Here is a 144179-nt window from a genome sequence, read left to right as displayed (position 1 = left end):
CAGAGAAATTGAAATTGTTTTGAAATTTAAGTTATCTGAGTCCCTAATTTTTCTGACTTTACATAGTGAAACCAACAAACTTTAACGATGTAAACTAAAGTGGATAATTGTACTTTAAATCCTAGCCTGGAACAGTTAGTCTTTGAAAGAGGACGAATTGCTCCAACGTTCCAGACAATATGATCTTTCATGTACAAAGCCATATTTGTTAAAACAAGAAATAAAAAAATATTTTGGTTCACATTTGGTAGAGAAGAATATTTTGGACAAAAGTGCTTTGACTCTGGCTCAAACCTGCAAGTTATGGAATTGAAATTAAGATTCAAGAACAAAATAAAGTTAAGAGAGCTTGAAAAAGAGGAAAGAGAGAAACAATTGAAAATTCAAAAAGAAGAGAAAGAAATGGAGAAGAAATTACAAATGCAAAAGGAAGAAAAAGAAATAACAATGCAAATGCCGGAAAAAGAAAGGGAGATGGAAATGCAGAAAAAAGAGAGAGACAGATATAAAAACAAGAGTTACAAATGAAACTACAATTACAGAAAGAAGAGAAGTACCTAAACCTGTATTGATACTCCCAATACAATGGACAACAATCTCACATTTCTCCTGCGGCCGATAAGGATTTGAAACCAATATTTTGAGCCACATATTCAGTGTCATAGTTTAACACCAAAATTAAGATCAGAGATTCGACATTTTGACTTCAAATTTAACTTGAAACCCACCAGTGGTAATGGAAAACTTGAAACAATGTCACATCAAGTCATACCTGTATGAAATCAATAGGAAGGTGATTCATTTTCTCAGAAATGGAGAGTATTATAAGCATTATGTCTTAATCCGTGACAGACTAGACAAAGCTACAGCACAGATGGAACCTGACCCGGTACTCACTATTTGTATTTGCATTACTCGTCATATGATTACACAAATCTCACAATACATCAGAAATCCAATAGTAGTCGCATGATATCAACAAGCTTCTGTCTAATGTAAAAAAAAAAATTAAAATACATTAAATGAAAGTCAAAAAGCTTCTGTAAGAACCAGAGAGAATATGTTTATGTTGATAAAACAACCAGAAACCTGTCGCTGTCACTTCAATCTGGACAGTTCATCAAGCAAAAATGGTTGTCAAATGATACAACAAATCATAGATAGTTATTTTTTGAATAAATATATACAGAATTATGTGTTCTTTCATTGTGGTTTCTTTATTACTAACAGTTTACAACTTTACTTTTCATTTAATATTGTTTTTTGTTTCTACATCTGAAATGGGTTATTACTGACATCATGTGACAACTGGACCTATGAAGTCATGAATATGTTGGTTGTGATATTTGTGTACCCATGCATCTAGCAATGCAAATGGCGAGTACCAGGTCAAATTTCATCAACGCCATAGTTTCATCTTATTTTTAAGCAGATTAACGACATAATTATTCTAGTACTTGCATTTTCTGAGACAATAAATAATTTTCATATCTGTTTCATGTAGGCATGACTCGGGGTAACATCATTAAGTTTGCTAGGCCATCTGGTATGCGGCTACGCTTTGCCAACAAAATGTTGGTGTCTTGTGATGCTAGACTGGTTTTCAAACCTTTGATATCAGAAAAAATATCAATATCAATCTGACCGTGAAACAACCAGTCTTCTAATTTAGTGCAATGAGTGGTTAGATTGACTCAACAACCATAGTTATGTTAAGCACCCTAATGATCCATACTGCAGCCTCCGAATATTCTGGACATAACTCAATAAATTTAATTCACAATCAGTTACAACTGAATTACGTAATTGTTTCTGTCATCAAACAGTCGCAAACTTTCCTGAATTTCATCAATTTTTGCAAACTTCAAGGAATTTTCATGGTCAGAAAAGAAATTATCATTTCTTCCAACTTTTTCCTAATTTCATAGTAGCATGGGGGCCCTGTATACTTGTTCAATTGTATATGTATCGGTAATGAAGTCAATATCAACATTCTGGCATATTTAAGAGCTTGATGCAATGACAAGATCAAGTGTTACTGAAAAGTCTTATTATATATGATCCTGTGACAAAACGTGTTAACTTGTTTTGATGAAAGGCTGATGTAGATTCTACTTGCACTTGTGTCAATAGCTGATGAACTTTTATTCCTCGTTAAGTCAGCCTTTATTATTAAACAACAATTACCTTTTCTTAGACTAATGAATGCCTTTAGATGTGACATTACAAGTCTTTAATCAGGCTTGATTACCTTGGTTTTTCTGTAAGACGAAATTACATTTTATTATATGGCAATGTGTGCGAGAATAAAAACTTTATCTTGCATCTCACTCTCTCAGCTCCTCTCTCTGAATTGTATTTATTGTTACTTTAACATAATGTCATTATTGAAAATTTATTATAATTTATATCGGCTTTTGTGATGGAAGCTAAAATTCTTTCTTTGCCTTTAAATACTGTAAATGTAAATGATTTCTTATTTTACTAAATTTTTACAAACTTTATTGGAATGCAACGTACCACATAAACAGGTCATGTAAACTTGTGACATAGTGTTCGTTGCACAAATTGTATAGTGTACAACAGCATTGTTCTGTTATCAAAAAGTCACTAAGAAAATTACTAGTTCACCATCATAATACTGTCAGTCATATAGTTTTTTCCCCTATAATACCAAAACCAAATGCCAATACAGTATTTGCTTCAGGTGCAATTAAAAAATAATAATTAAGATCGATGAGCAAAACATTCATATGATATGGATCATAAACGTTCTAAATCTGCCCCTCTGAGCAGATACTGTAGCGGAGATAATGCAAGTTTTATACAAAATAGTAAGCTTTACATGTATGACACCAGACCTGCAAACAAGTAGATATATCATTTATGACTGACCAATCAACCAATTATATCTAGATTTGCTTACATCCATAATCCAAAAAGAGATGACATAGCTCAGTTAATCCTGCATTTGAATATCTCATTTACTGTCTTCAGGTAATTCAATTTTTACAGTAACACTTTGTTTTGTCATATAATTTCCTTGTATGGGTGTATAAAACAGTCATTAAAAAAGTATACCCACCTTTAAAATAGTGAGTGTGAACAGGAAGACATAATAAACAATGCAATACATTTACTCAGTTTACAATTCCATGTCAAATACATACCTGTCAAGTATTTGGTTTTAAAAAATGACAATACTGAGATGCCAATTATTCAAAATTTTAACTGCAATTACAATAATACATATATATATATATATATATATATATATATATATATATATATATATATATATATATATATATATATATATATATATATATATATATATAAACGTTATAAATTGCATTATGTGAGTTGATATTGTCTTTATTTGCCATGGGATTTAACAACTGTATTGACAAAGTACGAGGCAACTATATCTGGTCATCCATTAGTTATTCCAGCATGTAGCCATATTATCTTCTGCAAAAAACTGAAAATAAGATTGCTTAAAAATACATTGTATCAGGCAAGGTGGGGTAATTTATACTTGTATCATAAGAAGACATCCATTGTCAAGATAAACTGTATGTACATAACATAAATGAAATATAATAAAAAGCTGAAGAATAAATAGAACAAATTTGCATAAACTTTCGCAGCAGAATCTTCAGTTTTTTCATGAATGTTGCACTTTCACTTAAAATAGGAAACATCTGTTACTAAAATAATGTCTTATAAAATAATTACTTTTACATTTTAGTCCAATTGTAAATAAAATTTGTTTAAATGAAAAATGAAAATGTCTTCCCAATGGATGTTATTAGATTTTAGGTCCTTGTGTACGTGTATGTGTGGTGTATGCATGTGTATGTTCACTGTGCCATGTAACTTCTAAACAGCTCAAGATATAAACACAGTTCAATTTGCTAACTATGGGACATGATTTATGAGTGGTCTAAAATGTACCTTTCGTTTTAAAATTTTAAACCATCACAGAAGGTCTTAATGGTTCTACCTAGAACTTAATATAATTTTAAGTTTTAAATGTTTGCTATTTTGTTTATATGACCATGGGTTACCTGGGTCCCATCTTTAGAGACTTTTGAGACTGCCACATGATAATTAGTTATGTATTTTCTTTGCTACTTTTGTTTTGTTGCTTTAAGGTATAATAACGAGGGTTAGTTACTTAGTGCTGTGGCAACTGGAGTCAAGTGTCTTGCCAAGGACAGATTGGTCCTATGGTAACATACAAAACCCACCCCCTTGTGAACGTGAGCCTGGCACACTAACCACTGAATGCCTGTGGCTGTATGTATGTATGTATGTATGTATGTATGTATGTATGTATGTATGTATGTATGTATGTATGTATGTAATTACGTAGGTACGTACGTACGTATGTATGTATGTATATATGTATGTATGGTTGTATGTATGTATAGTTGTATGTATGTATGGTTGTATATATGGTTGTATGTATGTATGGATACATACCAATCAATAAATCCATATATGCCAATACCATAAGGTGTCAAATTATCATACCCATCTGAAAAAAAGGAAATACAACATCACATTAGAAAAATATTGAAATAAAGAAACATGTATATTTCAAGACTTAAAAGTGTGCAGCATAGCAACATTGTCCCTATCTTTTTCCCACTTTTGTCAAACAGCAAGATATATTCATACCCATGACCCTAGGCTGGACCCACAAAGAAGGGGAAAAAATGAAATTCTGATAGAGCTGAATACATCATACAAAGACCAATCATATCCCAAACTTTGACATTTCTGTTTTTCAACATTATGTACCTAGCTGTATGAAAATATAAAACTCTGTAAATGTAATACATAATTACATACAGTTAAAACCTTTTATAACGCGTTGCTCACGGGTCAAAAGAATAACATCACAATATAAGCTGGATCGAGTTGACACATTTTTTGGAAAACGTCCCTACATTAAATGTGCATTGAAAGTTCAATGTCATCAATTTTAACTAACCTCTTGATCATATAAATTCTCTAGAGATATGACTAATTGGTTTTTCCGATAGCATGTATTTAGCTGTTAAATCATGCTGCCATCGTGTTATAAGCAGAATCACGTTATAATGAAGCAAACAGTCAGATATATTCAGCAAAATATAATTTCCATGCCTGAAAGGTTACATAGTTATAATTTCTTGCTTAGTCTCACAACATGCGAATTTTTCTTGCTGTAAGTATAACATCTATAATCACATATCACATGGCATGGTGGGAAACCCTGTTTTATCATGCATGAAAATATAAAGGAATATTTTTACCAAGAATATATATGAAGGAAATAATTTTACCAATAATTTTCTTTAGAACTGTACAAATGCCACATCAGCTATGATGTGACAGGAAGAAATGTTACATAACATACAATGCTGTGCCATTCAATTCCAAGCCATCTCTCACAGAATGCATGTAATAACATTTTTTTTCACTCACCAATCTACCTTATATTTTTTGGACCCTGAAAGAGATAAGTACGCTGACCATAAAAAAAAAAAAAAAAAATTTCAAAATTAAAATGTACCAGACACATACAAAATACAGTCCTTGATAAAAATGTGAAAACACTTGAAACCTAGTTTTAAAGGTGGAAAGGTCTGAATAAGACTGAACCATTTTAAAAGCTTATACTAACATCACATTTTCTGATTAATTACGTATACGTTGGTTTGAGGTGTACTGAGAAGAAATGCCATAAATTAAACAAGCTACATAAATAGCACTGTCTGTTGAAAAATACCGATTGACAAACTATCATCAGTAGATAAAATGTCCATGTGCTACATTTCATGACTAAGTCACATACTCCCTGAAAATTCAATTTATAATCTTGACACACAAAAATGGGACAAATGCTAAATGAGACTAAGGCAAACCATGTATGAAAAGCCTCTTTTTTAAAAAACAAATAACCGACAATCACTCTGCTTTATTATGATAAATACACTTTTATTTACCTATATTATGGATAGATTTTCCAACCAAACTGATGTAACATCATAATTGGAGGACTTTTTCACATGTAATCTAATGTTAACAATAATCAAATATATCCTGTTATCAAGTGACCCAGCTGAAGAGATTTCATTGTTAAGAAATAATTTATTGCAATATTTCATGTTTGCATGGGGCGCAATTTATGTGAATACTGGTTAAAAAGATTTGCAGTACTGTCCATTGTAACTCTCTTTACCGATATATTGTTTTTCATGCAGCCTTCTTCTCTTTCTCCATTCTACACCATTATTATCTAGTTCTTGTGCAATTCCATCGGCAAATTCTCTGCAAATCAAATAGTAATGTGCAATTTATATTATCAATGTGGTCTGTATTCAATGTAAAATAAAGCGTAACAGAAAATAAAAGAAAGGCAAAAAAAAAATTATAACAATGAAAAACAATACAAAAGATAAAAAAAAACATAGGATGCCTCAATAAGTGCAATCATTCAGCATAAATTCTTACATGTTTAAAATTGTCCTAAAATAATGTACAGCAACTTGGTTAGGTCACCAAGGAACATTCTGCCAAATTTTTTTAGGACTTCAGAAATAATTTTCTAGGATGATAGTTGAGAATAAAACCTTAATGAATACTAAAGTTGTGAATTCTTCCTGATACAAAAAGATTGGAAACTAACAGTATATGGTATTTACATTGTAATTATGGCTGTATTTGGGCACAGAAGACCACCCACCCCACAAAATTGCTGCACCTTGCACAATATAAACCCAGTGTATTTCCTAGTGGTAATAATGAAAAATCTAATGGAAATTCTTTCCAAATATTTTGCATTCTGCAATGGATGCAGTAATGGCCTTATCAAACGTGGGGCCCAGTTTAAATCATTTTGGCAAGCCCCTGGGATTTAAATGAAGGGCCATCGACGTCCACAACATTTGGAAATAAATTTTTAAATAAGTTTTATATGATACTGAATTTAATATATTCTTCCATCACTTTAATATAGATTTCTCTATTTAGAAATATTTTTCAAAATTGCTAATGCCCGAGGACCCTGTGGGCACTGGGCTCAATCGATCCAGTGGGCCTGATGTCTGCCCTGAATGAATGTACACATTTTATTTTATCATGAAATAATGCACAACTTTCGGGTAAATAAAAAGTTATATCTTTAAGTCACCTGGCTAAATCCCTACACACAGGCCCATTTCATAACAGTGAAATAAACATTGCAACACAAAATAGCATAGCAATACTTTACAAAAACGTTTATTATTTCTGCAATGCATTTATACATGATCAAGACATTAAAAAATCTCCAACCTGACAAACTTAATGACTTTTCCTGACTGAAATTTGTATTATTGCCCTCCTCCCCCCATATCAAAGCATATGCAATGAGGGACAAATACAAACACAGACATGTGCCATTATGATAAAAATGCTGGGATTATTCGCCGTAATAATATCATTATCATCACCACTACTGATAATAGTTTTAATAATAATGATAATTATTTGTACTTGGTGTAAATTTCAATATCAACATGATGGTGGCTGTTTTGGTACAAATGGTACCAAAAAAAAAAATGTAATTACAATTCACCGATGTCAATATCTATAATTTACCATAATGTGATATCTGGTCTGTATCATGCATGTTTACATAAAACATACTGCAGACAGGAAGATATATTAACAGTTCAGACCAATGAAATGTCAAGGTATAAAATACATTATACAAGAAAGTTTATTTAATGATCATATCAAACTTCAAAGACAACATAAACATACTAACTCAGGGCCAGCTATTATACAGACATATAGTCATTTGAACCAATTTGAATACCACATTTACACTGTGACTGATTAATCTGATATTCCTTTTTTACTCACTCTTTCATTGAGGCACGACAATCATTTTTCAGAAAGTCATGATTATCAGTTGAACATAGACGAAGTAAACCAGATTTGCAAGTGCTGCCGTAAATATTAACGGGAAAATAACTGACCCATGTCCCCCATACTAAAGACAATTGTGGAAATATTTTGAAATGAAAGGACACAATAACCTTATTATTTGTGCGAGTACTTTACGACATAATAGAAATGTGCAGAATTATTTAAAGCTTACAGAATATTATAAACTACATCATTATTGTTGAGTAAAAACAAGCAAATAAGCACTAAGTGTTACAATAATATTAGGTGTTTAATGCAAAAGTTAAGCCATTCATGATATTTCTTAAACTGAATAAAGGGTTGGTGTTGTGTGCTTTTACTTACATACAAATAATACAGAGCCAGAGGCAAAGAAAAACAGTGCCCAAGGGGGTGATGATATACCTATTAGCACATTCTAGTGTGTATGTTTTGGAGTTTTAACGTAGCTTTAAGAATTGTTTTAGTTTATTGTGATGTCTATCACTGGGGCATCATGCCACAAATATATCCCACCCAGTCACATAATTCTGACACCAGGCCGACCAGTCCTAACACTAACCTCTTAATGCTGAGCGTCTAGCGAGGCAGCTGTTACTACCCTTCTTACAAGTCTTTGGTATGACTCGGCCGGGCTTCGAACCCACGACCTCCCGCATCCGAGGCGGACACTAACCCCTAGGTCACTGGAGCGGTCTTGCCCATCCTAGTTAACGACTAGTTAAATATAAAGAGGCAACAATCATCAACTATTACACCATTTGGTTAGAAAGCTGTTTACTCACCGCGTTCATATGAGGAATTTCAATTTAAATCCAACCTGCGCGATAAGCTCAACCCCACCCACCATGAGATACGTAATTTAGAGGTCTTTCCTGTATTATACTACAGTACAGATCACAGGGGCGGTTGGTGTAACCATGATATTTCTTTATAATATACCTGCCCAAAACGTTTATATTTATAATTAGTCGCTTATTGGAAAACATACCTTGCATCGAATGATATTGGATGACTCTGGCCTTCACTCGTCTAAAACATAAATCGATAATTCTCCCTCTTCTAGGATACAACACACTAATGCGGATAAGATGATGGTATTCCGAATATGACAGTGCGTGATTGAAATCTCATTTATGAGTTTAAATCTCGTTCTGTAATGCAGCCGGAGATCAAAATTATCAGCGGCGTTACTACTGAAGGAGCAAGGAGCCGGTCATTATAGTTAGTGGATCTCGTTTTTGAGTTGAAATCTCGTTCAAATCTCGTTCGGTAGTAAAGACAGAGATCAAAATTACAGCGGCGTTACTGTGGAAGGAGCCGGTGATTGTAGTTTGTAGACTGAGCTTCACGTGTTTCTGGAGCCGTAAATTGTGATTTTCATTAACGTAGCCGTAGATTAAAAGTGTTTTAGGAGCCACTAATATTAGTTCATATAAAAATATAGGGAAAGATTATAATCATCGTCATTTTAGGAGCCGCTAATTGTTGTGGGAACCGCTAATTGTTGCCCATATAATACTATAGGGAAAAAATTTGATCACCATATTATGGAAAGCCGCAGGTACCCGGCGGTGATCAAAATGTTTCCCTGTATTATTATATGGGCAACAATTAGCGTCTCCGACAACAATCAGAGGCTTCTAAAATGACGGTGATTACAGTCTTTCCCTATATTATTATATGAACTACAATTAGCGGCTCCTACAACAATTAGCGGCTCCTACTAAAATTATCGGCTCCTAAAACAATTTTTTAATCTACGGCTCCGTTAATAAAAATCACAACGGCTTGGATGACAACTATTCTGAATTGCATCAAACTATTTAGTAGACAATGTTTTTCGAAATTTTCATCCAGGGAAAGGGCTTGCGTTTGCACTGTGAGCACCACATGCTGTCAAAAATGGCATTTGGGTGTGAAAAATGCATGTATAAAATAGGGGTTGGGGTGCATAAACCTCTTCTGCTGTGAACTGCCATTGACTTCTCTGGTGAAGTGAATACTATTATTATGCTTTGTTTTAATATAGGTATCTAAAAATATGGACCTTTTTGACGTCACTTGTGTATTTGATTTTTTATGATTTTTTATACTAGGTCGCTGATTGCGGCATTAAATTTGTACATAAAAACTGGACCCTGTCCCCTTGGAGCTTATCGCGCAGGTTGGATTTAAATTGAAATTCCTCAAATGAACTGTCGAGTAAACAGCTTTCTAACCAGATGGTGTAATAGTTGATGACTGTTGCCTCTTTATATTTAACTAGTCGTTAACTAGATAAGGCAAGACTGCTCCAGTGGCCTAAGGGTTAGTGTCCGCCTCGGATGCCGGGGGTCGATGGTCCGAAGCCCGGCCGAGTCATACCAAAGACTTGTAAGAAGGGTAGTAACAGCTGCCTCGATAGACGCTCAGCATTAAGAGGTTAGTGTTAGGACTGGTCGGCCTGGTGTCAGGATTATGTGACTGGGTGGGATATATTTGTGGCATGATGCCCCAGTGCTAGACATCACTATAAACTGCCACTCTGCAGACATCGTAACGATAAGACTGAAAAATTGTTCAAGCTACATTAACACTCATAAACATACACACTACTTCGTGACTAGCATGGGCTAAAAGGTAAATCATCACCCCCGTGGGCACTGTTTTTCTTTGCCTCTGGCTCTGTGTTATTTGTATGTAAGTAAAATCACACAACACCAACCCTTTATTCAGTTTAAGAAATATCATGAATGACTTAACGTTTACATTAAACACCTAATATTATTGTAACACTTAGTGTTTATTTGCTTGTTTTTACTCAGCAGGAATGATGTAGTTTATAATATTCTGTAGGTTTTAAATAATTTTGTACATTTCCATTATGTCGTAATGTACTCGCACAAATAATAGGGTTATTGTGTCCTTTCATTTCAAAATATATCCACAATTGTCTTTAGTATGGGGGACATGGGTCATTTTTTCCCCCTTAATATTCAAGGAAGCACTTGCAAATCTGGTTTACTTCGTCTATGTTCAACTGATACTCATGACTTTCTGAAAAATGATTATCACGCCTCAGTGAAAGAGTGAGTAACCTTTATTATAGACATTCCTTTAAAAAGGAATATCAGATTAATCAGTCACAGTGTAAATGTGGTATTCAAATTTGTTCACATGACTGTATATGTTTGCATGATAGCTGACCCTGAGTTGGTACTTTTATGTTGTCTTTGCTATGATCATTAAATAAATTTCTTGTATCATGCATTTTGTACCTTGGCATTTCATTGGTCTGAACTGTTGATATAACTTCCTGTCTGCAGTATGTTTTATGTAAACATGCATGATACAAACCAGAAATCACGTTATGGTCAATTATAAATATTGACATGGGTTAATTATAATTACATTCTTTTTTTGTTTTGTACCATTTGTACCAAAACACACACCATCACGTTGATATTGAAATTTACAGCAAGTACAAATAATTATTATTATTATTATTATTATTATTATTATTATTATTATTATTATTTTTATTATTATTAATAATACTATGGTGCTTCTATTTTCTTTACAGTAGTGGTGATGATAATAATAATATTATTATTATCGCAAACAATCCCAGCATTTTGTATCATAATGGCCCATGTATGAGTTTGTATTTGCCCCTCATTGCATATGCTTTGATATGGGGGAGCGGGGAAATAATACAAATTTCAGTCAGTAAAAGTCATTAAGTTTGTCAGGTTGGAGATTTTTTAATGGCTTGATCACAAACATTATAAACGTATTGCAGAAATAATAAATGTTTTTGTAAAGTATTGTTATGGTATTTTGTGTTTTAATGTTTATTTCACTGTTATGAAATGGGCCTGTGTGTAGGGATTTAGCCAGGTGACTTAAAGATATAATTTTTATTGACCCGAAAGTTGTGCATTATTTCATGATAAAATAAAATGTGTACATTCATTCAGGGCAGACATCAGGCCCACTGGATCGATTGAGCCCAGTGCCCACAGGGTCCCCGTGCATTAGTAATTTTGAAAAATATTTCTAAATAGAGAAATCTATATTAAAGTGATGGAAGAATATATTAAATTCAGTATCATATAAAACTTATATAAAGATTTATTTCCAAATGTTGTGCACATCGATGGCCCTTCATTTAAATCCCAGGGGCTTGCCAAAAAGATTTAAATTGGGTCCCACGTTTGATAAGGCCATTACTGCATCCATTGCAGAATGCAAAATATTTGGAAACAAGTTCCATTGGATTTTTCATTATTACCACTAGGAAATACAGTGGGTTTATATTGTGCAAGGTGCAGTAATTTTGTGATGAAGGAGGGTGGTGGGTGGTCTTCTGTGCCCAACCTTTTTGTATCAGGAAGAATTCACAACTTTAGTATTCATTAAGGGTTTATTCCCAGCTATCACCCTAGAAAATTGTTTGTGAAGTCCTAAAAGAAGTTGGCAGGATGTTCCTTGGTGACCTAACCAAGTTGCTGTACATTATTTTAGGACAATTTTAAACATGTAAGAATTTATGCTGAATGATTGCACTATATGAGGCATCCTATGTTTTATTATCTTTTGTATTGTTTTTCATTGTTAGATTTTTTTTGCCATTCTTTTATTTTCTGTTACGCTTTATTTTACTTTGAATACAGACCACATTGATACTATAAATTGCACATTACTATTTGATTTGCAGAGAATTTGCCGATGGAATTGCACAAGAACTAGATAATAATGGTGTAGAATGGAGAAAGAGAAGAAGGCTGCATGAAAAACAATATAACGGTAAAGTGAGTTACAATGGACAGTACTGCAAATCTTTTTAACCAGTATTCACATAAATTGCACCCCATGCAAACATGAAATATTGCAATAAATTATTTCTTAACAATGAAATCTCTTCAGCTGGGTCACTTGATAACAGGATATATTTGATTATTGTTAGCATTAGATTACATGTGAAAAAGTCCTCCAATTATGATGTTACATCAGTTTGGTTGGAAAATCTATCCATAATATAGGTAAATAAAAGTGTATTTATCATAATAAAGCAGAGTGATTGTCGGTTATTTGTTGTTTTAAAAAAAGCTTTTATACATGGTTTGCATTAGTCTCATTTAACATTTGTCCCATTTTTGTGTGTCACGATTATAAATTGAATTTTCAGGGGGTATGTGACTTAGTCATGAAATGTAGCACATGGATATTGTACCTACTTATGATAGTTTGTCAATCGGTATTTTTCAACAGACAGTGCTATTTATGTAGCTTGTTTAATTTATGGCATTTCTTCTCAGTACACCCCAAACCAATGTATAGGTAATTAATCAGAAAATGTGATGTTAGTATAAGCTTTTAAAATGGTTCAGTCTTATTCAGACATTTCCACTTTTAAAGCATGTTTTCAAGTGTTTTCACATTTTTATCAAGGACTGTATTTTGTATGTGTCTGGTACATTTTATTTTGAAATGGTTTTGTATGGTCAGTGTACTTATCTCTTTCAGGGTCCAAATTATATAAGGCATATTGGTGAGTAAAAAAAATGTTATTACATGCATTCTGTGAGAGATGGCTTGCAATTGAATGCCACAGCATTGTATGATATGTAACCTTTCCTCCTTTGTACAGTTCTAAAGAAAATTATTGGTAAAATTATTTCCTTCCTATATATTTCTTTTTTATTTTCATGCATGATACAACAGGGTTTCCCACCAGGACATGTATGTGATTATAGATGTTATACTTACAGCAAGAAAAATAGCATTTTGTGAGACAAAGAAAGAAATTGTAACTATGTAACCTTTCAGGCATGGAAATTATCTTTTTGCTGAATACATCTGACTCTTTGCTTCATTATAACGTGATTCTGCTTATGACACGATGGCAGCATGGCTCCCATTTTTTAATACAAGGCGACCTCTCTTTTTAACAGCTAAATACATGCTATCGGAGAAACCAATTCTTCATATCCATAGCAGATTTGTATGATCAAGAGGTTAGTTAAATTGATGACATTGAACTTATAATGCACAATTTCTGTAAGGAAGTTTTTTCAAAAAATGTGTTAACTCGATCCAGCTTATATTTTGATGTTATTCTTTGGACCCGTGAGCAACGCGTTATAAAGGGTTTTATATGCATGTAATTATATCTTAAATTTACAGAGTTTTATATTGTCATACAGCTAAGTACATAATGTTGAAAACAGAAATGTCAAAGTTTGGGATACGATTGGGCTTTGTATGATGTATTCAACTCTATCAGAATTTTATTTTTTCCCGTTCTTTGTGGGTCCAGTCTGGGGCCATGGGTATGAATATATCATGGTGTTTGACAAAAGTGAGAAAAAGATAGGGACAATGTTGCTATGCTGCACACTTTTAAGTCTTGAAATATACATGTTTCTTTATTTAAATATTTTCCTAATGTGATGTTATATTTCCTTCTTCAGATGGGTATGATAATTTGACACCTTATGGTATTGGCATACATTGATGTATTGATAGTTATGTATATATGCATACATACATACATGCATACATACATAAAGCCACAGGCATTCAGTGATTAGTGTGCCAGATTCAGGTCGACAAAGGGGGGTGGTGGATTTTTTATCTTACCATAGGACCAGTCTGTCCTTGGAAAGACACTTGACTCCAGTTGCCACAGCACTAAATAACTGACCTTTGTTATTATACCTTAAGTCAACAAAACAAAAATAGCACGGAAAATACATAAGTGATTATGATGGGGCAGTCTCAAAAGTCTCTAAAGTTGGGACCCAGGTAACCCATGGTCATATAAACCAGATAGCAAATATTTAAAACTTAAAATTATATTAAGTTATAGGTAGAACCATTAAGACCTTCTGTGATGATTTAAAATTTTAAAACCAAAGGTACATTTTAGACCACTCATAAATCATGTCCCATAGTTAGCATATTGAACTGTTTATATCTTGAACTGTTTAGAAGTTACATGACACAGTGAACATACACATGCATACACCACACATACACGTACACAAGGACCTAAAATGTAATACCATAAAATTGGGAAGACATTTTCATTTTTCATTTAAATAAATTGTATTTACAATTGGACTAAAATGTAAAAGTAATTATTTTATAAGATACTATTTTAGTAACAGATGTTTCCTATGTTAAGTGAAAGTGCAACATTAATGGGAAAGCTGAAAATTCTGCTGCGAAGGTTTATGCAAATTTGTTCCATTCATTCTTCAGCTTTTTAGTATATTTCATTTATGTTATGTACATACAGTTTATCTTGACAATGGATGTCTTCTTATGATACAAGTATAAATTACCCCACCTTGTGTGATACAATGTATTTTTAAGCAATCTTATTTTCAGTTTTTTGCAGAAGATAATATGGCTACTAGCTGAAATAACTAATAGATGACCATATATATTTGCCTAGTACTTTGTCAATACAGTTGTTAAATCCCATGGTAAATCAAAACAATATCAACTCACATAATGCAAATTAAAAAGTAATTACAAGTTTATATATATATATATATATATATATATATATATATATATATATATATATATATATATATATATTATTGTAATTGCAGTTAAAATTTTGAATAATTGGCTTCTCACTATTGTCATTTTTTTTTTAAAATGAAATACTTGAGAGGTATGTATTTGACTTGGAACTGTAAACTGAGTAAATGTATTGCATTGTTTATTATGTCTTACTGTTCACACTCAAGCTTTTAAAGGTGGGTATACCTTTTTAATGACTGTTTTATACACCCATACAAGGAAATTATATGCCAAAACAAAGTGTTACTGTAAAAATTGAATTACTTGAAGACTTTAAATGAGATATTCAAATTCAGGATTAAGTGAGCTATGTCATCATCTCTTCTTGGATTATGGATGTAAGTAAAGCTAGATATAATTGGTTGATTGGTCAGTCATAAATGATACATCTATTTGTTTGCAGGCCTGGTGTCACACATGTAAAGCCTACTATTTTGTATAAAACTTGCATTATCTCCGCTACAGTATCTGCTCAGATGGGCAGATTTAGAAAGTTTATGACCCATATCATATAAATGTTTTGCTCATCGATCTTAATTATTATTTCTTAATTGCCCTTGAAGCAAATACGGTATTGGCATTTGGTTTTGATATTATAGGGAAAAAAGTATATTACTTACAGTATCCTCATGGTGAACTAGTAATTTTCTTAGTGACTTTTTGATAACAGAACAATGCTGTTGTACACTAAACAATTTGTGCAACTAACACTATGTCACAAGTTTACATGACGAGTTTATGTGGTAAATTGGATTCCAATAAAGTTTGTAAAAATTTAGTAAAATAACAGATCTTTTTCATTTCCTGTACATTAGTAAAATACAGACAGTATTTAAAGGCAAAAAAGAACTTCACAAAAGCCGATAAAAATTATAAAACATTTTATATATGATGCTAATAATATTATACTAACCTAATTTTCAGGATGTCCAGTAAAAGTGAGAGGTTATCTACGCACTGGAAATGGCATGGTTGCTGCAGTGCAGATGTCCTTCTTAGCATTGAAAATGCCTTCGTATATGGTGCATCACATGTAAACCAGGCAGGTTTTGAATTGGAAGAAGGTAATACAGGTCGGTTAGAAACCATTGCAAGTGCCCTTTTGTATTTATATATATCGTATATATTGTTTAACTCTTGTCCACGATTGTAAACTTCATATGTAAGCAAGATATTGCAAAGCTAACTTTTGTCCGTGATTTGTAGATTATCATCTGAGATGATATTTGTAAACATGTTTACTTGTCTTTGAGTTCAGAATTTTTTTTTGTCCATTAGACAAAAATGTTCTCATTTGCCAGGTAATTTGCTAAAAAGTAAAACTAAAAAGTAAACAGACCTTACCTTGTTTATGAATTTGATGGGAAAAGTACCCACATCCTATGCTTCTTACTGTCTTAGGTTTCTCTATAAAGTTTGTGATTAATTTTATATAAAGGTTGTGATCAACATAGTTAACACATTCCTAACATCTCTCACGTGAAATCTGTCTTTTAGTTGTGTTCAGTTGGAATTTGTAATTTGATTTATATACTTCAGTTATTGACTGGAATAACAAAGTGCTTACAGATACTTTTGGACTTGATCACTATTTTGGGATTAGAGCGAATTCCTTCAAGGACACTCTAGATTATATAATTGTGATAGATAAGATTATCACATCGGCACATTTAAGACTGTTGGAACTACAGCACATTCAAGATTGGAATCAATTTGGAACACCACTGTACTTCATTTGGAACACTTTTGTTTCCTTTTGGATCTGTGGTAGCTACTTCGGATTGATTTCATAATGTAAGATGCTTTTAAATTTTCACATTATTTGTGAAAATAAAGTATTTGTTGAATTTTACTTGTTGGTTTCACTTTTTTCTCTTTAAGATCTTTGAGGCATAATACCTCTAACCTCAGATCAGCATGCTCATCTGATTGAAAATAAAAGACTTTGCTCTGTAAGTGTTCTATATGTATGATGCTATGAATGCAAGTACAATTAATGTGAATCCTTGTTATACTTTAATACTTTGTATGAGTTTTAAAAAATGAAAAGATGGCAGAAATTGGATCAATTAGTATATCAATTGCTTGCCGCTTCATTTTTGTCTTGTCCTAATCATATCTTTGGAGACACCCATTCGGGTCATCATCACATACATCTGGGTCATTGCCATACCACATTTGGGTAATCATCACAAGTACATTTGGAACTCTGTCACAACACATTTGGGTCATCATCACATATACATTTGGGTCATCACATATACATTTGGGTCGCTATCACATATACATTTGGGTTACCATCACATATAAATATGGGCCACCATCACGTATATACATTTGCGTCACAATCACATATACATTTGGGTCAGCATTATTGTTTGAGGTCTGACGTTTTAAAAACCATTTATTTATATATATATATATATATATATATATATATATATATATATATAAAATGTCTTGTGAGCATTGTCAAACATACCATGTAATGAAAGAATACACTTTTCGGAATCCTTACAAGTTAAAACATCATCAATATAGATAAATAGGATGTAATACAAAAGTTATTATTCTATGCATGTGTGTTCTTTTTCCACTGAACAGGATGATATAAGTTGTTCAAGTTAATTCGGCAAATTTCCTAAAATTGCCAGATTAAAACACCTGCGATATTTGTTACATGTATGTACACATGCACGAAATGAAAATATGCCAAACCACATAAACACAAAATGGAGATGCCTTTTTCTTTGTTAAAGGAAACCCCTTTGTTTCTCCAAATTTACATTTTCTTAAAAACATTTCTTCTGTGATCACATTTGAGTCATCAGCTCTGATTATAGACATAAATATACATGTACTCTGTATCACTATTCCAAGCTGTGTCTGCGGTTTGTATATGTACTGCTCATTCAGAAACATCTAAGAGACGTGGTAGGACTGTGGAACAGTCATAGTATACATCAACAAAAAATGGAGGATGTAGTTAATGGCATTGCACCAAATTTGCAGCAAATATGCTGAACTCTTTTCCGAAGCATCTATTGTCATTTTGAAATATCAACAATTTGTGATATAAGGACACATTGATATCCATATTTCTTTTTAAAATATGAGCTTTTAGAAATAACATAACCTATTATTATGTTGACTGCCATTGGATAGCAAGTGTTAAATACTGATTTATGCTGCAAAAATAAAAGAGGCAACATCTTTTGAATTGTTTTCATTTTGCATAATAGGCTCGTACTGTTTTATGTAGCCTGCATACTTGGTCAGCAAGCTCCCAAGCAGTCGGAAGAATAAAATGATCCAGGTCATATTAACTTCTGTTTGTTTGAGAAACTACACTTTCTTCTGACAAAGATAACTGCTGGTGTTCTCTGTGAAATAAGAGACTCGATAACGTGTTTGAATGGACTTGTAGAATTTGTTCATATGCTCCTCCTGGTGTCCATATCATTTCATGTACTAAAATTAGTTTTTTTTCTAAAATGTTGAATTAAAAATGAAGGAAGTCTACTTACACAGTACATGGTAATTTACAGCGGCTTTTGTACATTTATTATTTTTATATTGTAACCAAACAATGCATTAGAACCTGTTGTAAGCTGTTATTTCAAAGACTTTAAAGAACATGGTCTCTTAAGACATGTTTATTTAAATAAGTCAGTTGAAAGAAGCATTAAAAAATGCTGCCACACGTCAGGGATGGAATAGACTCATGGTGAATGTGGCTGTTAATGCTGGTTTAACTTTACATCAATACAAAATATTTAATCTTAATACAATGTTTTTTCAGGAGCAGAGAACTGTTAAGCACCAGTGACAGAGGAAATTCAGGACTTGAACGAACTGTGTCAAAATAATTATACAGAACTTGTTCCAGATTTTGTTAGAATTATACATGAAGCAACAGAGACTTATCAGATACCAAATGCAGCCGAAGACTTTTATACTACTAAAAACTTTGTTGTTTTGTCAGAAGTGATTACAAAACTGTAGCATCAGATGTAACAGAACAAATTAAATTGAATTATAATTATTATCCATACAATTATTATCTTTACTACTATGACAAATAACATGTTTGCTTTTTACATCATGCGCTTAAAAATGAATATATTTATCCACTCACATCACTATCATATAACAAGAAATTAAAAGCAAATAGTGTACACTTAAAATAACTATGGTATTGTGAATAAAGAATTTTAGCTTCCATCACAAAAGCCGATATAAATTATAATAAATTTTCAATAATGACATTATGTTAAGGTAACAATAAATACAATTCGGAGAGAGGAGCTGAGAGAGTGAGATGCAAGAAAAAGCTTTTTATTCTTGCACACAGTCCTCCCTAAGCGATTGCCATATAATAAAATGTAATTTGTCATACAGAACAATCTAGATAATCAAGCATGATTACAGACATATAATGTCACATCTAAAGGCATTCATTAGTCTAAGCCAATGTAATTGTCGTTTAATAATAAATGCTAACTTAACGGGGGATAAAAGTTCATCAACTATTGACACAAGTGCAAGTAGAATCTACATCAGCCAATTTTTGTTTCATCAACACAAATTAACACTTTTTGTCACAGGATCATATATAACAAGACTTTCCAGTAACACTTGATCTTGTCATTGCATCAAGCTCTTAAATATACCAGAATGCTAATATTGACTTCATTACCGATACATATACATTTGAAGAAGTATACAGGGCTCCCACGCTCCTTGGAAATTAGGAAAAAGTTGGAAGAAATGATAATTTCTTTTCTGACCATGAAAATTCCTCGAAGATTGCAAATGTTGATGAAAGTCAACAAAGTTTGCAACTACTTGATGACATAAACAATTACGTAATTGAGTTGTAACTGATTGTGAATTAAATTTATTGAGTTCTGCCCAGAATATTCGGAGGTTGCAGTATGGATCATAAGGGTGCTTACCATAATTATAGTTGTTGAGTCAAACTAAACACTCACTGGACTAGATTGGAAGACTGGTTGTTTCACGGTCAGCTTGATATTGATATTTTTTCTGACACCAAAGGTTTGAAAACCAGTCATGTTGTCGGCAAAGCGTAGCCACATACCTGATGGCCTAGCAAACTTAATGCTGTTACCCCGAGTCATATCTACATGAAACCGATATAAAAAATATTTATTTTCTTAGCAAATGCAAGTAATATAATACTTGTCTTTAATCTGCTTAAAGATAAGATGAAACAATGGCGTTGATGAAATTTCACATGATACACACCATTTGCATTGCTAGTCGCATGGGTACACAAATATCACAACCAACATACTCATGACATCATAGGTCCAGTTGTCACATGATGTCAGTAATAACCCATTTCAGATGTAGAAACAAAAGAAAAATATTAAATGAAAACTAAAGTTGTAAACTGTTCGTAATAAAGAAACTATAATGAATGAACACTGAATTCTGTATATTTATTAAAAAAATGACCATGTTTTGTTGTATCATGTGACTACCTTGTTGACATGTGCACAGCGACAGGTTTCTGTTTGTTTTCTCAGCATAAACATATTCTTTCTGGTTCTTACAGAAGCTTTCTGACTTTCATTTAATCTATTTTTTTTATACATTAGATATAAGCTTGTTGATATCATGCGACTACTATTGGATTTCTGATGTATTGTGAGATTTGTGTAATCATATGACTAGTAATGCAAATACAAATAGTGAGTACCGGGTCAGGTTCCATCTGTGCTGTAGCTTTGTCTAGTCTGTCACGGATTAAGACATAATGCTTATAATACTCTCCATTTCTGAGAAAATTAATCACCTTCCTATTGATTTCATACAGGTATGACTTGATGTGACATTGTTTCAAGTTTTCCATTACCACTGGTGGGTTTCAAGTTAAATTTGAAGTCAAAATGTCGAATCTCTGATCTTAATTTTGGTGTTAAACTATGACACTGAACATGTGGCTCAAAAGATTGGTTTCAAATCCTTATCGGCCGCAGGAGAAATGTGAGATTGCTGTCCCTTGTATTGTGAGTATCAATGCAGGTTTAGGTACTGCTCTTCTTTCTTTAATTGCAGTTTCATTTGTTACTCTTATTTTTGTATCTGTCTCTCTCTTTTTCCTGCATTTCCATCTCCCTTTCTTTTTCCTGCATTTGTATTGTTATTTCTTTTTCTTCCTTTTGCAATTGTTATTTCTTCTCCATTTCTTTCTCTTCTTTTTGAATTTGCATTTGTTTCTCTCTTTCCTCTTTTTCAAGCTTTCTTAACTTTTTTTTGTTCTTGAATTTTAATTTCAATTCCATAACTTGCAAGTTTGAGCCAGAGTTAATGCACTTTTCTCCAAAATATTCTTCTCTACCAAATGTGAACCAAAATATTTTTTATTTCTTGTTTTAACAAACATGGCTTTGCACATGAAAGATCATATTGTCTGGAACGTTGGAGGTATTCGTCCTCTTTTGAAGACTGATTGTTACTGGCTAGGATTTAAAGTACAATTCTCCACTTTAGTTTACATCGTAAAAGCTTGTTGGTTTCACTATATAAAGTCAGAAATATTAGGGACTAAGATAACTTAAATTTCAAAACAATTTCAATTTCTCTGAAATTCTTATCCCCAGTTAGCCACCAAGTTTATATTGCGACTCAATGATTGCAAAATTAAGTAACAAAAAAAAAATGCAAAACCAACTATTTTTATAAAATGTAACAGTTTAATTATCAAGTCATAAATAAAAAATTCGAAATGAACATAAAGTCTTATGAAGTGAATCCAAGCTAGTCCTTGTATTGGTCTGTGGAAGTCCTAAATGAAAGAAATGTTCCTCATAAATTTCAATACCGGAAATGTACTGGTCCTCCGAGAACATTGTAGTTGTCAAGATGGCGTTGTCCTGAAATCCTTCAATAACAGATCCAGACTAATATTTAAGTCCAAATAATGAGAGCTTTCTATTTACACTGAACAGTCCAAACAAATGTTGTTCCTGTCTAAAAATATCTAAGTAAAACATAAGTACGTCTGTAGACTTAAAACAGGAATGCAATAATGTAAATAAACACAATAATGTGAATAACTCCAAAGAGTGCTTGCTTTTCTCCTTGCATATAACATTTGTTGTGACAGTATTTCACAATAGACCGCACGTGACAGCATACACTATTGATTTTGCGTCTAATTAAGCAAAGTGAATATTATTCACATAACCTCGCGCAACCAATGGGAAGCCACATAATTATCGAAACACCGGTCTCATCAGTCATTGTTAAACTACACTGTACGCCATTTTAAGTCTTATTAAGATTATTATTACTAATTGTCAACACTGAACTAAAGGAGCTTTTTGCTTAAGTGTGGCGTTCAAATATCCCAAAGAATAGACGCCATGTAATTTTCTCAAGAAAGAAACCAAATGAACTGGAAATTACCTAGCTTAAGTTGAAAGATGGAGTAATACATAAACTGCAATAATTTTGAAATTTATGAAGAACTAAATTTAATAACCGAAAACTCAACCTATACATTTTGTTACCAAATTTGCAAAAACAGTGTTAACTACGAAAATAAATGGGGTATCAGGGCTGATCAAATATTGTTTCCACATACTTGTCCAAGACAAATAGTTTCATAAAATTCACTTGCCTCACCTTACTTTTTACAAGTCCCAATAATGTAATCTCTTCCAAAGATTTGATAAAATGTATGCGCTTTATTCCATAGATATAAGAAAGGAAATAATATACAACTTTATTTCGTAAAAGGATTTACATTTTTCACAAATATTGGTTGACGATACATATTTCGCTGCTTAATGTGTATATGTTTTGCTACTGGAGATGGATGTGGCGACTGCCTGTATGCCCTCATTTTTGCTGTTAATTCCAGTTGATTGAGGAAAGTCTTTAGGTCTTTCCTAAAATATTTCATCAGATCTGCAGTCTCATGCACAAAGTGCATCTTCTAACTAAAAATACACTGGTTTAATTTCGAACGTATGCCAATTTGGGATATTCTTTACAATAACTGCAATCTAAGTAAATAAATTAAAGCCAACATTTTAACCATCCACTTTATATGAAATTTCTTTTTCCTGATCTTCCTTGTTTCTGGCCCTGTGAAAATATTTTAGCAAACTTATTTTATTCATGGAGTAAACATAAGTTTGCCTGACAACTAATTCTAAAGTGATCACACCATTTTATCATTTAAATACAGATGCAGCTCATTGATTAGCGTAATCGTTTCAAATGAAAAGTAAATATAAAGCGTGGAAGTTAATCCTGTATATTGAAATAAAAAATTAAGAATCATTACTGTCATTTAACCAGTTCATAAGGAAACCAATGCTCATTTCCCATTGCCAAAATAGAGAAGGGGTGGGTGCATGTTACTTGCACAGTGGATAAACATTATCGTCCGCATCCAGAGAGTTTAATGTGTAATTGTAATATTTGCCCACCCACCCCTCAACATCTGGGTTCAGAAATGTGTCCTTACATCACTACATAATGGCATGTACATAATTATCCAAAGCTTAGAGAACACTATAAACTACATCATTCCTGTTGTGTAAAATAGACTCGCCCAAGCATATATGGATTAAGTGTTAAAACTATATTAGGTGTTTGAGGGTAAAGGTCAGAAATTCGTGACATTTCTTAAAATGAACAAAGGGATGGTGTCGTACGCTTTTACTTACGTACATATGCTACAGAGGCAAGGAAAGTAGGGCCCATGGGGCTGATTATAATATACGTATTAACTTATGATAATTAACAACTAGTTAAATATAAACAGGCAAGAACGATCAAAGACTGCACCATGTAATTACAAAGCTGTTTAGTCGCCAGTTCATTAGAAGAATTTCAATTTCAATCCAAATTACGCGATAACCCCTACCCCACTCTTCCCTGAGATACTTAATTTTGAGGTCTTGTATTATACAGATACATGACTTCTTGATGGTTTAACCATGATATTTGTTTTCTTAACATACCTTCGCCAACAAATTAGTTATATTCTTTGTTAATTGGAAAAATATCTTGCACGAATAATATTGGATGACTGACCTTTGCTCTTCTAAGTTATATATAACTCGTTAAATGTTCACTCTGCCAAGTGAGAACACATTGATGCGGATAAATAAAGGTATTCCGTAATTAAAAACACATGACTAAAATCTCGTTTATGAGTTTAAATCGAGTTCGGTAGTACAGCCTACATTCAAAACTGTCACCGGTGTTACTGTTAAAGGAGCCGGTGATTATATTTAGTAGATCTCGTTTTTAGTTGAAATCTCGTTCGAATCTCGTTCGGTAGTAAAGACGGAGATGAAATTTATCAGCGGCATTACTGTTGAAGGAGCCGGTGATTATAGTTTCTAGACTGAGCTTCACGTGTTTCTCGAGCCGTAAATTGTGATTTTTATTAACGTTTATTAAATAGTGTTTTAGGAGCCGATAAGTATGGAAAGCCGCACGTACCCGGCGGTGATCAAAATGTTTCCCTATATTATTATATGGGCAGCAATTAGCGGCTCCGACAACAATTAGCGGCTCCTAAAATGACGGTGATTACATGTTTTCCCTATATTTTGATATGGACAACAATTAGTGGCTCCTACAACAATTAGCGGCTTCTACTACAATTAGCGGCTCCTAAAACACTTTTAATCTACGGCTCCGTTAATAAAAATCACAATTTACTGCTCCAGAAACACGTGAAGCTCAGTCTACCAACTACAATCACCGGCTCCTTCCACAGTAACGCCGCTGTAATTTTGATATCCGTCTTTACTACCGAACGAGATTCGAACAAGATTTCAACATAAACGAGATCTACTAAGCTATTATCTCCTGCTCCTTCGATAGTAACGCCGCTGATAATCTTCAGCTCTAATTTAATTAACGAACGGAACGAAATTTCAACTCATAAACGAGATTTTAATCACGTGCTGTCATATTCGGAATATTATCATCTTATCCGCATCAATGTCTTTTACCTTAGTTTGTTTCGTTTTCAACATTTGCTAAAAGGTATTTTCCAGCCGTTTGTGTTGAGTAACCACGTCAAGGTCAGAGTGTCAGCATCATTAGTTTTCAGCATTTGTTTCATGATCTTTTCCATTAGTGATTAATATTAACTTGCTTTTTTATAATGCAAATATTTTGCTTTGACTAAAAAATTTTCATATACCTGTACTGAGTCTAGTACAATACTGGACAGTCCTTTTTTATATAATTTTAAAAAAAATACAATGTCGTAGCCTCAACTTGATCAGTTATGGTTGAGGTTGCTAAAAGGATACTAATACTAGTACTAGACCGACCTCTGAATTAAGTATCTCATGAGGGGGTGGAACCTTATTGCGTGATTTGTAAACGCTTTTTTGCAGCGATGCTGGGGGGCATCTGTCACCCCCACTTCCCGAATTTGCATGTGCTGTAAATTTTCTGTCGCCTATATACAAAAATGAAAAAGCCCGTTAAGTTTGCCCCCCCCCCCCTTAGCCCCAATCAAATTTCCCCCCTCCCCCCTGAAAAAAGTTGAAATGCCGTTCCTGGTTTTTTGTAAGCTCTGCATATTTCTGTACATTTCTCTTAATTTACATCGTTCATACTTGTTGAAAAAACAATTAGTATGGGTTACCAGGTGCAGATAGGGTGAGCAGAAACTATAGTGTCTAAATGTGCATAGACCTTTGAAAATTATAGGTTGATTTCAACTTATGTTGCCATATTTTTGTTTGTAAAAAGTCTGTAAATTATTAACATGTTTTCACCACTTTCAGATGTTTTGCATTGAATGTGCAGAAAAGCTCTAAGATGGAGCCCAGTTTTGTCATCAGTGCAGTACTGCTGTGCCGGGTAAAGGTACGTTTCATCTTACATTTATATAAAAACCTTCCACTTTACATTTACAGGGGTCTCAATAGATGTATACAACTTGCATGAGTAAAGATGAAAATCTGAATCGTCAAAACTGAAATCTCAAGAGATCTTTTTCCTGGGATTGTGTATGGAGCAAACTTATGCTTAAGATATTTTTTGCACATGTTAAATGAAAGGAAACACTTCTATAGTATATTTTAACTGATATTTAAAATTTCGTACAACTTGAAAAGATTTATTGTCTTTATTCTCACAATTGTTTATAACTTTTTAATTTGTTTCGATTCTTTGGGTCATATTGATTATCACTGGCAGGTTGTTGCTGAGGCTGAGACAGGAAAGAAAATATACATTTTTTTTATAAAGTAATATCAGCCAGTTTATAGTTCAGTAAAGAAATAATATGTCTATTTATTGCAGTTATCTTCTAATTAGAAAATCTTATAAACCAATTTTCACTTAAAGAAGACCAAAGAATTTGCAACATTTTCTAATTAGAATTAAACAGACAGAAAATAAAAAGACAATTTTCAGCATTTAAATGTAACGGACACTGGTGCTCTCAAGGTGCAAACATAAGAGAAAGTACTTATTTTAGTATCACTAATACAAATGTATTTTCTCTGCATGATAACATTAACTACATATCAACTGATGTGATTTATTCGATAACTTGTAAAAAATGCAGCATGCAATATGTAGGACAAACATTTCAACAAGTTTTTAAGAGAATGAATATTCATCGCTTTCATATAAAAATTTCATGCCAATAGATATTGCGTTTGGCGTACTGGGTTCATAAGTTAGATACGTTGTATCTTACTGGCCTTAATGCCAATGAACTATAAAAAAAATGGTATAATTTTTTTTTTAATTGAGATATTGTATATCCTTTATAACAATATAATTATATGTATGACTGTTTGTCTCTATTATATTTTATTATTTTACTATAAATCTAAGTCTCTAATTCCAATAATATTGTTTATTGGAGTACTTTGTATTTCACATGAAGTATAACTTGAATTAAATAATTCCAGCCCAAGTGAATACCTGGAACTTACAGAAATAACACTTAATCTGCTCATATCTTACATAATTTTTCCACTAAACTAGATTATATAGTCTTCTACTACCTGACTTCAGGTGACTATTAGAATGTTCTCAAAACAAGCTATGACCTAATGCAAAATTTAATTCTGGAAGATTCCGAACGTTTACAAGATAAAATCTTAGTTAGAATGAGAGGGTCTGCTAATCAACTTCTAATAAAGACGATAGTAGACACAATGTCTTTGACTCAGGCCAAGATAATAATCTTAACCCATACTCATAAAGGAAATATCTGCAATGTATGATTTGTTTACAGAATTTAAAAAATGAAGGATTCAAGTCAGGTAAAGAAAAGAACTTCATTTAGGACAAGGTCGAGTCCAAAATACAATTATCCGTAGTTTATAATAAATAAATAAAGACTAATAAAAAAAACTAACAAACAATTCAAATTGAATATACGTAACAAGGCTACGGTGTTTGTTATATTCAGAATAGTGCAGTACGGTATATAATTTAGAAGTGGAACATGAAATGTTAAAAAAAATTGAGCCTATTTCAGGAGACTTATATTTATGTTACTTAATCATACACTGTTATTACTTTCATTTTAGCAACCCCAGTGTCAGTGGCTACCGAGAGCACATTGTCGAAAGGTTTGTAGCTGATCATTTTTTAAACTTATTCTTCACTGAATTCAGGTCATTGCCTACAACTCATTTTAAAATCACTGAGTGATTGTTATTCTTGTACAAAACAATTATAGTATTATGTATGATTATCAAATATATGTTGTGCATTGCTTCGTTTAATTCCTGGAAGGAAGTGTTATCGGTTTTGACAAACTGGGCCGTGGGCAGTGAGGTCTCATGAAGGCCATATATACCCTGATAGTACCTTGTTGTTACAAAAAGATGATTTTGAAATAATTTTTAAGTGGCTATCTAGGACATGCAAGTCTCAGTGTTTCTACTTAATATTTGAATGTTAGCTTTAATAAAAACATATACGTAAAGTAAGCATATGCGTTCGAATCCTTCCATTGGTCAGCTATGTTGGTGTGTCTTTAGTAAAAGGACTTCACTACAGTTGTCTTGGCACTACTTGTGATGCTCTGCCATAAAACAGGAAATGAACAGGACTTATCTCATTACCAGTCAGCATATTTATCCAAGTAAGAAACATATCATGTTTACATACGTGGAATAATAATCGACACAATTTAACTATATACTTAAATTTTCAGTGATCTGTATTCATTTTGTTCAGATAAAACTTTGCTCTTCAGTTCACAATGTATACCGCCACACTCATCATTGGGGGCCCCGAGTGGCCGAGTGGTCTAAAGCGCTCTCCGTCACAGTCACTGCCATCTCGCCTTTGTCAGCGTGAGTTCGAGTCTCTGGCTTGGAAAATGTGGATATGTGAGAAAGCTTGCCGGTAGCTTCTCGTGGGTCGCGTTCTTTCCCGGGTTCTTCCTCCACCATTAATACTGGCCGCCATGTATAGCCTATCTTGTGCTGAAAAATTGCGTTAAACCCTATAACAACAACAACAACACTCATCATTATCCACAAGCTTTACATGTTCACACAATTCTGGTTTCATATACTCACTGTACTCTTTTCAGTTATTTACTCTGTTAGATGTTATGCATCTCTTCAAAACTCGTTGCATCACAATGTTTACACCACTTCTGGATACTGCTATCTTGCTGAGACTTTGAATATTTGGCAAGGATAAGTGTCTGTAGAACTTTCATAGGTACCGCTCCGGTGGCCTAGTGGTTAGAGCGTCCACCGCAGATGCGGGAGGTCGTGGGTTCGATCCCGGGCCAAGTCATACCAAAGACTTACAAAGATGATACTAACAGCTGCCTCACTTAGCGTTCATCATTAAGAGGTTAGTGTTAGGACTGGTTGGCCTTGTCAGGATAATGTGACTGGGTGGGACATTATGTTACATGTCTGCGTCATAATGCCTCATTGCTAGACATCACTATAAACTGCCACACTGCAGACATCATAGCGATATGACTGAACAATTGTTACCGCTACATTAAAAATCCAAATCACACACACACAGACCTGTCATAATCCTTTTATGTCATAATGAGCATATTTCTTTCATAATATCTTTACTGTTTACACCTGTAACATAATTATGGAATGATTTAATCTTTGAAGAACATGTATGATGATTGTACTCTATGCAGTTACATTTGCTTGTTTAATTTGTGCAGTTTAAAAAAATGTTTCATTGTTAGGGCCAGCCATATTGTGTGAAGATAATTTATGTTCATGCAATACCTTAACATCGGTATTGGCATATATTGTTAACTTGTGCATTATTATATATGTCTTTTAGTATAACCACCATTCAAATTTTGTTCCATTTTGTCTGCTGTTTATTTCATGGAATGTTGTGGGGTATTGATGCTTGATGAATAAATTTTTGTTAATTATATTCAGAAGGAGAACAGAGCTTGCATTTACTGAAAGCACAGTTTGAACATTTTAAGGAGAAATAAATCAAGAAACGGAATATTGTTCACAAAGGGAGACTGGAGGAAATTGAGAGTTATGTATGTATAGTGTGCAGTTGTGTAATATGTAAATCACATTCCTAATTATTTACCTTTATCATATGTATATTTGTACAGACTTAAGTGAGAAATATATAGAAACATTTTTATGCATCACTTTGTAAAATTTAAAAACATGCTTTTAATTTACAATATCTTCTCATAGATTGTATTCACTTTTACTGGTCATACATTAGAGGAGCTTAAGAGATGCTGTGTTTTCCATCTCTCTCTCAGCACAGGTTTCTTAAAATTCCTATCCTGAACTACTTATAGGGTTGCCATGAATCTGTATGCACAATCATCCCATGGTCTACATTCTCCTCTATGAAAATAGTGCCACTAGGAAGTCCAGTAAAGTACTACAGTGGCCATTTTTACATTTGTTGATCACATATCGAATTGACTGAATTTGATAATTCGGTGTGTATCAATATATTAAAAAGAAATGGATGGCTTGGGAGATATGATCAATTTGGACTTTCGTTTAATAACACCGAACGTGAAGCAATTTTACACTACCACTGTATTCATTAGAACATGCGTTCGTCTATCTTCAAAGTCTTAAACAAATTTTAATATATGGAAGAAAGAGGTGTTGATTCACGCTGGTCCCCTGTCGCTAAGATTTCCCATGGCCTTCACTTCACTGTCCTACCAAAGGCATTTATCCTACATCCATGTCACACCAAAACCCAAACAAACGTCGAAAACTCTTTAGACCGTACAAACAAGACCTAAACAGAACAAGAAAAGTCGTACTGTCCGACAGGTTGATGCGTTTCGGTATTATAACAACATAATTGATATTGGTGCGAATGTTTCAAGATTTATCGCAATCCCTGTGACATGCCACTAACATCGATATAGACGCAAATAAATCGAATTGTAGAATTTCATCGCGTGTCTTCTTTGACCACCAAAGTATTATCTAGATGGAAATCAAAGAACAGACAAAAGTTCACATTGATCTCAGTAATAGTTTCTCGTACCTAAACATCTAAATGAGCAACACCAATACAAGTTCAGGTGAAAGAAAAGCTACTCTTGTCAACAATCCTATGCATTCAACGTTCGGTCAAAGTTCTCTTAATGAACAAGAATTGAGGCTGCGGTGAAAGAGGGAAATTCTTATCATTACTTACCCGCATTCGTTTTACATATCAGTGGATTTGTGCTTGAACAACGCTTTCGACACAAAAACATAGATAATTATCGTTACCCAATCGTCGCAAAATATTTCTTCACGAGCCTTTACAAATTTAAAGAGATGAGGCCAAAAAGATATATCACGATGCTACGTTGTTGTTGAAACATTACAGATTGGGTACTTTGCACGACAGTGACTTGACGGAAGTCGACAATCATCGCGATGTATAATTTTTACAACATTTGGTTGGAAGGAAAACATTTCGTAAATATAATACAAGTAAGTCTGCAACAAATAAAACTAGCACCTTATTCCATTTCATGTCAAATATCAACTCTTATACAACTAAAATCGTGGAAGTTTAAAGCGGAAATTGTACCTAACGCTAGAAAAGATATCAGTCAAATACTGACCAGAACAACGTCCTCCAAGAGAATTAGAATTCATAATATGTTCAGTTGCCTCTATACTCTAATGAAAGGTCGAAGAGCGTGTATTGCACGGACAACTTTATTAACCCTTGTTCATTAGTATTATCAAAAATGTTTTGGACAATGTGATACCAACTGTACCCATGGCAAAGAAAGTTTATGCAAGAGACTAGAGTGTGTCGGCATTTATTTCACTAAATACAAAGGATGCGACGTTGGACATTTAAACCCAGTGGCATAAGGCCAAATCAACGTTCAAATTCAGCTTACTCTACCTTAGAGAACACAGTGAACGTAATCTTATGTAATCATTTTGATAATACTCTGGAGTTCAACGATCTGAGAGACGCATATCTAAAGATAAAATAGTAATATATGAAGCAAATTATGTCTTCAGTTGCGAACAGAACTTATATTGATCACAGACACGACGTGTAGACTAATTGACAAACGAGATCATGGTGTCGTGATGGCCATACCAAGAGCATCAATTAGCATTCCATTTTGCGCAATGACTAGCTAAATGAATCATAGTTCTGACCATATAATATTGTTTTGCTAGTGAATTTAATGATTCTAATCCAATTTTAAACTACGCATTATTGATGATCAAACCTTTTTAGTTAGTACAAGTGAGTATAAATAGGACATTGAGCTATAGGGTAGTTTGTGATGACATGTATGTTTTTCACTCCCTTCCGCCAAAAAAGTTTCGACTTCAGTTTAGAGATTAGTGATGCATGGCGTGGATAACGTTGGTTTCTACATTCCTGTATGCCTTGAACATGTTCCAGACGCAGTGTATCGCAGTTGACAAAACTGTCGTTTACAACTAAAAGCAAGATGACTTTTTCGTAAGTCTCATCAGGAATTGATCTCAGTTGCCTTGCAGTGTGAACACTTTAAGCAACTAACAAATTTATAAAATGTTCATCACATCATTTTTTCTACTGATCTGCATTTGTATGTCTCTATTATGAAGGACATAATTTGCACAATCAATGGAGCTTTTACATAGGACAGTATGTATATCCTATATAATACACGAACTTTGTAAAATAACTTTCAAATTAAAACGTGATAAGTATATCAGACAGACGCTTTAGGTTTCCCATCGTTTACATATAACCAAGCTCCTCTTCAGGAGAAAACAAATAAAACTTATTCATAATAACCTGTAAACACAGAATATTAAACCAATGTTGTGTTTCTAAATGTTAAAAACACTTTGGAGAGGTTATAAAAATAAGCACACATTATACAGTTATATGATGATAATGTGCATGTTTACGTCACTTTATTCTATGAATGGTATTCCTCATTTCTTTCAGATATGGAAACTATAGCAAGGCGTTCGTTGATGGTTCTAGTTCTTGTGTCAAGTTTACCTTTGCATATGGTAAATGGACATGATACTAATTTTGATGGTAAGATATATATGGCATTAAGACATCGATCACTTAGCATTCTCGCTTCGTGGCTTAAATATGTACTGTATATGTTATGACAAAAAAGTGACATGGACATTTATTTCATACTTATGGCTAATCCTTGTTTCCGATGAGACGTCAAGTTATTACAAGGTTCACATCTACTCGTTCCAGGCTGTTCCATTTGTTGTAAAGAACAGAAAGCTAAATATTCAAGTTATGCTCTTATATATCCACTAGGTTTATGGCCAGGAAACGTTCAGGTAAACTGTATATAAAGTAAGAAAAACACGGTGCATAAATGTAATACCGTACGAAGAAAAGACTGTTTTCCGAAGAAATATCAAAACATGGATGAATCCTTCGCTCTCTGTAAAAAACATCGGTTAAGTAAAAGGTTAGTGCATACATATTTACATGATGAAACAGTGCAGGACAGTGACACGGTTTCAACACACCATACATTTGATTCCCAAAAGAACACTCACATTGCTCTCGAGATAATCAGACTGAACACATCTTGAAATAACCCTCCCCCAATAATAGCCAAATACTCTTAAATAAAAGGCAGCTAATGATTGTATTCAATGGTAGAACTATACGTTCAAATCATAATGCACTTTTATTTCCAGACATATAGTTACTACGTCAGCAACAAAAAACCAACATAAATCAAAGTTTGGAGAAAATCGATTCCTTAATACACCACCCAATGGTTGTTCTCGATCTAAGACATTTAATGAGTTCCAAGTTATAATATGGCCAGGGCAAATATTGTGGATGTGCCGTAATACTTCAGACGAGCTTGAGCTTGGTATACTATGTTCATTGATTCTCGCTTTCACTGTCCTTTCCTATTCCCCAATATAATCGTGATGATATTACATTTCACCCTGTCCTTCACACCGAATGTGATAGAGAAGTCCACAAATATCATTCTTATCAGTAACCTTAGGGTGAACTAACAGCTATTTTAGTGTCCAGTACGGTTTGAAACACATTAATTTTGTGTTGTTTGAGAACGCGCTACGCTGCATTTGGAAGGAACAATCTATCGAGAGAGGGTGGCAGTGAGTATAGCTTAAATCAGTCTGCTGATGAAGTCCATATCTTGAGGAAGACAGCTTCAGGTTAGCATTCTCTGTATTGTTTGTGTACGTTGTTAAACAATTATAAACGCTGTAAAATATGAACTCAAACCTTGTTTTAATGTTACAGAAACTCTTGAAAACTTAAAGACTGAATAACGTAAACATCTGCTTTCATTAATGATATCATTCTAATGAGGAGATAGATGATATGAAGTCTTATAAAAAAGACCGTGTGCACTTTAGGTGACGCAATGTGAATCGTGGAGTATATTGTTACGTAAATGTATCGGTGTGGTCAAGTTTAGATTGCTTTCTTCAATGTTGAAATTATTCGCTTCATATACGACTAATTGTGAGTTTTATTGCAGATGCAACAAATACATAGATTGTAAAAAGATGAAATTAAAAATATATTTTAACACACTTTATACATGGAGGATGAAAACATAATGTTTACGCCCATGACATAACCACAATGAGCATAGTGTAATATGTACGTAGTACATATTTTGAGCATTTGGGACTACTTAGTTAATTATTGAATTACTACGATGACCTGAAACCATTATAATGTTTCTTTCCCAAGTTCTATTCAACACATGTAAATTGTATTATTCGCCACATATTTGTATCATACTCCAAATCTAATTAGACTAGTCAAAATTGAGGCTGTTGTTTAAAATGCGACAAGAAATAATAGCAATCAAACAATGAATACAATTTGGGGAGCGAAACGCATAAAGTGGCAAAATGAATATGATCTAAAATGTTGTACATGAAACATTATCTTTCAGTTTAGCAAATAAATTGGTAAAAGCAAATCTATTAATACTAGAATTAATCCTGCCAATTTTAACGCGGGTGTTGTGATATTCATATTGCTTTATTTAAAAAAACACGAATGTGGCAGATTAAATATTAACACAAATAAACAGAAGACCTTACACACAGTTATTTTATCTAAAATTATAGCACAAACACTTTTAAGATTTGGAATTATTTGGTTAACGCCCTCGCGTATAAAATTATATGCTTCTGAAAACTGAATAGTGTCAATAATTGTAAAGTTAATATCCCTAATATTTCCTTATCAATGCCATTGCATAGTCTTTCATCATATATATATGATGGTGGTATATGATGGTGTATATATACTGATATTAGACCAAAATGATGACTAAGCCTGCGAACACCAAACTTATATACTGATTTTATAAAAACAACTAACATTTATATTACCACTTGCTCATTTAACGTACATTCTTGGGTAGAAAACTTAGCTCACAAGAGTTGATTCCTTTGATTACAATCTATGTTTCAAGTACACAGGTACGCGCATGCACCTAATAATTTATTTTTTATTTGAATGCTTTGTATAGCAAATATTTGAATGCAAGTTTAGGTCTTAAGTTATAAAGCTGTGGAAGGGCATTTTGTTTTAAAACCTTGGGTATTCTCGCCTGACATTCGGGCTGCGAGACAGGTTTTACTTGTTTTACTTCCAATTCGAACGCAAACAACCAGATTACAGGAAGTTGAAAGACTAATTATTAAAATCTCGCCTCCGCCTGACACTAGCGACTGGGTGCAAGTAGATTATCGAGTTCCAGTGTATTCTTTAGTTGATGAGGAAACAAAATATGTGTCAGGGTTAGCACCCAGAGAAAGACTGCTTTTGCCAATACTAATTTCACTCATATGGTATCAAGGAAAAAGTCATTTTAATGCTGACAACAAGCGCGTATAAACCTACTTCTCGTGAAATATGTCATAATCATGACTGCGCATACAAGGTGTCTTTATCGGCATATAGAAAAGTGAAATGTTAGAGAAATATACTTATATACCACGGCATGGAAAAATCACTCTTTCTGTGATTTATATTAAGCCAACAAATGCAAGTAAAAACATATATATTATTATCGCTGTCTCCAGGATAGACTGATGATATAAATGAATGAACGCTGATTATCTTTCGAATGGTTTGGTTTTTCATCTCAAGAGATAATAATCTCAATAATATTAATGGGAATGTATCAGATAGCAGGATCGCAAACATTGAGGCAGTATCAAGGGAGATAACTAATTGTAATGGAGAATTTGGAAAACACAAGGTGACAACACGTCTTCTACATGCTACAAACGTCGAGTCTATTGGCCAAGACGTTTTCACTTCAATGTGTAATGCTGACAGCACGCTAGACACTCTTCATCCATCTAGTTATGTTGTATCTGCATAAGAAATAAATCTTTTTCCCCAGTCCACATCTGCTTGTTCTTATTCATTTTGTTGACGCAGCTTGCAGTTTGTTTTGTCCTGTGTTGTGTCTTTGACCTTTATCGTTGCTAGTGTTTGCTACAGTCACATTTGAGAAAGGAATTAGATACAGTATTATTGCATATTATGAAATGGGAAACGTACCCTGTATGCACAGCGTTTTGTTTTGAATACAGTTACAGAAAACCAAATTAGCAGGAGCTATCGTGCTGAGGATGGAACGACGTTTGAATGCGTACGACCAGTAGAAGCGACAAACATTGAATCATAACAAAACGAAAGAAATCACTGAATGAAGCAGGATGATCTACCTGCATGCATTTTACTAAGATTTACTATCGCTAACCCGGAGCTCATTCTTTTTTCAAACTTAAACAATTACTTGTATAGTTTAAGTTTGCCCTAGCTGTCATACAATTGCTTTGATAATATATTTGGTACATAACACGTTTAAAGGAGATTATGTTCATTCCACGAAAATATTTGGCTCAATCACATCACCTCTTTAGTTTTAAAGTTACCTTGAGCTTGCGTCTTAACACTGTCTTCATGTATGAAACGAGTTCCGTCGTATGCAGATAATTTATATCGCACGATTGTGTTCATAAATTAAGAAGGCCGAGAACTGATATAAAGAATTCATCTGCATGATTTTTTTTCACAACATTGTCTTTTCTGATATGCTTCATCATCTTTCCAGAGACAGAACTAGTCAGAACCTTTAAAATACTTTGGTTCAGCTGCTTTTATAGTCGCATTAAAATGAAGAAAAGTTTTCAGCCATACGTTAATTAAGTGCATTTGCAATGCATTGAATTTCTACCATTCCAAATTTGAAATTAGGACACAGGTTGTACTTTAACATGCACACATCTTGAACGTTTTGCACCACATCTGCATTAGCAGCAAATCTGATTTCATTTACAGCTGGTAGTACTAGCTAATGTTGTGTACCAATCAATTTTTTTCTAGATTTTGCTAACATGGACTTAGTCCTTGTCGGACACATCGGTATTTAATTGGTATCAGAAGTTTTCGAAGGCGTCATACAGTGATATGGATAAGTCAGTTTGCACATCCACACAACGATCCACTCGATAGAAATTTTTTTTGCAATATAATTGAATATATGTGTTCTTCACCGGCTTTTTTAAATGGCGTGTTCATATAAGTAAAACGGGTAACAACCTTTCATGTGTATTATTTTGGAAGTAGGTTGGTTTCTTTTCAAACTTTTCATAGTAATTTACGATGTAAAATATTACTGGGGCATATTATTGGTGTCCTTAAATGCAAGCTTCGTTTGTCATTGCCATTTGGCAACATTAGATCAAACACGAGGCAAAAAGTAATATTTTCTCTGTAGCTTGCATTTGTTTTTAGCAGCCTGAAAAAAAACTCTATCGCTGACTTCTCTTAACATGTTGTATATGAAATGTTCATAATATTGTCTCCGTGTTGCATTGCAAGTTTACCGAGTTTATTATTAAGGCATATGGCTATGTAATTGAAGCCACATGGAACATACGCGTGATATTGTCTTGTGGAATATTTAGTTAGTCTCTGTCAGGATCAGCAATAGGAACAGACTGTGACTTGAAATCAGAATATGTGATACAGGACAAATAGGAATAGGATAAAAGTGTACACATTTCGATATGATATTATTTGTGCCTGGCATGATCGTTTTTACAAAGTTAGTATACACTCTATCACTTTCAGCCGGACATTCTTCGTTAAAAATGTTTTATAAATACGTTCAACGAGTATATTTCGTGCACTTATTCTTGCATCTTGATATCATCACTCGTAAGATAATGCTGATTCAAATAGATTAACTGTCTTAGATAACGCCATTCACATAGAACAATAACAATTTTGATATCACTTACAGCGCAATAAAGGTGAATATGATATTTACTTGCAGCTTTGCGAGCCGATAAAGAAATTACTGAAATATTATTTACTTTCTTAAATTTTGACAAGTCATTATGTTGCACAGGAAAAGGTTTCGGGAAAACATTAATGTACATTGCCATGAGACATATTTGACATACTCAGTTTGATGTATGTGCTACAGTACAAAGCACTGATAACACAGCCCCCATGTAACAACTACTCTCTTTATTCTGAACAATAATACAGCTGATGTTTTAAGTAATTTTTGCTGCTAACTCCAGATATGATCAGCCTTTTAATATCTGGAAACGTAAGGTAAGATCCAGCCATTACTGCCAACATCCTAACTTTGTAAAATCCACCATACAGCTCGGATTAAATTCGAGGTGACTTTTGGCAGAATCTCGATATTAGAGTTACGCTCATGGGTAGACGATTTTAAACCCAACATGGAGTTACAAGTAAATAAAGTATATAAACAACAATATACAAAAGTGAATGGAAAATCTGTTGAAACGCGTGGGAATGATTGCGATATATTGCACTAGAACCGATTTATTTCTTTTTACAGAGCTCTACTATCATTGCTATCTTTTTAAATACAGATCGTATGCTGATAATTAATTTGTTATGGTTCTGAGATTCAGCTCCAAAAAAGACTATAATGGACAAACGGAATGAGGTGGTCGTACAGCCATGGATCAACTATTTTTGCTTTGCTTCAGTTATATTTATGTTAAAACGCAAAAGAGAGAAATAGTATCTGCTCAGGTCGGACATATTATCATTTCAAATAAACTGTACGCACATAGAAATAAATAATGACGGCTTTAACAGATTTCCAATGCTCATTTAACCTATACAGCAATTAAGACTACTTTGCATTGGTAAATTAATATATTAGAGATGTAGTTTACACACTTTGTTAATTGTTTTAAGAAACCTTAAAGGAGAAAATAACTAATATTGTTCACAAACATCGATATTAAAAAAGAACACCATGAAGATTAATGCATTTTGCAGGGGACAGGTCTTCAAAAGAACAATACTGATTATAACAAATTATGTTTTATGCATAGCTTACTCTTTTGAAGAACTTTCCAGCTTCCATATCTGTACTATTATCAGTTTTATAACCAGTTTAAATCCGTTACATGGAAATTTAAGTATGATATAACAATAACACAATATGCTAAACAAATATTATATGCTGGATTTTCAGACACTACTTGGAAGAGAAGGCTTTGCATATATTGTTCCAAATCAACATTATGTTCCTTTGCAGTCAATGTTGCGTTAGGAAAACCAGCAAGGCAATCGTCGTCATAGATAGGTATGGCAATCTGGGGTGATACGGAAAATTTTAGTTACTCCGCATCTTTGGCTGTGGACGGCAAAAAGGAAACGAACTTTAAAAACAATAGCTGTAGCAACACAGATGCAGGTCACAGCAGTGCATGGTGGGAAGTAGATCTTGAAGGTATTTACTCTATCACTCGAATCAACATTTACCAGAGATCAGATGGTAGGTAAAATTAATTAGCGTGTGTTCATTTTCAGTAATTATGATATATTATTTCATTTAGTGAAGACATGATTGACGCCAGAATATATATGCGGTGATTTATGTGTCGTTTTATCGTATTGGCAGTATGCTGCAGGAAACGTTTCCAAATCAATATAGTAGTATTAAAACATATCGTGAACTGAAAACTGTATTTATTATTTTACTGTCGCTATGTTTGTCTTAGTTTTAATACATAATTCGCCCAATACTGTTTTGTATTCGGACTACTTGGAATAGTACACTTGATCGTAATGTCCTTTCTTTGTTATTGACATGTACAAGAATTGTACACTGTGACAGACTCGTATATATTTGATTAAATCTCAGGAAATGTAAACATCACTACACCTATTATTCGAACTTAATCGCTCAATTACAGAATATATAAACACGGTCATGTAAAATTGATTTTTATTAAATATGATACACACCAAAAAACACAGATTCTCATCAAAGTATAAGGTCTGGAAAATAATAGGTATAACGTGTAAAGTACATGATCTTGAACTGTGCTTTCAAGTAAGGTAATTCATCGCTACCACCTGCAATTCAAGTTAGGTAATTAATCTTTACCACCAGCGTAGTAGATCTGAGTGTAATATTGGACAACTGTTAGCAAATGTATGTCACGCGAGTGAGGCATACTCCAGATTGTTGCTGCTAGGGCTGTTCAGACTAAGTTAATATTAGTATAATCCTTCACTCTATAGCACACATATCATGCTTAGACTGATGACGACATACGCTTAGGACAATCGCTGTAGATAATTTAATAAAGCAACCGAATTATGTAAGTGTCTGACATTCATTGCCATACAAAAATTAAATGTTACTCTAAATTATCTTTGATATAAACTGATCACCATGTCTCTCACGACTTCGCAATTGGAGTACTATATCTAATGTAAAGGAATCGTTTCGTTTCGTCAACTGAAAATTGTATTTGTTATTTTAGTGTCGGTTTTTTGTCTTAGTTTTCATACATAATGCGCCAAATACTATTTTTTATTCGAAGTACTTGGAATATTACAATAGATCATTATGTCCTTTCATTGTTATTGACATTATAATAATTATTGTACACTGTGACAACTTCGTATATATTTGATTAAATCTCAAGAAATGTAAACATCACTACACCTATTATTCGAACTGAATCGCTAAATTACAGAAGATATAAACACGGTCATGTAAATTTGATTTTTACTAAATATGATACACACCAAAAAGCACAGATTCTCATCAGGGTATAAGGTCTGGCAAATAATAGGTATAATGTGTAAAGTAAATAAGCTTGAACTGTGCATTCAAGTAAAGTAATTAATATGTACCACCTGCATAGTGGATGTGAGTGTAATATTGGACAACTGTAAGCAAATGTATGTCACGCGAGTGAGGCGTAATCCAGATTGCAGCTGATATGACTGTTCAGACTAAGTAAATATTAATAGAATCCTTCAATCGGTACCACACAGATAATGCTTAGACTGATGACGACATACGCTTAGGCCAATCGCTATAGATTAATTAATAAAGCAACCTAATTATTTGTGTCTGACATTCATTGCCATACAACATTAAAATGTTACTCTAAATTATCTTTGGTATAAATTCCTCACCTTGTCTCTCATGTCCTCGCAGTTGGAGTACTGTTTCTGATGTAAACCAATCAAATTAAATGTTAGTGTTTTCATAATTACAGTGATATTAAGGTACCTTATTATTAACTCTCAGGCACACTAGAATTTAACTGTAGAATACATGACTTTGTACAAAGTACAGTAGAAGCAATCGTCAAACGTTTCTATATATAATTTAAGAATTTTGTTTCATCCTGGATGTGATGGAATTTACATTACACATGAATATTGTTTCACCTGCAAATCGTTTTATAAAGAACGCCCTGATATGCTCTCATCCATTAATATTCATTCTGATTCTAATCCTCATGAGGCAATACAAACTACATGCACACATGTATAACAAACTTAAGGAAATAAATATTTCAATGGAGTACGTACGACAATATTAGCAAATGTCCTCCTAGGTGTCTACACTCTTCTCCAACATGTTATTTGCCCGAAGTTTTACAATGCATATACTATAGGTGCATTTGTAAAAATAGTTGCTATAACCGTGTGTTTGACTAATGAATGACGAAAAACGATTGGACTTAACTGGTATCAATTAGTCTGCTTCATTTGTCTGCATTTACTATCACACGTCACTAAACGTGTCTCGTTTGTGAAGGAATATCCGAAGTTTTGACCTAATATAACTCTCCCACATAGTGTGGTAGTTCAACAAATAGATCATTTACGCACATAACATTTTGAACTTTTTTAAAGGCTGGATGTCCAATAGTTATTACCATTGCGGGAAGACACTCCCCAGGAACTGTTATTTAGACACATTGTTTCTGATTTCAGAGTTGATATTTCAAGGACATTTGCATACAGGTGCATCAATGATTGCTGAGTTTATTTTGGTCCAAGACAGTGCTATCAGTTTAGTCAATACCATCATCATTATATGTTCTCACACCGTAAATTCAAACTATGAGTGCAGGGATGTTTCGTGCAAATTGTCTCTCCTTATTCTGGATATAGAGTAATTTATATTTCTTCTTTGAGGATGTGAAATTTTAACTGGCTCGGATGGGGTAAGAAATTTTTAATCCGACACACAACTGTAAACTAGCAGCTTTCTTCCTAGCAAAGGCAAGACCTTCAGCACAGCCGACAAATTGTTAGCCAAGAATCGCAAGTAGCGGTAAATTGATTAACACAATTAGTAATAGCTTGTCGTGTTGATCACTGCTTTCGGGTTTTTGGGGCGACTTGGGGATAGGGTAGTGTATTTTTGTAGTACTGTAGTAGCCAATTATTTTAATGGGACAAAATACATGGATTAATGACTGGTAATTCTAGTGATATGGCTGTGTACAATAAATAAAATGTTATTGCTGATGTCTTTATGCAAAATATCACGCTCTAATCGTAATACAAAATGCGCCTCAGACGAGGGAGTTATGTTCGAGATTTGTCCATCCTGCATGATAAGCTCAGTTGGCCCTAGTTGAGATGAAGTTGATGTACGATGCTCATAAACACTCTGGTGTTCCATATACCTTTACTTTGTATTTATTTGCTCCATCCCAATTTGAACTGGTACAGGTACACCCTAATTTCCTGCATGCCCTCTTTTAGCCAGTGGCTTGTACTTCATGTCGGTGTCAGCTACTGTTGAGATCTGCGCCAATACTAAAGGATTGTCAGGTGGAACCAGCCCTCCATAGGTCTTGGTCATGCCTGCTCCATCGTGACTTGCCATTGATATTGATGCTTTGAAGCAAGCTACAAAAATTATACAATATGCTAAATAGCAAACCAGTGATGCACAGAGTGGCTGATAATTATGTCAGTTGCAATATGCATTGAATATTTTGCACTTAATTGTGACTCTGACAGCAAATATCGACACATAATAGTTTTGAGTGAATTTCAGGGAAACGTTATCCATGAAACAATACTGCCATTATGCGCTATTACGCACCACCTCCTTGGAACGAATTCAAAGTGATTCACACGTACTATTATCACCACTTTCGAGGACGTTAATGACGTAAACCTGACGACGAAATTTTACTTGCTTTTGCTAATTGTAAAACTAAAAGCGTTTTGAATGTTTTATATTGGATACCAGCGATAACAGCCATAGGAATGGATTGGAACTACCTAACCAACTGACGTGATTCTGTCTGTTGGTAAATATGGATTTGAAACCGTCGCTCCTACCTTAGCCAGTTAGTCAACCTTTGACAGCTTTGGTTATGCTCATTTGAACCACTGGGTCAAACCCATTCGATGTTGATAAAACTCTATTGCATAATTACCTGTGTCCAGACAAAGGTTTTTTTTACATTGCTTAATCATTAATCAATGTCACCATGTTGCCAAATATGGGTCTATGCTGCCATTCGCATTGCCCATTTATCTAGCTACACTGTCGAACCAGCAGCCAATAATAAAACAAACTTCCGACATAAAATTGAATAAACATGAATAATAAATATGTATATACAGACAATGAACCATACTAATTATATACCTTTAACACGTATTTATTACAAACGTATCATTTAAATACATATTAACCTTAACTTCTACTTCAATACAAATACATTAACAGTAAACTAGAACAATGGTTAGCAGTACCAGAAACCCTGGACCAAACAGCTCGTATGCGACATCGACGATAGTTATCATGAATGCGAATTAATCATTGTGTGTGTGTGTGTGCCTTTGTGTGTGTGTGGGTGTGTATGTGTGTCTCAAACGTACACTTATAGAGCAAGAAAGGGAACATAATATAGATGTTAGCAATGAACTCGAGTTAGAGTCCTGAACTGACATAATTATTGACTGAAGAAGCTGGTTATCTTATTCTGTGTTGAAAGTTTCATACGATAATCAATATAATACTAATTGTAGACGGATAACCCTAGCAAATATCTAAAATATTATAATATGATATGGGGTACGATGACATCTCAACCGCACATAAATTATATACTACAATGATACAAATGATTATATAATTCCATTCTTCTAAATAAGCACTTAAAAGGTTTTAGATTATTTTGAGTCTCTGCTCTAAAAATAAGTAACAGAGAAGAGTGAAAGACAATAAGCTTTGCAAAATTTGAAAAATGCATTTATTTTCCCAGAATACAAAGTGAAAATGAGAAAAAACAACCTACGGTATTGCGAATAAAATCCACAAGTAATCCAAGAATAACAGACTTAAGTCTAGTAATTTAAGGTCCTGAAGAAGAATCAGTAAAAGTTCAGAAATAATCTCCAAAATTAAGTGGATCACGTATATGTGGTAACTTATGGAGTGCTGATGTGTCAGCAGTCTTTTGTTGAATCACAGTAATATAATTCCAGGTTTGAATTCGCTATAAATTCCAATGAATGAATGTATCCATGAATTTCTTCAGATCACTTTTGTATTCCGAGAGAAAATAATCACTTGAATTCAAGAATGTGAAGAAAAAAAAATCCAGCCCAAAACTCCTAGTCACAACGTATAATACAATTTAAAAGTTCTAGATGTTAAATCACGAATGATCAGGTCCTCACCATTAAAATGATATATAGTTCTCTACTTGACATCAGGTCACAATTAGCATTTTTTTTTTAAATTGCCTAATGGGAAATGACCTTCAGAATGATCCTGATGTTTCCAAACATCAAAACCATATCCTGTGAAATTCACTTAGGAATATTCAAATCCCTGACCCCCAAAATATATTTACTTCTTCTGTTAATAATAATTTTGATATTAAGCTCGTTAACATACAGAATAATTTAGCTATATATTAATTGTTGACATAAAATGAGAATTTAAAAAGTCAGCCAGGTCAAGCAGAAATAAACTCAGTTTTGGAAATGGTCAAGTCCAGCATATAATGTTACATTAGATTAACATGTAATGGAATAAAACAAATTAAAGCTTACAAACAAGCACTTAAATTAAATATCCATAACAAGATATATCTGCTCGTGATTGGTGTCGTTTTGTCGGTGTGGGTTGATAATAAATGTTAAGAGCTTTTATAGTGATGTATTTCAATATCCATTTGTCAAATATAGTTTCTTGTGTCCCACGTCAGAATAATCAACGCTCTACAACATTTACATTGAATCGTATGAGATATGCAGGAAATATTCATATATGTTTTTATAGCGTTTTGTTACGCCATACTATTCATTTGTCAATGCAAGAGATGTGGATGGTGTTGGAAATGTCACCAGTCAGCATATTACTATCGAAACTTACGCGATCCACATGGGTTGTGCCACTTGTGTCACAACCGAACCACCCACACATCGTTTATATCTAGATTTTCCCTTAACAGGTAAGAGTTATGGGTGATATGGATACACCTATAAGTAAGATTTTGATTTTGAGGAGTCAGTTTGCTTTCAAACTATGTTTATAGACACACTATGCTAATGGAACTTTGCTAAGAGCAAAGAATGGATCATATAGGACACATGGTAGAGTGAGCGCATGCGCAAAACCTGTTAATTTATTAATAGGGATCGGAATGTGATATTTATGCAAATTACCTTATTTGCTGCCTTGTTATTTTTCATTGTCCTGATATCAGCTATTATTTTGCACACATTATTTCACACATTATTGAGATTTTCAATATTAAACTGATAACATTATATTGATATAGTACTGTTGTAATAAATGAATACAGACGATATTCATGCCTGGAATACCGACCCAAGCAAGGGAGAAACATATTTAAATCCTGCGTTAATACGGTTGTGCATTATTTCCCATTAATCAATTTGTAATAGTGTGTTTGTGTTCATTATCTGCTTTTTTCATTTCACATTTCAAACAAACTATTTGATATATTCCAAGTATTACAGGGAAGATGTAATTAAAAGACTAAATACATACAATAAATCCTCAAAGTCTTTCCATGTAACTAAGACGTAATGTGGCTGATCATTGTGTTGTTTCGTCAAATGTTTTCTCTTAAAATAATTTCGCAATAATTTATATTCAATTCTTCCAACCAATGAACAGTATTTACATACAAATCTCTTGTAACACGGTAGATATTTATTCCATAATATTAAGAAGATATCCCAATGAAAATAAAACAGATGCGCTATTTGAGAATCTAACTTTCACACCATTTTATATATATGAGTTTCACAGGTATCTGTTATCTTTTACCATAATAGACTAACACTTGCTTGATAGATATTTGGGGACAAATATCTTTAACAAGTATCCTGCCTATCGATATGTACCAAGACATACTGAAGCTATTGTTAAGCTTGTCTATCAATGTTCTGCTTCAATATTCTGTGAGATATTTCAAACTTTCTTTCCTAAGAGTTCCAATGAACCATTAAGCCACAATAAAATTTTGTTCGAGTTTCGTGGAATAATACATTTTCATCTTCGGATTGTTTTTATCTGGGTTATTATTATACAGTATTTATTGTTTATCACTGTTTACATTTTTCACACACATGACTTACAATATATATAAAATTATAATTTCTAGATCGGAGTATATAGAAACAATAGTGCATCCTAAATAATTAAAAAAGGCTTCAGAACTTCCAAGAAATGGTATATTTTGTTGCCTGCAGCCCACGTAAACGTTTTAAGAACTTTTAGCAGTTTTAAAGTTTCAGCATATGCCATACAGTATGCTATACTTATAAGTAAATCTGTAATTTTAGCAAAATATGTAGGTCCGTAATAAAGGCCAAACAAAACAAATGTGCATATTACACCAGGAATGTACAATTAACGGAAATAGCCAAACGCATAGTGCCCGATGCTTGATATCAATGTCTGAACCAAAGTAGAGTCAATTCAATACTATGTTATGAGAAACAGAGCAGTTACTTTTAGTATTATTCATGCCATATAGCCAAATAAGGTACATATATGTGTGGATCGGTGCACGATTATTTTTATATTTATAAAAGTTGATTAAGACGTAAAATTTCGATAATACATTTTAAAATACTAAATATTCTAAGACTTTACCACGTACGTTGTTGTTATGTTGTATAACGATTATAAGTCTATACTGAAAAGACTGTTTGAATAGGTTATAACTGTATCATCTACTTTCACTCTGGTACATTAACTGTCATAGACCTTAATAGACCACTACGAAAAGGAAAGTTGATGTATTCTTAGAAGTTAGACCAATTTAAAATTTTATTTAGGGATATTCCATATTTCATTAACATCCAGATAGCTGAATGTGAAATAATTATACTTTATGTCCACTAATTTATATACAATTACACATTATAAACCAAAAAAGTGAGTGAATGCAGGCAAAGTTGTTAATCAAATTTCGATCATAAAACCTTTCTTGTAGTTGGTTGAATTCGCTGACAACAAATAAAAGATTTTGGCTCATTAATGTACATTTTGTGTGATGTACGTTGTTGGAATATAACAAGATTTGTGAACAGCTGGCAGACATGCAACTTTCTTATGTGCTCTTTATTAATGTATGTATGTATGTATGTATGTATGTATGCATCTATGCATCTATCTTTCTATATATCTATCTATGAATCTAACATTTTTGGTCAAATATATATATATATATATATATATATATATATATATATATATATATATATATATATATCGGTTTTTTTTTGTCAATTCCAAGTTTTGCCTGTCCCACTATTATTTCATAAAAGTAGACTACAGCAATATTAGATCAAGTTTAGTGAAAACCAATAATTACAATAAGCATCTTTGACTATGTGCCAAACTGACATATCCGTCAACAAAACGAATTATTGGTTATTCTATCGCATTTATGTGATGGTCAATGAGAGATAGGTAAAAGAGCAAATCGGACTATATTTGTTATACTTAGCTGTTTTTATATACAGCTATCGATTCTGAAAACCGTATTTTATATTACAGGTTTCACAGACCATAATGTAGGATCAACGGTATCAGGGAAGCTAGAAAATGATTCTTACGAAGTCCTCGCTACTCTGGATAGTAGAGAACTGTTTACATTCACACCTAACTCCAATAAAATATTCAAGGGAATACGAGTTGATCATTCAGGAACGAAAGATGTTTTCATATGTTTATGTGAAGTTGAAGTGTTTGTAGGTAAGATATGAATTTTAAAATATAAAATCTCTGATAACTTAACCCGCAAACACGCATATATAGGCAAATGTCTTTTTCGATCTAATTTTGTTGTTAGTTTCGTGCTGTTGTGTTGTCACTCCAAAAAGTACTTTGTCTTATTGTCATACCTTAATTTTCAATGAGACGCAGGCATCGGCTTCACAATAATATAACAATTTTAGGTATAAATGTATTTCTGTAATAAATTAATCAAAACGTTTACCTTATAAGTTACATTCATATGTATAACCTGCCGTGTATCCTAGACGTCTTACAGCTATTATGCTTTGTTGTACATCATTGCATATATATTCAGTGTTATGCATATTTGATTTGCTTTGATTGCTAGTTGGTTTTAATTTTTTTTTTATGTTTCATTACAGGCCAGTGTAATGAATCATTGTATTTGGACTTGACCTTGTTCAATATATATTGTTATAATTGGTTTTATCTATATAAGGGAGTAATGTAGCATTACTCCAAGCACTGGCCTAAGGAGAATTACTCTAAAGACTATATACTTATAAATATATATATTTTATTACGAGGATGTATATTAAGATCCCTATGGTTGACGAATGTAAGGACATTAATTACCACTAATAGTACTAGGACTATTCCAACCTTACCGCTAAACAAGCATATCAATAATTCGCTCCATATTGGGTTTCTGCTTGGTATCGAACCTAGGACCTCTGAATGCGAGATAAGACAACTATCGCCTGCCTGCACGTTCCAGCACGCATACTACCACGGCCACCTCCACATCACCAAAAAATGATGTTTCGGTTGCCGTTCATATACGGTACTAGAACGTGCAGACACTCTCGAAACTTTAGATATATATATATCGTATGTCCTAAGATACCTTGGCACTGGCAAAGTTAGGTTATATCTATATAAGGGAGTAATGTAGCATTACTCCAAGCACTGGCCTAAGGAGAATTACTCTAAAGACTATATACTTATAAATATATATATTTTATTACGAGGATGTATATTAAGATCCCTATGGTTGACGAATGTAAGGACATTAATTACCACTAATAGTACTAGGACTATTCCAACCTTACCGCTAAACAAGCATATCAATAATTCGCTCCATATTGGGTTTTTGCTTGGTATCGAACCTAGGACCTCTGAATGCGAGATAAGACAAGTATCGCCTGCCTGCACGTTCCAGCACGCATACTACCACGGCCACCTCCACATCACCAAAAAATGATGTTTCGGTTGCCGTTCATATACGGTACTAGAACGTGCAGACACTCTCGAAACTTTAGATATATATATATCGTATGTCCTAAGATACCTTGGCACTGGCAAAGTTAGGTTATATCTATATAAGGGAGTAATGTAGCATTACTCCAAGCACTGGCCTAAGGAGAATTACTCTAAAGACTATATACTTATAAATATATATATTTTATTACGAGGATGTATATTAAGATCCCTATGGTTGACGAATGTAAGGACATTAATTACCACTAATAGTACTAGGACTATTCCAACCTTACCGCTAAACAAGCATATCAATAATTCGCTCCATATTGGGTTTCTGCTTGGTATCGAACCTAGGACCTCTGAATGCGAGATAAGACAACTATCGCCTGCCTGCACGTTCCAGCACGCATACTACCACGGCCAGATAATCGCGCACACATAAAAGGATAAGAATATCGCTAAGATATTTCTGAAAACGTTGCCTTCGAAATTTTGATGCATTTTCTTTTGGAATGTTCTAGGTTCCATGTATTGCTTCACACTTTAGAACTCTTTAGTGAAATCAACAACCTGTTTAGAATGTTATCTAAAGTGGCGATCTTTAAGTTAAATCCTATCACAAAACGTTCCTTGGCATTCGTTCGTCTACTGGAGACGATAGTGTAGCTTCAGAAAAAGTTGTTGTTTCGCCTTCGTAATGGCTCCCTTTTCAGCATGCTATGTGTTCCTGTCTTCCTCGGCTTTGTGAACGCTCTGTCTGTCAGCTAGGCGCCAGGTGGAACTGTCGTTACACAGCTCTCCCAGTCATTGATATTGATGTCGGCCATCTTTATGTCCTTCTTGAATACATCTTTGTAACTCAGACGTGGACGACCAGTCGGTCGTGCGAATTAAGCTAGCTTCACGTATATCGGGTCCTTGGGAATGCGGCCTGTGTCCATTTTCTTGACGTGGCCCAGACAGCGAAGGAGCCGCTCCCGGAGAATTGAAAACATGATGTTCATGTTGGCACTTTCCAGAAACTTTGCCCAGTCACTGGATGTGCAGAATGCGCCGCAGGAATCTCAGGTGGAAGCTGTTGAGTATTTTATCGTTGATCGCATATGTGGTTCATCTATCGATGCTATAGAGGACTGTGCTAAGCACGCAGGCATGGTGGACGTGTAGTTTGGTCCTCACAGTGGTGTTGAAGTTGTTCCAAACCATCTGGTTCAGTCTTGCCATCACTGCTGCTGCCTTTTCAATTCTTCCGCTCAGAATCAATGGAGAGTGAACTGGAGATGGTGGAGCCGAGGTATGTGAAGTTCTTAACAACTACCAAGTTGTACTCATCGATGCTGACAGAGGGACTGGAGTCTGCGTCCAGGGTCATGACGTTTTATTCAAATCGATGTTCAGTCCAAACTCGTTACAGGCGTGGGATAGTTGTCATACCATATGCTGTAGTCTATCTTCCGTATCTGATGTCAAGTCTGCATCGTCAGCAGTTAGATGCCTTGGAAAAAAATAAATTGCTTCAGCTTTCCAGAAAATACGAATCACTAATATCCATTAAACATGCTGATCTACAAATAATCGTCGGCTCTTCCATGTAATAATATTCTTATATATCCTAATAAACAAATTGTCTTGAATGTTTTAGTATTGCACAACGATACAATCTAGAATGTCAATGAATGAGTTCTCAGTAAGTACAAGGTAAAGCTTTAATCCAGACTCAATGAACATTTTGTATTTCCAATGAATAACTCATGTCTGAACACAACTTGGAGCTTTCATCACGGAATCTCAAAGATTGATATTAAACATGAATACATAATTTCTTTAACTTACCCTTTTTTTACAAACCCACTTGGCAAAATACATATTTTACATTTCTGGAAAATTCATCGAAAGTTCTATGACGCCTAAGCAAGGTTATACCTTGAAATCCAATTCAAACATCCTTTTTAGCACTCGCAGTCATAATAACAATCAGGTCGATAATAACTCACAAATCACAATCAAAGATAAAACGCAAGCACACAAGAAAAAGAAAAGTAATATTCACAACAAAATATATGGATACAAAGATTTATTAATAACCAATTACTAAACAGGTTCCCGAAGATTCAAGGGGAATATGTTCATCGAGTGCTGAAATACATTCGCAACATAAGTACTGAACAAAAACAAAAGATAAATCCTGGATAACATGGTATCTACAAGCAAGTGTTAACACATAGAAGTAAGAAAATACTATGTCGATATCGATCTTGAAAGGGAAAACTGTAGTTTTAATTTCCGCCGCACTATGTGCAGTGATCTCTTCATTTTAGGAGATAGTATATTTACTTACGTGTGTATTCAATATTGGTTCACCAAGGGTTGTATTCATTTGATAGTATCTTTAGCTACACGCCCGATTGCTGAAGTGAGTTGTAGTGGCAGGAGAATTTCTTGTTGAATTGGATTGTTTCGGCGAAGTTGGGTTTTGTTGTTACTCATTCGTTTTTCCGAGATCTTGCTAGTCAGGAAATTGATTACGTTATTCGTTTGACATTATTGAGTATGATTTACAGTAAAACATATTTCTGAAAGATTTTGTATCTGAAATTTGACTCAGAATTTGCCCCGGCTATTTGTTGCATCATAAGAAGCGCTACAAATTGTTGCAATTAAATGCATATCTTTTTCAAAGGTTGCAGAAAGATTAAATGCAACCACAAATGAAACGGAAAGGATATGATACATATTGAACAGTTTAGAAGCAGCTCAGATCATAATGCCATTAAAAGAATTGAGAAAGAAACATTAACGTGTGAAGCCAACATCTAGTGACATGTAATATTTTGGTAGTTTTGAACATAGTACGTTTATATAATATATATATATATATATATATATATATATATATATATATATATATATATATATATATATATATACATATCTATATATATATATCAATATATATATCTATATCTATATATCTATATCTATATATCTATATAAATATATCTATATATATCTATATCTCTATCTCTATCCATATCTCTATCTCTATCTATATCTCTATCTCTATCTCTATCTCTATCTCTGTCTATCTCTATCTCTATCTATCTCTATCTCTATCTATCTCTATCACTATCTATATCTATCTCTATCTATCTCCATCTCTATTTATCTCTATCTATCTCTATCTCTATCTATATCTATATGTATATATATATATATATATATATATATATATATATATATATATATAAAACTATATATGTGTGTGTGTGTAAATACATATATGTCTATATTTTATCACGATATCGCAATTTATAATTTTTATCTAGTTATATATTCAAATAATATATTCTATCAACATTTATATACCAGTTTATTAACACATATGATCAATTGTTATAACTATAAACAAATAGGATCAACTCAGCACTACAAATACCTTGAAGGTGTCCAAGACCACACGCAGAGAATTTGGGATAAATGTGTCCGTCACAGAGAGACAAAAGAAATAGACGTTTCCTAATTCCCAATATTGGAAACTATTAGATAGCTATTTAATTTGAGCACAACAGACTGCCAACTTTGCCAAAAGTAGAGGACAAAGAGAAGGAGTCTGATGATATCGTAAATAAAATAATGGATGGAGTGTTGGTTTGATACAAAGCAGAACGGAGAAAAGAAAGGGAGAAACTGATCAACTTTTTTATAATTTAGCAGACAGAAATTATATAAGGAAAATGATGCCTTCTTTCGTTAAATTCATTTAGTTTTAACAGATAGGTAACAGGAAATTTCGAACGAAGAAAGATTAATTATCATAAAAGTCGTCAATCAGGAAATGGTACTTAATTATTCACACATTGATATACTGACTAATTTACATAAACATTTCTTAAATTGTCCCATATCGTATGCAGAAACTGCAAAGGTTTAAACACAGTATCTAATTAAAGCCTCCGGGATCGGATGTTTCGCGCTTGAATTTGTAACGTACGTTGATCGAAATTGGACATATTCTTGTAACTACCGTTAATGTAAGTTCTGAACGTTGTGCGTTATCTTCCACTTAGAAAAGTGTTATTATCCTTATTCCAATAGGTGATAACCAATGGCAAAATATCCTAAAATTGCATCCAATTTCGCTGTTTAATGTAAGCGTGTATTGCTAGTACGATTAAAATGTGCTGCACACAATTATACATAAGAGTAGTAAAGATTTCCTAAAATGACGATTCCTCTAAGGATAAGACTAGAAACTGATACGATTTTATGTTTAACACGAAATGAACCAATATAGTTAGACTGCTTCTTTTCAGTTGCATGCCTTGTTGATTCCCATTCTTTTCTAGTACTAATTTAAAGACCATTGAGCTGTGGTAGAATTTTGGGTCCCGTATAAGGAAAAATATATGCTATAAAAATGTTCACACAAACTGGATTTTGAAATTGAAATTCATTTGTTTTTGGATTTTTATATCCCATGTATAATTTGATATAAATCTTTAGTGAAACCAAACAGCTTTTGAAATGTTATATACAATGCAGATCTATGTTTTAATTTCTACCTAGGCACGGGTTCAATCCTTGGGAAAGGATGCATTTCTCCCAGAAGGTTTCTTTGACGACGCAAGCAATAACAATTATTTTGGTTCAATATTTGTTTGAAAAGAAAGAATATGAAGTCTCTTTCTGGGTCTTACGTGCAAGTTATGCAATTCAAAGTTAAATACAAGAATGGAAAATAGTTAGAACAGCTTAAGGTTTAATAAGAAACGAACTAAACAAAATTAATCAGACAAACTCACCTCAAATTTGCAAGAGAAAATTAGCAAGTATTTGAAAGGTGACATACAGCCATGAAATGTGGTCAAGATTACCATAATCTCAAACAACTGAAGAATTAATGAATTACATCCATATCAAAGTTAGAACCAACTGTGACTAACAAGCTGTCGAAACATTTTAACAAGTAACATCGTATATCTGACTAGTTTTCCATGACTACCGAAATCTCTTTTGTCAGTAAGTCTGCCACTAACAACCTTTAGGAAGCATGGTTCTGATAAGACTGATCTGAAAACTGTATCTCTATCTACGTCCACTTATTGTAAAAAAAATGGCCCGTTATTATTATTGCTACAGACTGAAAAATACCATCAGAATCAAAATAGGTCTACTCCAAATGTCCTTATTTCTAAGAGGTGAAGACCGCCATCAAGTATTGAAAGCAATATATGCGTTATGTCAAAACATAGCAGTTTGATTTTATTACGGGAAATTATAAACCAGTAATGTCGAAATGTTCTACGAACCTCATGGGTGATTCTGCCAATCATATTTATATTAAAATGTTAAATGACACAGGAACTGGTCAGCGTCTTTTCTTATCAGGTACATTTCCTTGTTCTAAGACTGACTTGTCCTACTGAAAGTATTCGTATTCAAGGAGCAGAATGCTGCTTTTGAATGATCCTTTTCATTGTGTATATTTGTCATCAGACATAGTCTAAGAATTCATTACGGTTGGAAATGTGAAATCGTTACTCATTAACCCTTAATTCATATATTACTAGGTACTAACCTAGCTGGAAATAAAAGTGTGGTTAATCTATTGTAACTGACAAACCTTGATTGGATCATAAATTCTAGTCTTTAGAAACTGAAGTCCATGCTATACACATATCTTATTCAGTTACTAGATATATAACATTGAAAGCTCTTGAGAATGAAGATGACCAGGAACTTATTCATTTATATGACACATCTAATGATAGGGATTCAATGAGGTCAACTTTTCTTCTCATGTCGATCAACCAAAATGTATTCACGAGAGTAATTCACTTGTAATAACCCCTAGTCTTTGATCTGATCATTATGACAGACGACAAGTATTTACTTTCGAAAAGAAACTATATTTAGATCTCTTGTTTGCTTTAGAGTGATATTAGCGAAAGCGGAGCCACATATGTACCTGTTTATTATTTGAGCGAAAATTTGGTTCTTATAAAAAAATGAAGATGTACTGAGATACCCTTTGTTGACAAGTGCTTAGTTAGCTATCAAAGTGTAATTCCTAAGTTGTTTGGACAGGTATTTGTTAGTATAGCCCATGGAATTCCTTATAAGACTTATCACAAGACTTTGAATGTTTTTCTTGACTGAATATAAAAATGGTGCTTGCAAATACTGTAGATCTTTACGCGCTTTTCAAATGGTATGAACACAAAATCACAAGACACTTAAGGTTATTCAGAAACCTACTCCTGCATTTGACGAACCATTTAGTAGAATAATGTTAGATTGTGTCGGTCCCTTGCGAAAGACAAATTCAGGTAACCAATACATATTAACCATAATGTGTGCGTCTACAAGATTTTCAGGGGCAATTCCTTTTGGTGAATATTAAACCGAATTGTTTGCAGAAGCATTTCAATGTTTTATATTCGATTTGGTCTTACCAAATCTGCTAAATCTGATCAAATTGTAAACAAAACCCGTTATGTCGACATTTTCCAACAGATTATGCATGAATTAGACACGAATCAATTGAAATGATCTGCCCTATCATCCTGAAAGTCAAACGGTTTTAAAACATTTCATCACACTTTAACAAATATTATTCGGTCATATCACAAGTGGGCGAGGGTGTTTATTTACTATTGTTTGGTATTAAAAAATCAGTTCAAGAATCTTTAGAATTTAGTCTTCTTGAACTTAGTTTTGGAATTACCTTCGGTTGGCTTCTGAAATTAATAAAAAAGAAACTTCTTGCAACTGAAGATTACGAAATTGGTTTCCAGTTAAGTTGTCAAAGGCTTTTGAAACACAAAGAACTCAACTTAGTCAAAATGAGATTAATGTTTGACAAGAAAACAATTGAGAGCTTTAAAGCTGGTAATATAGCTATTGCTCACATAACAATACATCAAAGTCCTCTTCATGCTAAGTGACATAAAAATAAGTAAGTAGCTTAAAGTATATCTGGAAACTACAGGGAGGTAAAATGAAAACACATGTTTACCATATGCTTATGTTCAAGGACTACGTTGATAAGGAAAGCCATGTTAGTAATGTTGTCAATTTAGTTGTAATTTTCACGCACAGTGAGGATTTAAATGATATAATATAGTGATCATAGGGTAGACAATCTTCGACATTCAGAAATTATTAATAATCTGGACCAGATACCGTCAAATCTCCATCAAAAAGAAACGATTGTTCTAAAACATATATTAAGTTAATATGAGCACTTGTTTCAAGTCGTTCAAATACGAAGGAATACAATATACCATGGCGATGGAACCTGTGGAACAGCATCTATAGAAGGATGACGCGTTCAGCAAAGTCTTGAAGAAAGAAATTTAGTATTTGTTGGAGAACGATTTAATATAACCAAGTAAACGTGACTGGTGTTCACCACGTGTTCTTGTACAAAAGAAAAACAGATAAAAGGTTCTGCATGTCCGCATACTATAGAAATCTAAACAGTGTAACCAAAATATATCAATTTACATTGATAAAAATAGATGACAGCATTGCCAAATTGGAAATGCTAAATATGTCATCATATTTGACATTTTGAAATGAATTTGGCAAATTCCATTTACGAAAATGGCAAATTATGTTCGGCATTTGTAACTCCAGATAGACTTCATCAACATAAAGTGATGCCATTCGGGATGAAAGTTTCGCCTTATACTTTCCAACGTTTAATTAACAAAATTACATCTGGCATAGATAATTGTGAAACTTATATTGATGCCACTATTATGCATTATGACACCTGGAAAAATCATCTGCAATCCGTCCAGAAATTCTTTGATTGATTCAGTGATGAAAACTTGACAATTATTTTCAGTAAAAGAGACTTCTGTCGTTCTTGTATTATGTATTAACCCACATTGTAGGGCAGGGTCAAGCTAAAACTATAGATTAAAAGGTAGAGGCTATATCAGAACTCCATGTGCCTATTAGCAGTAAGCAAATGATGCAAGTTGTGTGAACTGTCTGAAATGTATTGTAGTTTTGTTCCAGTTTTCTTCATAGTTGGCTGTCCATAGACATGCATTGTGTACAAAAACAAAGTTTCATTAGGCTGAGAAATGTCAAAAGGCTCTGATAATCTTAAAGCCAAATCCGAGTACGTCAGTTCATTCAGTACCAAATTGCAGTCATCATTTAACATGTATTTTGATCCAAGTGATGTTGAGGCTTTTTCAAGATTGGATCAAGAAGACAAAAATTGTGTAGATCATCCAATGTGCTATATTTCTAAGATAATAAACCAACACCAGGGACATTGGTCCGCAATCGAGAAGGAATGATTGGCTTTGCTATTGGCTTTTAAGTAGTTGGAGGTGTATATTAGTTCAGCTTCTTTTCCGAGTATTGTATTTAGTACTTAAAACTTCTTTGCATTAATTCACGAAACGAACAACAAAAATGAGAGATTAATAAGATGCACTTCGATGTTGCAGGAGTTAACTTTTGACAATATGAACGTTAAGGAAACAATAATTTAATAGCAGATTTACTCTCACGTGTATAGAAGCATTATATTACTTCATGTATATTTTGTGTCGCAATACAACTGCATTTGGTATAATTTTAAACAAGCTTATCTTTGAAAATAGTTAAAAAATGTTTAATTGCATAAATGTATTTTTCATCATGAGGGAAGCTGTTATATATATTGAATTTATCTTATTTGTTATGGTTTTGTAATTCCATAGTTGCTATAGATGTTTGTATCTTGTACTTAAATTCTTCATAGTCAGGTTTATGTTGTACCAGACCAATCAAGTTTGGTAATAAAGATTACTTATATGTCTATGAGCGCAGGATATATATTAGGATCATTATATTGATTAAATTCAATGACATTTGATTTGTCACATACCTGGACCGTTTGTGCATGATGATCATGAGAGTCTGTATTATAGTTTAATAACGCGTATTGTATTGTTTATAGTCTTGATACTGACATGATACGTTTCTAGAATGGAAATTTCCATTACATTGATATATTTTCAGAAAATGCCAATTGTTAACAAGGTCAATTAGAGGACTATATCATCTTGTTTTCGTCAAAAAATGCTCATTCCTGCAATACTCCATGGGCCAAATTGATTCATTTGTGTATTTTGGTTGCGGTAAAATGGTGTATTATTCTCTGAAATTAAAAGGTACTCCGTAATATTATTGGCAAGGAAGAGACACTAACTTGGAATTGTAGGTAATTCAAGCAAAGAAACTTTGGATGTCATTCCAGTGATTCATCAAAAGAAAGCTAGCACATCATTATACTTCATGCCACTAAATGCATATCAACACCTTCAGGTTTGGAGTTTTTTTTAAATGTTACTACTATTTTAAAACTTTATTCATTAGGACTTATTTAAGAAATTCATGGATTGCATGGGAATTGATTCAAAATTCCGTAAGTTCTTTATCGATTTGTGAGTTCTAAGAAAATTTATTAATCAATTATGTTTGCTGATTCTAACTATTTTGTGATGCTTATTTTGAAACCATAGGTACGTAATACGTTAAACATTGGCACAGACTGAGATCTTTTAGGAATAACAAATATGGTTTAATCACGGATTATGATAGATGGAAAAGGTTCGTATTGCACAATCGGGCTTCAAAAAGGCATTTTATGTCAAAGGCTCCATTAAAGCGGTTGGTTTATGGATATTTTCTTGTTTTTTGCAGTTTAAGGAATACAGTTTCGATTAGTATTAATGATATAGTTTATAGCGACATGATTACCGATATAATGTCGTACAACAAGCTTAGTATTGATGACAACTAAAATCTTCTGCAACTTCGTATAACCAATAACGTGCATACCATTGTAACATAAAAAAGATGTATGTATGTTGCGAAGTTTCTTGAAACATCAGATATATCCGATGAAACTCACAAACCCAATCATGACTACTGTGTTAGGAAGATTTAATATCGTTGGAGATACTAAACCCGATACATTGTTTTCAAAACGAAGATCAGCACATAGGCACCAACACGCTCTAGCTATCTAAATGAAATGCATTAGTAATATATTAAATGCTGCATATATTTTTTAAATGATTTCACACATTTGTATCTCTTCTTTGTATAATTTAGTACTATACCAGTTTTTATTATTTGGTTATATGATCTCAGTCGAACGGAATATGTCATAAAGACATGTTTATTGTTACAGGTCGGAGAGAACATTACATAACCAAGATTGCATAACCGTTTATTGTTTTTCTGATTTATTCTATATCCAACTTGATTCACTGTGAGATGGTTACGTGGACTGTCATAGAACTATCTTATTGCGCATGACATTGCTCTCCAACTTCTTTATTCTTACAGCTGTCTAATTGCTTCGAAAAATTTGTAGTCAGCGATCGCTCTCCCTTAGTTTAAAAATTGCATTTTATATTTTTATCTACCAGTGAATGTGGCTAGGGGCAAGCCAGCTTCTCAATCATCTACATACATGGGAGCGTATCCGGGAGAGGATGGTCTTTATAATGCATCATTTGCAGTGGATGGCAACGTCGATACAGATTTTCATCACAACAGCTGCAGTCAAACGAATAGTGGTCAAAGCGAATGGTGGAAAGTTGACTTACAAGGTCTATATGCAGTTACTGGTATCAGAATATACCAAAGACTTAAAGGTATGTAACATGCATTATGTTTACTAACACGTCTTGCGTTTACACTAGGGAAAATAAGATACATGTGGGAGCATCTTTAACTCACTGCTTGCTGATGTTCAAGCCTGGATTAGCTGATCACGGCTACAACCCCATAACACTCATCCCTCAAAACAGACGGAACATAGTCGCTTGCATAATTACTCGTTCATATCAGACAAATCACAAACGACTTTTCATTGTTGGATGCTTACTTGTACCTATTTATATTAGTTCATAGTATGTATCCCTTGTTCGTTTCTGTTATAGGACACAATACTGACTTGTATTAGCTGAGAGTTTATTTCTAGGTTATCATGAGGATCACGAAACTATAGCCTATCCTTTTTTAGTTGGATGTGAGCATTATCTAGCAGAGATGTTGGTGTGAGCAGGCAAGGCAACTTTTATCGTAAATCGCACATCCAGTTTTAAGACTCAGTATGGAAAGCATTACAACTTATGTAGATTGTATGATAACATTCTTTCCCAATACGTAAGTTCACTTTATACTACCAGGCATCCTCTTGCCCGATCCTAAAACAATACTTTCTGCTGTATATTGTCTTATAGTGTATAAATATGTATATGTGTGTGTCAATCTGTATGTTTGAAAGTTTTGGACTTGTAATACCTCTCAATTAATCATTTTCGTTATATCTGCATGCCTATAAAACCTGATTGTGCTAAGATATGCAAGGAACACGCATCCTGTCAAGTCCAAACTGGTCGTTCTTGAATTAATTCATAGTTGTAAGCACTGAAATCAAGTTCGTTACTTATTCCTTATTCATTATTCCCGATTCAATAACCAGTTACTTATTCCCGATTCAAATTTATTCACATACATTTGAATACTCATTCATTATTCACACTGAAGTTTTATTGTATTGATTCATTATTCCCAATTCAGTATGTAATTGGTTACCACTTAGTTAATGCAGATGAAAGCTCGTATGGGCATGCATTGGTGTAATTCTTACCCTATTGAAGAAATACGAGTGCTGTATAAAGATGAATAAAGACATATCATGCACTATATGCAGGAATGGTTTAGGATATTGATAGGAATACATGCCTAATAATTTGATATAGGATTAATTAGTTGTGTTAGGCATATGGGTCGTGTCTTGTTATGCGTGGCGTGAAGTATTTGTATTCTGGTTCGAAAAGGTTACTAATGACTCACTTGAAAAGGAAACCACAAACAAACCATATTAGTATGAAATTGAAGAATTCTTTTGTGTGGTCGTCGTGTCCTTAGTGGAGCCTTATTTGGAGTATTTACGAGCTTAAGAAGTCTTCGGTAGACTTTGAATATTCTCTTGAAGTATTTGGAACTGGGAAACTTACATACTTGTAGGTCGCGTAAGACACATACCGTAAGAAAATTATACCTTTTAAAGTTTTGACATGGAACCTTCATTGATATTTTATATCTAGGGGAAATAAATAAATCTCGAAGGAAGTCCTGACGAATTTTGTTTATTGCAAACAGCAATATAAGAGGAGTCCGATGGATACCAGGGCATAAAAAACACACAAAAATTAATAGACTGAATCAAGATCTTGTACTAATTGAACGTCTAATTAGAATACTTTGACGCCTGTTGGACAGTACCTGGTTAGGCACCCGTGCTAAAAGTAAAAACAAAATTGTGTAATAAGTACGTCGGGTAGATTTTGAAACAGTTGCCACCACATAAAGGCGGACGGGTACACCACATTCTTTTGTATGTTATGTATATGTTTTGACATTTTGGGTCTCTTATTTATTGAGTTCGTCTATGGGAGACTGAGTCCACCCACGAAAGAAGTCTTCACGAATTTCATCGCGAGGAAACAGGGACATAAGGGATTTCATATGTGTACCTGGTAGGAAAAACATGCAAATGTTATTAGATTGTATCATTAGATTGTACTAATTACCCCTTATTCTCATCTCACCCCATCTCATACAGTACCTAAATAGGTCCCCGTGCTAACAGCAGGAAAGGTTGTAAGAAAATTTGCCTAGCCGATTTCGAGAAATTCGCTGCTAGAGAAAGGAGGTCGAGTACAGCATATACCTTTGTACAGTTCTGCCATTACCTCCCCTTTTTAGAGTTTTGATATGGACCCTTCTTTAATATTTTATCTCTAGTGGATATAGTGCATCCAACAATACATTTTGACGGATTTCGTTAAGTGGTAAAGAGCGGAATAAGAGGTTCCGGTGGGTATCGGGTTTGAAAGACAAAGGCTGTACCAATAGTGTGTTATGATCGAACCTCCACTTAGAGGGTTTTGATTTAAACGCCTCTTGGACACTATGTAGCTAGGGACCCTTAGTAACAGCATGAAAATTAAGAAGAAGCTTTGAAGAAAATTCGAAGAGCCAATATGTAGAAACTAGGGGCTAGATAAAGGAAGTCAAGCAGAGCATCTAATGTAAGGTTATATATTACGTTTACATGTGGGCCATCACGTCATCTTTTCACTGAGTTTTGATATGGACCCTTCTTTGATATTTTAATTTATCGTGGATAGCAGCCACTAACGACGGAAGTCCTGATGTATTTCGTTGAAAGGAAACATCGCAATAAGTGGCACTATATATGTCCCGTGTATGAAATACAGGACAATGTTAATATATTTTATCACTAGTTTGTACTATGAGTATTCCAACTTAGATGATTTTGATGTCAACGTCTTTTGGTCGGCATTCAAACGGGCATCTATTCCAACAGTAGGAAAATTTAAGAAAAATTGTCCGAAACGGTATTTAGATTTGCAAAGGTTCCAATAGTACGAAAATTGTAGAGAAAATTCATCGATCCGATTTCGCTACATTATCGGCTAGATCAGGGGGTTTGGGTACACTGTATGACGTAATGCATACCTTACCTATACATTTGAGACATTACGTACTCTCTTGAAAGAGTTTTGAAATGAATCCTTCGTTGACATTTGATCTCTATGAGATAGAATCGACCCCTGATGGCCGTTTTAGTCTAGAAAATGAGGGAAATAATGGGTATCAAAAAGATACTGGGTATCAAAAAGTCGCATGATGTGCATCGACTGGATCAATCATTTTTAATTTCACATCAACTTAGACGATTTTGTTGTAAATGCTTCGTCGGTGGTATCTATATTTGCGTGTGTCCAACAGTAGAAAAATCTTAAAGGAAATCAGTCAAGCCGATTTCTATAAACGTTTGGCTGTATAACAGGTTTGGATACACTGTATGCCATAAGAAGTTTATATATTACGTATACAGTTGGGACATTATGTTTCCTCTTCAAATAATTTTGAAATGGACTCTTCCTTAAGATTGTATCCCTTGTTTGATAGACGAACCACGAAAAAAGTCCTGACAAATTTTGGCGACAAGAATACAGCGGAATTATGGTTCCCCTACGGTTTCTGTTAATGAAAACACATGCACAATGAGGATCGGTTGGATCAATACTTACTATTTGAACCCTTCTAAGAGAACGCTTCTTCAGCGATATATAAACCGGCATTGTTTCCAAAAGGATGAAATGTTTTCCAAAAATTAGTAGAGCCACTTTCGAGATTTTCTCGGCTAGATACATAAGTAGGGTATAAAACATGCCGTAAGCATATTATATATTACGTGTACAATCGGGAAATTACGTACCTTCTTAAGAGTTTTGACATTTGCCCTTCTTTTACATTTTATATCGAAGTCATAGAGGCGATCCACGAAGTAATTTTCGTTTCATATAGGCTAATTTTAATTTAGTTAACGTTTATGTTTAATTTTAAATGTTAGCAGGCGTTATATACATGCTAATTGTTGCTGCGATGGTTGTGTGTTATGAATCGTTATTGTATAAAAACGTCACCTTGCAAGTGAAGCAGTATAACCACCAACCAGAGAAAGCACATTTGGTCGTAGATCGCCGAACAGGAAAGTGAGAGGTTGGTGAATTTCAAAGCATAAGGACAAGGCCTTTCATCCACCAGGATACTGGAGCTACAAGGCTCTTTCGAGAAACGCAGAAATCGTGCGGCAAACTGATGATATATCTTGTCTCATCATTTCGAACTGTTCGTCTCCTGTGTGTCGATATTGATGGAGTAACGACGAGCTACCAAGATCTTGCCGACGACACAGTCAGCTACACAGTCTGCAACTCTGCAACCAAGTCAGCGACACAGTCGACGACTCTGTGTCCCAGTTGGCGACTCTGCGACCAGTCTTTTAACGCAGTCGGCCACACTGCGAAAAGTCTGGCGAACATGTATGTGACTCTGCGACATATTCATCAACCCAGTCGACAACTCTGTAACCCAGTCAGCAAATCTGCGACGCAGTCTGCGACTCTGCGACACTCTCCTCAACACAATCGAAGACTCTCATACCCTGGCGTTGTCGCTGAGACAACTTAGGAGGGGGTCATCTGTATATATGCGAGTATCTGATGTCGTCCATCGGCATGGCCCAGACGTTGTGATCATACCTGTTTAAATTATCAGCTACGCAGAAACAACGCCTTCAAAATGAGCACGCCAAGCTCCAGGTCGTTGTCTCGACCAATTAGCATCGCAATCGACCTCTCAGATATTTTTTGAACATAGAATAGTAACCAACATCGCCGATAAGGTGGAGGAACGCAACCGAGTAAAACCAACCAATGGGTCAAGCATTTTAGTAAGTTGCTGAGGTTGACAATACCGACCTTTGTACAATTCGTCATGGCAGACGCTTCGGCTCGTCACGCATGCAGACTCCAGAGAGTTGTTTCGGGTAGGGCAAGCCGGCGCCGGTTAAAGTTGGAACTAGTGCTTTTTGGTCTAACAGGTCATTGCCACCAACGCTGCCTTTGATGAACTGTATGGCCCGCCTAGCTAAGGCGTCTAGTGACAGCATTGAATGTAGCTAAATGCGTCGCCCTTGCAGCAATAGCCACTAATGTGAGACGAGCAAATAGGAGACTCGGAAAGTATAAAGACTTCTTTGCAATCGAAGACGGCCCGGGCAACTGTTTTGCGGACCTCCCGTATACGCCTGTCCAGGGTGGCCCACATCATTATGGGACGCGAGAGCTGGACCGCAGATTTTCACCCAGCTAGTCTTCCAGGCTGCGAGTTTCTCAAGTTGCTAGAAGGTACGGCAATGAAATCGTATTTTTTGTAGGTCAAGACATGCATGTATGCGTTATGGATGAATATCAAGTATGTTTTGGCGGTGTGAACTTAGAAAACCGTCATTAGTTCTCCACCGCAAGAGAAGGACTGAATATGTGATCTCCTTATGTTCTTTTTGTACATAACATATAGTGAGCTCCTAATCTCTAGAACTCGGCTCCGCAAAGTTTCAGTGTATATATCTAATGATTGAATGAATCAATAGACAGAAATTCTCCAAGAAGCGCTGAACTCAAACTTCTCAAGTTTAGTATATGTAGGTACAAAATATTGATACAATCGATAACAATTGAAAGTGTTGTTTTATCCGATACCCTGAAATTGCCCACTCACCCCAATTTCACTGTTTCCTCTCACTTCATTAAGATTTGTGTCCTGGTTTCAACCTCTTCACAGACATAAAACTCAAGAAGGACCAAGGTGTAACACTTTATAGGGGTATTCAAGTGTCCATATGTGTATATACGATTACACCGTTTACTGCATGTATTCACCTATTCATATGTTCACCCCCAAATTTATCGACACCTCCTTTGCAGAGTTTTACCAGAATATGCTAAAGGGCTAAAACACTTCAATACTGCAATATCTAAAGCGATCTTCCTATTTTACCCATTATTCTCGAGTAATGCTGTCAATACATCTCGTAGGCGTCAGAGATATTCATATGTACAATCTTTCAAAAGAAAGATCGATCACGACGTCATTTACGTGAGAACCATATGATCCAGTTAAGGACCAAAGAGGCAATCTCCTAGTGGCCATCGCCATAACGACCGTGTACTGAGCTCCGGATTTATCTAAATCGGCTCGAAAATTCTCCTCAAACGTTTGTTTACTGATAAAACAGGCTCCCAACTAGGCACTGTCCAAGAGACGCCGAAATCAAAATCCTCTATGTAACGGTACAATTAGTACAAAGTATTGAGAGAATCTATGCTAAATGGGTGTTTTTCATATCTGGTTCCGAAATAGAGCCACTTATTTCGCTGATTTATCTCGAAGAAATTCGTTAGGACATCCTTCGTGGGTAAACTCTATTCCATATCCATATATATAAAATGTCAAAGAATAGCCAATGATAAATCTGCTTAATGAGGGTAAGTAAGGGCCCTCAACAGACTGTGTACTCTAAATATAATATTCTCACAGCATGTGCTGTACCAAGCCACACTTGTCTAGACGTGAAAATTTCTCGAAAGCTGTTCGACGAATTATTTGTGTTATTTTCCTACTGTTCCAACAGTTCCCGAGATAGATGTTATCCAAGAGGAGTTGAAATCAAAATCCTGTAAATAGAGGTCAAATTACCACAAAATATTGATACATTTGATGTAAATTGAGCGTATTTTTTAAACTAGGTAATATTATGTGCCCCTTAATTCGCTGATTCGTTGTCGTGGGTCGACGCTGAACCGTAGAGATAAAATGATAAGGAATGGTCTAATCTAGAATAGTTTTCTAACCGTATAAGTTGTGTCCAACACCTTTATCTAGCCGACAGTTTCTTGAAATCGGCTCAACAAATATATTTCATATTTTTCCTAGAATTGGAACACATACCTAGCTAGACCTTACCGATGTGGCGTTGAAATAAAAAGTCTCTAAATCGGGGTTCAGCTAATAAACATATATCGACATAATTGATGCACATTCTGCGTGTTTATTATAACTGCACCCGGAGTATGACCCTTATTTCGCTGATTCATCTAGCCGAAATTCAATAGGACTTCCTTCGTACGTCAACTAAATCCCATATACATAAACATAACATAAGGATCCATGTCAAAATTCTTCACACAGGGAATGTAATGTCCCAACTGTATGCATACGAAATAATCTTCTATCGGCAAGTGTTCTACCCAAACCCCTATATCTAGCCGACTAATTTACTTCAATTTTGTACTACTGTTGGAACTGCTCACAAACTAAATAGTTTCCAAGAGGCGATAAAATCAAAGTCCTCTAGGTACGTTTCCAATTAGTTCAACTTACTGTTCAATTAGATTCACATTTTGGGTATTTATCACAGCCTGTACCCCTCCCCTCCAGGCGCCCCATATTTTGTTCTTGTTTCGTCTCCACGAAATTCGTCAGAACTTCCTTCGTAGGTGGACTCTATATCCTAGAGATAATACAGCAATGAAATGTTAATTTATAAAGAGTGGACTTAATGGCCAAAATGTAAACGTTCGATGTAATCTTAAAGCTTGCGTTATGTTCGACTCTCTTTAATTAGTCTGGAATTTCTCTAAATCGTCTATACGAGTTTTATTTAAAGTGTTTCTGCTATCAGAATGGGGTTATAATTTTTTTACCGTATAAGAGGTAGTGAAATCAAAATCCTCTAAGTAAGGGTTCCATAAATACAAACTATTAATACCGTTTATTGCGTCTTTTTCATAGCCGGTACCCCCTAAGGCGCAATGTTAATTTAACTGTTTACGCCACAACTTCACAACTGCATGGTTTCCCCTTATTACATTTCCGTAATGTAGCGGTAGTATTTCACGCCTTGAAAATATACAGCTCAAACATCAAGATCCTCTAAGTAAGGATCCCATTAGTAAAGCTATTGAAACAGTTTATTAACATTTGCGTGTTGTTTTTTTCATACCCGGTACCCCCCTAAGACGCCCCTTATTTTGTTGTTTACTCCACGGCTTCAGAACTACACTTATTCCATTTCCGAAACGTATCGGTAGTATTTGACGCCTTGAAAATATCCTACTCATGTACCCTATACAGGAAAATGTTTTACCTGCTATACCTCAGGCCAGCCAAATCATGCATTTTAGCCTCATTTCACCTGCAACCTTGCGCCATATCTACCACCATAGGAACCACACTAGCCGTCTCCATGACAAAGGCACCATCCCTTCTCAATTACTCTATTGTACAATTTACCAGTCACCCATCACGTATATTGCACATAGACTCACATAATTTTTCCACACAGTTAGGTTTTAATAGGGACTACTCAGACCCAGGGACACTTATGGGACTCTGACCTGAGCTAACTATAACATTAAACCATGCCATGCTGGAATCTCAACAAGAATGCAGTCTGTGACGTTTTCTTTTAGTAATTAGCTAATAAGTCGGGCTGATGACACCGACTTCCAAAAATCAACCAAGTGAGCACTTACATCTATGATATCCTTATAATGTAGAGCTTTATGCATATGGCTGATACCTCAAATTCATTACAAGATGGGTATATGTGAAAAGTGTATAAAGAGGGGACGTATTAGCTCAAATGTAAACGTAATATAAAGTCTTACGTCATACGTTGTGCTCGACTAAACATATCTAGCCGAGAATGTCTCGAAATAGGCTCGACGTCTTTTCATCAACATTCCTTCTTCTTTATTTACATAATATCCGAGAGGCGTTGGAATCAAACTCCTATTGGAAAAGGTTCGATTAGTGCAAACGTTTGATACAGTCTATGAACATTTTATTGTTTTCATACCCGGTACCCATCGTTGTGCCCTATCGACGATATTCGTCAGGACTTCCTTAGTAGTGGACTCTTTCGCACAGAGATAAAATAGCAAACAAGGTCAATTGTCAGAACTCTCTAAAGAGGAGACGTACGGGCCCAACTATGAACGTTATTTAAAATATTCTGGTTGCATGTGTTGTGCTCGACCTCTTTCATCTAACCGCAAATTCGTCAATATCGTCTCGACTAATTTTCTTCTATGGTTTCCTACTGTTGGGAATGGTTACTGTCTGTCAAACAGGGGATGAAATCAAAATTGTAAGAGTAAGGGTTCAAGCATCTCAAGGTTTGGTTGCAATATGTTCATAGATTACAACGGTTTTAAATATTGCTTGTATCCGTAAAGACCCTCATAGTTTTCCCCTTGCACTAGACAAACGACGTCAAAAATGTTTATGGGAGTCAAATATATATCTGTTTAGAAGATATCGTACAATAATAAATGCCAAGATCATTTTAGTGATGAATCGTAGAAACGTGATATGGACTGAAGAGATAGTCTGCTAATGGGCTTTGTTACACCTATCATATATTATTCTCTGGATACCAAGAAATCGGGTCGACAAATTTCCTTTAAACTTTTCATACAGTTGGAAGAGATCCATAACTAGCTATTCCCCGAGATGCGTTGAAATAGATATATTCCAGCTAGGGGTTCAATAATTACAATCTATTCAATCGATCCAAATTGTGCGTCTTTTTCATACCCGGTGCCAATAGGTTGCCACTTTCTTTCGCTGATCCCTCTCGATGAGATAAAATGTCAGTAAAATGTCCATGTCAAAACTATTTAACGAGGAGACGTATAGGACCACATGCATAAGTAAAATATATCTTCTTGCCACATATGATGTGTTTCGCCAATAGCGTGATAACACGAATATATATATATATATATATATATATATATATATATATATATATATATATATATATATATATACAGTCTTTCAACTGCAGGCCTTTAGATCAATTATGAATTTATACTCATTCATTAATCATAAATGTCATTTGACAATAACGATAAAAATTATTCATAGTCCGTGTTCTGTAAATAAAATAAAAATGGTACACACTTTCATCGGAATACATTATTTTTTCCATTTCCCTCTGCCTCTCGAGCGTAAGAGACAAAATAAACAAACATATGGAGTGAGAGAGAAAAACATATTGCATTTAAGGAAAACAATAAAACTGAACCTGTACCAGGTAACCTACAGTAATCTGGTTCATTGTCACGGTAATTTTACACTTTCATTGGCATATATGTACGGTGTGCATAATATCAATGAAACATAGTTGCAAGACCCATTATACACTAGGCCTATGTTTTAAATTTGTCGGTTACGAGACACACCTAATGTAGCTTATTTAATGTTTGATTGTTGTTGTTTCTTATAACTATTATAATGTTTTAAACATCGATGTATAGTTCTTAAATATATAAATATCCAAATGGTACTCCTGCCCCACATCTCTCTCTCTCTCTCTCTCTCTCTCTCTCTCTGGATTATCGTAGCAATATTGCGAACATAATAACTTGGCTTTGTATTACACGTTTTGCATGTTCTGCCAGTTATACAATTTCACAGGCCTCTGTAGACTATGTATCGCATAACTATTTGTGACCGTAGTCTTGAGATGATACAAAATTGTTTAGAGCAGCAGAACTTTGGGACCATATGCAAAACAGTCAATGGCTACGACACAGCAACGGGAATGAGACCTCATATCTAAGTTAATTGCACCGGGAGCGTTGAATAATGGCATTATATGTCAGAGTCTAACATTTCAGAGTTTCAAATCGATGAGTAATTAGAAGGTCTGAAAAACTTGTGTCATGTGCGAAGCTATATATGGGTCTAAGATTACAGTTACGTTTGGGTGGTCTCTGCTTGGTCTTTACACAACGGTTTTGAGACACATTCAGCCCAGAATTGGTCACATTTATCTTGCAAGTAATTTGAAAGACATTTATCTCTAGTTTTCTATGACGATCATCAGCAGCTGCGTCTATGTTAGATAGGTCAAGTGCTAGCACGTTTTGCAGTCAGCATTATACCCCATCATCAGGTTGAAAAATTAATTCACAAAGATGTATATCTCAAATGATTATGGGTGTGACATGTAACCAGTATAAATACCTCCGCGGAACGACAACACATTAATTTCGGGAACCAAATTCGGAACTGTTAACTGCCAACCACAGATAATCTAGCATTAACTGATACGGGTCACTATGGTTAAAAGACCCCGATACAGACTGCAATGGTTAAAAAAGGAAAACTGCGAGACAACTGAGATGAAAAACAAAACGTTTTAGGCGAGAACTAAACATGCGAACTCTAACGTATCCTTGCCCGAGCAGCCAAACTATGATATTTATTTTCCATGAAATCAAAAAACGGTTTAGTATGTGACTTACAGGCACCTGTAAAATATTTCAAGTACTTACACTGCATTTACTGATTTTACGACAGAGATAAAAGTGGAGTTATTGAGTACGATTCATGTTATGGCTCTTGCGTTACAGTTAGGTACGTTGCAGAGGTCCCTTGCTCGTTAGTGGACGGTGAGAAGATGTAAATTTGTCCTTGTAAGCTGGAACTTTCAAAACAGTGAAAAACAAGATATGTGCTAGCTTGTTAGGGCATATAACACATACATACAAATGTTGCGGCGATATATTACTGGTATTGCCTGGCAGTTATCGAAACTGCTGGCAGATAAAGTCTCCCTTCATGCTGCCATGGAATGGATACACAAGGTTGATGTAAGGCAGATTAACCCTTGGCACATCATAAACAGCCATGACTTAGATTTGACTTTTCAAAAAAATACTATGTGCATTAGGCCAATCTCTTTATTCTATCACAGAAATGATCTGATCATACTTGATATCTCAAGCCTTTAAAATGAGGATAAGCCCCAACGACAACATACATAGGAGGGGGCAGCTGAAGTGCACCAAGGTATTACCGGTCGATACCCAGTCGTGAATTAATGGGCGCAGTATTGAAACGTTTGACTAAACACAACGTGCCGGTAAGGTATTTTCCGTTCGCTGAAAGTAGCTCGAAGATTCAACCGTATTCTGAGCGAGCGGTTGGTCTGGCATCAGTACCCCAGGGAGATGCTGTTTTCAGTCAAAAGAGACTGCAAAGCGCGGCACTAAGTGGGAGCTCCGAAAGGTAGGCTGACATGGCTCACATGATAAAACCAGACTCGCGATGCCATTCATGCTTCGTATATATGGTCTACACCTACAACTGCATAATAAAAGTTGTATATTAGGAACTTGATGTTTAAACTTCAAGGATGGTTATTCATAAATGTTGCATAATATCGCTCGAAACGCTAGGTTGGTCTCCCGGATTAGCAAATTGCTATATTTAAACCGTCTCAACATCCATCCGAATCCTCTTCCGCAGGTTTTATGTGATCTAAGACAGACATCAGTGGCCATAAAAATGGCATCAAAACTCCAACCTAGGGATTGTCAAATCATTTTGGCTGGTAGAATCACATCCCCATTCACATAAATGGCGTGATAAACTTTACGTTTTGATGGAATAATCGCTTCATTCATGGTATTTGCATGCTCATTATCGTTCTGACATGCGCGAAAGAACATGCGGTAAAGGTTTTCACTAGTCATGCATTTCGCCGTATTAGAATGTGAATCCCTGACATTGTAAAGCAACTAGGTAGAGATAAGGCACTTGGGTGAGAATCTCGTGCCACAGCAACTGAAAATCATAAACTTAATTCAGATGCCGCAATGGTTCGTTAATCTATTGTACATAATTATGTTCCTATGGGGTTCATAAATCCTGCTGACCCAACGTTCAGCCTCGTCCTAACGGTAGAGATAAATATACCTAAAAATGGAATAGAAACATCTCCTATAAATAAACTCATAGAACAACTTTAACAGTGACAGCCGGATTTTATAGACATTATACAACGCAGCAATGAGATCAAGCGATTTGTTAATCAAGGTAATGCGGTCAAACATACGTGTATTTAAAATTGTATGATTAAATGCTTTGAATTATTGTCTATTCCGTTAGCTCTATACAACGAAGACAAAAGTGGTGATCAGTTATCACCAGAACGAACTTGACCTTGCAACGAATAACGTCCTGTGAAGGTAACGATATTGCCAAGATCGAGCGCCTATATATTGCGAAAATAAATACCGTCTACGTATACGCGGAAAACGACAAAGAGTATTCTTACCGAAGATGGAAAACGCAAGGACCATTCAAGTTTTTCATAAGCATTATCCCCGGGTATGTGTTCCATGCATGACAATCCAGGTTCAAAAGCTTTCACAATTCGAGTTTTAGGGCCTACAGCAGTACTATAGTTGAAAGCAAAGCAGAATAATGTTTTGACCATGTGACATGTGACTTTTAGTATCTATTCATCCACAATGATTAGTATCCTATGAGCCAATAAAGACCGTCGGCGTAACTGGAAGATATAAGAGAGGTAATATGCAAGCCCGAGCGATAGTGATGAGTGGAAAACAAAAATATATGCTTTGAAATTATACCAAAAAGGATGGAAAATTAACGTGAAATATGAGTTAACTGTATTCTAATTTTTGACCATTTACAACCGCCAAAAAAAGCACTGTAAACGTTAGAATATTTTCTTTGTACAGCTGTTGACTATTAATTGACTCTTACAGTTTCATCTGCTATTAAATGTTCGCCTCAGCAGTCTTATAGCATAAAAGGCACATCAGCCTTATTCTAGCACTTTCAAATCATAATCTGACACAACCTGCCGGAATCAAATGTCAAAAGACTCACCAGAAACCCTTAGCTCTCTTCAATTTCAACCATTGCAGGAGGAAAGGTCATGTTATTTCTAAGTGGGACGTATTTAAAAAGAAGAGGCATACAAATACAGCTATTTCAAATGTTCTTATTTATAAGAGGTCAAGGTCACGGCGAATATATCCGAATTAACATATCAATGGACACTAGTTTATCAGTTTTCTATTATCAGGAACTGTACCTTTATCTGAGAAGCCTTGTCCTGGTGAAGGTGTTCTTATTCATGAGCAGAGTTCGTCTTTCTTAATGTTATTCTGTACTGTGTAAATTGTGTCAGGACCATTGACAGTCGGAACAGAGAAGTCTTTACACACTGAAAGTATACATTTATTGCTAAGCAATGACCAAGCTGTAGTTAATCTTCCTGTATCTGGCAAGCCATTTTGGATCTGAAAATTGATTATATTGAAGATGAAATCCCTCATTTATTCCCTACAGGTGCAGCTATGAAGCTGTAGCAATAATATTCCTTTTCATAATTATGGTGATCAGTAAATGAGACATTTTGTTCATGAGGCATTTGATGAGATCACATTTGCTTTTGGTATTGACCAATAAAGAAATATAAATAATAGTCATCCTCTTTTGACTGTTCATTCTATCTCACTGAATCATGTTATCAAGCGCCAGTCACTCATTGTCGAACAGAGACACTAGCTTGAGTTATCATGTTTGTTTCAAAGGGATATTAGTGAAATTGAATCCAAGCATGTACAAGTTTATTAGTTTGTTAAAAATGGTTTCCTTTTGAGAGAATGAGACCACAAGAGGTACCCGATCGTTACTAGAGATCAGTGAACTAACGAAGTGTGTTTCCTGAATCATAGTGGATTTTTTTACCAGCCCATGCGACTTATTTGTCTGATTATTTAGTAGTTGCCAAGAATTCCTGTAAGATCTTGAATCTTTTCTACAGGCCGAAAAACATAATTATTTTCCCTAAATACTTTAGACATAGTAACACTTGTCAAATCGTAAGAGAACCCAATTAGGATATACATAGGCTCACTTAAAAGCTATTCCGTCATTTTAAGAACCATTTAGCATGAACATGATAGACTGTGAATGTATCTTGTTTAAAGCCAAGTCAGATAAACAATAATGGGTGAATCGAAAAGATTTCCATAGCCAATTACTTTTGAGAAATGATGGACTAGAGAACAACTCTTCACATTTGACCTTTGCTAATCAGTTCAATTTGACCAAGAGTCGAAGATTTAATCTCTACTATTCATATGTCCCTGGAATTGAAGGGGGCTTTAGAAATATTTAATCCAACAGTTAAATAAACAAGATTAGGTTATATAGCTTTAATACAGGAAAATAGTGCGACGAAGGTGTTCATTTGCTGTTGTCTGCTGTTAATGTTAAATACTATTTTCCTTCCTAGCTGAAATTAATGTATGACAGAAATACAAAGGATGAATATTTTCAGTCTTTCTGATAGAGTTCCGGCTCTCTTGTCCATGCCTCAAAATCCTCTTCAGGAAAGTACTAGGGTTCTTTATAAAGTTCGAAAAAAAGAAAAGCATTTTGATATGTTATACAAGAATATTTATAGAGATATCTCTGATTAATAGATCATTCACATTAGTTATACCAGGCCCACACTGTGAGGATTTAAATGATCACATGCAATCGAAGCGTACTAGCTTTAGTATAACCAATATTCGTGATTAAAACTGTGTAATAATCCGGACCAGAGGCTTTCAGATCTGGAGCCATATGAAAGGAATGAAATAAACTGCTATTGCGTGAGCATGAGTACTTGTTTCGAGACATTCCATCACGAATAAATGAAATCTACAATGACGTTAAAATTCTAGATTTAAACACTTGTGAAACATAATCTTTACAGAATGTACTTTCCCATAAAAATCTTTTATACTTGAAATGCGGTATTTACTGGAAGGTAGGTTCATCGAAAGTACTGAAATAAACATATTTCTCTATGTATTCAAGTATCCAAATCACATACTACTTTCCGCATTTACATATACTTTCTAAACTGAACAGTGTTTCCAAGACAGCTTAATTTCCAATGACAGGCATCGATGACTGCACTGAGGAAAGTCAGACGTTTAGAACTAATTCTGATACCTTTTACTCACGAAAAGGGCAAAGGAAATATAGGAACTCTTAATACAAGATTGACTGTATCAATACCAAATGATGTCGATTCGTATAAAAGGTTATACTTCAACTTTCAATGTGATTGGCAAGTTGAAGGCTACATCTGAATCCCCAAGGTTTATTATTTATACCGCCTATATATTTTTGTCATTCATTTAGATAAGTTTTTGTGTACTTTCCCGTGTATAGAAGTACTATGTTGCTTTAATTTGCATATATTAGGCATGGTTCAAAAGATGCGGTCCGATATAATTTTAGCTAGATGCATTTTGACTATTATATTAAGGAATACATTATATAAATCTTTATTTTACTTTATGAGGAGAGGTGTTATATATATTCAATTTGTTACGTTAGTAGGGTTTTCTATAGGATTATATGCTAAGTATATATATATTGTGCAAGTGACCTTGGTCAATAATTGATTTGAATGAGTACCTTACTAGTGACATTTGTGTATGCAATGTAATACATAGCTAATATTTCTCTCTGATTATAGATGTAATGTTCATATCATTAGTTGTTCATTCAAAACAACATTGATATTCATATGGAACTCTAAATAATTGATTTGTGACACAGCGTTTTGGATTATTTAGACCTTTTTCACAATATTGACAAACATATGAATTTTCAAATATTATTTTTAATACTTTGTCTATATCCATGAAGCTGATTGCCTCTTTCAAATACAGTTTCAATATACAGCTGAAATGGCCAATGAGTTCATCTTAGAAGAGACTGGTGTCCTATTCATGCACATCATGACTTAGAAATTAAAGATAGTTCGTTATGAATACCCAGATAGGCAACACTGCATTTATCTTTATTAAAAAGGTAATTTATATTCCCAATCCTTTGCATTCATATAAACAATGCTATAAGGCATTGATTTTCAAATTGACTAGATAACATTTTTCTTCATGTAAGCGTGTAAACGTACAACAAACCCTTGAAAATACGTGCACAACATGTTTGAATGAATCTATTAAACACTGAAATCAATAAATCTACAGTCATGCAAAATGTTTAGCATTTACAACAAACATACAGTCCATACACAGGCAGAGTTTGTACACAGTGACATAGGCATAAACGCCTGTGCGCGTGCCTGCACATACACATACTCAAATCGAAGCACAGATATCAAGGACATCAACTAATTTTAAAAGTGATGTTCTCCAAAGGATACGATACTTTTGTACCAGAGGCGTGGTCAGCAATCAATGGGAACTTTTATAAATTGATGTGAAAGCAGGAAGCTGCTATGAGGTCCGATTGTGCTCAATTCTGACAATTCACATACACATATACAATACACATGCACACGTTTAAGTTACATATTTAGCAAAGACATATGATAATGAGACACAATTAGCAAATAAACACTGGCAAAGATGCCAAATGTAAACTCAAAAGTATATGTCGCCTCCAAACTATTCCTGGTATGGCCACCATACTAAGCATAGCTTCCTTATTTTTGTATGTATGATTTTTTTTCTGCCTATCTTTCTCAGACACATTGTTGAATTGCTGTCACAAAAATATACCTTTATACAACTAGGGCTGATAAACAACCCGAGGCCTGCCTTATATAGATATTATGATCTTTTATGATTCTAATTACTATTTACGCAATTTCTCTAGCAAAACGATCGTTTGAACTATCAATTGTACAAGGGGTCTTTGTGCTTAATGTTTGAAGAAAAGTTTTTGAACGGCTAATGAAAAAGTTAATGTAAACAACCATTTATAACCATGACAATGTTTATACATTGAACAGGCAACGATGATTGGCTTAATGGATATAAATTGTTGGGACGAAGCAACAAAGGAACCTATGATATTATCAACACTCCGACCTATAAAACAGGACTTATCGTGATATCCGTGTCACCTGTCAAAGAGTTCGACGAAATTATGATACAACTGAACGGTACCAATCGTGGGATATGCCTTTGTGAAGTTCAGATTGTTGCTAGTAAGTTCTTCTATATGTTGTGGTCTTCGTTTGAACGTTCTGCTTCCTCTTGAAACTGATTTAAATCTCAAAAGAATACAAACGTTATTCAACAGTAAATTATTTAAACCAACTGCTATATAAATATAAATCCACCCATATCGTGCAGTTGATCATGCTTAGATTATGACAGTCATGAATGTACTAGCTAAACTGATACTGATCAAAGTATGTGTCACGAAGATTTAAAGAAAAGGCAGAGACTAGATAGTATAAACGGACTTAGTTCAGCTGATTACTTCTGCTCTCTTTCTTGTTTTGTGTTTGGTTTTATTGCATTCAGTTATGGTTTCGATTTATGTTTTTGATGCAGTGATTTGTTGTATGTCGGTTCCATATAATTTGACTGCGACATTAAGACACTGACAACACGTGATGCGCATTTTCCGTTGATGTCTTATTAGTATGAGTGAGTCATCTTTGCAATCATGGTGGACCGCTCATGCGGCATAGTAGTTAGAGCGTCCGACTGGGATGAGGGAGGTCGTCGCATCACTATAAATTGCCACAATATAGATATCGTAGCGATATGAGTGAAAAAAGGTTAAAGCTACGTTACAAATCCATCTCACACACACAATCGCGCATTCGTGATGTCGCATATGTCACATTAAGTATAACCCGGTATCATCAACATCGCAAATATGCTTTATTGAAGAGACCTGCAAAGAACATTCTAGGACATTTTGACATGTCTTTTTTGCTCGTTTTTGGAAGTATATCCATGAATTCATCATTGTTTCGATTATTGTGTATCGTTCATAACGAATGTAAATTGTCTGTCGTTGGGATAACGACTATACGGCTAAAATTGGAACTTTCTTTATTCAGAAATGCATGTCTCAACAGCTCTTCAAGTAACATAATTCCCTCTCTTCTCAATGAATAAACATAACGATTTCTTTGAAAAACAAACTTATATCAACAAAATAGTCATGAACATTGCATATGGTTAAGAAAAAGTGATGAAGTATCCATTATAAGGTGCAAGCGTGCATAAGTTTGCTTTCACTCAATAGACCTTATCATCATGTAAAATTTACCATTTCTAGAAATGTAGCTGCGATGGTGAAAACAATTTATTGTACATTGGTTTCCCATGTAAAAGTTGCTGAGTTACTGAATCGATTAGAAAAGTGATATTCTTTATAGTAGATATAGTTTTAGCTTATCGAGCACGTAAAAGAAATGTACGTTTGAGTAGCATATGTGTACTATTTTAATGGTTAAAAGAAATTTCTCCTTATTTAAACGCATGTTTTAATAGATTCTTATGTTTCTGCTTCAATTTGCAAAAGCCATAATGTGCTATAATATTCTACTTACCACGCAGAGGTTTAGTTCTGATACATACAAACCTAAAACTGGAGGAAACGGATCATGCAATTATATTCAGTCATAGACTGTTTTCATGCATAAAAACTTAACGGATCGGCATCAGTACAAAATATCGATTACAACCAATGGGATGCTATATTAGGACATTTTTTACTTAAGTAGTTCCGATCTGCAATTTAAGATAATACATTTTTCTTTCAAAGCTGTAAAAGAAAATGATATGGTATAAATTAACTGATATAACATAGATGAATTAATAAGTAATGAATATAATGAGCAAACTGTTTAAAACGTGTTTTATACTTAAATACTCAATTGAGTAAAGTTTAGTCATACATTTCCCACTTGACTTCTGTTCGGTTGCTGAAACAAATGTTGCCTACTGGAGACTGTCCAACGATAACTACAAAACCTTGTATGCATAGTAAGAAATTCAATTTGAGTTGTAAATAAAATGCTACCACTGCCTTATTTTTCAGATTATTCTAGAAACAAGTTAATGGGAAATAAATTACATGTAGCAATTCCATGTCTGTCTTGTTTCTCGGTTGAGAAACAAATTATTCATTCCTGTTGCTAGATTATTCCATGTAGTAATTTGTTCAGTTGCATTAGTATTAAGATATAATTGAGATAATTAACTTATTTAGATTATTCTTTGGAATAACACATTGTTTTGGAACTACTGTAAAGTTCAAGGACATTGATGACTGCACCAATGCAACATCAGGGCATTGTGGAATAGTGTAAGTCATTCAGCACCTTATATACTTCTCGACTTGTGATACGACATTATTTATTATTTGGGATTTAATCTGAAATACAGAATATGTCGTAATAGAAACTGGGGGCACGTCTAGGATCACAACTTCGTTAAAATGATCAAAGTTAATAAAACAGTCAATGCAGTATAAATTGACTTTCTTACGTAATTTCAATGTCCCTGACAAATATTTTAATTGCACACATTTCAGCATTCCTTAATGAAACCAGCAGGTATTCATAGTGGCATCTAGTGTAATTAACTTTGATTAAGTCGATACTCTTTGATCGCTATAGTCTAGTAAAATAATTTGCTTGAGCTTGGCCTTTATTATGATCTCTCTTAAGCGAAATCTTATTTGACAAGGAATAAAGGATATTTTGTTGGAAAGAAACATGTGGATGCCTATACTTTGGATTTGATCTGCATGTCTTTTTTCTGCTTCTGTTTGTCATTGATTGGTAGAGAAATTTCATTAAAAGCAACACAGTTCAAACAACAAATACAAAATAACGGAAAATAAACGCAAACACAAGGGAATTACACACAGATGCAGAAGGATAGAGAGGGTTAATATGATATGCAATATAAATTAACATACATCGAGCTCGCATAAGGAGAACAAAACACTTGAAACAGGTTTAGATTAATTTTATGTTTACCAGACATATTAGATTAGTTCCTCCTTTAAACGAAACAGAACTAGATTGTTGGAAACGTGAAATAGCCAAAATGACCATGCTATTACGACGTGGACATTCTGGTAATGGTCGTGAAGTGTACATTTCATAGTCGGGACTATACTGACTGAACGATTATCAAGTTCACTTTCTCAACATATCCAATAAACATATTTTCATGCCAAGGTTGCTTCTGTTTGGTCGCCTCCTAGGACTATTGATTTGTTATTTTAGTATTAATCTTAATCGTTTACTTAATTTGATATCCATTTCAGTCCATAGTTCTTACCCTATGTATGATTTTCAGGAATTGACAAGAGATGCAGAATTCTATCACCAGGCTAAAAGTCTTTTCTAGTGTATTTGTGTCGTACCTTAATTTCATTTTTACTGAGTAGAATGTGGATTTGTTCTTGGTTCTTCATGAACATTTAACACATTGTATTTAAATTTAAAGACATAATCAAGAAGAGTAATCTCTGATTTTCGATTAAAGTAAGTTTTGATTTTAAAATATTATCGGCAGTATTTCTAAAACAAACTCACAAAGACTATCACTTAATCATGCTTGAACTGATTACCTAACAGCAACCAACAGGAACTGAAGACCCTCATCCAACTCATTTCCTGTGTCAAAGCAATATCACAGAATCATATGCTTCGACGTGTAATGAAATCGTTCAAAAGCCATTAACTCTAAGTGTAATACGAAGAAGACCAAACTGCTGGATTCCTAACTCATGTCTAACTTGATAGAATCGTATATAAATGCAATTTGACCCAACATTGTACTGCATAGATTTGGGAAGGCCATGCATATTTTAAAGAAAACGTTATCAAAGCTTTAACCATGGTAAATAATCCTCATCAATTACGTTTTGCATCGATCTTGGGTAAGCGACCAACACGGTCTAATTTAACTTGCCGAATGGTTTGTAAAATGGAGGAATATGTTGCAAATTCACCTATGCATCCTGATTGGATTTCATTGTTTTATGACAAGTCGGAAAATATTTACATCATTAAAAAAGATTACGTTTAGCTTTCGGTCAATATATAATATTTTCGATCTTGTGATAAGTCTTATCGACTTACTAATGACCAGAAAGCATAGTTTCGTGTTTAGACAATGAATATATTGTCTACATGACTTAGAATAACAACTCTCCACCCGAGAGTACCATAGGTGGTACCCAATATGTTACATGAAACCTTTCTTTTTCATAAAACAAGAAGCTGATGCTTGGCTTTATTTTTGATAATAGATCTCTAAAACATTTCAACACTAGATCTCTGAATCAAACATGATCTCCCAGGTTCTTGTTAATGAAAGATAACGAAATATTGTTTTGTTTATTTATTTGAACTTTTTGTTAGTTTTTTAAAAAAAAACTGTTTTATATGATATTGCAAATTGTCAAAAATTTACCTGATTGACCTTTTATATCAACAAAATGTATTTCATTTTATGTCAACAACTAATGCAAAACTAAATTATTACCTATGTGTATAGGCTTATTACAGGGATCTCTTTCATAATAGAAGAAGTAAAAAGTTCATTTGAGTCAGGGTTTTGGATATTTCTAGAAGCATTTTACAGGTTATGGTTTTAATTTTGTAAACATCAGGATCATTCCAGAAGGTTATTTTCCATTAGCTTATGTTTTGTTTTAGAAAATGCTAATTGTCATCTCAGGTCAAGTAGAGAATTGGATAAGCTTGTAATTTTGATGACTTAGCCATTCGTGGTTTAACGTCTAGCATTTTAAGTTTTATTATATCTTTTGACCAGCTGGAATCTTCTTGGTTCAAATTATTGAATTTAAATGATTCATTTCTCTGGAAATAAAAAGTGTTCTGATAAAGGTTACATATAGAGAAATTCACTGGAATTTACACTTAATTCAAATCTGGAATTATATCACTATGATTCGAAGAAAGTCTTGACACATCAACAATTCAAAAGCAATCACGAACACGACATCGACTTTTGTTCTCCAAATTGTTCTGTACTTTTACTACATTGTATTCAGGACTTCAAGTTACTAGGACTTGGTTCTGTAATTCTTGAACTATTTCGGGATTTAATTCGCAATAAAGTAATTTTTCAGTTTGTATTCTAGCAAAATAAATTATTTGTTAAATTTACTGAGCTTGTTGTCTTTCACTCTTCTCTGTTACTTATTTTAAAAGTACAGAATCGAAACAAACAAATCGACGCTCGTCCTTGGGATGTGAATTTTGCTAAAATATTTCGGAAAACATTGTTTTTTTAAATTTAAATTCCCCTAGTTTCGTTATTTTAAAATCGCAGATATTATTTCATACTTTTGAATTATCTAGTGAACTCAACATGGTTTCTGCAATGTCATCTAAAATGGAGATTTTTAATTACAATTTAAACCAGGAACATTTGGACTCCTTCAAAAAAGATGAATTGCTTCAGCTTGCCAGATCTTTCTGAGGCAAATGCTTCTTTAACGATGCAAGAAATAACAAATGTATTTGTTCAATATTTGGTGGAAAAGAATATTTTGGATAATGGTGCTATGGATTTGGTTAGTAAGTCTGTATCAGTGCCTAAGAAAAAGGTACAGTAATTAACATTGAAATAAAAGAGGGAATTAGAGTTAATAAAGCATGAGCTTCGAAAAGAGAAAGCAGAGAAACAAATGCAAATGCAATTATATAAAGAGGACAGAGGGCGGAAATGGAATCAGAGAAAGAGTAGTGAGAGACACATGAATATGCAAATGCAACAAGTAAAGTAAGACTGATACTTGCATAGAAAAAAGCGAAGGAAGAAAGGCAATTGAAAATTGAATTAACGAATTAAGGTAAGCACAGGAAATTTCTCACCATTTTTGATGTTTTAAAAATATGAGGTTAGTGTCGCCTTCTCAGGGAAAAGACATAGATGAATATATTTGTCCATTTTGAGAAAATAACTGAAATTATGAACTGGCCAAGAGAGATCTGGTCTCTGTTATTACAATGTGTACTTACAGGTAAAGCTCATCATATTTAAATGTCACTGTCACTACAGCAGAGTGCTGATTATGATGTGACTAAGGAATATATATCGAAGGGTAATGATATGGTACTTGAGACTTAACGACAAGCTTTAGGAATTTTCGAAAATCAACTGACCAGGCATTTGTCGAATTTGTATGAGAACAAGCACGACAATTTTATAGGTGATACTCTTCAAAAAGGGTAATACAGATTACGATACTCTCAGACAATTCAAATGAATTGAACAATTCAAGAACTGGTTCCATAGTGACATTAGGATTTATAATTGGTCGACAATGATGCTCATAGTGCCTCCCAGTGTTCCATAGATCACGACATTTCTTATGTAAGTAAGTCTTCTATTCATAAGTCGTCTAGTAAAATATATTTCAGCCTAAAATGAGCACTTCTAAATCTCTATCTGTCACAACTTGTAGAAATTAGGTTTCTGATAAGATTGATCAGAAATCCTTATCTCCTCCTACGTGTTCCTATTTTAAGCCGAAAGGACATTATTTCCGACTGCTACAAATTGAACAATAAGCAACAGAATCAAGAAAGACCTATCACAAATGCTCTTATTTCTAAGACGTCAAGGTCACGTTCATTTATTGAAACCAATACATATGTTGCGTCGAATAAACCCACGTCACATCTTATTATGACAAATTATGAACCATTCACGTCAAAGGGTTCTATATCACAAATGGATGATTACGTTAATTATAACCATGTTAACACTTTAAGGGACACAGGAGCATATCAGTCTTTTATCATCAGGTACTTTGCCTGTTTATGAGAAGTCCTCTTTTATTGATAGCGTTCTCATTCAAGGGGTGGAGTGTCGCTTTGTTAATATTCATCTCCACTGTGTAAATTGGTCATCAGGCTTAGTTTCATCAGACGCGTGATATATGTAACCGTGTCGTCTTTACTTATAGAGGGTGTTCATTTATTCCAGACAATGAAGACTTAGTCTCAGGACCCTTTCGTCTTTACCCATTGGGGTGTTCATTTTTTAACAATAATACTCTAGCTGGAGATAAGGCTGTGGTTCATCTACTTGTTTGTATACGAAAGTCGATTATATTGAACAAGATATCTCTGATTTATACCCAACTTGTACAGTTACTAGAACTATGGCGAAGAAAGCCCTGGAGAATGGTGGTTGTCAGGAACGTATTCCTTCTCCTGACACATGCATTGGTGAGGATTGTCTTGAGGTCATCTTTACTTTTCTTTTGGATCAATCAACGTGCATAGATCACAGTGATTCTCTTTTAACTACTCATTCTCTTTATTCTAATCAGGGTGACAAACGACATTCACTTATCGTCGAAGAGAAAAATAATCCTGATTGCTCCTGTTTGTTTCAAAGAACCATTAGTTAAACTGAATCCACATAAGTTTCTGTGTGTTATTTCGTTAACAATGGGACTCGTATTACATAATTGAGACCACCTGTGGTACCTGCTGGTGACGAGTGGTCAGTGAACGATCAAAATATAGTTCAAAAATAGTACAGAGAGCAAATTCTTGGTCTAGTCCTTGAAAAACCTTCGGCTGGTCATCTAGGGATTAATAAGATTTTATCACAAGATCTCGAATCACTTCAATTGGCCAAAAATTAGACGTGATGTTTGTAAATTCTGAAGTTCTTGTCACAGTTGTCAAAAGGTATGAAACCCAATCAGAACATACCTAAGTCCCATCTGCAACCTATTCCTTCATTTGACGAACCATTTATCAGAATAATGATATACTGTGTCGGTCACTTACCTAAGACTAAGTCAGGTAAGCATTACTTGTTAAATGACAATGTGTGGGTCAGCAGGATTCCCAGAGGCTATCCCTTTGAGAAATATTAAATATAAAACAATAGTAAATGTTTGATACAGAATTTTACTCAATTTGGCCTTCCCAAAAATCTGTCCAATCTAACTGAGGGTCACATTTTATGTATGGAATTTTCTAGCAAGGTATGAACGAACTAGGCATCCAAAAATTATAATCTTCTCCCTATCACCATGAGAGCCAATGAGCTTTAGAAAGATTTACATCAAACTTTGAAACATATGATTCGATCATATTGGCTTGATACAGGTAAAGATTGGGATGAAGTGATTCATTTACTATTATTGTTGCTAGGGAATCAGTTCAAGAATCTTTATGATTCAGTTTATTTGAACTAGTGTTTGGACATTCTGTGAACATTGAAGTTGTTAAAATAATGAACATTCTTTCTAATTAAAATTCCGAAATTAATCTCTTTGATTATTTTTTCAATTTAAAGTTTATTTTCTCCAAGAATTGTGAGGCTGCACGAATTAATCAGCACTCGACTCAGTTAAAATGCAGTTAAGATATGATAAAAATACAAAGCATAGGAGTGTTCAACCTGGTGATAGGGTTCTAACTATCTTGCCCGTACCAAAAATTTCTCTTGAGGCCAAGTACTATGGTCCTTACACAGTTGAATAGAAGGTAAATTCTTTAAATTATATCATCATTTTTTTCCTGGGTGGCGAAAGCAAAAACAACTTTGCCACATAAATACGTTAAAGGAGTATGTTGAGAAAGATAGTCAGGTTAATGATGTAATTAATTTAGTTGTACCTGTTCGACCTATTGAGGATTTAAGCGAAATAATGCAATTGGACTGTATTGATACTGCAAAAACAAATCTTCAAAATTCAGAAATTATGAATAAGCTGGGTCAGAAAATTGAAAAAACAACAATGAAAGAATGAACTAAAGCAGTTTTTACTTGAGTATAAGCACTTGTTTTGAGATGCTCCGAGAAGAACAAATAAAATCAACCATTACGTTGAAATTGTACATTCCACACCTGTGAAACAATATCCCTACAGGACGAACCTTCTCAATTGGGAATGTTTGAAAACAGAAATTCAGTATTTGCTGGAGAATGATTGTGAATCCGGATAATAAGTTCTGCATGTGTACTGATCGTATAAAGTTGAACAGTGTGACTAAATTAGAATCAGTTCCATAACAAGAATTGATGACTGCATTGATAGAATTGAAAATGCAAAGCATGCTACCATATTTGACCTTCTGAAAGGATTTTGGCAAATTCCAGTGATGGAAACGGCAAAGGAAATTCCGGCATTCGTGACTCCAGATGAACTTTATCAATAAAATGTGATCTTGTGTGAGATGAAAGGTTCAACGTTTAATGAACATGATTACATCTGGTCTAGATAAATGTGATGCTTACATACATGATGTCATCATCTACAACGACACATAGTAAGATCAAATAGAGTCAATTTATTAAATTCTTTGACGGAGTCACGGATGCAAATTTTAGAATTAATTTATGAAAACGCGAGTTTTGACGTCTTTGTGTAACAGTTATATGACATATCGTTGGACATAGGCAGGTTAAACCTTTGAATTCCCTGCGCCTGTAAGAAAAAAAGCAATTTATGCGATTTTGGATACTATCGGAAATGCTGTTCCACGTTTTCCTTAATTGCTTAACCTCTGATAAATGTATTGAGCAAGAAAACAACGTTTCTTTGGTCTGAAAATGTCAGGTTCCTTTTGGTTAGTTAAATCCATACTTAAGAGTGCACCAGGTCTTACGAATCCATATTTCAGTCAATCATGTAAACTGTTTGTTGATGCAAGTGATGTTGGTGTTGGACCAGTATTGATTGAAGAAGACAAAAATGGTTTGGATCATCTAGCATGTTATTGTTCAAAACATTAAATAAGCGCAAGATAAATTATTTTAAAATGTAGGAATGTTTGGCTTTGATATTGACATTACATCATTTTGCATTCTACATTGGGTCAGCTCCTTCACCAATTATTGTGTTTAGTGATAACAACCCTCTTACGTTCATCAGCATGATGCCAAACAATACTCAGACATTATTAAAGCAGAGATTGATGATGCAGAAATATAGTATTGACATTAGGCAAATTAAGGGAATATGCAGATTAATATCAGATGCAGTTTTACGTCTTCATTATGTGTAAACTGATCGCTACTCTCAGCTAAGTATCTATCTTCATTGTATTTCAGACTTATTTGTCGCACTCAATTTATTTAAAGTAACTGACGATTACACTGTTTAAGAAATTATTACGAGACTTACAATATAAATTGTATGGTGACTTGCATGTACATTTTGTAACATCTTACAATTATAACGAGCGCACTGACAAATTATTATTAATATAAATTGGAGGTTAGCGATGCAAAAGGATACATGGAACCAAAATGAACAAGTAACCTTACAAAACCAAAATATCAATATATAGTTAAGTTGTTTCATACGAACTGAAACAAAAACTTGTAATGATTTATAACTGGAAAAATTATAAGCTATGTAATGTTATGTTCTGTTGTACTTTAGTTAAAAGGGCCGTAGCTTCAAAGACGGCTTCAACATATCATGCAGTCTTTGATGAAAATACACCAGACTGGTAATGACTTATATCTGCTTCAATGGCACAACACGCAACACAGATTTACTTAAAGGAAGACTTGATTGAGAGGAACATGATCCTCACATGACACTCACTGATCATGATGTGTATACATAACTCTCTCTCTCTCTCTCTCTCTCTCTCTCTATATATATATATATATATATATATATATATATATATGTGTGTGTGTGTGTGTGTGATAAGTGTCCTTTGCAAATCATTACATCTTTCAGCTATTACACATACAATATCTCAATTCATAACGACTAACAGTACATACGCATGTACTGAACGTATTGGTGGAGCATGTGCCTACAAAATAACAAAGATAAAGAAAAGCACGTGCACGTGGTATATATATATATATATATATATATATATATATATATATATATATATATATATATATATATATATATATATATATATCCTATTCGAATTTTGGAGACCTTGTTATTCTACGTCAGTACAGCATATTGTTTACAGATTATAACGAGTAACTGTCCCACAGTCATTTCGAGAAGTCAAAAGTAGACAAAGAAGAATGATTCCAAATAAAGCATAATACCTTTGCCAATAGATGCACATCCAGAAGATGAGAGCAAAAACGACAAAAAATCTCTTTAGGAGAATTTATGAATAGAGAAGCAGTAATTAGAGTGGAAGGTATTGGTATAAAATAAATAAACAGCCGACATTATATAATAAACTCTAAGAAGTATCTAACTTGGTAAAGCACCATATAGGTTATGACTTTCATATATCTATTAGTCAACAAATCAGTGATATCAAACCTAAGTTACATAATGTTCAATGAATAGAAACGATATAAAGTATAAGCACTTTAATGTTAGTGTTATATAAACTGGAGTAAATCGTAAGCTAATGATATAATGAAAAATGTGGACTTATGTATTATTCTTTAAATGCAAATCTATTGAAGTTGTCCAGTCTTGAATCTAGTTTCCATTTTCATTTGTAATAGGAGAGTATGGTAATCAACGGGTTTAAATAACGTGGTTTTGTTTTATGGAAGACACGTTGTTAACATGAAGTCTATAATATATAATTTTATTCTTGATCATAATCTGAATGTGTTAAAAATGATAAACTTGTGATATTTGCAAATAATTGTATCTTTCAGCTATTACATGTAACGTGTCTAAATTAAACCTGACCATGGCCACATACGCATGTAGTAAACTTATTGATAGCACGTGTGCTTACAACTCGATTTTGACGATTCACTGTAACACGGGTTATACGCTGTCCGGATATAATTCAAGTCAGTGCATTGGCACAGACCATTGGAGCAGGAGCATAGGAGTGTGTGCCCGTAAGCATAAAACAATAATATCGTATAAATTTAATTAGGATCAAAACAAACAAAAAATCGAACATATTTCCTAAGCAGCTGTATTTTTTGAAAAATGGTCAGTAAAATATGTACGTATATGAATGAATCTCCTCATCAACAAGAGGTGAAACGATTCATAGATATATAAATTCGTCGATACTTTAGCTGTAAGGATACACATAATCTATACAAAAATATACTTACCCTGTGCAAATTATTGTATTCTTCAGCAGTCATCAATAATTATTTTAGTTTGCCTTATTATTTTTAATAATTAGAATTCGTCTGAATCAGCATCTGCTCATTTTCATTAGCAAACATAATATATTACAATTGTGTTGATCATTCTGTTCTACATCAGTACAGCATATTGTTTACTAATTATAAATAGCAAATGACCCACAATCATTTCGAAAGGAAAAAAGATGACAAAGAGAAATGATTCCAAAATAGCATAATACCTTGGGCAAGAGGTGCACATCTGGAATATGCGTGCAAGAGACGACACATGTCTTTGTAGGAGACGTTATGATTACAGAAGCAGTAACTAGAGTGAGAGGGATTGATATAAAAAATAAACAGTCGACGTTCTATAATAAACTCTTAAGTATTATATAACTTGGTAAAGCAACATATATATTATGACATTCATATATGTATTAGTTAACAAATGAATGATATCAAATGTAAGTTACATTATGAGTAATGAATAGAAGGCATTACTTTAAAGAAATTTTAAGTACATTAATATTATTGTTATATAAAATGGAGCAAATCATAAGCTAATGCTATTATTAAAACTGTGGACTTCTGTATTGTTCTTTAAGTGCAACACTATTGACGTTTTCCATTCTCGAGTATAATATCCATTTTCATTTGTAATCGGACAGTTAACTATACTATGTTCGTTATGGTATATTAATGCATTTAAATGATGCAATTTTGTTCACATGAAGTCTATACAAATGATTTGTTTTCCTGGTTATCATCTAAAGTGTTTAAACAGATCAAATATTCTGAAGGTATATATATATATATATATATATATATATATATATATATATATATATATATATATATATATATATATATATATATATATATATATATATATATATATATATATATATATATATATATATATATATATATATATATATATATATATATATATATATATATATATCTTTGTAATAGGTATTATTTGCAAATCATTGTATCTTGCAGCGATTACATGCAACATATCTGAATTGAACCTGAAAATGGCTACGTACGTATGTAATGAACTTGTTTCTGGTACATGTGCTTACAACTCGACTTTGACGATTCAATGTAACACGGGTTATACACTGTCCGGATATAATTCAAGTCAGTGCATTGGCACAGACGACTGGAGCAGGATCATAGGAGTGTGTGTCCGTAAGCATAAAACCATAATTCCGTACAAATTTTGTCAGGATCAAAACAAACAAAACATCAAGCACACTTCCTAAGCAGCTGTATTTTTGAAAAATGGTCTATAAAATATGTACATATATGAATGTATCTATCTCCTCATCAGCTAGTGGTGAAACGATTCATAGATATATAGATTCGTCGATAATTTTGCGGTAAGGATACAGATAATCTGTACAAAAATCTGGATTCTGTATTGTTCTTTAAGTGCAACAGTTTTGACGTTTTCCATCCTCGATTATACTTTCCATTTTCATGTGTAATAGGATAGTTTACTATATTATATACGTTATAGTATTTTAATTCATCTAAATGATGCCGTTTTCTTTTATGGAATATATATTGTTCACATGAAGTCTATAAAAATGATTAGTAATTTGTATTCTTGACAGTCATATAAAAGTGTTTAAAATGATCAAATTCTGATGTATATATATATATATATATATATATATATATATAGAGAGAGAGAGAGAGAGAGAGAGAGAGAGAGAGATAAATATATATATATATGTGTGTGATATATATATATATATATATATATATATATATATATATATATATATATATATATATATATATATATATATATATATATATATATATATATATATATGCATGTATAGTGTTAATACCTGTTATTTATAAATCATTGTATCTTGCAGCGATTACATGCAACATATCAAAATTGCACCTGACAATGGCTACGTACGCATGTACTGAACTTGTTGCTGGTACATGTGCTTACAACTCGATTTTGACGATACAGTGTAACACGAGTTATACGTTGTCCGGATATAATTCAAGTCAGTGCATTGGTATAGACCACTGGAGCAGGTCCATAGGAGTGTGTGCCCGTACGGATATAACAATAATACCGTACAAATTTAGTTAGGATCAACAACAAAATAATGCGCTGTATTTTAGAAAAATGGTCCATAAAATGTATATGTATATTAATGTATATATCTTCTCATCAAGTAGTGGTAACACGATTATATATATATATATATATATATATATATATATATATATATATATATATATATACAGATTCATCGATACGTTTGCTGTAAGAATACACATAATCTATACAAAAATATACATACCGTGTGCAAATTATTTTATTCTTCCGCAGTCATCAATTCTTATTTTTAGTTTGCCTTACTTTTAATAATTATGTTTTATCCGAAACAGCATCTGTTGTCACAGGTACTCATTTTCATTAGCCAACATACTAGATTTTTAAAAAGTTTGATCTTGCTGTTCTACATCAGTACAGCTTATTGGTTACTAATTATTATAAACAACTGACCCATAATCATTTCGAAGGGACAAATGCTCTCAAAGAGAAATGATGCCAAAATAGCATAATAACTTGGCCAAGAGGTGCACATCGGGATGAGGCGCGCAAGAGACGACTAATATATTTGTAGGAGAAGTTATGATTACACAAGCAGTAATTAGAGTGCTAGAGATTGGTATAAAACATAAACAGTTGACATTCTATAATAAACTGTATGTATTATCCCACTTGGTAAGGCACCATATATGTTAAGAATTTCATATATGTATTAGTGAACAAATGAGTGATATCAAATCTAAGCTACCATAATGATTAATTAATAGAAGGCGTTAATTTAAAGACATTATATGAATTGTATGTACATTAATATTATTGTTATAAAAAATGGAGTAAATCGTAGTCAACTGCTATTATTAATGATGTGGACTTATGCATTTTTCGTTAAGTGTAACGCTATTGACGTTTTCCATCCCCGAGTATAATTTCCATTTCCATTTGTAATGTATTTTCCCTATGGTATTTTAATGCATTTAAATGAAGTAGTTTTGTTTTAAGGAATACACATTGTTCACACGAAGTCTATTAAAAATGAAATGTATTCTTGATAATCATCAAAAAGTGTTCAAAAGGATGAAATTGTGAAACATATATATATATATATATATATATATATATATATATATATATATATATATATATATATATATATATATCTTTCAGCGATTACATGCAACTTATCTAAGTTGAACCTGACTATGACCACATACGCATGTACTGAACTTGTTGCTGGTGAATGTGCTTACAACTCGATTTTGACGATTCACTGTAACACGGGTTATAAGCTGTCCGGATATGGTTCAAGTCAGTGCATAGGCACAGACCACTGGAACAGGAGCATAGGAGTTTGTGACGGTAAGCATAACACAATACGACCGTACACTTTTAATTTAGGTCATGACAAATACCAACACATTTCCTTAAGCAACTGTACATTTAAAACAAATGGTCCGTATATTTTGTACATAAATGCATACATCTAAGGAATAATCTCTTATCATCAGCTAGCGGTGAAACGATTCATTGATATATTGATTCATCGATAATGTTGCTATAACGATACACATAACGAGAAAAAGACGGAGAATCGATAGTAAAGATGTTTACCGTATGCATGTCGCTTTAGTCTTTATCCGTCTTAAATGATCATTATCACCTTGCATTATTATTCTTTAAAATTAGAATTCGTCTGAAACATCATTTGCAGTCAAAGTCACTCAGTTTTAACAGCAAAACTGAAAAACACTCTTGAGAATACTCCCTCATCGTTTATAAATTAACACGAAGTGACATGCTTCGTAATTTAACACACACTCACATAAACCACATGCAATGCTAGTCATCTTAACCCAGCAGCATATTCAGCATATATTATATATTCCAGACATTGTCCACTTATATAATGAAGTACTTTACTCAATACTTCATAAAAAACGTTTACGCGAAGTTTCTACGTTGAATTTATCATGTTCGCTTTGGTCGCTTTGAAAACATTGCTATCGGTGCATCGCACTGTGAAAATATGCTACTTTGAATTGTCAATGGTGTTTTGAGCTTGTTCCCCTCCAAGTCAAACAATACCAATCAGAAATTAATGTAACTTATTCTCTCCTTCTGAAACAAGACTTATTGGCAAAGCAACCATGATACTTTGCTCATAAGTCGTTAATTGATATGTAATGTACTTAAACAGAGATGCTCCCACGGTGTGTCATTGCATGAACCATGCAAAATTTGTGCGAATGGGTAACTTGAAGAACAGTCATGCACGAAACTTCTCTCAAATTACTTGAAATTCCCTCACATGAAAATGTGCTCCGCGAAGTAAAAAAATGTTTTAAACGGTTCTTGTCGCGACATCTGTCTTGGAGTAGGCAAATGTTTACAAATCTGTGCCCATCTAGCAAGTCATGAATGGCTGTTAAGCTAGATGAGAATGGCTCACGGTTCCCAGGAATATGTATTATTTGGCGGAGTTTGAACATAGATTGAATGAAGTTTTACAAATGCGTGTCGAAAATGCGGGCTGCCCCGAAAAAAAACAAATATCTGAATTCCAGCAAAGGTCATTTCGATTTCGCTCGCTAAATATTGGCTGATGGTAATGAAGATGACAACTTTTAAAGTTATGAAGTGTCTAGAATTATTGTAGCTGGGAAATTATTATTGGAGATACTAGTGAATGACTTTGAGCACGAACATGGTGTTAAATACGAGTCAGATATTCATGTTGGGTCGGCTTAACCAGATTGTATTACGGCTGGTCTCCCTTTCAGGGTATTTCGAAATTAAATGCAGAAAGGCGGAATACTGAGCCTAATTAAAATACAGAAAATTTTAAAGTTTTAAATTGTCATCTTTTTATCCATCAGTTTATCCCTTTAGATCATATGATACAGAACGATATATCATTATCAGCGTTAAGATAAACGGAATTAATAAGGATGAAAAAATGAAATTAGGAAGTAAAAATATTTATTTCAATGCCTGTGTCTGTATTAGCAGACTATGGCATTGATAGATTAAAAATCCTAATACAGCTTTACTGAATAGATAAGAACACTGCCATACTTATCAGTATACCATTGATTCCACAAAGTTTATGCCAATGAAAAATCCGTTTTGGAGCATATGTATCCAAATGACAAATATGTGAGCTCCAGAACATTTGTACATAGAAGTCATTAAGACCAGTTTCCCAGCAGATTCAAGCTGTCAAAGCTATCTATTTATATGCCACTTCAGAATATATGTATACACAGATAAGAAACTAAGCATGCTAAAAAATAACTAACATATTAATGATTAAACAGCTGGAGGTGTCATCAGTTAAAGATGTCGCTTTCAAAACAGCTCTATGAAAATGTAGCAAAAAAGGAGTGACATAAATTAATGTGTTTTGTAAATATTGTATTGATTGAACTGATAGGGAAGTTTTGAACTATGGGCGTTTCGTCCTCTACCTCCTTTTCTTGCACTCCCCGTTTTTATTTGACTTTTTATTTTATACATTAAGACTAAATTATGTCAGGATCTCTACTTAAATTGTACATGGGTAACACATTTGGAATTTATATTGTTATTTAGAGATATTTAAACAGTGAATGAAGGTAATGATTAAATTAATACAATTAGCACATAACCAGCACTAGGGCATATTTCAAACCGTATAAGGTTATCTTCTTCTGTAAGTTAAATAAAAGCTATATTATAGGACTGGGTAATGTCGATAGTTTTCCTTCTTCACTGTTGAATGCATGCAACCGTTATAACATCTGTCTTTTGTATTGGCAGGAAATACAGTGTGATAGATTTTGCTGGTATTCATCCACAGTTTCATGCCCAGATTTGTTCGTGATGAGATTTTCTTTGCACGATGAAATTGTACTATTTCTTCTGTTCTAAAGATAAATCGTTTTGAATTTAAAGTTTAAGTAAGACATGAAATTGGTAGTAATGCGTTTTCAATGCATTCATGCTTGCAAATGAAAGGGCCTTGTGGCTAAAGTGAGTTAAATGGAACAACCATTAAAATCCATAACACGTTAAATAGAACACATTACAACCAAGATATACTTTGTTCTATCCTGTCATCAAGGAGAATACCATATTCATATTTGATAAATTTATGTCGGTCTGTAATCTGCATACCTGAAATACAACCAAAAATGACAAAATACATTAAGGGGCACCACCTACGTCCCAAATAATGGAAAACTATCAAGTTCTTATGTGTATCGATATGTATCGTATATCAGGTTGTGTATAGTGAATCGAATCAATACATTTCACAGGTGTATCGTTTTATATATATCATCCACATCCTTCGGAACAAACTATATTTGTAGCTTTTTAGTGTGATAAAAACTGTTCAGATGTAAGGCATGCATATATTTGTACCCATCTAGTTAGATAGAGATTGACAGACAGACACACACATACAAGCAAGCATATATGTATGTATGTATATATATATATATATATATATATATATATATATATACAGAAAGAGAAGTAGATGTATATAGATATATAGATAGATAGATAGATATATGGTTAGATCGATATAGAGATAGACTATAGATAGACAGATATAGATCGATTAATATATATATATATATATATATATATATATATATATATATATATATATATATATATATATATATATATATATATTGATATATATATAGTTAGATAGATATATAAATAGATATATATAGATAGATCGATATATAGATAGACATATAAATAGATAAATAGAAAGACAGATAGATAGATATATATATAGATATATAGATAGATAGACAAATAGATAGATAGATAGAAAGATAGATAGATAGATAGATAAATAGATAGAAAGATAGATAGATAGACAGATAGATAGATAGATAGATAGATAGATAGATAGATAGATAGATAGATAGATAGATAGATAGATAGATATATAGATAGATAGATATGCTGCTTGATAGATGCTGGCAAGAATGCAAGAATTAATATGTGCATAAAGCAAACAAAAAATCTTATCTCAATGGCTTCACAATTTCATTGGTGCAAAAGGAAATGATATGTATGCTAGATGAATTTTCATAGCAAAGAGACCTTGCAGTATCTTGCCTTGTTCTTAGTAATGGTCTATTTCAAACCGAATTTAAATAAGTGTATTGTTAATGCGTCGATAATGCTCCAGTGTATTACTGTGCGCAAAGGTATACAACAAATGATGGTCCGTCCTACATTCTGCATGCACACATATGTATGTATGTATGTATGTATGTATGTATGTATGTATGTATGTATGTATGTATGTATGCATGCATGCATGCATGCATGCATGCATAAAATGCATCCATGTATGTATGTATGTATGTATGTATGTATGCATGTATGTATGTAAGCATTTATGTATCTATCTATGTATGTATGTATGAAGTACGTATGTATATATGTATAATATGGCAAATTAAATTCTTACAGTGGATGTACATTAAACTTCCACTATTAGCTGATTCTTCTGCGATTTTTAACTATTTTCCTTATTTCCCGAAAACGTTTCTGCCAAGAAATTGCTAAGATCTTCAACAATATTCTAAACTCTCTGTGTATGATTGATTTTAACTTATTGAAGCAAATATTGTTCTTTGATTCGTATTAATCAATGAGGTTTCATTATAAAACCTCAATAGTCATGGATGCCAGTCATATATTGGCACACAAACGCCATACACCGCAGCAATTTCGTGTTGCCTCACTCTGGACTTAGTACACATCATACGTTTTAACCAGGCACAATGCCATCTTCATTCAGCTTGTGAAGGGTAGTTCGTTAATTTTATACCATCTATTTTGTTAGATATCTCTAGAAACAATGATCATTCTTTCTTTTGGATAATCTCCATTGTTTTACTGACAGGTGCTTCCCGTACTGTACATTGTTTTTAATACGAATTTCGTATTATTATGTTACCTAACATACTTTCTCCAAGAGTCGACTGATGTTTTGAAGATCTAACGATTCAATAATCTTGGTCTGTTCCTATTCAGATGTCATGGAATATCGCTTGACCTTGAAATATATTATTTTAAATGGTCAGAGCCATCTGATTTGAGATTACATATATTTTTCTCGCAGTTCTAGTTTTAATAATAATACAAATACTTCCACTGTTACTACTACTAATAATATATTAATGAATATAATAAAAATAAGATCAATACAGATTTCAGGAGAAAGTTACAACTAATGCATATAAATTGTATTGCACAATTGTGACAGGTTCATTTGATAGTTTTTGATATAGCTGTTTATTTGCAAATAAATTTGTGAGTCGTTTGCTAGATTAAATTAAATGATGACCTATGGCTATGCCTAAAGACCATTGAGATTTCCTCTTATTACAACTCGGAGCAATGATATGACGAACTATGCTGATATCAGAGCTCTTACCCTGTACTTGATAAAATAATACTTGAGTTTTTTTACATGCCCATTAGCATATACCTGGTCGTCAAAGTCATAATAAAATATAGCACAACATATTGAATGCTGATACGTACATTTAAGGATGTGGCTGATTTTATTCACAATATATATACGCAATCATACGGATTGTCATTGTGAAATAAATATTGTATTTTCTTTCAAAGTATTGTATTTAGCTGTCAGCTCCGTACCACAATACGTTTATTGACCTCTGAAATCTTCAAAAAAATCATTACGTAATGAGATTAATCTGGATACGATGTTATATTACAATGACGGACACTCTTCAAACAACGACTGTATCAGTTCATATTGAACAAATGTGGTAATTGGGGAAATATATAAGACTAACTATATTGTTTTCTTTAAATATAAAAAAGTAGTTTTTGCGACACGCTTTCAATCTCAATCGTCCGTCCTTGTTAAATTTTCAAGCAACTTCTCTGCATTTTAGCTATACAATTTCCCACAGTTTCTTAAGCAAGACATTTGATCATAGTCTCACTGAGGAATGTTAAGATTCCTCGCAATAAGGGATGGAAAGTTGTTTGATCGATGAACCATACGTACAACTGTTTTGAGTGGATAAGAGCTTTACATTCTGTACTTATCAATACACTGAACCAGCTTATCATTTTTTCACAGCAAATTGGAATTGTAATAAATGCTATTCAATACAAAAATTGTGTTGTATATGACAGTGTTCTTTCTATAAACATTACAAGGCCTCCATTACCCCGAGGGAATCAAAGAAAACTGAAGTTTTAATGTAAAAATGCATATTGCTGTGCACAGTTATACAGTTAAAATGACGACGAATAATTAGGCTCTAAAGATAGAGTGAGTCTTGCATATTACCAGTTGCACTTGACAAAATACACTGTTAATCTAAAATGCTGATAAAATGAGCTACCTCTCACAGCTTGTACTTTCACAGTATTGAATACTGGTTCATTTACTTCTGGTAAACCGCGTCTTACATAAATATTCATTATAAAGGACGATATCGGGGATCTTGTTAATTTTGCTTTGTTCATTTTGTTCTTGTTGTTGGCTCTCTTGGTTAAATAATATCTAATAAAATTGGTTGCCTTCTACGATATTGGGAGTTAATTATTTACTCATATTTGCAATGGTAAGCCTTTTCAAAAGATTGTCTCTATGCTCTGTAGCACTGGACATTTGCTTCAAATGAAAGTCATAAATGCTTGTCAATTTTGTTGTTTGGAATATATGACGCAAAGATTTGTTTTGAATTCATATGAATTCACAGTATCATAATTCTTTGTTACATGATAAGTTAACATATTTCATAAAGTCGTCGTGAACATTGCAAAATTTCAGAGCGTAATTAACATAATATAAACAACAAAACTACTACAAATCAAATTTGATACATAAGAATAAATGCTTGTTAGTGCTGAAATGTAAATGTATCCATGTAGTCTTGAATTATATACAGTACTTATGATCACAATATTCTATCTTTGAGAAATAAATGGCAACTGTATTTGTCTGGTACCGAAAATGAGAACAGTATAGTTGCATTTAGTCGGAAAATATCCTGTTTAGTTCATCTGTCAATCAGTTGATGACAACCGAGTCATATAAGACTACATCCACTATTCCACTACGAGAGCTTATTTCAAGATGTTACTGATATACTCCATTTGAAGTGAATGATCAACTCTTTTCATACATATCCAGCACTATGGTGCGTGTTAAAGTGTACATAGTATAAACGACAAGGAAATGCACACGCACGTATTATATATATATAATGTATTACATGTTTACGTCAGTATAACATATTGTTTACATATTATACAAAAACAACTTACCCACAATCATTTCAAAAGGAACAAAGCAGACAAAGATAAATGATTTCAAAATATCATAATATCTTTGCCAATAGATGCACATTCGGGAGCGGCTTGTCATACAAATAATAAATAGCTCTGTAGGATAAATCATGATTACAGAAGTAGTAATTAGAGTGCGAGCGATTAGTATAAAAAAAACAGTCAATATCCTATAATAAACAATGATCATTCCTTCTTTGAATTTTCTCCATTTATTATACTGACAGGTGCTTCCCGTACTGTACATTGTTTTTAATCTGCACTTCTTCTTATTATATTACCTAACATACTTTCTCCAAGGGTCGACTAATGTTTTGAAGATATAACGATTTCACTGTCTTGGGTGGGTCCTACTCAGATGTCATGGATTAACTCTTGACCTTGAAATGTATTCGTGCGCACGTTACTTTAGTCTTCAATAGTCATGAATAATTACTATCAGTTTGCATTATTATTCTTTGAAATTAGAATTGATCTGAATCAGCATCTGCAGTCACAGGCAACTCGCACATCATCTGTAATTTAACACAAAGTGACATAGTTCGTAATGTGCCACATGCACACCCAACATTCCATGCTAGTCATCATAACTCAGCACCATATTCACCATATACTATACATACCAAACATGTTCCGCGTTTATAATGAAGTACCTTAATCAATACGTAATAAGCACTTTAACGCGAAGTTTCGACGTCGAATGTTATCATGTTCACTTTGGTCGATTTGAAAGCTGTAATATCGGTGTAGCGCACTGTGAAGATATCTTACATTTAAGTCTCATAGGTGTTTAGGTCTTGTTCCACTCCAGGCCCAAAAACAACCACCAATCAGAAATGAATGTATCTTATTCTCTTCTTCTCAAACAAGACATATAGGCATAGCAACAATGTCAATTCGCTCATAAGTCATTAACTGATATGGAAATTACTCAGAGATGCTTCCAGGGTATGCCATTGCATTAATCGTGCAGAATTTGTACAAATGCGCAAACTTGGAGACTATTAATACATAAGTCCTCTCGCACATTAATTTAAATTCCTGCACAGGAAAATATACTCGGCGAATTACATAATTTGTTTTATATAACCGTTCTCGTCGCGACATTTGTTACTTGCTAGGGAAATGTTTATACATATGTAATCATCAGGCATATCATGAATGGTTGCTAAACGAAATTTGATTGGCACATGGTGCCAAGGAATATTTATTATTCTGGAATAGTTTGAATGTATGATGAAGGAGGTTTTGCAACTGCGTGTTGGAAATATGGGCTACCTCGAAAAAAACAAATGTCTGATTCCCGGCGTGGATCATTTTGATATCGCTTGGCAAAATACTGGCTGATGGTAACGAATATGGCAATAATTGATAACGTTATGAAGTATATCGGGTTATTGGAGCTGGGAAAGAGTTAATGGAGATTCCAATGAATAATGTTAAGCCCAAACAAGGTGTTAAATACGAGTCAGATGTACATGTTGGTTGGTAATTAAAAAGAACAGGTGGCTTGACGTTCAGTCTCACTATCAGTGGTATTTCGAAATGAAATGTAGAAAGGGTAGAATAATGAACCTAATCAAAATACAGATTAATTAAAAGGGTAATGCTATTTTCATTTTTTGTCAATCAATGTAACCTTGTGGATCAAATGCTACAAAACGATATATCCGTATCAGAGTTAAGATAAACGGAATAAATAAGGATGAAAAAATGAAAGTAAGAAGTAAATATATTTATTTAAATGCCTACGTCTGCATAAGCAGACCATGGTACTCATAGACTAAAAATTAAAAAAACGTTTTATGGAACCGATACGAAACCTACCACAATATTCATTATGCCACTGATTCAAGAAACTTTATGCTATTGAAAAATCCATTTAAGAGAAGCTGTATGTATACATGTATGTATGAATGTGTATGTCTGTCCGTGTATGCATGCAAGCAGGCACGTGTGTAGCTAAAGAATAAACAGATAAACAGGTTTGTTAATATATTTTTTATTATGTATAAAGCACATTTAAAAAATACATTTAAAAAGATAATAAGACAATATAAAATCAAAATAAAACATAATGTAGCAAGATATATTATTGATAAATGTACAATATTTCATCAGAACTCAATGTATGTAGTATAAATATATGATGTACATACTACCTATAATCAAGTAATGTATAAATAAGAAATAATAATATATGGAGAAATAATTTAGAATTGCTTTCTAATTTTTAAAGAATTAGTTAATATATTTGTATGATATTAGTTTATACTTTCACTAGTTAAGTTATTCTGTAAATTAAAATAATATAAAAAGATTCTTAACTATTTCTAAAAATGGCACCTCATTCCAAAAAAAAATAATAAAATGATTAATGGATGTCGGATATTGTTTTGGAAGTTAGACATTTTGGATATACCGTATTAAGACAATGAATCCAATAGGTTTCTTTTAACAGATATTCCATCAGACAGTCAGCTATAACAATAGGTTGAAAGGAGAAATCTTGCAAAGTTTGAGAGCTTTTGTTAAAATGTGCGCTATTATGAGATGAGAATGGTTGACGGATATAATTTTTTTATGTCTGATCTGTTTCATACGTTTAGATATGTGTTGACTGGTCTGTCCTTTATATTGGATGTTTATTGCATGTGATCAAATAAAAAAAATTGATGTTGCACAATTAGTATCACAATGTTGATTTAAAGTTTATTTCGTATTATTACTATAGAAAGAAGAATTTGTATTAATAAATGAACAGTGTGAACATCTAAGTATATTACATTTAGCTGATAATCCTTTTAATATGATGTTTTTTATAATTTATAATTAATTAGGAAATCTTTAAGATTTTTCGTTGCTTTATAAGTAAGTGTGGGTTTGCTGTCGAGTAGCGATTTAATGTGTGATGTGATGTGAGTTTGATTTTTAACATAGCTTTAACAATTTTTCAGTCATATCGAGTAGCGATTTAACACTGCCTTTACATGATAATTTTAATAAATCACAATATGTATTGATAATCTTACCTATATTAGGCGAACTTGGATTATATTCAATAACAGAAGGAATGATATCTTCAATTATATTTTTAGTTTACATTGTTCAGATTCAAGTTGTGTAAGAGAAGATACTTTTTGGAAAGCAGTATTAATGATGTAAATAAGGTAATTTCTATTTAAAAAATGCTGACTTAATTCCGTCAAAGTTGATTTAAATACAGCGTCATTCGAAATAATTATTCTGTATATTTTGCGTTTGACTATATTGTATCTCGTTTTTACATTATTTAGGATGGCATAGAAATATTCAACATAATGATGAATATTCGTGTTTTTAACACGAAAAATTGTAGTGACGTCATTATTTTCATTTTTCACGTCATCGACTCCAGAAATGATACTTTATTTTAAACACATTGAATGTACATTTTATTGTTGGATGTAATTTGCTTAATACGTCTATAAATTAATAAAGGTCTTCTAATGAATAACTCCAAACCATAAAGACATCGCCTTAAAATATCAGGTTTTAAGAGGTGTTCATTTAGAAAATCATTTTCTAATTTCCCCATAATTACAGATGCATAAGAAGGTGTCATAGGACTACCCATTGCTGTGCCCATTTTTTGAGATAGTTTGCATTACCAAACTGAAGAAAAAAACATTATTTTCGAGCACAAGTTTTATCAAATCACAAACAAGTTATGTTGATAGTGTACGTGTATATTCGTTTTCTTCAAGATAATATTTACACGCTTCGATACCATCATCGTGTGGTATATTCGTGTAGAATGAAACCACATCAAGTGTAACTAGGACTGAATTATCAGTTACTATCGGTACATATTTCAATTTGGTAATGAAATCAAAATTATATTTGTCGTATGAAAGTAATGATTCTATGAGTGGTTGTAAAATATGATCAATATATTGCGACATATTATTTGTCATTGAGTTACATGTAAAAGGAATGGGTCTACCTGGATATCCTAAGGGTAGTGACTTAACTGTTTTATCTGTTTTGGGTAAACTATAAAACTGAGGTGTGCGTATTTGATTTGGGAAGATATCTAGTTTATTATATATGGAGCAACAGTGTAAAGAGATTTGATTAATACATTTGTTTATTTCTTAAAATTTCTTAAGAAGAATTATATGAAAGTTTTGCATAATATTCTTCTTCATTTAATTGTCTTTCTACTTCCTTAATATAATCTTCCTTATTCAGTGCTACTATAGTGCTAGACATATCATCTTTTTTAATAATAATAATTTTGTCTTGTGATAAGGTACGTAAATAATTTAGTTCTTCTTTAGATATGTTTGTAAATTGTTTTCTTTCAGGACTTTTATGTAGAATATCTTGTTTAGTTGCTTCATTATAAAATTTGCGATAAATATCTCGTGCACTAGAAGGTGTAAAAGGTGATTCTTTATTATTGAAAAAGGGCTTTTTTTAAACGAAAAATACTTTTCTTTTGTGAATATGTGCATGATTGTGAGAACAATTCTTTTAATTTTAACGATATTGTGTATTTGAAAAATGTTGCTGTTAACTTAATATTGTCATTCACTTTGGTTCTTGGACGATATGATAATCCCTTACCAAGAAGAATGTAATATCTATTAGTTAGAATTCGCTTAGAAAAGTTTAACGCAGTTTCTTTTCCTCTTTAGATTTCCTTTTTTTTATTTTCTTTTCTTTCCTCCATCTGATTTTTTTTTTGTAATCTGATAAATATTCTATTCTTTCTTCTGTTTGTGCTGTCTGCAACATATCCTTGAGGGTTTCCATTAGTCTTTGTATTGTTGCTCTTACGGTTGTGTTGGATTCCTGTGTAATTTTCTTCGCCCCATTTCGTATAGTATCTGCATAGGTTGCCTTATGTGTGCCTGAAGTTATCAAGTGTTTTGCTTGATCATTTTTAGAATCGTTATGAATGGGTCTATTATTTTTTCTGTGTAATTTGGTCGATAATATAGTTTTGCTGCCCTTGGCGATGCTTGCTCCATTTCATTTTCACTTCTTGTTTTTTTTTTATTATTCCGTGTGATTCTTAGTAACTGCACGTTTACTTTTTGACATTGGTGAAGTTAGCTTCCTCTGCTGATTTATTCGGTTGTTGATTATTTCCTTTTGATTTTTCTCTAGTTATTTTCGATGTTATGTTTCTCGTTATCTTGGAAAATTGTTTTTCTCACTCTGTAAATTCTGTAACTTTATTAGTTTACTTGTTATTAGTTCGTTGTTTTTAGATTTCGTTTTTTTCTCTCTCTCTCAAAAGATCTTCATAAAAAATGACAAAATTGCCTTTTATCAAAGATTGTAGTTCATCTCTATGTTCTTCACTTTTTTTGCCTATCTTGATCACTCTCCTCTGATATTCATTTTTGTAGTCTATCACATATTTGCAAAGATACTTTTTTCCAATAGGAAGTCAATATATTCTTTAAACTTCATTGATGCTGTGTTATACCGAATATGAATTTTTAGTTTTAAACTATAATCCCTTTGACACAATATTGTCTTCCATACACTTTTCAATAAAGCATGCATGTTACCAATTTTTCACCTGTTTTGGTGCTAATTTTTCCATTTTGGTTTTTAAATATGTATGTATGTACCTATGAATGTATGCACTTGTAATATGGCAAATTACATTCTTACAATGTGTGTACATTAAAGTTCCATAAATCAGACATAAATATTATTGCAGGTATTGTTGTTAAACTCAGTTACATGCTTTTATCTTCTAAAAGCTCTTTAATTAATAATACAAAGAAACAACTATCAAAATTATATATAAATATACAGGTCTACGAGCTTCTATTTCTACAAAATGCTTATGTTTAATTATTTCCTTGCAGGAATTCTATTTATGCTCTTGCATTTTACATATTCAATGATTTTAAGATAGTTTAATCACTTGACCAACCAATATTTGGACAGCAACGCATATATTTGCGTGTTGAACTATCGAGAAGATGAATCTGTATGCAGTATTCCAACTAACTAAAGACTTAACCCAATGAAAACGAAAAGCATAGTCAGTATATAATAAAAAGATTTACGCGTACACTGATTTCCTCGATAATGAACCTTTAATGGAATTCGTAAAGTTTTTTTGGGGGACTCATTGAACAAGTCACCTTCTCATTTAGTTTTACTTTATGATGAAACATAGGACTAGTTAAATATGGTTGAGGGCAAATTATTAGCTGATACTGAAGAGATTTTTAATTATTTTCCTTACTTCTCGACAACGTCTCTGAAATTAACTCTTGCGATATACGATATTCTTCTAAACTTTGTGTATTAATGATTTAATGTCATTGAAAACGTATCATTATTTTACCCGTGATCATCAATGAGGCTTCAATATAAAATATCAGTAGTCATGGGTGCCAGTCATATATTGGCACACAAACGCCATAGAGCGCAATAATGGGGCGATTTCGTATTGCCTCACTTTGAACGTAGTACCTATCATACATTTTTACCACAGTCACAACGTCACATTCATCTCTATTCAGCTTGTGAAGGGCAGTTCGTTAATTTTATGCCATCTATCTTGTTAGATATCTCTAGAAACAATGATCATTCATTTTTTTGACTGCTCTACCTTTATTATACATGCAAGATACTTCCAGTACTGTACAGTGTTTTAAATATGAATTTCTTCTTATTATGTTACCTGATATACTTTCTCCAAGAATATACTGATGTTATGAAGATCTGACGATTTCACAGTCTTGAGCCGGTTTGATCAGATGTCATGGATTAACTCATGAGCTTGAAATGTATTTGTTTAAATGCACAAAGTAATCTGATTTGAGATTAAAATTACTTTTCTTCGAGTTGTAGCTTCAATAATAATAATAATAATAAGTTCGAGACAGATTTTATGAGAATGTTCCAACTAATGTATCTAAAATTTATTGCACAATTATGACAGGATAATTGGGTAGTTTTTGCTGTATCTATTTCTTTGCAAATGCTTTTCTGAGTGGTTTTTTAAATTAAATTAAATGAGGACCTAGGGATCTCCCTAAAGATTATTGATATTTCCTCTTGTTACATCTCGGAGCAATGATATGACAAACTATGTTGATATCAGACCTCTTACCCTCACCTTGAAAAAAAAATACTTGAGTGTTTTTTTTAAAATATGCCAGTAGCATATACGTCTTCATCAACGTCCTAAGAAAACCAAGTACAACATATTGATTGCTAATGCAAAATTTTAGGATGTGGCTGATTTTTTTCAAAATATATAAATACGTAAGCATACAGATTGTCGTTATAACGGATATGTTTTTCTTCTTTCAAAGTAGTATATTTAATTTACTATCTAGTTGTAAACTTCGTACCGCAGTAAGTATATTGATCACTGAATTCGTCAAATAGATCAAAACGTATTGAGGTTTATCTGCATGCTATGTTAAGATACAGTGATGGACACTGATCCAAAAATGACTGTATCAGTTTATATTGAATATATGTGGTAATTGGGGAAAGATATAAGATTAATTATAGTGTGCTCTTTAAAAACAAAATGGTCCGTTTAGAGAAGTATTTATTGCAACACGCTTTCAATCTCTATCAGCCGTCCTTGTTACATTTCCAAGCAACCTATCTGCATTTTAGTTATACAATTTATCACCCTTTCTTCAACAACACATTTGATCCTAGTGTCTGTGGAGAATGTTAAGGTTCATCCGATTAAGGATGGAAAACTGTTTAATGAAATAAACCATATATACAACTCTTTTGAGTGTAAAGCAGCTTTGAATTGTGTACATATAAATACACTGTACTAGCGTATTAAAATTTCGCAGCAAATTAAAATTGTAATAAATGCAACTAAGTACAAATTTTTGTTGTATATGCCAGAGGTCTCTCAATACATATTATGTGGTCTCCTTTCCGCCTAGATAATGAAAGGAAACTGGAGTTTTAGTGCAACAGTTTCAAATGACGATAACTAATTGCGTTCCAAAGGGAGAGTGAGTCTTGCACATTAATCGTGGAAACAAAACGATTTACTACCCTATCCATTGCAATTAAGTAACTGCTATGTTACTTTACAATGCTGATATAATGAGTTACCTCTCACAGCATGTACTTTCATAACATTGACTACTGTATCATTGTCTTCTGGAAAACCGTGTGTTATATAACAGATCATATATTGGATCTTGTTAATTTTGTATCATTATTTGGTCTTGTTTTTTGGTTCTCGTGTTTAATTAATATTTAATAACATTGGTTGTCTCCTCCGATATTGACAATGCATTATTAAGTCATATATTCAAACCTAACCTCTTTCTATAGATTTTCGCTATGTTCTGTAACACTCGAAATTTGTGTGAAAATCGCACTATTTCCGAGTTTATTTGACAAAACTTACACAACAAGGCTGTCACAAATAGAAAACTAATACATAGTCTAAAACGTTCGTTAGTGCTGAAATAAAAATATATAAATTATAAATATAGTCTTGAATTATATAGAGTATTTATGTTCACAATCTTCTATTTATGAGTAATAATCGATAACTGTACTTAATTGTTCTTGCACATCAAGAAGTACTCTATAACTAACTATGGTGCGTGCGAAAGTGTACATAATAAGAAATATAAGGAAATACACACGCACTGTGAAAATATGTTACGCTGATTTCTCATTGCTGTTTTATGCTTGTTCCGCTCCAGCTCAAAAATAACCTTCAATCAGAAAGTAATATAACTTATTCTCTTCTCGACAAACAAGTAGTACTGGCAGCAACAATGAAACTTCATTCACAAGTCGTTAATTGATATGTAAATTATTTAAATATGCTCCAGGGGTGTGTCATTTCATGAATAGTGTAACGTTTGTGCGAATGCGCCTACTTGGAGAGCATTCATATATAAGGCCTAAAGCAAATTACATGAAATTCCCGCATATGAAAGTGTGCTCGGCAATATATATATATATATATATATATATATATATATATATATATATATATATATATATATATATATATGTATGTATGTATGTATATATATATATATATATATATATATATATATATATATATATATATATATATATATATATATATATATATATATATATATATATATATATATATATATATATATATATATATATATATATATATTAACCGTTCTCATTGCGACATCTATTATTATGTAAGCAACTATTTATACATTTGGGCTCTTTGTGCATGTCGTGAATGGTTGTTAAGCTAAATTTGATTGGCCTACGGTGCCCAGGAATAATGTTTTTTTTTATTTGGCTTAGTGTGTACCTAGGTTGAAGGAAGGTTAAAAAAAATGAGTTGAAATCAAAGAATACCTCCAAAATAAAAATGTCTGATTCCCGACGTTGTTCGTTTCAATGTTTTTTGGCAAATACTGGCTGATAGTAATGAAGATGACAATACTTTTTAAAGTTATCAAGTATATCGGATTCTTGGAGCAGGGAAGTGTTTATGAAGATACTTGTGAATGAATTTGAGCCTGAACAAGGTGTGAACTACGAGTCAGATGTACATGTTGGGTGGTGAAAAGCTGATTGCTAGATGGTCAATCTTTCTTTCAGCGGCATTTCAACATGAAATGAGAAAGAGTTGAATATTGAACCTAATTAAAATACAGACAATTTTAAAGTATAATGCAATTTTCATTTTTTGTAAATCACTTTCGCACTGTAGATCAAATGCTACAAATCCATATATCCTTATCAGGGTGAAGATAAACGGAATTAATCAGAATGAAAAGAAATGAAATTAATGAGTAAAGATATTCATTTCAATTTCTACGTCTACACAAGTAGACTATGGTAATAATGGACTCACAATCCTGATAAATCATTATGGAACGGATACGAACTCTATCCTAATAGTCATTATGCCACTTATTCAACATACTTTATACTAGTGAAAACTCCGTTTTGGAGCAGATGTGTGTATGCATGTATGTATGTATGTATGCATGTATGTATGTATGTATGTATGTATGTATGTATGTATGTATGTATGTATGTATGTATGTATGTATGTATGTATGTATGTATGTATGTATGTATGTATGTATGCATGTATGTATGTATGTATGTATGTATGTATGACTAATAGCTGTTAATGATTCGACCTTTCTTTTTATTCAATCAGCAGGAGCGCGGTTTATTATAATGATTAATAATTCACATGTGGTCTAAGGTTGACATTGCCCGGGGTGGGAGTGGGAGACAAGCGCCCCAATCCTCCAAAATGCCCCATACGGCCTGCGTCTCTTACTGCCTCTGTCAACTAAAATCCAGCTCCTGGCCTTCGCGAGTGGCTTAGATTTGAAGCCCGGCAGACCATGTTTTCTACTAACAGGAGAAGGGGTGAAGGCGGCCCACTGGCGCCTTAAAACCAGTTGCTTCGGGTAGATGGGACTCGTAAACCTTGGATGGTAGCTCATCTAGGAGAAGGAAAACTCCGATTCCAAACCTCTGCTGCCTTGTGGCTATACCCACTCATGGGAAAGGCTAAGGGAGTAAACCCCGACAGATAATCCGGAGATGGAGTCCCTAAGGCGGTATGACATTGACTTCAACGTCATTCCGGCAACTCCTGCGACGCCGTTGGTGCCAAGCTGTATCGGCATTCGTCGTTCCCTTGGGCACACCAGCTGCATGGAGAGGGGGGATCTGCTGCATGGGCAACAGCTGATTCTCCATACCACCCTGCCCAGGCTTCATAGCTCCACTGGAGAGGACACTCCAGCGTCGTCGTACGGCGTCGGCATAACACGAGAAGTAGCAGTTTACCGGTTCTAAGTCAAAGCTCGATTGGCGTAGAGCCTGGCGTCAGGGGTTACCTCTGACGGTGGGAGAGATCATCAGGTCTCACTGGACAGCTACCACCCGCCTCAAGCTGGGCAGCCCCTAGTCAGTAAGGTGCTGCCCGCCATGGCCTGCCTGCTTCACTGGGTGCGTGGAGCTTAGAGAACCATCTCGACAAGTGGGCCACAAAACTCTGCACCAGGAAAGACTAAAAGAAGAAATAAAAAGACTCCAACTCTTCGATTTGCAACCTGGAACATCAGGACCATGTGTCCTGGATTGACCACTGACCTACAGGAGATCGACGATGCACGGAAGACTGCCGTCATTGACAGAGAACTCTCCCGACTGAACATCGACATTGCCTGCCTCCAGGAGACCCGACTGGCTGACAGCGGCACCATCAGGGAAGCCAATTACACCTTCTTTTGGCAGGGGAAGCCCTTGGATGAACCTAGGCAGCATGGTGTAGGCTTTGCCGTCAAGAACACGCTAATCGCCTTCATTGAACCTCCATCATCAGGTACTGAGAGAATCCTTGCCCTCCGGCTGTCAACATCCTTAGGCCTGGTCAACATCTTCAGTGTGTACGCCCCAACCCTCTACTCCACCTACGAGGAGAAAGACAAGTTTTATGAGGCTCTGGATCAGGCAATATCCAGTATCCCCAACAATGAAAGCCTTTACTTACTAGGAGACTTCAATGCTAGAGTGGGAGCTGACCATGAGGCCTGGTCCACCTGTCTCGGCTTTTACGGAAGCGGCAAGATCAACGAAAATGGTCAGCGACTGCTGCAGATGTGCTGCTCCCACAGTCTATGTGTGACCAACACTTTCTTCAAATGCAAGGAGATCCACCAGGTGTCGTGGAGACACCCACGTTCACGCCACTGGCACCAGCTGGACCTCGTCATCACCAGGCGTGCAGAACTGGCCAGTGTCCTCCTTACCCGCAGCTACCACAGTGCCGATTGTGACACGGACCATTCCCTCGTGGCCAGCAAGGTGCGAATATTACCCAAGAAGCTGCACCACGCCAAGAAGAAGGGTCACCCACGTATCAACACCTGCTGTGCAAGCAACCCAGAGAAAACACAGCAGTTCATCAGCAAACTGAAGGAAGCCCTCACCAAAGTGACACCTGATGACACCATTGATTCCAAGTGGTCCCATATCCGTGACTCTGAGTACAATTCAGCCATCACAGCTTACGGGAAGAGGGAGCGAAAGAATGTCGACTGGTATGAGGCAAACTGGGAGGAGATGGAGCCCGTGACTGAGGCAAAGAGGAAAGCCCTCCTGGCATACAAGGCTGCACCTAGCCCCAGAACACTACAAGCCCTCAGGATTGCAAGGAATAACGCCCAGAAGACCGCCCGCCGCTGTGCCAACACCTACTGGCTGAACCTTTGCAACAGTATACAGACAGCTGCTGACACCGGGGATACAAGAGGAATATATGAGGGTATCAAAAAGGCGACAGGCCCCCCCCAGCTACAAGACCGACCCCCTCAAGTCCAAGACGGGCGAAGTCATCACAGACCAGGGGAAACAACTGCAGCGATGGGTTGAGCACTATCTCGAGCTATATGCAACCCAAAACAATGTCACTGGAACTGCCCTGGACGCCATTCCAGACCTGCCTGTCATGGAGGAGCTAGACACACAGCCCACCCTGGAAGAGCTAGGAAAAGCCATCGATTGCCTTGCCTGTGGGAAGGCTCCTGGAAGCGACGGCATTCCGCCTGAAGTCCTCAAGAGCGGAAAACCAGCACTGCTCCAGCCCCTACACACACTCCTCTGCCTTTGCTGGGAACAGGGATACATCCCACAGGACATGCGTGACGCCAACATCATCACTTTGTACAAAAACAAAGGAGACCGTAGCGACTGCAACAACTATCGGGGCATCTCCCTCCTCAGCATCGTCGGAAAGGCCTTCGCCCGTGTTGCCTTGGCGCGCTTGCAGATCCTAGCCTCCCGCGTCTACCCAGAGTCCCAGTGTGGATTTCGAGCCAGCAGGTCAACTGTAGACATGATCTTCTCACTACGTCAGCTGCAGGAGAAGTGTCGCGAGCAGCGGATGCCCCTCTACATTGCCTTCATAGACCTGACGAAGGCGTTTGACATGGTTAGTCGGAGTGGACTCTTCAGACTCCTGCAGAAGATCGGCTGCCCCACACGCCTGCTTGCTTTCATTATGTCGTTCCACGAGAGCATGCACAGCACAGTGTGCTTCAATGGCGCAACATCTGAAGCATTCCCAGTCATTAGCGGAGTCAAACAAGGCTGTGTCCTTGCACCGACGCTCTTTGCCATCTTCTTCTCCATGCTTCTCCAGTACGCATTCAAGGACTGCAGCGAGGGAGTGTACATCCATACCAGGGCTGACGGCAAGCTGTTCAACATCGCCCGTCTCCGTGCTAAGACTAAAGTCACAGAGGTACTCATCCGTGAATTGCTCTTTGCCGACGATGCAGCCCTGACATCACACACGTAAGATGGACTTCAGCAGCTGGTATGCTGCCTCTCCCATGCATGTAAGGAATTTGGACTGACCATCAGTTTGAAGAAAACGAATGTCATGGCACAGGACACAGACTCCCCTCCCTCTGTCTCCATCGATGGGTACAATTTGGAAGTTGTCGAGAACTTCACATACCTCGGGTCTAACATCTCCAGCTCACTCTCCATTGATTCTGAGGTGGGTGGCAGGATTGTCAAGGCAGCAGCAGTGATGGCCAGACTTAACCAGAGGGTCTGGAGCAACCCCAACCTCACAGAGAAGACCAAACTGCGTGTCTACCCAGCGTGCGTGCTCAGCTCACTTCTCTACAGCAGCGAAACATGGACCACCTATGCAAGACACGAGAGGAAACTCAACAGCTTCCACCTGAGATGTCTGCGGCGCATTCTGCACATCCAGTGGCAGGACAAAGTACCCAACACAGAGGTTCTAGAACGTGCCAACATGAACAGTATGTTCTCCATACTCAGCGAGAGGCGCCTTCGCTGGCTCGGCCATGTCAAGAGAATGGACCCAGGTCGCATTCCCAAGGACCTGTTATATGGGGAGTTAGCAGAAGGTGCACGACCAACTGGACGACCATATCTGCGCTACAAAGATGTTTGCAAGAAGGATATGAAGACAGCAAACATCAATGTCAATGACTGGGAGAGCTGTGCAAATAACCGTTCCAGCTGGCGTCTAGCTGTCAGGCAGGGAGTTCAAAACGCAGAGGAAAAGAGAAGAATAAAGCAAGCTGAAAAGAGAGCTAAAAAGAAGGATAAGCAAAAGCGTACTTTGGAGCTATGCCATCGTCTCCCGTAGACGGACTGATGCCATTATTATTAATAATTCACATGGTAACAGTTTTTCAGTCCGGAGTTTACTACTGATAGCCCGCACCCCACAGACACTAGGCTATTTATTTATTACTGCAGCCTGCAACATGAATGACATGTAACATCGAAAAACCTTAAATTGCTGTATCGTTTTAAATTCATCATACATACTTATGACGGAGATTCAAAATAAGTTATATGCGTTTCCAGAGACAACATAAAATCGTTAATACAGATTTTTACTTAGTTTGTCCTTCAATACAATCTGATAAAGGGTCATATTGTATGTCAATAATTTCATAACAAGTTATGCATACATTAGGCATACAATAGTTTAAGTTTTCTGCCTATCACCTTAAAGGATATCACGCTTTGGATAATATGATTCGGTTATATTTCTTTAATCCCTGAAATGACTGCGACAATTGTGATCATTTACTCTTGCTTGCTATTATGAAATCAGTTCAAGAATCGTTAGGATTTAGTAGCTTTAAAATAGGTTTTAGACATAACGTGTACCGTTCTAATTATTAAAAGAGAGACATTTTTCAAATGAAGAATCAGACATTACTCTTCTTGGTTATGGTTCTGATTTCACATATACGTTGTAAAAAGATGGACAATTGCAAGAGCTAATTTTAACACTACACTGTCAAATTTGAAATTATATTGTCATCGAAATACAAGGGTATCGCGTTTTCAGCTTGGTAATGTAGTTGTTGTTTTATGTCCCACACCGCCAAAATCATCTTCAGGCAAAGAACTATCGTACTTCTACAGTTGTAGCACAAATACTTGACGTAAATTATAGCATTAACACTCAAAGTAGGCGAAAAGACAAACATCGTTATCACAATCTGTTAAAGATATATATTGATATATATAGTCATGTTAAACATTCAGTCAATTTATTTGTATATGTGCAACACAGTGAGGGCTTATGTGACGGAATGAAATGGGACTGTAGTCACTTTTGAGTAGCGAAGTTCAGAATTCGGTAATATTAAATAACCTGGACCAGAAATTTCCACATCTGCAGCAAAAATAGCAGAATGAACTAAAACAAATATTATTGGAATATGAACAAATGTATAAAGATGTTCCAAGAAGAAGAAATAATGTCTACCATGAGGCTGACAGTGTTGAGTCCACACCTGTCAAAAAAACATTCATATATGAATCCTCTCAAACAAGAACGTTTGAAAAAAAATTCAATATTTTTTGACAAATATTTCATAAAACCAAGTACAATTGACGAGTTCATTGTATTATTATGCATAGATCTTATTATCATTTCCGCATGTGAACATACCATAGAAACGTGAACAATGTGACCAAAACAAGTTCATTTCTATACCACGAATCGATAACTGCCGTGACAAAATGGTAAATGCTAAATAGATCACTAAGTTATGAAATGGTTGATGCAAATCCTATTAACCGAAAGGGCAAAGAAAATTTCGGCATTCTTAATTCCACACGGGCTTTATAAATATAAAGTGATGCCATTTAGGATAAAGGATTTATAGTTTCCAACGCTCAATAAACACGAATTCGCCTGATCTAGATAATTGTGAAGCATTCTTCGATGATTTTGTCATCTGTACCAAAACATATAATGATCATTTGGAAATAATCTGGAAATTCTTAGATTATTATTTTAAGTACAATCGAGTTTTGCCTTGCTTGTGTAACTTTTTTCGGACATATTGTTGAACACTGTGAAGTTTAACCTATAAACGCTAAGGTAAATGCTATCTCTGAATCTCATGTACCTATCAGTAAAACGTAACGGAGGAGATTGTTGAATTTGCCATGATATAATATGAAGTTTTTTCCAGTTTTTCTTTAATTTCTGAACCCTAACCAATTTGCACCAGTTCTTTTGCATCCAAATTTCATTCAAACATATAAAATAGTTATTGATGCAAGTGTTGATGGGGTTGGTGGATTATTAATTCTAGAAAACAAATACAGTGTAGACCATCATGTGTACACACTTTTGAAGAAATTAAATAAGCACTTACACAATTATTGCTCAATAGAGAAGTAATGTTTCTGTTTGATATTGTCTTTTAAATACTTTAAAGTGTAAATTTGTATTTTGTGATCACTACCCCCTTACTTATTTTGGTGAGATGAAAATCAAACGTCAGAGATTTTTAACATTGAGTTTGATGTTGCATACATACAATGGTGACATCTCTACTTCATTTTAACAGAAGCTTTACATTGCTTCGAGTATATTGTTTGTCATTGATAGTATTGCATTGTATGTACCATTTATCACATGCTTATTCGACCATTAGTTTAAAAAACCTTTATTGCATATTTTTTTTTGTTATGAGTGGGAGGAGTTATATATATTTGATCAGTATTTGTCAGATTGTTTCTTCATCGTCATGTTATTTTAGCTGACCTTGTAATAAATCAACTTCAAAATCATTGATCTTGGCTGTAAACAACATGTTTTTCTCAAGCTGTTTCCAGAACATTGGCTGTTCCGATGAAATACCCTGTATACCTGTAATTTTAACTAAAGATCTTGTCTTGCTAACAGTCTTGGGTCTAATCTCGGAGTCATTTAGAATGTACGTTTCCGCTAATTAGATATATTATTTTAAGAAAATGCTAATTGTTTCCTGGGTCAGGTACATTTGTATATGATCTTATTTGCTTAATAAATTATTCATTCAAGCTATGCCATCTGAGCAGAAACAATCTGATATGTTGTGTTCAGTTTTAATTTTGGTAATATTATTTAATTCAATGTTTTCTTCTCTGTAAATACAATGTGCTCAATAATATTCCTGGAAAAAGACATTATCTGATAATTATATTGAATTCAAACATGGTAATGTTGGATTATATTACTGTGAGTCATCGAAAGACTGTTAGCAGATTATCACATTCATGCTATTTCAGGCATCTTAAATCTTTCTGCGTTGTACGTGTTTTGAAAAAAGTTTAAAGTGTATTCACAGCATGGTTCATTAAGACTTGTTTTAGAAACTCTAGGATGATGTGGTATTTAATTAACTGTTACGACTCTGTTGCCATGAACTAAGTGACAGAAAAGAGCAACCCAACAAGATTTGTAATACTAAACAAGCAATTTAATTATCAAAGTTATAATGGAAATATGAGAGTCACATTCCGTACTATGAACTTAATCCTAACTAATTATCATACAGATCTATGAAAGAACTACATGAATGTAAAGTTCCTCATAAATTTCAAACCGGAAATGTACTGGTCCTTCATGAATCGTGACGTTGTCACGACTGCATTTTCCATAATTCCTTTGAGTAATTTATAACAGTTTTAGAATAATATTACAATCTAAATAATGTGCACTTTATATTTCCACTTAACAGTAAAACCAAACGTTAACCCAATCGAATAACATCTAAGTAGAACATCAAACACGTCTGCACTATTTCCTCACGAACGCAACCTCTATGTCCCAGCTCACCTTACGGCATATATTGCGACTATATGTCTCAGTAAACCCCATATTATAGATGACAATACTTACTATGAGTCAAACTGGTCTAATCATGAGATCAAGTCCAACCAATACGATGTTAAAGAATAATTCTAGAAATATTGGAATCCCATCATTAACTTATAAATTAAACCATAGTTGCCTTTTCTTCTTATTATTAAGATTATTATTAATAATTGTAAACACAAATGCTGTATATATTTACAGATCCCATGTAATACTATTCTCCTTAGCAAACCCTGATCACGTATGCAAAATTTTGTTAAAACATTCAGTATAACCTAAAACCATGATTAAAAATTATAAAAATGAAATAAAATCATGTACCAGGAGGTATCAAAATATAAATATACAAAACATAAAACAATGTAAAAAATAATAATAACATTTTCACTTTGTATTATAGAGAAATGCTTAATCTGTTATGTTACGAATCTTCTGCTTCGCACTCTTTCCTATTACTTATGTTAAGACCATATAGATTCGTACTAATTAGGATGTTTGGCAAAATTATAATATGCAACTGTTAGACAACCCTTTTCGTGGAACCTTATGGTAATAATTTTTCATATTTATTTGTCACATATTCTACAAGACATTTCTTGTTGGAACAAAGTCATGAGTTGTAATATAGGCAGGCAAATCTTTCTTTGTAAGTACACCAACTTCATTGTTAAATACTTCACACCGTTGTCGTCTGTAGCTAACATAGTTATTACTTTAAAGCACAAACTAATTTTTAAATAACGAAATAGAAGGCTACAGCAATAAAATTTTTTCAAAACAAGTGCATTATTAAATTGATACGTACTTATCCGACTATCTTCTCACATGGAATCTTCTTATAATTGCTTGCATGTTTTAATTGGAAAAATAACTGAACATTTATTTGTTTAATAATTGCAACTGAAACCCGGACAAATTAATCGAAGTGTTTTCGTATCGTATCAGTAGTCATCACATTAGCGGGAATCGGCCTCAAATTTAGAACACATACATATTTGTAAGAGTAAATTTATACCAAGAACGTTTTGTACGATTACAAGTTATAAGAAATGCCCTGTGCATCGTAGTTTGCTGACCCAAGTTATCATACAGATGTTACAATCTACATATTAAAAACAGATAGGTGTTTCAAACTTATCCATGTACAGAAGCATTCCAGGCAGGGTTGTCAAATATAATTTTTTCGTAACCTACTTGATGCGAACAAATGCGTTTTCTAATATATATGTACATGCCTATAATACAACTGAGACCCCAATATATAACTAGCGAACATGCAATAAGGGAAGTAAAACACCGAAGCACACGTTTTCCTTCAGCGTTGGTCTTATTCAGTGATGACGGATACGCATATAGATCCAGACAACTGAACATGATATATTCACAATGCAATTTTTATATTAAAATTACGTGCACCATTTTGAACATTTGCACAGAATGCCTGCCGATGTAATACAGAACACTGTGTAATACTTTCTTCGTATGGAAACATATGCACTTAATCTCCCTAGTATTATATCAACAATCAGTTTATAATGACAAAAACAAATCTATATATAATATTTGAAAATGGTATTGTTCTGTATTGTTTGTTGTCTTCACTGCATCCTCCAAATGTTAATAAATAACGATAGAAGCAATTATAATTTGCATACAATATGCCACCTGAAAAAATCCTAAACATTAGTACAATATACGAAATTAAATGATCAGATGAAGCGTTTAGTCAGGGTTAACGCGTAGAAAACGTCGTGTAATTTTGCTACAAGGTGTCGCTGTATCTATTGATTATAAAGCATTTGAAAAATGACTCAGAATTTCAAAGTCGTGTATCATTCTTCACTGAGGATTAACTTCAAATGAATATATTTTTTTTTTAAGTCAAGCATCTATGACAAGTTTCCCCTGTACACCTATTTATATGTATATACGTTTCAAAGATACTCCTCCCTAAATTATAGAGGATGTGTCAAAATCAGTCGCACCTTGCATCTATTATTCGTTTTGGACTGTCATTGAACAAAGCTCAAAACCAAACAACTGTTCCAGCCACCACCAGGAAGCCTAGACTTTATTATTTTATCGTTTTGGGTTGAAATTGGAGGTGATATGAAATTGTTCCCCAGAGCTGGTTGGTCTGTTTGGCCATATGGTGTGCTTTTAACCTCAGTTTTTATTTTTATTTTTTATTTTTTTATTTTTTATAAGGCATTAGAAATACTGCAACTTGCGAGCGAGTATCATTAGGCACATGTTTATTTACAGGAGCGACCAGAAAATGTCAGGAACAGGCTACGTGCCCCTAATATAATCTCTATCTCAAACAACATCTTTAACTAACCTTTGCCAGTTCATCATTAGCGCGATTGCAACACTAATTTGCTTTGCCAGATTTACATACTGGTTCTGAATGCGGTTAACGAGTAATTGCTTATCGCTGCAAGGTGGGGTGGCATTCAGTACTAACAGGTTCTAATTTTAATGAAGCAGATACAAACTTCGTCGAATACACGAATCCACGAGCTAATGTTGTAGTCAGCTTATCGATACCAATATAAACCATATCGTACTTGTATCGACGAGATCGCCAATATATTTTAACCAACAGCGATATCCACATATCCATGCTCAAGGGTAAGGGACTAATTATCGGTCTCAATAACAAATCAGCATTATGCGTTCAGTGACTTTCTGTTACTGGACCAACTATGTTTACGACATTACAAAGTATTTTGAAACGATAACCTTTCAGTCTGTCAAGGACATCCGGAATTATCAATTATGTTTCCTGGCCACGTTTTGTATTTTTTCGGATTGTCTCGGATTACCCAAACATCGTCCCCGAATCCGTATCATTAAGTGCCAGTCCTAATCTGTTAGGTTGCACCTTTGCTTGTCCTGTATCAGCCATGGCTTCATTTTGCATGCGCTAAGGCTCTGTGCGTCAATGTCGTGTGAAAATGGGCATGCGTTTACGTTGGATTTCTTGATCCTTCAAACATGATGTCCTGGATCTAAACAAAAAACCGCAAACTAGCTTATGCTAAACTGGATGGTGTACCCGCGATGAGTGTTAGTAAATCTGGATTATTTATCTTTTGACAAGCATTATAATTAGAATGGCGTCAAAATCATGTCTCCTTCCTTCTACTTAATTCTGTATCAGAATAATTTGTGTTAACCAGTACTCGGTATGGAAACTTTGTATAATGTGATAGAGATGGTTGTGAAAATTGTGAATTACATCCGAAGTGAAAGGTCTCTCATCCACCTGTAATTCGCTGATGCTTTGAAAGAATATGGTGGCTGTGATTTCAAAGATCATACTGAATTTGCCTATGTGAGGTGGCTGAGCAGAGGAAAAGTAAAGGAACGAAGTAGCTCTTTGTTTCCTCAAAACGAGAGTTTCTTGTTGAGAGATGTCAGATCGAAAACTGTTCTGGCAATTAGATCCCTTTAATAATAATAATAATAATATATATATATATATATATATATATATATATATATATATATATATATATATATATATATATATATATATATATATATATATATATATATTAGAATATCAACATATATCTGTAGTCGGTCTGCAAAAGTATTTTCATTCAAATGTGCTACATCAGGATAGTTCTAGAATTGTTCAAATACTTATTGTTATTAATATGTTAAATTAATACCGATTTTCAAGTTGTGGTGTCCGTGAGATTAATTCTTGAGTGACTGAACCCAAAATCAAAAGTTGTTCATCAGAGCCGAATCTACTAGCCATGACTCATGCTCATTTGAAGTTTGGGGACAGTGGATCCAGCAGTTTAAGTTATTTATCGGAAACCAAAAGCTACCCATGAAAATTTACCCTTTTGTGTCTGCTATGCAGGAGACACAAAACATTAGCACACCTGTCACGTTACAAGGGTATATTAGTGTCTCGGAATAACGCTGTGAACTTCAAAATAAGTGGCAGCCTAAACAGCATGCTCTACGTCTCAATGTCGTTTTAAGTATATTTCGAAGTATTCCACACAAAAATATAGTTATTTTGTAATTGATCAATACGGGCACCTTTAATGAATAATCGTCAGGTCCGTTGACAATTTGGTTGGAATGTTTCTATTTGGAAATTTATGTGTTGCGAATGTTCTCATTTTTTAAGAATTTATTTTCATATTTCAGTGAACTGCCTGAATAAACGTTGAAACAAGCGATTAATATGTATGATGATGTGATTTGTTATTGAGAATAAGGCATTTGTACGCGTACACTGTCTGTGAATATCGAAGAAACTGGTTAAAGTACGAAACATTTCCGCTTGACACCAAAGTATGCATAAATGGCATAAAACAATTTGCCTGGCCACGGCCATGATTCTTGATTAATCACTGGAAATAGGAAATTTAGAAATAAGTGGAAACTAAAACTTATAATACACTCGTTTGGTGAGACGGGAATTAAATTGGTATTCTTTTGAAGAGAGGGGTTTCAAATCAATATTTTTCATTTCCTCTTCCTTGTTCTAAAAATATTGATACTTTATAATTTTTTTTATTGATAATCGTCAATGCAAGGAAGTCGATTAATCAAAATCGATTGATTCCAGCTCAAGGCCTAATCAAAATTGGTCACAAAAAAACCAAACAATATCGTGTGCCTGCAATAGTCTTCTCGAATGGACCGATTAAATTCATTCCAATCTGATGAAATGGAGACGATGTCCAGGAATAGGAAGCAAAGGTGTTTTCGCGTTTCCCAGATGCATTTTCTATGGCGCTTGTAATATCCCTTAATACAGTTGCTTGTATCCTCATAACAAGGTTTATAGAAATATCTTTTCTTTCTTTTTATTCCATCTAATAAAGATACAAAATGTTTATTGACATAAAATACGGCTGGTAAAGAATAAATTATACACAAATATTAATTATATTCGAAAATGTTTAATATATTAGTAAATATATATATTAGACGTGAGAATTGTGGTTCTTATGATTGCATGTACCAGCTATAGATCATAATACTACTATAACAGCTTTGAGTCCCAATGGTAAAGTATATCCAAAGCAAAGAGCACAACACCAGTCATGTTTGACCTTTACGTCACTTGTTCATATATGACAATTATTATTACTTAGTGAAAATACGACGATAAATAAAGCTTCTGTTGTACTGAACTATACACACACACACACAAACACACACACACACACACACACACACACACACACACACACATATATATATATATACATATATATATATATATATATATATATATATATATATATTTGCTTTCTCTGATTGCGCTCACAAGGGTTTCAATCAATTTCATCTAGCGAGATATTTTTCATCTACTTACAATCTTTGGTTGTCATATCAAGGATTTCTTTCAATTTGACCTAGTCACCAAGGTTTTCTTTCATCATTACCCATTTTGTCATATAACGAGATTCATTCATGTTCTATTTACTTTCTTTTACATATTCAATGAGCAAAAATAACAGTCTCAACATGATATGTTAGATGTAATTTTATTTCAGTATAATCAATGCCTCGTGTTTGGTCGTAGTGTTGTCCAGAACGCCATAATAGATCTAGAAATGAAGAAGTAGATACGGAATCTAATGAGGGTCTGGACTGAAATTCCGTCAACATACGTTAATTCTGTTCAGTGGAAAAATGGGAGCGACGTTGAGAAATTGAAAATGTCTTATGAACAAATTAGTGCAGACTACCAGACAAGTATAAGCAGATGATAATGAGTACAAAAACTAAAGATATTACCGTGATTATACTGGCGGTGAATTTGATATTTTCTCTAGTCTCACAACTCCGTATTAAAATCTCAATTAAACTTGTCCTGTAAGTGCGAAAGTGTCAATGTTTAACCGGGAAAAAGTGGAAGGGTTTCCTCAACCACGAACAGCATCGACCGTGTGCACCTGTGTATGTGTGTATGTGTGTGTGTGAGTATCCATGTGATTTGGATTTTTGTTAGCTTTTACATATCGCTACGACGTCTGCAGTGTGAAAGTTTAAAATGATGTCTTCCACTGGGACATCATGCCGCAAACAGGTACTACGATATCCACCCAGTCATACTATCATTTAGTCACGCCAATCAGACAGAACACTAATTTCATAATGCCAAGCGCCAATTGAGGCAGCTGTTTCTATATGTCCTTATGATGACTTCGACGGGATTTGAACCAGCGACCTCCCGCATCCGGGGGTGGGGGGTGGACACACTAACCAGTAGGCTACCGGAGCGGTTAAATATAAATTTAAAGGCAATGGCTGGCTACAGTATATACAAGTAAAGTCATCAAATCATATTCATCATCACATAAAAATCATAATTATTTAGAAGTAGGAACAGTTATGTGAAATATGACGCAGTGGATGCTTTCAATGATGCAACTTAAACAAAAATATTATTATAGGCATACAATTGTTACAATTCATGGGTATTCATTTTACTACAGAGTATTTGATGGGCTGAAAATAAGTGATTCAATATGAATATTAAGAAGGTTGTCCATAAATTCCCCATGAAAATATGTTCAGAAGACAGTAGTGAAACTGAAGTTACTGAAGTACCTGTCTGACATTTTATTACAAATTCAATTGTTATGAGAAAATGGAGACCTCCCGACGAACCTGCTGATGACGAATGGTCAATGAGCTAACAAATTGTAGTTCCAAAACCTTACAGACATAAAATACTTAGTCTAGCCATGTCACTCCAATGGCTGGTCATTTAGGGATCAATACAACTTATCACAAGATCTTAAATCACTTCTATTGGCCTAAAATCAAAAGTGATGTTGGTAAGTACTGTAGATCTTGTCATATCTGTCAACTAGTAGGAAAATCAAATTAGAAAATTCCCAAGGCGAATCTACAACCTATTCCTGCCTTTAACGAACCATTTAGAATAATTATAACCAAGTCAGGTAAACAATACATGTTAACCAATATATGTGCGCCAACAACGTTTACCTCCCGCGAGGAATATAAACTCAAATATAATAGTAAAAGCTTTGATTACGTCTTTTACTCAGTTTGGCATTTCATAATCTATCCAATCGGATTAAGGGTCGGCGTTTAGGTTTGGAACTTTCCAGCCTATTAAGCTTGAATTTGGCATTCAGCAATTCAAGTCAAAAATCAAATTACGTCTTGACAGGACATCGATGGAGAGACCTGTTGAGGTTTGTTTTAATGCAGTTCTGTCTATTTTGCTCATTCTTCACATTTTTCTTCAGTTTAGATATTACGGCCCATTCAAAGTTATGAAGAAATTGAATGAGTTGTATAATATCAGTGCTCCTGTGATCTAAATAAATTATAGGTGTACCAGTATATTGAAAACGATAGCCAGGTTAAAAATGCAATTAATTTAGTTGCACTTGTCCCACTTCAGTGAAAAAATAAGTGAAGGAATATCATCGGATTATACTGACATTGGAGTGACAGATCTTCGGAATTCATAAATTATTAAAGATCTGGACCAGAAACATTCACATTGACAAGAGGAAGAAGAAAAAAACAACTTAAACAGTTATTATTTAAATAAGAGCACTTGTTTCCAGCTGTTCTTACAAGAACAAACAAAATTTTCCATGACGTTGTAAATGTAAATTCTAAACAAGTCAAACAACACCAGTACAGGATGAACCCTCTCAAACAGGAATTGCTTTAAAATGATTTTAAAGAGCCCAGGAAAAGTGACTGGAGTTCACTATGCATACTTGTTTTAAACCCAGATAAAACTTTCCGTATGATTGCTGATTATAGGCAGATGAATGGTGTGAATGTATTGATAAGATCGGGTATGCCAAGAATGTTGCCAAATTTGACCTTCAGAAAGGATTTTGGATGATTCCACTAACGGAAAGAGGAAAGGAAATTTCGGCATTCGTGACTCCAGAGGGACTTTACCAATATAACGTAATGCCGTTTGGGATGAAATTGTCGCAAAGTACATTTCAACGTCTCATGAATATCTCTATACAATTGTGATGCTTACATCGATGATGTCATCCTCTACAACGACACATGGAAAGAACATTTAGCAACAATTCGGAAATTCTTTCACAGATTCACAGATGCACGTTCGGCAATTAATTGGTATAAAAGTGAGTTATGCCGTGCTAATGTAACATTTATACGATACATCGTGGGACATGGACAAGTTAAACATATAGATGATAAGGACAAAGCTATCTCTAAAGTTCCCGTGCCTGTTAATAAAAAGCAACTGAGGCGATTATTGGGTATGCTCGTATACTATCGAAAAATTAGTTCCAATTTTCCTATAATTGCTGAACCCCTGACAAATTCATTGAGAAAGAAAACCAATTGTCTTTGGTCTGAAAAATGTCAGGAGGCTTTTGACAAGTTAAAAGCCATACTTAAAATCGCGGCAGTTCATGCAGCTCCAAATTTCAGCCTGTTACATATATTTTATTTAATTTTATATTTGATTTAATTTGTGTTTGCTTTGGTTTGATTGTTTATGGGTTTTGGAATACTTTTATTTTCTTTACATGTGAATATAATGAAATTTTTGTTGCTACGAATTTGACATTTTCCAGAAAATTCAGCTTGACCTGAGTTTCAACTTAGATTCCTAATAATAGAAGCACCTGTTTTTATTTTTGACATAGTTCCTGGCCTTGATTAAGAATCAAGTAAACAACATTTGAGAGGATTAAAACGATCGGTTCTTATCAAAGACATGCACGAGCTATCTGACCTTTACATGTAAACATGATCATCCTCTATTTCGCAATATATTTCGCAATTAGGCATTTCCGAAATTGCGAAATATTTAATATTAATATTGATGCTGAGAGAGAGAGAGAGACAGACAGAGAGAGAGGAGAGTCATTGTACTTTTAAACAATTTATGTCGAGTTGTTTTATTATGTCATGACCAGAAATGAACTTTTGACTTTTTGAGTTATTAGTTATTTTTCTCCAAATTATTTGGACTATCCAAGATTTCTTGGTTTCTATGGAAATATTATTGTATTTATGCTGAATTCATGAACTGGGACATTTAATGAAAATTCTGTTTTGATTTCCAAGACCGTAGGATAAATTATAGTGTTTGTACAAGGAACTGTAGACGTCATCTTGAATTCTTCTTCTGGACTCAAACATGACATCATTGGAACATTTCTATATTAGGACTGCTTTTTCGTAGATTATTCTTGTAAACAAATTGGATTTGATTCTGGAAACCGTAAGTTCTCATATTTTTTTATTTTTATAGTATTTTCCAGGAAATTAAATTATGTGTCATATTTCTCAAATTTTGTTGTTTTCAGTCTTTCCTGTGTTACTATTTATTTGAGCCTAAACACACAACAAGCCAATCTTTAAGACTGGTTGTTGATGCAGGTGATGTTTGCGTTCGAGCAGGTTTGATTCAAGAAGATGAAAATGATATTGATCATCCAGTGTGCGATTTGTAGCATTGACCAATGGTATACGCGGTAAGAGGACTAATGTAATATTTGCAATAAAGGGCAATACAAATAATGCTTTGTTCAACCGATTCCGGCACACAAATATTAATGTATGCAGTTAATGAATGCAGTTAGACATCTTAAATGTAACACAACTTATTGTTTCAGTCATACGATGTGAACCAATTTTCATGCTTCCTGAGAATGGCACCATCCTATACGAACATAGCTTCAAAGGTAACTCTGCTTGCAATACAACGATTTCAGCAACTTGTGAAGAGGCCCACAACATACTAGAGAGAATACTGGTTCGTTGCAGCGAGCTGGGACAAATAAACGACTCGCTCGGAAAATGTGCAGGTAAATACCCAAAGTTACTCTAGTTTATAACCCAACCTTAAAGTATTTGAACCATTACGTTATTAAATTATTCCATATATTGACTTGAACATCTTTGAAACCACACTGTTTCTAACTTTCAGATACGATTAAGATAAGATGATTCATGTCAAATATTAGTACACACCTTTGCATATTAATTTCAAGTGTCATGTAATGCCACATAGTTGGTATTGTTCGTAGATAAATAAAAGGCAGAGTTTACTCTTTTACATTTATACTACTTTACAATTAATGTTTTGAACTCAAAACCAATGGATAGGTTCTAATCATCCTTAATTTGCCCATGGAACTTTGTCTGCTAAATTATGGTTGCTGCAGTGGATATAAATATAAATTCTACGAACTTTATACGTTGTTCATAACAAGTGTGACCTCATTTCATTATGTATTAGTCCGTTACGTGAGCTGTGTAACCCTTTGTCATAAACAAAAACGTGCGTCCCCGAGCTATCACATCACAGAGTAGGCTAGTAATATTATCAATAACAGCAAATATAAATGGTTACAACGCTAATATGGGAATCAGTTGCGTTGATGAGAAAACATGTGGCTAACAAGGTTATAGACGTATACGGTGTACCAGTGAAGGGCTATAGGAAGGGAAGTCATACATTTTATCAGCACTCAATCAAATGTGACTATCTGAACTCTGTTGTTGTCACTGGCATGTATAACAATTTCTTCCCGCATTCTTTCGTAACTACTTTTTATGTTTGAACACTATAAATCATCCCTTTCCTTTAAAGAAACGTTATAAGACCGCTATTATCTTTGAGTTAGATTCTCTGTTCAGATTAGCATGTCTCTCATAAACAGTTTTTGCTTTAACAGATATCTTGTTAATATTCAAAAATTTGCTCTTAAATAAATGTGTACTTCTTTCAAAAATATTAATTGCAGACCATGTACAAACATTTTCAATTCTTGTTTCTTTGTTACGTTTCAATATAAGTAAAACATGACTACTATGTATTAGTTGTGTGAAATTATAATGACATTGGTTTTGTTCATTCTCTTTCAACAGATCGACAGCAAGATCACAGCCCACATGATACAGATGATCACCAGCAGGTAGTCCTGCCAATTGCGATTTTATTACCTCTATGTCTAATACTTATCGTTACAAACACTTTGACTTGTCTTCAACTACGCCGGTATGCTGGTAAGTAGTTTATACAAAACCAAAGGAAATAATCATTCATTGATTGAATTGTAACTTTTATGGTTAAAAAATAATGTATATTTCTTTTAAAACGTTTGCTAAATTTGCAATGTTTTCTTATGCCCATCTTCAAATATGTTATACTGGCACGTTTGCGGTGTTGAAACCGGAAGGTACTACATCTAACACGAAAGTGTTTGAAAGAGTACTTCACGCATTCTGACTTGAGAGAGAGAGAGATTGAGAGAGAGAGAGAGTGAATGGTCATACTGCTCTGTTTCGAAATCCATGTTTTCAACTTTATCTCATCCAGAACCTAATGATTTCCTTGTAGTTCCTACAAAATTATAACAAGGCAATTGTGATGTTTCATAAGTGATAATTTGATACCCTTTTCTGGTGCATATATGCTGAAAAATAGCCATATATTCAGACGCACGGTAAACTTGAGAAATAATTTTGCGATTCACATCTGTAGAAATATTTTTATTTAAATTAATTTTTTAACACTTGAGGACATTAAGCCAATATCAAATGCTAAAAATACTTGGAGTGTTTTAAACGTTTATGAATTTTTTATTAATAACCTTTAATTTCTCTAAACTGTCAGACTGAGTTATAGTCGAAATAACCGTATAACAAGATCCACCACCTCACGAGCCTGTAAAAGCTGCATATATGTTTACATTATGTAATATAGGAAAATTAGACAAAATAAAGTGTGAGGAAAACCATACTCCCACTGTTCAATGATAATACTGTTAAGTACGGATTCTCTTAGGATGAATTTTGGCTGCATCCCGTTATCAAATATTTGCTGAGATGGCGACGATATTAGCACCTGCAACAGTTAGAAGAGGAATTTACCAGTTTACGAACAACGTAAAAATTTGAATAGTTGTTGATGTTGAAGGGTTTAACGCCATTTTCAGCACACGATACATGGCGGCCAGTATTATTGGTGGATGAAGAACCCGGGAAATCCCCGGAAAGAACCACCGATCCTCGAGAAGCTACTGGCAAGCTTTCTCACATACCCACATTGGCCGAATCCGAGACTAGAACCCACGCAGACAGAGGTGAGATGGCAGTGATCCGTAACGGAAAGCGCTTTACACCACTCGGCCACTCGGGTCCCCTAATAACTTGAATAGAACATGACATTTAATAACTGCGTAATCAGAAGGATAGCTTATACAAAGATGCAATTAGAGTAAAATATGAAGAGATGCGCAGACACGTTAATACATAATCTTGTTTTTCAGCGCACTAGTAGATGCGGTCATAATATATGCAAGTTGTTTTAAGCTAATTTTTACAATTGTTACATGTGCGGAATTCCTCAAGTCTTCCTTGCTAATATATGTTTCTACTCCTTACATTATAACCCTAAAAGTGATTATGCATTCATTATATGATGTTTCTACCTGTGAGAATAAATATCGATGTGTGTACTACTCCGATGCAAGATACTGTAATATCTCAATTTGTGAAGGAAATGGTAGTGCAACACAAAACATGCAGAAAGACAACAACAATTCCTACGCTCAAACGTATAATAAAGTAAACATAGGGCAGTTTCGTTTGGTTAGAATCAAATTACTGACTAATGGGACGTAATAACCCGTAGCTGAGTCTAAAATTGGGTGCATACATTTTTCGTACTCTCGGATCCTATTTGGAAAGTGCGCATGTCACAAAAAGGTCAGTATCACATATTAAAGATTTGAAAGAAAGTATTGTTTCAACTATGCTGTTCTTTAATGGACCTAGTAATGCTGTTGTTATTTATTTATGACTGGTTTTAGTCTTCTTCTTCTTTTTCTTCTTCTTCTTCTTCTTCTTCTTCTTCTTCTTCTTATTATTATTATTATTATTATTATTATTATTATTATTATTATTATTATTATTTGTATTATTATTCTAAGAAGCAGATTGAATTTTGAAATATTATATCACAAATATTAAAATGTCAGTAGGGATATTTTGTCACTAATTTTGTATTCTGCGTTTTTGATCGGGAGATTATCGTGATTATCAGGATGGTAATTTTAAAATACCGCTAGTATGTGCAGATATATCAATGACTGATATTGCCCGAGGTGAAGATGAATATATATAAACGTTTCTGAATATGTTGAATCAGTAGAAATAATGTTTATTTAGGTCATGGAGAATATATTTCATTTTACATATATATATACATTTTATATATATATATATAATTGAAAATGAATAAATTACTTTGTAACCCCACTCAGAGCGGGTAATTTGGAACTCAGGGGTAATACAGGAGAATATGAAAATAGTTCTCAAATTTGAAATATTAGTATTGAATATGCAATACATGTTCAAGCTATTTGACTGGTTTGACAAAATACAAACTAAGTTTTACCTCATGTCATTCGAAACATCTGACATAATATAAATACATGACTTATATATAAAATGATAATATAAAATGATAAAAGAAAACTTCTGATCATTACATGAGCGTTGTTTATCATAAGAGAAGTAACATCCTTTAAACGGAGTCTGAATATGACTGCCACATAAGTTCTCTTTGTGGACCTTGTAGCTTGTGAGGTGTTCTTTGATTTAGCTGATTTGCTCAGTGTGCAGCAAAATATTTTTTTCACCTAATTAGGACGAACAGAATGCAGTAAAAATGAATTGATGTATATTGCTCAGAGGAGACAGTACATTCTCCCGTTACACACCACAACACCTTTCGATACTGCATAATGTATGGATGCACATCATGAGCCAGTGACTCGTAATACTAATAAATATAGTATTATTAGTAGTAGTAGTATCAATATCTGTAATGGTATTAATATTAATAATATTAATGATTATGAAGTTTGAATCATTATTACTCGCTTCAGAAATTAAGATTTGCAGAAATATAATTATTTTTAATAAGTCTATTAACTCCAAATAGTTTATTATACATGATATAAAATTACATTGGATATTTAAAATATTGTTGATGGTCTCGATTGATGGAACTATGTGAACAAATTAAATCTTAACTCTCTTCAAAAATAAATATTCATTAATTTTGCTCAATAAGAGCTTACGTAGTTTGTCGATTATTGATGTTAAATCATATTATATTTAATCAGTATTTTATGTCTCTTTAGAAATTGCATAATTACCTGATCATGTTTCTTTTTGTATGTATACGCATATATTTTGAAATATTTAGCATTTAGAACTACGTTAACTAAATCAACATTTTTCAAAACCTGCATGTGCAATTTTTCTGAGACAAAATATATTGTTAAATGTAGGATAATATTAAAACCATTTGCTCTTGTTTAACTGCTTCCTCCACTGTTCATAGATAACAAAAATGTTCCAATATAGGTGCAAAGATTCCAAGCTCAATTTGCAAATTTTAATGGAGTGTACAAAGCAGCTTTCAACTGATTAGACAGTACGTCACATAATCCGTGTTCATGTTACCCTGGTGCCAGATAATATCAGTGGGAGACGATGACTATTACTGCTTGCAACAATGTAATTACCTAGTGTTTTGTTTTACTCTAAAGGCAACACAGACATGACAACCTCATATAACCTTTTTGGCTTGTTTTGTTTTCTTTCTTCTTTTGGCTCAACTTCATCGCTCTGTTGTTTAATAACATATTTTATATAATGAAAAAAATGATCGTAAATATCCGGTCTTAATGCATCGCATGAACATATATAAGACAACCATGATCGCCACCATCTTTTTGTTACATTTCTGACACGACGTATCCTTTCTGTTCTAGGTTATGCAAAACAACAGAGGTAAGAATATTCAATACCTTTTAAGCATTGTGGTATGTAAAATTGTATGTCCTGATCAAGGACTAAGCCATGTCTAAGCCCGTTCTCTCTCTCTCTCTCTCTCTCTCTCTCTCTCTCTCTCTCTCTCTTACTCTCTGTCAATAAACATCTATATATGTTTTTTTTTTTTTAATATATTAAGATAGTTAACTATAATTGTGGTTTGGAAATACTAGCTTCTTTTCACATTATCAAAATATTGTTTGATGCATTTCGTCGATTTCATTTTTACTCGTGATTGTGGAAGATATATGCTATTTCTGGAATGATGTATGATTCACATAGCATTCCATGACTATTTGCCATGGTCCATCATATACTTGTATTTCTAACTATGGAGTCATTGAGGCAGTGAGCGAAGGAAATCATACTGGGTAGCATATACACCAATCGGATATAACAATTACCATGCATTCCACCTACGGCTTATATATAATAAATAGTGTACTGTTGGGTTGGATTAGATGATGTGTAACACATTACGCAATGTTAGCTGAATGGAAGGAGAGGTCGCCTTTTTCCAAATTCTTCCGTGAGCAATGGTTGTAACTGTCATAATGTTTCAATAGAAACCATTGCGAACCGCCACACAAGTGGTATAATAACACCTCAAGGCAAACAGTCTTAATATTATGAGTATTGTGTTACATAATAATTGTGAAAACTTTGCCTTCAAAGCATGGCCATTCTGACGTATCCTGTATTAAGACCATGAATTATAGCTGCCACAATGTCGAACTCAGTATTATAAACTAGAATTGTATATTCTTTTCCATTCCTGATATTTGGTGGAAGAGGTGTGTGTATATATATATATATATATATATATATATATATATATATATATATATATATATATATATATATATATATATATATATTACAGAGGGAACATTACATCTGACGTAATCATCGCCCAGGACTTTTCTTCCGGTGTACACGACCACCCGATGATAGAGAAGACTTCAGTTTCCCTTAGGGTTGACGGTAATCGGAGTTTGCAACGTTTGGAATGCTACCAATTGTATTGTTCAGATAATATTCTGTGGCTACATGCAATACAAGCGAAGAATGCTTGACTTTTTGATAATATTGATACTATAGACAACGCTAACATCATAGGCTACCATTTAAATGCATTATGCGAAACTTGTCTAACAAGAACGTATACGCTGATAAATATATATTCATTCATCTCAACAGAAGTACTTCAGTTGTTCGTGATTTACTTTTGTCTGCAGAGATCAGTAGATGGGTTAATTGTCAAGGTTCCAAAATGAAAATTTAAGAGGAACTGTCATTTCAGAAAGAAAACTAAAATAATCCATAATCCTAAAAGGTTCTGCACAAGTCCAAAAGAAATGAATGTTCCGAACTAATTATAGATTCTCGAATGCAATGTTCTGCCAACAAAAATTATAAATCACAAATACGTTATCTAGAACGCCTTTTAAATAGATTCACATCAGTCCCAGACTAATATTTTAGTGCAAGAAACAATTTGTAGTTATTGTGAATAATCCAAACACATGCATATTCTCAAATAATATCTAAACACAACAATAACATAAGGAAACAGTTATCCAGCAATGCCTCCGGACATAAGCGCAAACATCACCCTAAAACGCAGTTGTCCCTCATCACTAAGGGATATTTTACAACATCCCTTGTCGTATAACAAGCCATACAATGGGAAATAATTAATTTTAGAACCCACTTGACCTCACCAGCCAATGAGTATTTACGCTAATTTTGTCAACATGTTCAGCATAAAGACGTTGAATTTAACTTACAAACACAGTTTGCTGAATATCTTTGATAAGAATCTACACACATGGTTACAAATGCCCTACTTTATATACTGTTTATAAATGATCAGTACGATATGCAGTCATGAACATTTTTTAAACATAATATAGATGCAGTCGTGTGACAAGCTAACACAAATTATCGATTTATATACATGCATACATACATACATACATACATACATACATACATACTTACGTACTTACTTATACATATTTATTTATTTGCTTACTCATATTCGATTTCAGAAAGCAGCTCGGAAAGGACACAAAGCGATACACTTGACTCACATAAGTAAGCTCTATACTCACGTTATTTATAGTCTTCAATGTTATGATTAACGTATCAATAATTATGGTGAAACTTTGTGTTTGCAAAGACAACATAACATTGCCGTTGCAACTTTCGTACTTCAATACGACCGAGCTTGCTGTAGCTTTCTATAACTGCCAGCAAAACCAATTGTTAATACTTTTGAAGAGGTCAAAATGAAAGCATACTTGAACATATCTGTCGGTATTTACGAGACTTTTTTCAATGTATGATTCATTCACTACACAACATATGTGTTTTCCTGGAACCTATATAAAGATTGCGTTTGATAATGTGTAGGAATAATTAAAACCATCATGCCGAGACGTATCCGTGCGCCTTACTAAATTATTTCTTTTCCCAGAGTAACAAAGAAAACACTAATCCGGTTGTGTGTTTTCTACATATCCACTCCTTTAAACTTTCTATATATTATTGTGTTTTACTCCTTTAATAGAATAAAATTAGGTTTTATATAATTTTGATTCGGTGTGTCTATGAAAAAACATAAGTGGACATAAGTGAAACAATTCCTTGCTCGTTCCAAGATGGTGTGTGACACGGCAATATAGAGCAGATGTTTGTATTGAACGGCAAACAGATCATGTTATATTAAATAGGCGTGATCAATATGTATGACTAAAGTCTTACTAACTTGAGCTCAATGCTCAAGATGTTAGATTATATTTTAATCAGTTCGTATTCTGTTCTCTTCAGCCAGAGTACGGGGTTATATGATGAGCTACACAGGAATATCAAAGAAACGTCACAATACGACGAATTGAAATTTAAAAGAGGTGATTTTCGTTATATGCTTTTTGATATTGGAATTTACAAGTTTAGAGAAGCGAAGATGTCAATAAAATCACGAATGATATTATGAAGTCCAATTATCATTTCAAATAAAACTCATGAACTGCTTTCTTTAATATTTTGCAGTGAAGGAGGTTGATCTAGAATGGTTAGGAATTATAAAAATATCGCATGGAATTAGTTCAGATTATGTTTATGTTACAAACGAAATCGTTATGTTTTCAAAATTGTCAGAACACCTTCTCCAATATATATATATATATATATATATATATATATATATATATATATATAATTTTACGTTTTATATTTCAAACTTGTATGTGGCAGTTCAGCATCGCTTTAAACTATTGGTGTGCCACGAGTAATATTTCATCAATGCATTGTCCATTACAATATTTGTTACTGGTTTTCATAGTAAATAACTGCGCGGATGTCTCTTATTTTGGTGTATAATCTGTATCGATTCTCTGTTTCAGAAACCTCTCCGAAAACGACGGAAAATACGCTTTTATATCAGAATACATAAATACATGCATTGGTTGAGACGACCAAATTAGTGACACCCAGGTGAATCCTTTGAAATAAATAATTTTGCAAGCTGATTCTTAACACACTTTCATTACCCACGGAATATAAGTTGCTGATGTGTACCTTTTAGGAACCACTGTTACACGTCTTTTCTTCTTCTGCCTCAGCATGAAGTATTATAAGGCGCTACTGTAAACGGTACAAAAGTTTACATAAATCTTCTCCACTGTTTTAAAAGATCATATCACGTGCATGTCTGTCAGTATCCGATTTCTGCGGTTCAATCTTTGTGGTAGACAAAAGCGACAAGATCTAGTATATATATATATATATATATATATATATATATATATATATATATATATATATATATATATATATATATATATATATATATATATATATATATATATATATATATACCCTTTATATACTAGGGATAACAAAACGTTCCGAATACATGTGCGTTACAAAACAATGTTATATCACCTCAATGTTTTCCGAAAGGAGTTATGTTCAATTTTGTAATCTTATTAGACGCCATATTGCTATGTTGTCCGTACGCTGGAAAATTTCACTTCCGACTGCAAAGAGGCTTTTAAATAGTCTGCACCACAGCTGATCTTTCAGCATGATATTCGGCCCAAAATCGCATTGGGGAGGTTACAATAACACTAGAAGAGGTTGGCACCGGTACATGTGCGACCAGATCTGTTACATCAAAATATAACGTGTATACTCCTCACTAGACATTCTTCGTCGAACCAGTTTAGGCCTCTCATTCTCTCCTCTGATGCCGGAATTATATTTTGTTTATAATGAGAACAGTTGTACAATCCCGTTCACCGACGAAATACCAAATATTAGCTTGTTTTTCTTTCGGCAAATGTTGCAACTGAATTGTACTGAGAACGGAGAAAAAATGACATCATGCCCATACAAAGTTGTATTATTTGTATATCATAACTACTAATCATCACTTTATTAATCATAAATGGATCGAATGATATATAACCTATTTCGCGTTATGCGATATATACATTATATTACTCTGCTAGAAAAACATCATGCTCTCAACTGTTCAAGGTTAAATATATCGTGCGCAAGAATATAAATCGTTGCTTCTTGAGATTAAGCCGATCTTTCTTGACCATGAGTTGACAATATATTTCTGTGTCAGTCCACCGTTTTTAATTGTAAGACGGAATAAGCTGATGGTGTCAGCATGCGGAAACAAATGTGTCAACGTATTTTTTTTATTGGTGTCTATTGCTCAAAATGTCGCATGGCTGACTATTTGGTTAATTTAATGCACATGTTGTGATAAAATTGGCATGTATGATCAATTCAAAGGGAATCTAACGTGTGTAATGTATTTTGCTTCGCTGATAAATATATAAGAGAACATTAGTTACATAAACAAAACTACAAATATCGCTTTCAATGACATTCAGTGGAATTTTATGTGCTTTATGTGACTTTTGTCCATTACAATCGACGAGTAAATGAATATTTCATGGTTGTCTTAAATACTATTCGCTTAATTGTAATATTTTGCTATTTAATTAATATGAAATTAAACAATTACTTGTCATTTATTTGTACACAAAATAATATGTTCAATAACTTTACATTTAATTATTACATGAAAATAAATTGTTCTTTATACAAACAGATAAAAGAAGGATCATGTATGTTTCCATCAGGAAGAAAATAATTGGATAGAAAAAGGGATCATTAGACATACAGAATGCAAGAAATGGACTATTGAATATCAACGAAAGTTGTATCCATGGCTTAATAAATCCATAAAAGCTTTACAAGTATCGCATACTTTCAAAAGCTGGGTTAACCTCTCTCAGAAATAGTCAAAATCATAATGCAAGTGAACAGGAATATTAAACAGGGAAACTCATTATATGTGATAAAGGTTTTAAACTTAGTCGTAGTAACACGATAGAGCAAATAAACCGCCAATAGCATTACAGGAGATATAACAAGACACATTTAAGGGAAAGTTTACCTCTCCTGGTTTATTCGACTTGATGACATTATTCAAAATCTTCACTGTTATATAACATTGGAACGGATATATAAATTGTGTCATGAATATCTTATCCAGCACACGTTACATTACTGAACATATAAGTTATGCTCAAAGGGAATCAACTGTATTCACTTAGACTTAGATAACTATTCACAGCATTTGGTACATTAAATTATATATTGTTTCAAATTCGTATATCAATTATTATATGCCTTGCATTATCTTAAACGATTCAACACGGACATATCCTGACAAGCTGTATTATATCAACCCTTCCTTTGATAAACTGACAGCTCCAATGTCATGGGAGAATTTTAAAAGTGTTCTTATTATGTTTTTCAAGCAAAGAAATCAATTATTGTATTAGTAACGATATCAACATCTAAACCTCTATATTGTACAGTTCATTTGATAGTACGCTCTGTATATAAGTAATTTTCTTTAATACGCTTTGTATCATATAATAAAAGTCTAATATACAGAATAAATGTCATGTTTTGTCCTATTGGGATCAAAAGATTTAATACTTTCATTATCAATCGGTTTATATTTTATATTTTGTTTGTTTTTATATTCATTTATATATTTACGTTGTATTGATTTATTTATGTATTACTTATTTATTTAATAATACACTTATTCAATTTAGTAAAAAGCGTATCGTTTTCAAAGCTCTATCCTATTTAAAATTTAGACGTGTGTAGTAATTGTACAAATCGTTCGATGTATATAAAAGATACATTTTATAATGTTTGTCTTTCCTTAGTACGATCTCAAGTGGGTTCTAAGGACTGGACATTATGCTTAAAATGTAGATGACGACAAATGTTCAAACCCGCTCTTTGAATAGATTATACAGACAGTGTGATTGTACTGAATGCAGAAATATAATTGAGCGTTTTCTTTTATCATGCCATGCAAGGAACGTTTGTTGTTTTTCAAATGCTTCGGGAGAAGTAAACTAGTAAACTTATGATAAAGTGGCATATGAATGATCATATACCTGCAATACAATATATTGTTTTCAATGTAGCAAGACACACACACACACACACACACACACACACATATATATATATATATATATATATATATATATATATATATATATATATCTGTGTGTGTGTATGTATGTGTCTTTATATATAGGCGGGGGTGTATGAGTTTTCTTTTACTAAAAGTTTATGCAATTCCGATTAATACCTTTCTATTAATCCATTAGCATAAAAGTATCTAACTGATGAAAGAGTAATATTCATTAAACGGTCTGTTCCTATCTTCATGCACAATATAAATTATTATAAAGGAAAATCGTTTTAAGAGTGACCTTTAATATCAAAACATATTTTTTTGTTTTACACTGACTTCATATCAACTGAAGATATACATATTATGGTTGAATTTTAACAACTGTACCAAGATGTACAGACAAGTGCGAAAGATCCGATGAGTAGCACCCAAAAAATCAATATATCTACAAGGCCATTACTATTAAAATCGAGGATGCTGCATAGGTTTTAGTTTTCGACATTTAACAACCACGGCTGGATGAACAGAGGTTATCGATTTTGAAATACAAGTTCTATGGAGAAGAATTCTTAATCAGTTGGAAAGATGTATACATTATAGTTTTGGTAATGTTTAGGATTTACGTTTTACTAAAGAAAACAAATCCCCCACCACAACATCGGAAACCTCAATTAGTGTCGTTATTCTGACTCGGAATTTGTATTACTTTTCTAGGTTAGGGACTCATTCCTCCATGACTTTTGTCAATTATAGCAATCAAACCATTAACGTTATGCAACCACTGGGTTATTCGCATTACTATTTCTAGCAGCAAGGGTCAATCAGTTACACAGAGCAGGAAACAGCAAAACCACCTACGAAAATAGTATTAGTTTCTTCTCAACTTTAATTCTTTGTAAATCGGCTACGCGGTTGCTTATTTATGCAAGAATTCTCGGTGAATTTTCATTTCCGACAAAATACAGATCAATAATCGTCTTAAGACTACTTTGTGCCGCTCCGAGCATTTCTGAATAGAAACGTATACGTCAATGTAATCGCATCGAAATTTGCCTGGAACAAAGGATCAACCCTTTCTATCGATATAGCATAAGAAAACTTCCGATTGGTGCACATATGACGCAGATCCTGATTGCGGTTGCAGCCACACCATTAACAACAGTTATTGCTGCGACAAACCCACCAAAACAAATCTACAACTTTAAGTTTTCTTTTGTATTTTACGATCAAGATGGTTCTCTAGGTCATTTCATCTCAAAGCTGTTGCTACGCCTACGCACTTCTTCCCAATTACTCACTTTTACTGGCCCAACTTCCATACACTTATAAAAATATATTCCATGGGAGAATGTACAAATGTCGGCAATTGTGTGTTTATTGTAGTGGGGGTCTAGCCCCCTTTTCATTTAAAAACACACCGATTATGCTGTACCCTTTGCATGTAACGATCACGTGCGTCATTGTTCAATAACAGCCTTGATATTTTGTGCCCCAATTAAATCAATGATGTCGTAAAGTATTCGTTGGAGAACGTAACGTGAGGGGGTTCGATCCAGCGGTGAATATAACTTTTTGTTATAGAGACAGTCTCTCCATGTGTTGACTCTGATAATTAAGTCAACATTTGAGTGTTTGCATATACTATGATTCCAAGCTTACTCGAGCTCACATTGGTACATCAGAGTGATCCAATCGGTTAGTTTTTGTCTGTAACTTAACAAGATTACATTTCAGTGTATACGAGGGTAAGGGAATACCACCCTGATGCAGATATTCGTCGACAAGTGGAGCAGAATTATCATCAATTTTAGGATGTGCTATCAATTAATTTAAACCCCGTCGGTAACTTCATCAACGCGGTCAGACTTTATCACGTATACAAAATTTAATCTTTAGAACGAACGCCAAGGACAGTTACCTAGCTGGATACATGTGGAATGCCTCAAACTGAATGAGATCTTTAGCTACCGTTGGTATTAATCTTGTAATTACGAAGTTATTTGGATTGCCGATGTTGTTGTCAGTGCGCATGATTACTCGTTGATCAGGCTGATTATTTATCAATATTGCCACTTAACTCCATCCACTACAAAAACCGAATATAATAAATGCGTACGATTCAGACTCGCGTGTTGTTACGATGGTATATTTAGGTATATCAAACCATTTACGTCATTTTCGACCAGTAGTTTTTTTCTCTTAAATTAAGTTGGTTTCTCTTATCATGATGGACAGAATATTGAGATATCATGTAAATGATCTTACTACACGATACGTACAGGTACGTTAGCGGTTTGTTCGTAGTTTTCTGGTGTTTGGGAGCTCTTTTGTTTTTCTTTATGGGCATCAACATACGTTTTGATACAAACAACCGACACCAACCTGTCTCTATTCCACCATTTTCAGTGACTTTGACCAGTGTCTTTGCGAGTTCGCATTTCAACTTGACAATAATATCTTGAATAGCAATATTTGACGATTGTCATTTACGAATTCGGTCTTGAAAATTCACAAGCTCACCGTGGTCAATATCTACAATAATACAACTAGTAGACTCTGTCAAATCCGCTTTGGTAGCAATCCTGCTAAAATGCACATCAGTATCAACTCGGGCTGAGTAAAGTCCGTATATATAATTAAACATTTTGAATATTAGTATACGTATTTTCATGTGAAATCGATCAAACCGTTCGGTATTGGTGGAAATATAGCTTAGCTTCCCGCTATTGCATGCTTGGCTTCAATAGCAATGTTGCCATATTGATTCATGCAACCGCTTTTGCAACGGTATAGCAAAATAAAACAGATCTTCTTGTGCGCTTAAGACGCTAGTTCCTTTCATTAGATCACTAACAACTTCAACTGGTTGTGCGGGTCCCTTGGAGTCAAAATACAGGAAACTGTCGAGGTACTACAATGTATGCAACCTAATGATTGCAAGGTCCTGCTGTTAAATATAGAAATACTTCTTTCACGTTTGCATTGCACCATATATGCAATTTCATTTCACATAAAAACACCACGAACTTACTTGACTTAATTTACCATCATGAGTAAATCAAGATTGGTCAGCGGCGTGACCTTTTGTGTTTAAAAGGAACTTGGAAAACCTCTTCTCGATGGTATTAGACAAAGTGTTCCTCGTAATAAAATGTGTTTCCGTATTTTATTCGTATCCAACCGAGAACCGCCTTTATCAACATCATTCCTGATGTAGCTCTGACAGATCCTAACGCCGTAGTTTTTGCTACCACAGGAGCCGATGCTGCTTAGAACGCAGGAATCGTTGTAAGGTATGTCAATATTGTATCCAGTCTTATGCATTTGTATCATCTCTAATTTCAAAACTATTAGCACCACTAATGTGTTATTGTATTTGGCAGCATTAATCTGAGCAAAATGTTTGGGATTAACGAAACGAAGATATTACCTGTCAATTTTATTGGAGAACGTTTCAGTATGACATAGTAGTGATATTGTATTGCTTTTTTATTTTCCAGCTGATTTTAACTAACTTAAGGTCGACCTAGACTTCTTAATTTGACATGATTATATAAATAATTAACAGGTTTAATTATAATTTTTCCATAGATGCACGGAGGACTCACCTTCGGCCACCATCACCATACATCCAGAGAGTCTTGTCAGAAATTATCACTACATGACATCGTTGTTTAGATCCAGCGGAGCAACACGTGCATGAAGATACATGTTGACAACAGATTGCCTGAACTAACTCCAACTTGCCATTGAATATTAATAAATGATGTCGGAGGATCTGCAAGACAGTGTCAATCTTTTGATGTCCCTCCATATACGACCACATATTGTGATATGCACTTCCAATTTTTGATTGTCTTATACTTTCTTCAGAAGGTTCATAATGACCGTTTAACCGCAAAGAAACTGCATTCACTTGTAATGATTGAAATATGATTTTACCATGTTGGATCTGCTATTGCTACTGAAGCTGTTGGGTATGTTGATGAATGTAAGTGGTGAATTAGAAATTCCACAACACATACAAACAATGAAAAGGTGATTGACAGCTCCTTCCAAACATAAATCATGGAATAATGTTGGTGCTACAACAATGTGACTACTCAAGGTTTAAAGCAGATAGTGTTCTTAATGCGCATTTGGTTATTAAGCTAAGTCGGGACAAGAACAGTTTTGAAATGACTGCACTGTGAATTCATAGCGGTGCTCACCAATGCTTTATATGGATGGACTTTTCACTGATGTTCACAAGACGATCTACATATCTCTCCATATCAATCGTGTTGTGGGTCCAGTTATATACCAACGCCAGCATGGGATCCAACTCTACCAGTATTACACGTGTGAAACATTAATAGTCGATGCTTGGAATGGGCGAATCTATCCGCGCCATATGCTGCTAGCGACAATGAAGACCAGCCTCGAAAAAACATGAAGAAGCTGGGTGAACTTAACTTTTGGTTATATTGAATTTCCTATACAGATTACAAAAGCCACACGGAACAAATCTGAAATATTTCTCGCAAGCA

The 144179-nt window shown here is 34.0% G+C and overlaps 1 protein-coding gene across 2 annotated transcripts; it reads left to right on the top strand.

Moving 5' to 3' along the window:
* Positions 1-39648: 39648 nt before the first annotated feature.
* LOC149807848 (uncharacterized) lies at positions 39649-136875 on the top strand. Of its 2 annotated transcripts, XM_089946815.1 has the most exons (15): positions 39649-39874; positions 48428-48625; positions 60319-60546; positions 78000-78197; positions 89641-89832; positions 91081-91272; positions 91974-92165; positions 93335-93526; positions 127874-128065; positions 129132-129269; positions 133052-133070; positions 133996-134096; positions 135167-135212; positions 135948-136027; positions 136523-136875. In XM_089946815.1, exons 1-15 carry the CDS (start codon positions 39685-39687, stop codon positions 136570-136572), a joined length of 2208 nt encoding a protein of 735 aa, XP_089802941.1. In that variant the 5' UTR covers positions 39649-39684; the 3' UTR covers positions 136573-136875. The 2 variants fall into 2 exon arrangements, with proteins under 2 accessions (XP_089802941.1, XP_089803002.1); XM_089946876.1 differs by lacking the exon at positions 78000-78197.
* The last annotated feature ends 7304 nt before the right edge of the window (positions 136876-144179 follow it).

Source organism: Sinohyriopsis cumingii, chromosome 1 (assembly GCF_028554795.1).
Source record: "Sinohyriopsis cumingii isolate HCF-2022 chromosome 1, ASM2855479v2, whole genome shotgun sequence".
Taxonomy (NCBI): Eukaryota; Metazoa; Mollusca; class Bivalvia; order Unionida; family Unionidae; genus Sinohyriopsis; species Sinohyriopsis cumingii.
Note: the sequence above shows the minus strand (reverse complement) of the source record. Positions and strands in the feature narration are given on the sequence as shown.

Bases quoted from the DNA above. Each gene is read 5' to 3' on its own strand.
- LOC149807848 (XM_089946815.1), top strand. From the start codon at position 39,685: ATGGCAATCTGGGGTGATACGGAAAATTTTAGTTACTCCGCATCTTTG. The intron at 78,198-89,640 runs GTAAGTTCTTCT...TGTATCTTTCAG, and splicing joins TGAAGTTCAGATTGTTGCTA to CTATTACATGTAACGTGTCT. The intron at 135,213-135,947 runs GTAAGCTCTATA...TGTTCTCTTCAG, and splicing joins GATACACTTGACTCACATAA to CCAGAGTACGGGGTTATATG.